We start from the raw sequence: 127,184 nt of genomic DNA on the forward strand, positions 1-127,184 counted from the left end.
AAAACGCACCAAAAAGTCCCAAACCAACAAAAAACCCAACCAAGCAAAACCAGAAAAAAAAGCCAACAGAAAAAAAAGGCATTAAACTAAATACTTCTCTGCTTCACTTTTGGTTGCACTTGGGAAGAACGCAGCACTGATGGCAACCAGGCATGAGGGAGGAACACAGGGTGTTGATCTCTCATCCCAGGTAAAAAGTGATAGGATGAGAGGAAACAGCTTCAAGTTGCAGCAGTGGAGATTTAGATTAGATATTTGAACAAACTTTTTCATTGAAATGAGTATCAAAGACTGGAACAGGATCACCAGGGAAGAGGTTGAATCGCCATCCCTGGAGGAGTTTAAAAGATGCAGAGATGCGGTGCTAAGGGATGTGTTTTAGCAGCAGACTTCAGAGAGTTAGATAATGGTTTGACTTGATCATAAAGGTGTTCTCCAACTGAACTGATTTTATGATTCTGTCTATGCACATGGAAGGACCTCTGTTCTCTCTTCTCCTTCTGGAGCATCAACTGAGCCATACCACCTGGGGTCATGCTTCTACCGTATTACAAGCTCACCTGGCCTACAATCACCACAGCTTTGAGGCAGTCTTACACAAAGTGCAACTAAACTCATAGGCCAAATCATCAGTGGTGAGCTCCTCTTCTCTTTGTTCCCTCTCCCAGTGTCTCTGGATTTGCCTTGGCCTTGGGAAGAGGTTCCACATTGGCACTAACTCTGTGTTATGAGCATCCCAGATCCTACAGTGCTGCAATGAATATTTTGCACCTTACAGCATTAAGCACTCTATGGTGAGACCCAGCACTTTCTGTTATACGTGGATTGATGGGACCCATCCTGCACCTCTGTTGCTTCAATGTTTGAGTTTCTTCTCCTTACTTAATGCTTGCCTTTTTTTTTTCCCTAATAAAGTGGTGCAAGCCTTATACTTCTGTGGCCAAAGAACTAGCCTTACTTCCCCTGCAAGTAGAAGGCAGACTCATATTCCTGGTTGGGTCTGCAGTTACACTGAGGGTCTCTGCCTCAGAAAAGGATTAGGAGATTAGGAGAGTTATGACAAGGAGAAAGTCCCTCCCTCAAAAGGAAGCACTGTGCTTACATGCAGCAGCTTCTTGTTGCCTTAAGACAGCTAAGCAAGACCAACTCACAAGAGAGGTTGACTTAGACAGGTGTAGCACTTTAAGGACAGGTCTACAAAACTCCTAGTATCCAGAGATCTGAATGACATTGGTGGGAACTCAAGGCTTCCAAAGTTCTCACATGAACAACTCCACATCAGCAGAAGCCAGGGACATCAGGAGCAGTGGGAACCACAGGAATTCTTGTTTCTCTGAGGCACAACAAGCCTATTCCCTGCTGCCCCACCTTGTGTGGAAGCTCTTCCTCTGGAGTAGGAAAAAGAAGGCAGTGGAAGCACTGCAGCAAGTCAGGGAGTGATGCTGACCTGGCCAGCATATTAAACACAAGAGTTCCTGCACACTTGTTCCACCTCCACTGGTGCCCTGGATGGGCTGTTGTCGCTACCACCAAGGAAGGCTGAGTGCAGGGGGTGGCCGTTACAGAAGCAGACGTCCTTCCCCAGCAGTTATCACCGACAGACAAAGCAACCAGGTCCTGCCCTACCACAGTAGGTGTGGTTTGGGCTTATCCTCAGGGCAGCTGAGAAGCCCTGACTCAGCCCTGCAATAATGAAGTGTTGCTGGTCAGTTTTACCGATAGATTTTTTCACTGGGTGGGTGAGCTCGTCAGGCTTAAGTCTCCTCACATGTTACCCTGCATGACCTCATACTCTCACCTCAGTAAGCTCTATCCTGCAGAACTAACAACAACTTTTTATTCAGCTTTTGCTTTGCTAACAGGAAATGAAAGTAAAACAACAATAATTATATTCCCCTTTGTTTCAAGAGAAGGGATGCAGCTGCAAAATGCACTTTGTGGAACACAGCCACATCAGTCTTCCATTTGTTTCCATTCAAGGGTTTTTTTCCTATTTACTTTTTGCTAATTCTGATGTTATGGAAGTTTTCCATGTGCAGGAGATTATAGATGTCTGCTTGCTGCCATGACCCAAAGGGCATTCTGTTGCATAAGAAAGTTAATCTTCCACGGGCAGGAAAACTCAACTATACCAAAATATTTGTATCTCTATAAATTCAACTTTTCCTATTGGCCTGAAAGGTTGTCATTCTTCACCCAGTGAAGAACTGGAACGTTTTCATTCCTAGAATTTAAATAGCACACTTGGGTTTTCTGCTTTTATGTCAGGGGATTTTCTTTCAGCTCTTTGTACAACAGGGAAGATCTGTGAGAAATCTACAAATGGTGATAGGAACTGAAGTCATGCTTTGGGCATCACTCATGCCTCTTTTACAGAGACAACAAATAATGCTTCCTGAGGAGAGCTGATCTGTGGAAGACAACTAAGGAAAGCAAGTCTGTATCTACAGTGCAGTGTCTGAGCAGATGGCATTTCAAGCTGGGGCTCATGTGGGCACTGGAAAATGGTAAGGTTACAAATACCAAGAAAGGTTGCAAAGGTCCAGGTACGTTTTGATTCCTAATGGGAAGGACAGGAGCTTCCCACTACCCTCTATCACAGTCCAAGCACCTTTTGAGAAGGAGGACATACAGCCAGTACAGAGGAGGCATGATTTAAGCAGACGATGTGCAAAAGCCAGTGGGCAGTGGCTCAGTTGCATGAGGTGGATTTGAGGAAGCGTGAGGAGCATGGAGGGAGGGTAGACATATTTCTTTCAGACATCAGCAACACAGTAAGATTCAGCATTTGTCTTTGGCTCTGTTTCTCTGTTGTTCTGGCCAAGTGGTAACAGGGAGAGATAGCGTAGGGCACTGTGATAATGAGGGTACAGAGATTGCACAGCTCATTTTACTAGTGTTACTACTTACAACAGGCCTGCAGGCAGCTCCTAGGCTTTTTTGCTTTCCCCCGTGACTTAGTGTAACCTTTGTTTGTGAGAAGTTCATGCCAGAGGGTGCAGGATTTCCTAATCAGAATGACCAGAAATACGATTTTCATAAGGTACTTTTATGTGTGTTCAACTGTGTATTTAAGAAGTGAGGTTACTCTGTGCTCTGTTTGTGGTTTTGCTGCTGACAGTCTGTGTCTTTTGCAGTGACTGCCCTTTCTCCAGTCTCCCATAATACTGAAATTATACCTCTTTTCTCAATCTCTTTTTTCCTCTCCCCCTTTCCTCTTATTGGAAAGATGATAATTAAGCTCTCCAGGTATGTTGTAAATTGGAAATTCTAGCAGCTGCAGGTTTCTAAATTAGTTAAAGAATTCAGACTGAAATCATTATATAGGAAGTTGTAGATCTTACTCTATCCCATGAGGTAGGTATTGCTGCTGGAGCTAAGGCATGTACGGGTGGCCAGAGAATCTCCTGCAGGAGGGAGGCCTTGTGGGATTTCTGCTGAAGTGGAAAGTATTTATTGGAAACCTGCATTTCCGTGGCCATGCCAAGAATTTTCTTACAGGACCATTAAAAATTCTGAATCAAGCCTCAGAAACAGCTGGCTAAAAATCACTATCAAGCAGACTGATTTTATTTCTTGTTTGCTTCTGGAAAACCAGAATACAAATAAATTGTGTGTTTGAGCCTGACCCTGGGATCATGAGGGATAGAAATGTGCATTTAAGGCACAAGCAAGTAGAAGTTCCCATCTGTTTGCATAAGCCATGAAATTTAAGGAGACATGAGTAATTTGCAGCCAAACATACTGTGATACTGCAAGCAGCAGTATCAAAAAGACTCAGTCTGGGTACTGTGTAAAGCCTAGCATAGCAGCCAGCCACAGGAGGCACTTACACGTTTCCCCTCTTGCAAAGCAACAGTGGCCAACAGGCTTCAGACTTGGGAAGCTTTGTTTCTGGAACGGTTCCCATTTGGGGTACTGGAGGCTGGCAGAGGAACTGCACTTTGCTAAGAGAGGGAGTGAAGCAGGAAAAAGGGCAGATTGGTTCATGATCCACTCCTCGTGGAATGCCATCTGGGAGACCTCTGGCTCTGTACTGGTGTATGGCAGAGGTGAACAGCAGCTCCTGTACACTGAGATTTTCCTCAGCATGCAGCCATGAGGCACCAAGTGTGCTTAGGTGGTTGCCACTCTTTTTGGGAGAGATGGGCATAGTCCAGCATGCAGTTCAGAGTTGCTGTCACGCTACTGTTTATCCCGCATCAAAAAGATTTCTGTGAGATGCCAAATAGGTTGCAAGCATGTTCACATCAATTTCTTTTCACCACCACTGCACAAACCTGCTTTGGGCAGAATGTTGAGGCCTCTTGAAAAAGACCTAAATTAGACCTAGTCCAAAGATCTTATCCACAGGAGATCTTATCAAAGTCTGCATCTGAGGGTGGGAGTCCAGGTGAAGGTGATAGTGTCTTTTCAGTGGTACCCAGTGATAGGACAAGGAACAAGGAGTACAAGGTAGAACACCGAAGGTTCCACCTCAACATAAGGAGACACTTCTTTACAATAAGGGTGATGGAGCACTGGAACAGGCTGCCCAGAAACGTTGTGGAGTCTCCTTCTCTGGAGACTTTCAAAACTCACCTCTGTGTTCCTGTGCAGCCTGCCCTAGGTGATCCTGCTTTGGCAAGGGCATTGGAGTCAGTGGTCTCTGGAGGTCACTTCCAACCCTTAACAGGCTGTGATTCCGTGATTAACTGGTCTCTGTTCTAAGCATAAGAGAAAGCCTGCAGCCTTCCTATTATGAAGCATCAGCTGGGCCATGCAAGCCATGATTGCTGGAGATGCTCCTGCTGAGCACAGTGAGCCTGATACTCTAGCTGAGCACCGCATGATGTCTTGGCTGCTAAAAGCAGTGGTGTTTGCGGTTTTGCCCAGCTTTTCTCTCTTCATCACCTCAAAGATCACATCTTCTCAATGAAGGCTCTTTGGCTTTGCTGGAGGAAAAGTCAGGCTGAGTGTGAAGCAGGCAATGCATGAGGACAGGATGATGCAACTAGGATGAGCTACTTTGTAGCTGGGATGTAACTGAAGTAGTTCAAAGCTCCCCTGTGCCCATAGCTGAATGCGAGGAGGATGCAGAATGCTCAAAAACATCTCCAAGTAGATGTTTTCCCAAATCAGAGAATTCCATGCTGCTCCCACCTCATCACACACTCTGGTGAAATTAATTAAATTACAGGGCTAGTATATGTATGTGGAAAGAGAAGCAAAATGATGTTGTTGCTGCCTTTCAGTGCATGAATAAGCCATGCCAACATTCCTAAATGTTATAAAAAACAGAAGCAAAGCAAGATTGTAGGCCTGAATCAGAAGAGGCAGCATTCTTCTCTGCCCTCTTAAGTGAAGACTGTCTATAGTTAGAAGCCTGTTCATCACATATAAAGTATGTTTATCATCCCACAACATGGCCATAAAATCTGCATTACTGAAATAATGTAGTTTATCAAATTAATTGATGTCAACAATTAAAATAAACATTTTACATTATATATTTTCATTATACTCACATGACAGAAATCATAACAGTGGTTTGTAGGAGCAATCAGTGTTTAAGATTTTTAAACCAAGAGTTTCCTTCTGTAGCTTGTACACATTCTTATGCCCTGAGAACAGAAATACAGAAATGTTATGTCTAAGCACAAAACAAATATAGGCAAACCTATGTAGTATATTTGCAAGTTCTGTAAATGTGTGCTAAAAATAATACAAGTTTGGAAGGTAAATTTAAAGAAAAAATACTTGCTCCCTAAAATGATGTAAAGTTTTATTGTTGGAAAGGTTATATGCAAATTATCATTCAGCATCTTTCTTGCAAGATACCTGGGTGGCATTCAACTGTCTTGTTTAAATTAACTAGGCCACTTCTTTCAATGGTACCAAACCCAAAGATTTAAAACCACGCTGGACAATGTGTCTTTACTGCTATTCCCTCAAGAGAACCTAAAACCAATTGCTGTCATTGGCAGCTGATAAGAGCCAAGCTTGACTCCAGTTGCCCCTCTCCTTCAGCAGCTGGCCACTGTAAGGTTATGGCTTAGTTGCTGCCGTCATTAAACATGCATTCAGAAAATTGATCTGTATTTGTGGAAAAACATGTTGTGTGTAGGTGAACTTAGCACTGGCTTCTAAACAAATTAACCCGGTACTTGTCGCAGGTAATGATGTGTGCCATGGAAGCACAGTGGAAATACCTCTCAAGCCTGCCCACAGTAAAATACTACATTGAGAAACAGTTGGGTTTTTTTTGTCAAAACCATGTGAACACTAGTGAGGCACTGAAGCCTTAGGATATTATTTATATGACAACTTTTCTTAAAGATTGTGCTTCATAAAATGTGGCAGGAATGCATTTTGATCTAAGTTGTCTTTTGCTTATCTCATGTAGTTTGATTTATGTCCAAGGTCCCATCTGTTGTTTTTTATTGTTTTAATCTTAATGCCTTATTCAATCTGCCTGCCTCCTCAAATCCCCCCAGATATTCTGGAATATTAACTAGGATCTTACAGGTTTTGTGTGAAGCAAATTCTATTATATTTGTCCTATTTTTTTAATGTCTTTTTTGCCTGTCGATGTTGAACACCCACACAAACAAGCCAAACAAACTCACTTTACGGGGGAGAGATCAGAAATGCAATGAAACATCCTGGGGCATAATCTAATGTTTAGATAGACTCATAGAATCTTTAGTCTTTCAACCTTCAGTATTGCTTGCAAGAACTGTAGGTAAAAAGACATAAATTTCAGACAGTAGATTGCTCCTTTCTATGTGCTGCTTTGCATGGATATAATTTTGGAACAAGACAAGAACATCTGAAAGTACTTGGAGTACAGTAATTTTCCATAGGATTGGCTATTATTACTATTATTTTTAACAGTATGTTTTTCATGTGTATGTTACTATGAGTAGTGACTGGGTCTACTTGTAAGCTTCCAATCCTTAGCACAACAAAACTCTCTTAAGTATTGGTTGTTTTGATGGATACACACTGGGATTTGGGTCTGTGAACACAGTTAAACTTCTCTTACCTGTGTTTCTCTGCTTTTTATTTGAGGTTACTATTTTGACCTCTTTCCTCACTTATTTACATCCTTGTTTCCAGCAGGTTGCAAATTTGTTCACGCAGCTGTGTGTTTTATCAGCATTTAAATTGCTTTGTATCTGCAGCTTTTACTACACATCCTGTTTTAAGAAACAAACAAGATCTCAGGGGTAGGGAGACACCTGCAATACTTAATCTCCCAAAGTTGACTATAAAGCAGCACATTTTGGCAGGCTTCTGTTGAGGTGCTGAGTATCTCCATGCCGGTGGGAGGTGGGAGTGCTCATCATCTCCCAGAGGTGGCCCTTCAGTGAGGTATGTGAGCATATCAATATCAGCTCAGCTCATGCAGACCAACGGATCACTTAAATCACCTGTTAGAGAGGAGCTGAAGATGCAGAGACAGATCCTATATGTGTGGGATCAGACTTCAGTAAGTTTAGAGTCACTAAAGTGCAAAGCAGCACACATAAAGGAGCAATCTACTGCCTGAAATTTATTTATTTTTACCTACAGTTCTGTCTGGCTCAAGTGATACTGGTTAGAAGGCTCACAGCCTCTGTGACTATGAGTTTCATTCTTATTTTTTGGACCACTGTTGGCACTGTAATGTCAGGTGCTATGGCCAGAGCAAAGGCATCATGGATGTAAAGAAAACCCAGCCTAAAAGCTGCACATGAACGATATGACATGTATTGTTCAAAGCTGGCCTGGGCAGTATCTGGCAAAATCTGAAGACAGTAAAGAGTGTGACAGTGAAAGAAACCCAGAGCCTGGGAAGTGTCACTTGCAAGCAGAGTTTAAAGGGGACCTAGGTCCAAGTTATTCAGGGATGAAGTTTTGTTTTATTTTGTTTTGGGATGTTTTTCTTGTTGTTTTGTCTGATTTTTTAATTAAAAAAAAACTACTTTCAATTAATTAATAATCCTGCTTTAGTTGTTTTAATTTCTGTAAGGTGTAGGACCAAGATTTTGTTGTAACACATTTTGATACAGTTTAAACAAATTAGCATATGAAGTGCATGGTGTTTGAATAGGTCTTAGTATGACTTCATGTGTTGAGCTTTCATGTCTAATGCATGTAAAGCAATACAACTACTGATAAGCAGTATACAGAAATGCTTTCCTTTATATTCTCATAACAAAATGTGGAGAAGTGCCATTTTTTGCAGTGTGACAATAACGTAGGAAGTACTATAATTGTCACATCTATGTTCTGCATTCTAAGTTGTGTCTTGGCTTCGTAACATGCATCATGCAAACAAATAGGAGCCAATACTTCTACTTTTTGTCCTCTTCAAAACAGTAGCAGGAATTAGAATGTGCTCAGAATATTTTAAGTATATTTTAAAAACCTTTATGCCACACTGCTTTCAAACGACTCCAGTATTTCTGGTGAGGATAAACTGTCCAAGTGATGAAAGCCTGCTGAGCAACTGGCAGTGGGTGCAGTCACAGCAGGAAGAACTGCAAAGAGGATTGCATCTTCTGCTCTCAGTTGAAAACTGCAGCAGTGAAGTGAAATAAATGCTTCGTAGGTAACCTGCTTTAGGATAACTCAGTGCTGTCCTGGGTGCTCAAAAAAGCAGCAGAGAGGCTCCATTTATTTCTCCAGATACGCAAGTGTGCTGGTTTTCTAAATCCTGAGCATTTACCTGTAGAGCACTGTGAAGCTCAGGTTCCCTTTTTCAACATATACATGGAGTCACCAAGGGAATTACAAGTTGCCTTCACTTCAAATTCCAGCAGTACACAGCTTTAACCTCCAAGGCTGTACGTAGACCAGTATACAGCTACCCTTAAGAAGGGCCTGTGCACATAGTCTTGCCTTTCAGGTTTGTAAATTCATCAACCACAAGGACGGAGTTCTTCAAAGAGGAAGTCTGGGCTTTTTAACTTGTGAGCTTCATTTGGTAAGAGAAAGGATAAATGAAACAACCAAATCTAAGTACAACCAAACTGAAGCAAACGGTAGGCAGTTTGTTGTCACACCACTTGTATCACAGCAATGGTATCCAACTGCAACCTGCAACTTAGAGAGGACTGTCGAAAAGAATTCTGGAGAGTTACAGTAGCCCTCAACAGGCACTTGCAAATAAAAGAGAGAATATTTATCGAGTCCTTCAAGTCTCGAAAATGCTTAATTGTGCTCACCTTGCATCTAAACACAGACACAGGAACTAAGGCCTATTCCATGCTTGTGTTCACTTCTCTGACATATAAATTTCGTTAAGAGGCTGCTGGCAGTTAATGACTATTTTTGAAAGGCTGAAGATGCAACTAAATCTAATGGAGAGTAAACAGCAATTACGGGAAAAGGGGGTCAAGTCTGCCTGGATATTAGCGACCTATCTGGTGCAATCATCGGTAACGCTAAGCTGGTGGCAAAGCAATTGGATGAACCGCTGCTGAGCCCTCGTCCTCTTGGACGGCTAAAACTAATTGATCGGCGCCACTTTTCACATCCTCGGGCCAGGCTGCGAGACCCGAGAACCGGGCAGGTCGCAGCCGCCAGCCATGCGGAGTACCCGCCGTCCACGTGACCGCTCCGGGCACCGCAGCGGGACGCGAAAGGCGAGGCGCGGTATCGCCATCCCCCAGGCACGTCCGGCGCACACCTCGCTACTCGGGGATGGCATTGCGGCCCCACTTGACCGCAGAGACGACGGGCGGCTCTGGGCTAAGAGCTGCAGCTGGCAACCAGCCTCGCTACCCCCACCACGAAGGGCGCCGCCTCCGGCCCCGTGTTGCTTTAAGCGCGGCCACCTCACTCTCCCTGTGCGGGCCTGGCCACTCAGGAGCGCGCTCCGCAGCCAATGGGCGCGCCGTAGCTGCGCAAACCGAGCGGCGTGGCGGCCAATGGGAGGGCGCGGGGGGCGGCGCGGGCGGCAGGGGCACTATTGTTGATGAGGCGGACGGAGGTTGCGGAGGTAGCGTGCGTTGCTCTGCACAGGCTACGGCGGCGAGGAGGGGACGTGGCCGCGGCCACCTGAGGCGTTGGACTCCCCCCCCCACCCAGTGAGGATCTGCCCGTGCCTCGCGTTTTTCCCTTCCTTTCCAGTCACCGACTGCCTTCAGCGAGCTCCGGCTCCCAACGGACAATGTCCCACCAGCGCATGAGGCGCAACGGCTCCCCGATCCCGGCCACCTCCCTGGGAGGAGGAGGCGCGGCGGCGGCAGGTGGCGGAATGGGAGCAGGCAGCCGCCTCCAGCCCATGAGGGCCACGGTGCCCTTCCAGCTCAAGCAGCAACAACAGCAGCAGCAGCAGCATGGCAGTCCCACGAGGAGCAGCGGCGGTGCGAGCGCCCCGAGCGGGAGTCTCCCACGCGCGGCGCCCGCCTCGCGTAGCATTAGCCCCACGCGCGCGGCGCCCACCGGCGGAGGCAACAGCGGGCGCGGCGGCCCCGCCATGGCCACGCAGACGCCGGGGGGAGGGGGAAGCAGCGCCGCCGCTTCAGCGGCCTCCGCCGCCTCCTCGCGGGGCAGCCCCACGCGTGCTGGGGGGCCGCGGGGAAGTCCTCCACGGCCCCACCACTTACCGCCGCCTCCTCCGCCGCCGCCTCTGGGCTGTGGGCCCTCACCGTGCTCTTCTCCGGTGTCTCCGCTGCCGGAGGGCAGCGCTACAGCGGCGGGTAGAGTCCGGCACCGGCGGCAGTCGCCGGAGCAAGGCAGGAGCTCCCCGGAGAGGAAGAGCCCCAGCTCCCCTGTCTGCAAAGGTGAGCGCTCCTGTGCTGTCAGCCTGTCCCCGCAGCGCGCCCGCTGCCCGCTCGCCTCTTACTGACCGGGGCGCGCGCGGGCGGCCGTTACCGGAGGGGACGGGGAGGCGCGCGGCCGGAGCCTGAGCTGGGTCTGCGAGGGGCGGCTGTGCCCGGCGGCAAAGGGCACTCCCGGGAGGTTTGGCGAGGTGGCTTAGTGTGGCCGAATTTCGGGCAGTGCTTTGCGGATTTTTAGGGATGAGATCAGAGGTGCCCTCCGCCGGTGATATGCCTCCGGGCGCGGTGTGCTGGAGGTGAGGTACAGACAGAGGGTATGCCCAGTCTTGTCTCTGAACCTTCCTTGGGTGGCGGCAGCACTTGAGGGCTTCTGTGTGGTGAAAGGCTTACTGCTTTTGTTACTGTTCTGTTGTTGTGGCTTGCAGAAGAGGGACAGAGAAAGCCAGGCATGCCATGTGAGGAATTGCAGCCACTTCTTGTAGCACTTCTGCAACCACTGCCGAAGGTTTGCACATGAGAGAGGCTCAGTGGTGTAGGAGATGTACTTAAAATACTTCAGCCCAAGTTTGCTGGTGTTTGGGAGCTGTTGTGAAGCTTTCTCGTCTTCTTTCTCTGCATGTGGTGCCAAATGGTATGTGGTTTTGATCTGTGTCTGCAAACACGGGATTAAAAAACTAGGAAGTACTATAGACATGGCATGTAGGATGTAGGACAAAATGTATTCAGCATGTATCTTAGTAATTACTTTCATCATGAACTCTGCAGAAGGATTTGTGAACTTGAGAGTGATGACAAATGCCACAGCCAAGATGGAAAAGCGTGAGATTGGCATACATTTTGTTACAGACTGACTCTTAATGTTTTTTTAGTAGTTAAAACATTCTTGGAGGGATACCTGAAATTTAAGTGGTAGGTGTCATCTGTTTGAAGATAACAAATGTAAATCCTCCTTCTTCTTGGGGTAAAAGTTTACTCAAAATGAATGAGTGATGCTTCGTGTTAAGGACCTCAAGTCTGGAAAAAAACCTGAGACTTGTGAAATACCATGAAATTGCATGTGGTAATCTAAACAGTGGAGTTGACTAATATGCAGAAGTGTATGTGCAGAAATCTGGGACCAACACAGTTCCCTTGAACAATTCTACTTCTCCTAATGTTACTCCTCCTTTGTAACATAATGATTATAACCAGACTGCTGTGGTTTTGGTGTTGCGGTGGTTTTTTTGTTGTTGTTTGTATTTTTTGTTTTGTTTCATTTTTGCTATTGTGGCTCTTGAGAATGCTGCTGCCAAATTAGAAAGTCGTAACTAACTGGTACTGTACTTAAGCTAATGCCTATGTGACTTAATTTTTCTTGTATTTTTTCTTCTTTGTCCAGACATGACTTCAAGATTACCATATGCCTGCTTATAGGCAGTGTGAGATGGCACTACCACAAAGGCATTTAGATTTTGAATTGGATTTTCTGCTTTCCTCATAAAATAGGGAGTTTTTTTTAAGGTTATATTCAGAGGTTTTGGTTTGAGGGCTGCACCTGTTCTTCATTTGAGATTCTTGTTAATCAGTAATCTGAGAAAGTTAATACACATCACAAAATCGTATTTTCTTCCTGTGAACTTCATGGAAACTCTTGCTCAAGATACCCATGTCAGACTACTTAGGGTGGAAAACTTGCGCTGTCTTCGATCATTGTGTAGAAGCCTGTCAAAGCCGTGCTCACTTCTTTATTTGATCTAAGAATTGGCATGTAGAAAGAAACAAGTCATTTGGTCACTCTACTGTGTTAAGATTGCCCCACTTGCTTTTTACAAGGTGTGTGGAGGTAGAATAGTGTCTATTTTATTGCTTACATGTGTTTAACTTTCTAAACAGCAGTTGTGTTGGCCCAAAATCCAAATTAAAGCTGATTAATATTGCTTGGCATTTGTATTGTGTAAGCCACTGCTTGATAGAGACTGAGTTAACTCAGTTTTTAATTCATCTAGATTAGAAAGCTTGGTGGTAGCTGAGAATGTGGAAATGGAACTTTGGTTTTGCTAATCAGGGATACAGTTTTGAAGCCGTGAAGGCCATTTCAGGGTATGAGTCAGAATCCACTGCAAAATAGCTTGGGTTTTCCTGTTCTGTGCTTTCAGTTGGTGGATTTTGTTCATTCCTACAGCTATAGCCGTTTGTTTACTTATTTTAAAGATAAAATGAACCTTGAGGTTAGACAAATGATAGCTTCGTCTGAACCTCAGTACCGATCCTTAGTTGTATACTTTAGACTTAACTTCATGGGTTGGGGATTTTTCATTTCTGGGAAACAGTTAAATTTTTTTTTAATACAGTTTTCATCAAACTACTTAATATTTCAGAACTCCAAGTTGGGAATTTACAGAGGTGACTTGATATCTTATTTTAGAGTTTTTTTTGGTGGTGGATTTTTTTGGGTGTGATTTTAATTTTTTTTCCCTCCTGTTCTCTGAACTGACTTGCAAATAAATATTGGAAATACTTGACTATTTTTTTTTTTGTGGATGATGAGTTAATTGCAGTCTGAGGATTCTGTACACTGTTTCTAAAATTCTGTGCTTTTCTTGATGCTTCCCTCCTAAATATGACCAAAATTCTAGTTCTTCTACCACCCAGTTTTCGTCTTTCGTTTTCCCTTCCTACTGTCTTGAGCACTTATTTCACAGATCTCCACTTGCATGTTAATGTGCTCAGTACTTCCCATCACTGTGTAGCCTAATTTCTACACTGTGAGGTCTGTCCTGCAGTCTCCAGTTTCGGTTCAGTTTTCACATATGCCTTGTTACTTCTCTGCAAACAACGCCTGTTAGAAGATGTTGTTTTGACCTATTAGAAGGTTGTTGCAAAAGGAGATAGAGAAGCATATGCTTTACCTTTTTTATTTTTATCTTGGTTTATCTACTGAATAAAGATCAAGTGTGGTGCTAGTATTTGTCTTCTTACATAAAACACATAATCTCAAAACACTTCATTCCAAAAACATTATAATGCATTAGGCTGTGTAAAGTTAAGATTAGAGCAATACCAGTTGTTCACTGACCCTTTCAGGTGACTTAAGATTGAGAGACATTTCTCTACTGGATGATGAACTTTCTAGTGTGTTCTCATTGACTGTGCTCAATGATTAGACTCACTGAAAATTAAGGAGGAACATCAGTTAATCTGCAACTACAGTGGGGTTTAATTTTTAGAATAGTCCATTAAAGCCTACTTGTGTGAAAGGAAATGATGACAATTGCTATAACAATATTTTGGAAAGTCTTAAAGACTTCAGATGTGAGCCTAGCCATTCCTTCATCCTAGCCTTCTTTGGGCTAGGATGAAGGAATGGAACTCCATTGCCACATTGAATTTCACTGTAGAATTTCAGTTATTTGGTGAGTGACAATAATAGCTACATACCTGTCCAAATTAATAACCAAGGTTTTGCAATAGTTGTGAAAGACACTACTGTATGATAAGAAAGTACACAAGACTGTGAGCTGTGAAACACCTGCTTTGCTTACCTAAGCTGCTTAATACATAAAGAAAGTTAATTTTGCAGCATCATACTTCATGTTTCTTGTGGCCAGCTCTTAGGCAGAGGTTATTTGGATTTAAAATGTTTTCATTTGTTGTAATTAAATTGAACATCTTGAGCTTTCTGAGGTTTGGTTTTATAAAACAAAATCAATTCAGTAATTCTTCTATGGAGGGATTGTTTCGAATTACTAGAAGCAAAAGTATGAGTTGTTCTTTTATCTGACAATGATAGCCAGTGTTGTCTTCCAAAGGGAATATATGCATTGTGCTGTGTGTTTGTTCTTAATAGTGTTTGAGCTTGTTGAATACTTGCAACAAAACACAGAAAGTAGATGCATCCCCTGAGATGTATTGTTTGAGGTTTGGGGAAAAGACAGCTAACTGTGGGAGAGATCACATGAATGAATGCCCTTTCTGAGAAAAAGCCTGACCAGAACAAAAAGGTCAGCTGTATTCAAGGGTGCCAGAGAGGCTAGTTGGGTCTTTCTCTTTTGCACTTTTTTTGACTGTCCTACCTGTATGAAAAGCTTTGATTTGAACTCTGTCAGGGAATTTTGTGAGGTCAGTGATGTCCTATGCTTTTCCGGTGGCTGTTCCTACTGCTTGCTAGCTTGCTTTTGCTCTCTCACAGTGGCTGTTTGAAGATGTTTATTTGGAGCTTTTGTTTGTCTTTCTCAGATTTAATTTCCGTTATGTGGAAAGATATCAACAGGACTGTAGAATCCATCTTCATGTTACACTTAGAAGTAATTCTTATTTTGCACTTTTAACACCAGTTCTAAACTTCTCCTGAAAAATTCAAAGATTAATTTCCAGTGTTTTGTCTCTGAAGGTCTTATAAATAAAAAGATATTATTTTTTTTTCTTCTGTGAGGTATCCAAATCAAAGATATGTTCTGACACTGTAATTTCCTTTTTCACTTGTAATTAGGGTTGTAAGAATTTTAAGACTTCTCTTCCATTCCCCAAGTCAGTGATCTCTTTCCTGTCTTTCAGTTACTTATTGCTAAGCGTTTATTTACTTGCTTAATTTTGCTCTTCAGTCACATTGTTAGGGTGGCTTTGCTTAAGTTGCCCTCAGAGGTGCCTGGCTTTGCTGTTGCAATAGATGTGTGCTGTACTGGTATAGGTGTGTGTGATGCTGGTTTACATGTAGTGACTGCAGTGGGTCACTTGTACTGCAATGGCTTTTGAAGACATGGTAACTTGCTTATTATTTTCCCACGTTATATAGACTTTGCTGATTTTGTGTTGAGTATGTTCTGTTTATGTTTTGTTTGATTATTTTGCTTTGTTTGAAGCCAGATCACAAAAAGACTTTGTTTCTAAATAGAGCAGTGGTGAATAGATAGGAGAATTGATATTTATCACAAATATTGGTTTAAAGAGATAATCAGGGCAGTTAAAACAGATTTCATATTTAAGAAGCGTCTATTTGATGAAACAGCTCCATTGTTTTTCGTCAGACACAGCTGTTGTAACTGTTCTCTCTATGGGGGCAGATCTCTTGTTATGTAGGTCACATCAAGGAAAAACAGCAGCTGAACAGTTGCTTTAAGTACCTCAAAGGAAAATGCGATGAAAATCTTGTATATGTTCCTGTTGAAATGTTGTGAAGTGGTAAGAGAAGTAGTGTAGTAGACTTTCACAATTTGTAGGAAGACATAAAGTGAAGGTGGGAAAGTGAAAACATATCCGAACATCTTTGCTTCATCTAAATGAAAGTAATTTGAAAACAGAAGCAAACAAAGTCAACAGCAGAATCTGAAAACAGAATTCCTTGAAGGAATTTTTAAGTTGAGAAGAGTGTTTGTGCCTTGCAGTGAGCAGCTTCCCCTCAACTCAAATAGTAAACAAGCTCTGTTTTTATCTCTGTTTACCCAGCAAAATACTATTTACGCTTGTTTTGTGGGGGAGGGGATAGTAGTTTCTGCTGCTTCAGTTTTGAAGCTGTCTGCTGCGGTGGCTTTGGAGATGATGTGACTAACGAAATGCGTAACGATATGCACTTTCTTTTTCCACATCCATTCTATTTCCCTGTAGTAGAGAAACTTCTTGAAGAAGGAGAATAATAATTCGGAAGAAAAATAAATAGGGAGAGTATGGCAACTATTCCTGAGACAAGTAACATGTTGGCTGCAAGTTTGGAAGCAAGTGTAATTTTAAAGGAATGATGTGTTGCATTAGTGTGCTACATATCCTCATAGTATGGACAAAAGAAATAGTTTTTAAACCACCTGATACAGAGAGACACTTCAGTGTGCTATATGGTAATAGCAATAGTCAGATAATTTAATGGATTGCTTTATGTCCTAAGTATGTGGTAAATACAAAATTGAGCTTTGCTGCTACTCCATGATAGCAGATCTTCTGTGAGCTCAGTCGTAAGATTTTAATGTTTTTGATACTAGTAGAAGTAATAAACCAGGTAAGATTTCTGGACTGCATTATACGAATGTGTCGGATTATCATGCTAATCATTATTACCTTGTAGTTGAATTGAAATATTTACCATACTTTTAATGTGTATGTTTCTATTGAAAAAATTGCATAAGTGTACTTAGTATAGGGTGTCATTAGACTTACATTTGGAAAACTGGTGTTCTAGAAGACTAAGATGTTGTCAACACTACTGAAATCTGTACTTAACAAGTTTCATTAATATTTATATATCTTCAGTAGATTGAAACTGCTTAGAAATTGAATTCTGGACTTCTGATTAGTAGTCAGGCACTAATCAGACATGACTTCTTTTGACTATAAATAAGTTTACGTAAATTATGAGTTGCTGTGTTATTTATATTTCTAATGTAGAATTCATCCTGAGGCACAGTTGTGAAGGACGTTAAGACTTGAGTTTTTCTAGTGCTCTTGTAAGGCTCCCATCTGATCTCTATCTTGTTTGATAGGTTCTAGCTATTTGTTTTAGGTCTTTGTATTCATTATAGGCAAGGTTAATACCAAATGTTTTCAGATGTAATTCTTTAGGGTGTAGATGAATTGATAGAAAGCTTAGATCATTGTGATCTCTGGATTTGCATTTTGTATCTAGGATAGCTATTAAAAATAATGTATGAGCATATATGTGTTTCTAAACCCTAGATCTTTACTACTTGTGAGCCTGTTTAGCAGATCTCAGTTACTGTTTTGAGGATCCTTTCTTTACAATGTTTGTGCTTATTAGATGGCAGCATAGTTTTCTGTTGCTTTAAGACATTGACAGATGAGACAGATGCAACTTTTGTTCTTAACTATTATTTCTCATCTTACTTCCTGTGCTTGTTATATTTTGCCTTTTTCAGTAAAGGTTCTTGTTGGGAGTTGAAAGGGACCTCTGGAGACCAGCACCCCTGTGTCAAGTGGGAATGGATCCAGGTGCATTTTGGAAACCTTCAGAGGAGACTCTACAGCCTCAGAACAGCCTGTTTCAGTTCTTTTTTGCTTTCAAAAGGAAAGAAGTTTTTCCTTACATCTAGGTAGAACTTGTCTTGTGGTTTATGGCCACTCTCCAGCCTGTACAGGTCTTGCTGAATTGCAGCACAATCTTCTGGTACATCAGCCACTCCTCCCAGTTCTCTATCATCAGCAAACTTGCTGAGAGTACATTTCATTCCTTCATTCAGGTCATTGATGAAGACCTTGAACAAGACTGGACTTGGTACTGACCCTTGAGTAACACTGCTATTTAGTCTTCCAATTAAGTTCTGCACTGCTCATCGCAGCCCTCTGAACTCTGTTGTTCAGTCAGTTTTCAATCCAGTTCACTGTCCGCTCATCTAACTTGCACTTCCTAAGCTTACCTATGAGGATGCTATGGGAGACAGTGTCAGAAGCCTTGGTGAAGTATAAGTTGACAGTTTCCACAGCCCTCTTCTTACCTATGCAGCTGGTCACACCATCATAGAAAGCTATCACTTTGGTCAAGCACAATAACCTTATTTTTCTCCATGTACTTAGAGACGACCTCCAGAATGAGCTGTCGCATCACCTTTCAAGGGATGAAGGTGAGGCTGGCTGGACTGTAGTTTCTTGTGTTGTCCTTCTTGTGCTTTTTCAAGCTTGGAGTGGCATTGTCTTCAATCCTCAGGCATCTCTCCTCTATGACGTTTCAAAACTAAAGAGTAGCTTAGCAATAACCTTAGCCGTCTCAGCCTGTGTGGGTGCATCCCACTTGGGCTTATGGGTTTGTGATGTCCATCTTGTCTGGATGATCTCCAACCCAATCCTTGACTAAGAGAGAGTCTTCCTACCTCCAGACTTTCTGCCTTACCTCCAGGGTAAGGTTACTGATGGCAGGTCTTAGCAGTAAAGACTGAAGCAAAGAGGTAATTCCATTTTCTCTTGCACCCTTTTTTCACCAGGGCACCCCCTTCATTCAGCTGTGGGCCCACATTTTCCCTAGCCTTCCTTTTCATACTGATGTACTTGAATAAACTCTTCTTGTTTTTCACATCATTTGACACATTTAGTTGTAAGAGAGCCTTAGCTTCCATTATTGCATTCCACATACTGTAGACTTCTGAAAAGTGATATGTGAATACTGAAAATAAGATGTTGCAAAAGGTATGGTGTCAGGCAGGGATTAATGCAGTTACCAGGTAGCAGGTACTTGATTATCTTGTAAAATGTAAATTGTTAGCTTGTCAGAGTTGACTTCTGGCCCTTAACTCTTCATGAATATGTCATGTATCATACACTGGATGGCTAATAAAACATGTTGATGTGTGGTATTCACTTTGAATCGAAGTAGATGTAGGGAAAAGGGATAGTGGGACAAATTCTAAATATTAAATTGAGAAAGTTGAGTACATATTTTCTTTGTCAGCCTTTATGTATGAGAAGACTTAGCTATTTTTATTTCTTCAAAGCCTTCATCATTTAAGAATCCAATGACTGTCACAATTTTGAGGGAATAAGTGGTGGTGTGTGAGTACCAATGCAACATTTGTGACATAAGCATCTTTAAGGAAACTGTAAAAGCATATTTCATTGCTTATTAAAACTGTATAGAGTCTGGAAAAGCAAAGTTAATTCCTATATTAAAAATATCTTCTTGTATTAAGAACATAGTAGTTTTTTTAAAAATATGAGTTATTGTAGGGAATTAATTAAGCTCTCTGTCTTGCTTTCTTCCTAATCAAGTATTTTTATTCTAGCTGAAAAACCAAGACCACCTTCCTCAAGCCCTTCCAGTATTATTCGCCGCACTTCCTCACTGGATACTCTTGCTGCTCCATACCTTGCTGGACAGTGGCCTCGAGATACTGCTCCATGTATGAGAGACAAAGCTACACAGGTAGGGCAGATTTTTATAATTGGAATATTTAAACTTGAAGACAGGATTTAAATAGGGGAAGCTCTCTTCCCTTGAAAACATTTGCTTTTACTTTAAGTTTTGATTCACTTTCAAATTACAGGAATCCTACCTTTGCTATTATGTATTAGAATTGCTTGCATTCCTCTCTAAGAATTGACTATGAGCGGTAGTATCTTTTAAGAGCTACACTTTCTTGTCCCAGAAAACCACTAGTGTATTGCACATCTGTTTTCTCATTCTTACAATGTGCAGTACACTAGATCACACTGGTGTTAAGTACTATTTAGTTTAAATTTATGGGAGAGAGCTTAGGACTCTTTATGTGCATGTCTGAAAACTTGTGTAAAATCATCAGACTGGCTTAGAAGCCTTGGAGGCAGATGAAGTTATGTATTTACAACAAGCTAAAATCTAAAATCATATAATACAATGCATATGTATAAGAATATATTCACAATTTAGAAATAATACAAAAAATCCCCCTGGACAAAGCCTAAAAGAGACCAACTGTCACCTTCTTCTTCCCCCCTCAGTGAAAAAACCAGAAAGGCCCAAACTATTAGCTACTCAGCCAAGTTTAGTGCAGAAATCAGCCGGTGAGGAGGAGTGAAGAGCAAAGCAGGGAGCAGAAAGGCAAAGGGAAGAAAATTGTTTATACAGCAGATAATATAGTTTCATTTGTTTTCTGGATCAGCATATAGATTTATCTTATTGTTCTTCTACATCCAATACAATATTCAAAATTTGGAATGAAACTAGAGTGCTAACTCTAAATCTACCACAAACCTGAATTAAAAAAACCTGTAGTGCCCATATAAAAGTTACTGTGGCTTTTGTTATGCTATCTTGTTTCACAATCAGAGGACAAAGGTCTTAATACTCACCCGGGATATGTGCGCCAAGTATAGAATTATATACAGTGAAGAGCTTTATTGTTGAACCATGAATGATGCTCAAAATTCACTCAACTTGAATGTATTAAAAAGTGCATGATTTGCCAATAAGCTTCAACAACTTCATGGAATTTCACAAGCCTTTGGTAGTGAAACCGTGCTACAATTAAAGACAGGATCAACCAACAGTTGAATTAAACTGGTGTTAGAAAAGTTATATGCTTATGACAGTTATGTCATTAGTCCCCTTACAGGGAGCTGTTGTATTGCTTTGTACAGAAGTCATTCAAGATGGACTTTTCTGTAAAATATCCTAGTGTTTCATTTCACCTTCTGCAGATGCAGTTTAGCAGTGGGTTTCTCTTAACTTGAAGAGTGGAAGAGCCATATCATAGAGTCACAGAATCAACCAGGTTGGAAGAGACCTCCAAGATCATCCAGTCCAACCTATCCCCCAGCCCTATCCAGTCAACTAGACCATGGCACTAGTCAAATTTTAAATCCCTATTCCTATAGCATAGTTTCAGCAATATGTCTCTTTCAATTCAAATAACAAAATGTGGTTGGAAGAGAAACTGACAGCATGTGGAACGTAAGTTTGAGCCTGCCTTTTGGTTTGGTAACAAAAAAAGTGTGGCCATGTTTCAGCATGCTTTCTACTCAAAATGTATAGGATGCTGAGCAGATGATGTCTGCAGCATTAATTGTCACTGTATGTGTGCTGTTTGTACTATATGGCTTTCTCAAGGCCCACAACATTTGGAGAAAAGAACCACAATTCAAAGACTCAGTCAGTAGAAGACTGAAGTGGTTTTTAGGGGAATATGCTTATGTGGATAGGATGGAAATGGAAATTGGTGAAGAAAGGAGAGCTTATAAACAAGCTTTCTGTGCAGGGAAATAAATCAGAAAAAATGGTTAGAAGTTGGGGTGAAAAAGATAAGCAAATGTATTAAGAGGAGGAGAGTATTGATATACAAGGCCTGTGATATACAAGGAATTGCTATTCATGCTTGGCTATTAGAAGGCTTCGTTGAAGGGCAGAACTAAATCAGTGATATTGGAGTTCTTATGATACTTTTTTCAATATAATTGTAGTTCTGTGCTACTGCCAGAGGATTTGATTTATTCAGTTGATCTCTATCTTAGTTTTGGTTTTAACTGAGTTGTGTTTGGGCTTTTATAATATATGTATTTTCCTTTTTGGCTTATGTTTTAATTTGTCTTTTTCCTCCAGTTATGACACCTCAAGCAGTTATGGAAGTGAGGCTTCCAGATATATGGGGAAACCTATTCACAAAAATTAATAAAAAGACTGTGAAGGATATTGGATGTTTCTGCAGAATGAGTGTATTTAGTGGTGATTGATGTTAGTATAGTGCTGAGGGAAATAGAATTATGTGTTTGCTCTTCCTAATTTAAAATTTATCAAACCAGTAGAAAATTTTGGCATGCAGACATACATCTGTATACCCAAAGCTTATGTTGATAGGACACTGATGAGACATAGTTGCTTCTAATCTTTTTTGTATGCTTGAGAGCAACCTTTTAAGCTAGGGACAAGTTGGAAATGTGATTTGCAATAGTTAGTGTAGGCTCTCCATTTATGATTTTTAGCACTTCTGAACACGTGGTGTTTGGATGAAGTTTCACTTACAAGGTACTCTAGTTCCAGTGTGTAATTCTGGATTTCACAAAGTCTAAGGTGGAATGGATGTGTTGAGATTTCAAAAGTTTAGGCAACATGAATTCAATCTATTAAGATTTAAAGGATTTTCAGGTTGAGCAAGTAGGGTATCTTGATTTTGCAGGTTTATGGCACAAGGAGTAGAGTCATTCAGGAAACAGGCTGGGAAGGAGATAGCACTTCAGCTTGCAGGTCTTTATAGAGATGCCCAGAGGTTGTGACAGAGAACTGTGTGAGTGATCCCAGGCAATGCAGAGACTGTGTATCCGACTTGTGCTTTGGCTGCTAATTTTGATGAAACTTGCCTGTAATACCAGACTGAATTATGTACATGCAGAATATTTAAGTGTGTTATTGAGTGTCTTTGGGTCTGGCTAGGATTCATACATGCAAATACTGGTTTTAAGTGCTGCCCAAACAGCTGTTTGTAACCTGGTGGGTGTTTTACCTTTGAATCAAACCATTTTGGCTTTGTCTATGGTTGTTTGAAATGTCAAAATATAAGTTAAAACAAGACATTTTTCTCTGTGTAACTCCCAAAGAACAGTTTGTTTCAACTGCAAAGTTTTTGCCTGTAAGACTTTTTCTTAGGTGTTCTGTGATAAATTTAGTCTTAATCTCATTTCTCCATGTAGTTCTAGAACAGGAAGAAGGATGGCAATGGTAGTGGCTAAGAGGCAAGTAGTCATACTTCATGAATCTAAAGAAACAGAAATCTCTTGTCTACTGCCTATTTGCCCTGTGTTTCTTGAAAATAAGTAGTATAAGCAAAATATAGGGAATAAGTAGTAGGAGACTTGCTAAAATAGCAAGCATTCTGGATATGATTAGGTGGGAATACAAACTGTACATAAAGCATGAAGCTTACCAGTGCATTTTGTTACCTTAAATACAGTTTGTTGTAATCATGCTTCAAATTCCCAGAACTTTCTTACTACAGTGTATTTGCAAGTTTCTTTAATAAATGTTCATGTAAATGCTGGTTTAGTGAAACTTAAATTACCTATGTTATTTTTTGCTTAACCAGAGACAACAGTTTGAGACATTAATGAATTAATTCCCTCCTTTGCAATACTTGTGGTGTTTATATGCCTTGCCTTCCTTTCTCTCATTTTTCTGAACAAGAACAGAATTTTGAAGCTGTACTGGTGCAGGCTTTTGCAGAGGTTACACCAAGCTACCCTTGATAACGTGTCAGAAATAACAAGTCCACATCTGTGCAGGAAATAAAACATCATCTCCCCTGAAGTCAGCAGTCATGCTGGTTCTTCAGAGCTCTGTAGCAGCTCATGGTACATCTGGCTGTTAATGTTGCATTATGCTCAGTAATTTGTTAAGAGAAATGAGCACATTCCTGTATTAGAGTAGATCTGAAAGTGAGTTTGGTTTGTTTTGGTTGGATGGGTTTTGTTTGGGGATTTTTTTTTTGGTGAATGTGTGTGTTTGGTGCCTTTGTGGGTTTTATTGTTTGGGTTTTTTTTTAAGTTGTGTAGTTTTTCTTCACTCTATCATATTTTACTCATCTGAAAGGCTTCTAATAAGTGACTACTTTTCACTCAGTTCTGAATCTAGTGAATCCCAACACTGTTCTCTCTTACAATTGATTTCAAAATATTCTGTCAGAAGGTAGGAATTAGATGGGTTTTAATTCTGCAATCTTTTTTATGCAGACAGAAAGTGCCTGGGCTGAAGAATATTTAGAAAAGAAGAAAAGCTCACACAAACGTTCATCGTCATGGGGCAGCAATGAGCAACTCAAGGAGGTCAGAAATGTTTTGGATTAATATTTTTACTAGTATGCACTGTTACCTTGGGATTTCAGGAAGGCATAAATGTTGTACTGCTCTGTTCTATTATACAGATGGTGGGTTTAGTAAAAAATAAGATGTTGCTGTTCATTTGATAGTCATTTCATGTAATAATGAAGGACTATTAGAATTTTTAATCTGAATGTGCAGCAATGTGACAAACGCAAGTGACCTTCATCATCAGAGAAGGAAATAGATCAGTGACCAAAATACTTTAAAGCTTCATTGCAGATTAAACCTTCAGAGAGGTCTTGGCTTTGGCTGACAAGATAGCTACCATGTTAGGTTTGCAAGAACTTGTGTTTGATTTAGTGCTGGCAGGAATTGTGAATGTTGTGGGAATTTTAATGGAGTGACAGAATAAACTGATGAAACTGTACGTCTACATGAAGGTATCTGGTGAAATCTAATGTGAATTTTTCCTTTTTTAGATTGCAAAATTACGTCAACAGTTGCAGAGAAGCAAACACAGCAGCAGGCATCATCGTGATAAAGAAAGACATTCCCCGTTTCATGGTAACCATGTAGCTATTAACCACAGTCAGGTAAGACGATGTGGTTTTTTGATGTAGTTGGTACCTAACTCTACCTTTAACTCCTTTTAGGGTTGTGATTTGCCTTAAAGGGAACTTAGACATAGCATATAGCTAAATATACTGTAGCTGTAGGTGAATTCCATGGAATAGATCCATTTCTTTTGACTTCCTTGAGCATATGGGGTCCTGGATCTTTTTGTTACTTGGCTAGATAAGCTTTGAACTCTCTCTTTCAGGGAATTGCAGATAGTGAGATCCTTCCTTAAAGCAAGGCTCTTAAAGTGCATTTTGCAGACAACCAATAAGTTTTAATATAAATGCATAAATTATCTTTTTCAATACACATTGAATTTGCATGTAGAATATGCCATAGAGCAAACTGGTGGTAATGTGATACCCTCAAATCAGTTTTTGCTGATTACATTTTGTCTCAACAATAGCACTTCTCTAATCTTATGATGAATTGATTTATAGAGCTTACCTGACAAAAAGGTATTCAGTAGGATTTTATGCACTCTTGATGGCTTCGTTCAGCCTCTGTAGGATTTTTCTTTTCCTGTCATTTATCATCCCATGAGACTTTAAATAGCAACCACTTAAAATGTTGATGTTGAGGTAACCACACATTCTAAGTGCAGTTTTAGTTTTATCTCAAGACTGTTTAAAAAGGTCAAGTACAGAGAGAGGCAATATTTTAGTTCAGTTGGGAGCAGGTGGGAAAATTACAGGCTTTTAGACAAACCATTTTTGAAGTCTTTTTTGCTTGAGTAACTTTAAGAAAAGCAGTAGGGAAGTTTGGTTATATTTTCAGAAGAAAACCTTTTTTCCTCTACGAATAATCTGAGGAATATGTATTTACAACATGCATACTACTTTAACAGTTGCAAAACAATTGAGGTATTTGGGTTTTTTGTAAGTCAGTGTAGTTGAAAAGAACTGTTGAATTGTCAGTTTTATGAATTGAGAAAGTATTTCTCCTGTGAAGCTTCTCTGCAAATCTAATCATGTTCCAAGTTACTCCTGAAATGCAATTGGCATTGTTCTGAAAACTGTTTCTGATAAGTTTCCTTTCTGTTGTTCCATCTTTCTGGGAATAATTTAGGCCAGGGAGGGAAGCTGTTGTGACATCAGTGTGAGTCCTACTCTACAGGTACTTAGATATCCTGATAAAGAGTGCAATAAAAAATAGAGATCTATACAGGCACTCCTGAGCAGCCATGTTTTTTTCATGAAAGTCAAGTCTCTTGAGTGAATTTGTTGTACTTCAGATACTGGAAATAAGAAAGCAGAACTGTTGCTCTTTTTCCAGCAGTGTTGCTCTTAACTCCTACTTGGTAAAAAAAAAAGAGTGTCATCTTTTGTCTCAGACCTTGATATCTTCACTGTAGTTTCTTTAATTAGGTGGAATGAATTTTCAGGACAGAAGTGCCCTTCAAAATTTTATCAATTTGAATACCATGCTACTAGAAGTTTTGTATTTAGAATTCTTTTTAGAATTATATTTTTAACATAATTTAGGAATTCTTCAAGCAATTTAAATACTGAGACAAACTGTTCTTGCTCTTCTGTATAGCAGAAGAGTTAGAACTGGTACAGATTCCTACGTTTTGATCTGCTTTACTGAAGTATGAATGCAGTGTAGCATGCTGCAGCTGAAGGATTTAGAAAAGAAAAGGAAAAGTACACTGAGGAACTTCTGGTGTAGGTCCTTCAGTACAGTGGAAGTTTACATCCAGTGTAACAAGCTTGGCATGGTATTCTGTAAAACTGTAGGTTTCTGGATGCTGAGCAATTGGCACTTTAATATAGCTAATCTTAGTGGTTTCTAATTTTGAAAATGAACAGTGACGCTACTACTCTGAAAAATATTCCTCCTGCTCAAATGAAGTAATTATGTACATACTACTTCTTGGCATCATAAGTACTTCATACTTACAAAATTTTGCTTTTTGTATAGAGGTCTTTTGCAATCTGCTGAATTTTAGAATTGCACAACAGATAATTAGTTTTCAGCTTGTGAAACAGATTGAAAGATAGAAAGAGAGGCTAAGCATCTTTTCCAGCATTGTATTGCAAGACAGACCATTGTTTTTCTTGGTAAATTTTGTGCCAGCTGTTTTGAGCTGCTTCTGAAGGGAGGAAGCTACAGAAGTCTTAGAGAAGTCAAAGGTTTAGACTGGTGACATTTAGAGGCTGCTTTCTAAATCAAAGTGAAAATCTGTAACTGGTATGCATCAAGGGCAAAGTTCTTAGGCTTTCTCATTTGCTTTCTAGAGAACTGCTAAACTAGAATTTCTGGCAGCAGCTCAGTTCCTTCAGGATTTGTTGGAGGGCCTCTGTTAGAAACACTTGCAGTTAGTGATGAGAATATTCAAAAGTTTAGGGTTTTTTTCCCTTCCTATCTTGAAAAAGACTTTAATTTGTTGACTTTAGAAGGTCATATGAAGATTTCTGAGATGGAGTAGGATTCCTCAAATCTGAGAAAATGTGTCAGAAGGTTGCCTCAGTAGTCCCTTCAGAGAGATCAGGTGACCTATTTAACATTTTGGAGGTTTCTTGCTCTTCTTAGCAATTCTAATTGATTTATTTTCTCTTCCCTTCCCTACTAATAAATTAGCTTTTTCCCAGTTCTTGAGTGGTACCAACAGTTTCACTGTGGTTCTTACCAAACAATAGTTTAATGTTTCTTCTTTCTTTGATTTTTGTTAGAAGGAAGAAATACACTTTATGGAGTAAGTGTGTTGACTATTCCTGTTTGTCTACTTAGGAGTTCAGAATCAGGAAATGCTTAGTGAGGAACTTGGTCACATCCTTGCTGCTGCTGACATTTCTTTTCCAGGACAGTTGTATATTTTTTGGTATTGCTTTTTTCTGTGTTGCCAGAAATGTTCCACTCTGCTTCTCTTTAGAGGAAGAGGGGTTTGCAGAGAAGTTAGTCTCATCAGGTGACCTCAGGGTGCTTTTGAGTATGTTAAATTTTTAATTGCAAGTAGTAAAGCAGTAAACAGTAGTTAAACCAATAGTATCTTCCTATATACTTAGTGTTAATGTAATGGAAAAACTAGAATTAAGGCAGAGTAGCTTTCTCATAGTATTTTGTGCTCTCTTCCAGTGGCTTCTGTTTCCTCTTTTTCATTTTCAGGCAATACTTTTGAAAGTCTTTCCAAGTTTGGCCATTATGTCAACAGAAACTAAACATTCTTATAAGTGGAGTTGCAAGCACTTCCTGAACAGGAGCTTTTGTAGTCCTTGTGCAAGTCTCTTTTTTTGTAGCTTATCCTAATGTTTCAGTAAAGCAAACTTAATACAGTTCCTAAGTTTTGCTGACTTTAGATATTTGTGATTGTGAGAATAAGTCTGCATTATGGTATGCACTTAGAATTGGCTTACTGCCTTAATTTTTCTAGGGTTTGGTATCTGTCTATGCAGTCTTGTTGCCTAGAAGGGGGGAAAATGTAACCAACAGAAGAAACAAAACCAACAAACAAAAAAACCCAAACCCCCAAACAAAAACGCCCTCACTAACTAACAAAACTAATCAAAAAAACAAAGCCACACACAAAACCAAAAAAGAAGACCATCCAGATTAGAATGCTGCTATAATTCTACCAGCAGAAAAGGTGGTTTTGGTCACAGCACACTGGGTGATAAAGCTAGGACTTTTACACAGGAATTGTACTGTGACTTTAAATTTCATGCTGTTAACAGGATGTTAGGAGCTGGAAGGGACCTCCTGAGTCCCAACTCCCCTACCAGAGCAGGACCATATAATGTAGCATAGGTTGCACAGAAATGTATCCAAAAGGGCCTTGGAAGTCTGCAGAGGAAACTGCAACCTCTGGGGAAAGGTTGTTGTTTGAGTTGAACTAAATGTTTACAGGAAGGATTCCATTATCTGTACTAGTGCCCTGCGTAATCACCAACAGTATGCGATGGAGTTAAAAGGAGAATCTTCCAATCATTCTGCTAGGGTCATTTTTTTTAAGAGGGGGAAGGATGCTAATGGAGAGGATGGGAAATCTCAAGAAGTTGTGATGTACCAGAAGGGAGTTTAGAAAAAAATCAGTAACCTGTTTTCTGAGAATAGAGTTTCCATGTATACTTAGAAACACTGGAATTTTTAAAGTGTTACCTTCATTGTGAAGTGCTGAGGGGGTGCTGTATTTTTTTTTCTGTGGAAGTCTTCTTAAATTGTTTTGTCAACCTTTATTCTGGCTTAATATAGTCACTGTGTTAGTTGTCGTTTTTAGTGTAATGCAGTTTTGAATTCGTGGAATGGTTTCTCTTCAGCACGTGTCATGCTATGTAGATGGTTGCAGACTTCCATTAAAATAAAATATGATTTAAATTAAATGGCAAGCAGTAAATCCAACAGTGAAGGAGGTGAAATTGTGGTACGGATTGCTTCAGAAGGAATACGAGTACATTTTAAAGGCTTCAAAATTATTTTAAATACAAAAGGTTACTGGTAAGCTTTGAACTTGTAAAGCAATATTGAACTTTCTCCTCCTAGAAACTAATCTGAACCAAAATTCAGGATATCTTCATGTAAGGCATTTTAACACAATCACTGTGGTTTCGTGTAAATCCTTGATACTGACCTGTAGATGTGTTCCATTTTAAAGGTTCACTTTTTAATAGACATAGTAACTGTGTTTTGTAAGTCTACATTGCTTTCTCACTGTCTCACCTCAGGCTCCCATCCCAAAGACTGCCCTTGTTCCTGTGATACCCGTTACCAAATCAACAGGATCACGCTTCCGAAACAGTGTAGAAGGGCTGAATCAGGAGATCGAGATAATAATTAAGGAGACAGGAGACAAAGAGGAGCAGCTCGTTGTATGTATCTGCCTCCATGATTGTTTTCTTCTAATTATTTTGGTTTTGTTTTGAGGTTTTTAAATCCTGACACTTGTTTGTGGAGATAGTTGAACCCTAACTGAGCACTATCCTGGACATCACTGATTGTGGCATTGTTGAACTGCATGATCTCAGGAGGTCCAATTCTAATCTCAGCAATTCTTGCTCCTGTTAAATCTTGAAAAAGGTTGTCCTTTGTTTCAGAACCTGACATTTTGTATTTTAATTCTGTGTAAAGTATAGGATTCTCCTCTTTAAACAGCTTTGTGAATAGCATTACTGGATCTAAAGAAACTGCTAACCAGACAAGAGCAATTATCTGATACCTTTTGTTTTTAATAGCCTCAAGATATTCCAGATGGACACCGTGCACCGCCTCCATTGGCTCAGCGTAGTAGTAGTACTCGCAGCATTGATACTCAAACACCTGGTGGAGCAGACAGGGGTAGTAACAACAGCAGCCGCTCCCAGTCAGTATCTCCAACCTCATTTCTTACCATCTCTAATGAAGGCAGTGAGGAAAGTCCATGTTCTACAGATGATCTTCTTGCTGATTCCAGAGATAAAGGTTGTGTGGAACTAAAAGTTCAACAATGCAAAATGTTTAACTTCTTGTCAGGTGCATGAACAGGCAGTAAAGGAAGGAGTTTGTTTCCCTCTATATGGAGAATGGAGGGTTTTTTGCATGCTTGCTTTGTTTGTTTGTGTTTGTTTTTTTTCTATAAGTGATCTGGGTTTTTTTTCTGAATTGCTCCCAATCCTTTTTTTGTACTCATACCTGATGCACTGTAATGGAGGCTGGATAGATGTGATTATGGAATGTGCTTCCCAAACACATTTTTTGCCTGTAAACAATAGATTCATTAAGTACTTTAGGCACGTTGAAAAAGCAGGAGTTTACAGCAGAGTGGGCTATTCCTGTTGCTTGTGTTGGGTGTTTTTATGATTTTGGACAAAGCAGGAAGCCCTGTAGCATTTCATACATAAGTCTGTAAAACTTGAACTGTTTGGGAGGGGGGTTAATTTTATTTTTTTCCCCAGAAATCTTCTGAGATATGCTTACCCAATTTTATAGTTCAACCTATTCTGGCTTCTAAGGCTCATGGCTAGATAGTGATGCCACTGGACCCTAGATGGAGGTTTGCATTTACAACCTGAAAGTGTCAGGAATGAGCAAAGATTGCAGATGATCCTGAAAATGGTGTAAGATGAAATAGAAATGAGGAAAGGGATTGAAATGAGAAAGCTTATTTGCAAATGAAGACTTGGATGTGGATTAAAATGTTTCTTTATTTTAAAACATTGCCAATTAAATGAGTTTCAATTTGAGGGACACTTAAGGATAGTTATTGGTTGTGTTTTTTTTTATAGTGTGACACATTTAAGTAATGAGATATTCTGTTCCTGTAGAGAATGGGAATAATTCTCCTTTGCCAAAATATGCTACCTCGCCAAAACCCAACAACAGCTACGTGTTCAAGCGTGAACCTCCAGAGGGTTGTGAGAAGGTGAAAGTCTTTGAGGAAAGCTTGTAAGTTGATCTTTACTACATAAGAAATAACATTCAGAGTTTCCCATGAGTTTTTATTGATATTTTTGAAACATCTGTGCATGTGAGATGAAAATTGTTTGTCCAGCTGCTAAAACTACAGTAACAGTCTGATCTGTTTTCTGTGACTATATACTGTATATATGTGTATCTTTTATTGCTGGGACTTTGTGTTAAAATCAAAATCTTGAAAGACTTTTTATTTTTTAAAACAAACATAACTCAAGGGGACTGTCTCTTACCTGGCAGGTAGTCAGGGAGGAACTTAATCAGGTACAGAGAAATGTAGTAAGAAGCTGTAATGGAGGTGCATCAGCTTGACAGGCACACGCAGTAGTCTAAGCTCTGAAGACCATATTCTTTTTAGCTACTACTTTGTAGTTGAGAAGCTTAGTGACAGGGGAGTGAATTTGACAATGAGTATTTGAAGCTTTATTTTTTTCTGAAAAAGCTGACTTCTGTAATTTTGGAGTAATCAGGGAGGTTATGTCTCATCACAGAATTTCAGAGTACATCTATTTGGAAGACTCCTTAAAGATCACCTAGTCTAACCCTTGACCCGTCATTGAAGGGTCAACACTAAACTGTGTCCCTAAGCACCAGGTCCACACATGACTTGAACACTTCCAAGGATGGTTAATCCACCAAGGCAGTTAATCCACTGCCCTGAACAAGACCATTCCAATGTTTGTTGATAACCCTTTCAGTGAAGAAATCTTTCCTAACATCGAACCTAAACCTCCCCTGGTGCAGCTTGAAACAATTTCCTCTGGTCCTGTCATTTGTCATCAAGGAGAAGAGGCTGGCCCCCAATTCGCTTCAACCTCCCTTCATGTAGTCGTAGAGAGTGATGAGGTCTCCCCATAGTTTAGTCTTACAGAATTAGACTGGTTTAGTAGATCTACATTGCAACATTAGAAATTACACCTAGAAGGTGTGATCCAGTCCAAGTGCAAGGTCCTGCATCTGGCTCGAGGCAATCCCAAGCACAAATACAGGCTGGACAGTGACTGGCTGGAGAGCAGCAATGAGGAGAGGGACTTGGGAGGTGCTGGTGGATGAGAAGCTCAACATGAGCCAGCAGTGTGCACTTGCAGCCCAGAGGGCCAACCAAATCCTGGGCTGCATCAGAAGTGTGGCCAGCAGGTCGAGGGAGGTGATTCTCCCCCTCTACTCCACTCTGGTGAGACCCCACCTGGAGTACTGCATTCAGTTCTGGAGTGCCTATTACAAGAGGGACATGGAGATGCTGGAGCGTGTCCAGAAAAGGGCCATGAGGATGATCAGAGGGCTGCAGCAGCTCTGCTATGAGGACAGACTGAAAGAGTTGGGGCTCTTCAATCTGGAGAAGAGGATGCTCTGAAGTGACCTTTTTGTGGCCTTCCATTATCTGAAGGGGGCCTACAAGAAAGATGAGGAGGGATAGGTAGTGAGAGGACTAGGGGGAATGGAGCAAAGCTGGATATGGGTAGGTTCAGACTCATGGTGAAGAACTTCCTCCTCACAGTCAAAGCGGTGAGAGGCTGGAATGGGTTGCCCAGGGAGGCAGTTGAGGCTCCATGCCTGGAGGTATTTAAGGCCAGGCTGGATGAGGCTCTGTCCAGCCTGATCTAGGGTAGAGTATCCCTGCCCATGTTGTGGGGGTTTCAACAAGATGATTTTTGTAGTCCCTTCCAACCCTGACTGATTCTGTGGTATGCTAGCCACCATTTCCTTTAGAGCTCTGTCTTTAATAAAGTATGTTTCTGAATTTGAATTACACACTGAGATGGCAGAACTGCACGTCAGGGACTCAATGTGTTTCACCTTTCCTTCTCAGGTTATAGATACTTGATCATGTATGCCACTTCAGGAATACTACATTTTACGTTGTGTTTTTAAGTAGGGTAGGCTCATCTTTTACGAGATTTGGACCACACTCACGTGGATGTTGAAAGGAGGCAAAAGTCTAGAAAACACAATCCCCTTTATGATCATGACGAGGTCTAATATATATATGATATTAGGAACACTGCTGTGGTAGTTCTCATTCACAAGGTTTGCTGCAAAACAAATCTGTGCAGGGTGCAGAATTCACTGGGTTGTTAAAGTTTCTGAAGAAAATGATTGAGAATAGTCCCACATTCGATATCTCAATTCATAGACAGGGTTTGTGGTTTGCAGCATGAAGTTAGCGTCATCTTTGGGTTTGGAGACAGCCTACCTTTAGAACATGCTGTTGTATCTCATAGTATATGTAAAGAAACAGTGTGACCATCTTGCCATTTGCCACATAGCTGAGTGGCAAAGATCCTACTGAGTAGCTGAAATACTTCAGGTTTAAGTCTCAGCTTGTCTCTGTTTAGCAATATGTACCTGCCATTGACAGAATTTGATTGTTCAATGTAATTTTTAAATTGTTGTACTTGTTTGTTTTGGTGGTTGTTTGTTTTTCCAGGCCAAAGCCATTGCATGAAATTCCAGCCTTCTACTGCCCTGACAAGAACAAAGTGAATTTCATTCCTAAAAGTGGCTCTGCTTTCTGTCTTGTCAGCATCCTCAAGCCACTTCTTCCCACACAAGATCTCACACTAAAAGGCACTGCACACAGCCTGACTGTCTCCTCCAGCATGACACCCAGTTTGTTACAGCCCATTTCTGTGGCCTCCTTGTCTACAAGCACAGATCAAGACAGAATCTCTCGTGGAACAAGTACAGTAATACCACAGTCCTCTCTACTGCAGCAACCAGGATGTATTGAGGAAGCTGAAGGATAGAGTTACATTGTCTTGATATTTTGCTTGGCAACTACTGGGGAAAAATTTGAACCAGGTGACTGGACTTTTCTGATCACAGTATTTACATTGTTTTAGCAATTTATGGCACTGTCATAATTGAACTGTTTGTGTAATTGACAGTTTGGTAGCACATTTTGAGGTTCAGGAGGATGCAGCAACTGATGTTCTGTTGCACTTTCTGCTTATGAAGACTGATCCTGTTTCTCTCCTGATTTTTTTTAAACACTGGTGAAAAGAAAGACTATTATAATCCTTTTCCACTTAAAGGACCAGTTGTTATGATGCTGTGTGTCCTTTGACTACTTTTCCTATTAAAGCAAAAATCTCAAGACCAACCAACTGATCCTACTTACCATTGTAATCTGAGAGGGAGGGATAGTCAGATGGTTTTGCAAGATGTCTTTTGTATGAAAATGTGTATTTTGTAACAAAAAACTGCCTTTTCTGTTGCATAGCAGATGGTGTTTAGAAGACACTTCCATGGTGATGATCTCTTCCTCCTCCCCTCTTTCTGTTCTTTTTTTTATTTTTTCATGGTAGGGACGATTCTTTTTAACTTGGCTGTTTTACAGCTGCCTGGACCAAAGGATTGCTGAAGTATTTCAGCAGTCTCAATTTATGTGAGCTTGCTGAACAGCCTCAGCCCTAAAAACAAACAAAAGAAAAAGACAAGTTAATACATTTGAAATTTTATAAACAGAAGAGTATCCAAAAAGCAGTGTTAGTATGTAGTGTACAATTTTGTTTATATTGTTTGTGCATCAGGTAAGTCATGTTCTTAAAAGTCCTTCCTTCACAGAATTCCCATCAGTTTTGGTGTATTGGCTGGAAACTTACATTTTAAAGCACTTGCCCCAGCATTTTTCTATTTGTGTAGGATTTTTGTGCAAGGGTGGGGAAAAAAGATATTATCCTTGTTATTCTTCCAGAAAATATGCCACTTGCCTGTTACAGGCTTGTTTGGCTACTTATGGAGTTATCTTGGATCATTAATCACTTTTGGCACAAACTTATTCTGATGTGACTCATCACTGTATTATAGACTCTGACCACATAATGCTGAAGTACTTGTGCATGATTTCCTCCCTTTTGTCATAGTGGTGTTTTGTGTGTCCGTTGAAGGTGATGATTTCTCGGGCATGGTATCCATTACAGGTTTACAGCAGCAGTTACATTCTCCCTTTTTGATGAGCAACATAGGCTGGCATGTAAAACAGAGGAATTTTTTTTGACACCTGGTTTGTCCTGATATGCAGTGGTTTATAATTCCTTTGAAATTATAGTGAAAGATTAAAATGGGAGGGAAAGGCAATTGCAGGCAAACCACTCATGAACTTCAGTGACCTCTCTTGTGTCTTCCTGGACTGCATCACTTGGGGTTGAGTAACTACAATACAGATATGCAAAAAAAAAATGCAGTGACCTGAATACCAGTGTTGTATCAAGTTAACCTTGTAGCTCTTCTAGATTCAGTAATTTCTAAGTAAGTGTCATTGTGGGCAGGCTCTGGGGCTGATACCAGTCTCTTACACATGAGCAGTTCTGACTCCTGCCAGTTGCATACTCAGGTCCCTCCATGACTGCGTCTATTTAAAGCAATACTGCAACTGTGACAACTTTGGTCAGGAATTGATTGAGAACATTTCACTTGGGAGAAAAAAAAAAGTCTGCATAGCTGTGCAGATAACTAGTCATTGTTCTGATGTACATTTACTCTTTCTTTAAATCCTGTGTACAGAACTGATAAAAATATCCTTTACTCAGCAAGTAAGTGTAAATTGCACTACCATGCTTGAGTTATGCTCATGATTTAATGAGCTCCTTTTGAAACATGCAAAAATTCAGCAAATTAGAAATGTACCAGGAAGTATTAAAGTATTAGACCTGTTAAATTAGCAAAAAAGCAGGAATTGGTTTACTGTCTTTCTTGTCATCAAAATAGATACGATCGTGCAAATGGGACTAAAAAAAACACTTTTTGAAGAAAGAGCTCTGGTGTACATTGAAGAAGTTGTTAATAGACAGAGCTTTAAAATCAGTAGCTTTCTGCATCAAATCTGTAATTTGGCCAGTTGATAATTCTTTCTAGATTTTGGGGATATTAATTAGTTTATTCTGAAACAATTAGAGTGCAAATTGAAGCCTAAAATGTACTGCTTTAGATGCGCTTGTTTAAACCCAATATGACTGGATTCATGGAAGATCAGCTCCTTCAGGTGATGGAAGTATTTCCGAAACAGTAGCATGTAAAGAGTTTCTCCATCAATGCCAAACTGCTTGGTGCTTTATCGGAGATCTTAACGGAATGGTTAAGAGCCAAAGGGCTAAAGTTAACAAACAGCCTTTACTGCAGCCTTGAGACTTAAGTGACTTCACCAAAACTGCATTTTGATGTGCGTGTTCATCACAGAGTGACTCTCCCAAATAGCAGTGAGCAGTGATCCTAGGACTTTATTTTACAGCCATAGTTGTAGTACTTGAGCATCTCTGTGGTAGTTTACATTGTATGTCACTGGACAATGTACTGTACAAATCAGTGAGCTGCTCTCATAAAAACTAAATGTGAATGTGTGAGGCTTTTGCTTTTTATAAAAACAAACTGCATTAAGGACAACATTGTCTTTTTTTTATATTCACAGCAACTCTACTTTTGCCATGGCAGCTCTACTACTTTATTACAAATCCACACTAAAGACTCGGAATTAAGAAAATAAGACAGCTTTTCTTCCAAGACCAATTTTTACATGTGTGCATACAAAAATTAGCCTTAAGCTTTTTCTGTACTGATCTGTGCCATACTAGAGCTGTTAGATCATGTATTTAAATCAATTCCAAAATATCTGCAAGAGTGCATGAAGCTTTTTAAAGTTCTTTTATGTATAGAGTGCGATATTCCATTTTTTGGGGCTGTCGACTCAAGCACAGTTTTACTGAAAGAGTTCAAGTTCTTCTGGCATACTTTAAATCCTAACTATGCATAGACCTAATGAGTTCCTTGATTGTCTACTCTGTAGCTTAGGAAAAAAACAAGGGTCTATTTTTATGCACAACTTGACACACTTGATACTCTTGTGTTCTTGGTGTTTCACACTTCTAGCAACATTTAAAGTCTTGTGGCAGTGTTCAGTAACAATGACAGTTTGATTTTGAGATGTACTAAAGTGGTGTTCCTCCATTTGTCAATTCAGTGTAAGTCACAAGGAAGGAGGTCAGTATTGTAATAAAGTTTTGTTGCTGGCAGCTAACCCTATTGGGAATCCTTTTTTTAAAAGAACAAAGGCACAAGGGAAGCAGACTTCTGTGTTAAAGTTTGACTTGCTTCAGCTGTTCTTTCTTTGCTTGGTGCCATGATCTTGTAGCAACACATTAAAGTGCTTAAAGTAATAGATAAGCTTGGAAAAAACATATATATATCTTGGAATGAAGTTCTTTGTTTCACACACATATCCCAAAAAGGGAAACAAAGCTAAATAGTGCATACTGTGGAAGGTAAACAATTGCTGTGTTTGATCCACAGAAGGCAGTAGCAGCTCTTAAAAAGTATGCATAGTCTCAGGGCTATTTTTTGGGTTGTTCTAAAATGCAATTTACTGGAATTCAGAATCTGAGATTCTTGGAAAATGCTGAGGCTGAGCCTTTTGAGAAGGAAAAAAAAAATTATATCCATTAATGTTCCTTCTGCCTCAAGCCTGCCTAATTTCTCGTTGCTTATTGAGTGTAAGAGAATTCAGCAGTACAGCATTAATTTCTTGCCGAGGAATTGTATGTTCTCACCCTGTCATTTCTGAAAATCTAACTGTCTTCACAATAACTCGCTGCCAGTGATGTCTTTACTTTGCTGAATGTTTCCTTGCTAAGAACCTGACAGCTTCACTGTGAAACTGCAAGGGCAGAGACTGCATAGAAAGTCACCAGAGAATGGCAATTACAAAGATCAGTGCTGCAGGGTGACTGCTTGGATGTCTGGGTTTTCATTTGACTCACTATGCTGTGCACACTTGTAATCTGTGTAGGCCTGTTGCTTTTGTTGTCATGGTATGAGGCACAACTGGCACTGATAGGAATCTTTCTTTGTGCATGGACTTGCAAACCTGTTCTTGTCCAGAGATGCGAGTGCACTTAGAGATACCTCCACGGCAAAGCTTGTGTGCTATTCCTGTTCTCCTGAAATGAATACAACCTGCAAAAAAGACCTCTGACATAAAGGTATCCAGACACTTGAGATGGTCAGGACTGTTACTCCATATAATTCCATAGTTTAAGAGTGTGCCCTTCATCAGATGTCATAGCCTAAAGCTATTGTCATGGCCTAGACCCATACCAAGTTGATGTGTATTAAAAGGTGTTCACTGCTGTAGAAGGTGTGCTTTTCCTAATGCAGGAGTTGAAAAGCACTGTGGAAATACTGATTTCATGGTGTTCTTGTGAACCTGCTTTTCTAAACCTGGGTATGCAGGAAAACCCAGTGATCACTTAACTGCAAGATGTACCAATGTATTTTCTTGATGCCAGTTTGTGAGTGTTCAGCAACTTGGAAAAGCAATTCTGCTCTTTGCATTTTGTTTATACAAAGAACGACCCAGATGCACTGTTTTGAAACTGCTACTCTGTGTCGAGTGGGGAGAGAATGCTAACTATTTACAAATGCTTTGTGAAATTCTACTCCCGTACCCCAGCTGAAGTGCAGTAGTCTTTGCGAGTGCTGCAAATGTAAATGGAGTCTTGTTACAGCTTGCTTGATTTCATTGCATGTCATCAGTAAACTACTATGATATGGTCTTCAATATTTCTTCACTAGGATTTGCATTTGACTACAAAGGTTTATCTGAATTGCAGAAAAGTACTTGGCCTGGTAACATTGTAATTTAACATTTCTTGCACAAAGCCCTTTGGAAACAACTCTGTTTGGAAAATCTAGTAAGCAAAAAAAAAAATCCTTTCTGGATACTTCATCCTTCCTAATTGCAAATGTAAAGGAGAGTGTTGCTTGGCTTTATTCTAAATGATTTCGTTTATTGAAATGTACAGGTTTTGAGAGTAGCAGTCAAGGGAATATCCAAAACTGGCATTAGATTTGCCTTTGTATGAAACCAGTTGATGTTTTCCTTCGTTACACTGTGATAACTTGTGGAGGTATTCTTGCCTATGTTGTACTGCTAGATTACTAATTGCATGTAAGGCGATTTCTGTAAGCAAGAGGAATTCCAGTGATGTTCTGCAAAAAGGCTGTCTTCTGAGGTGATGTACATTGGTGTGGAACTGGAGCAGCTCAACTCATTTCAGTGGAATTCTTGATTTACACTAGTCTCTTTGCTATGTGTAGTTATGCCAGTACTATTTTGCACAATGTTACTTTGAATCTTGAGTTCTGACTTGTAAACTGTTTCTAGTGAAAACTGAAAATTTTACAAACTGCAATTGCAGAATGTTTTTGGGATTTTTTTTTGTTGTTGTTGTTGTCATTGTTCCTCTGGTTGGTTGATTTTTTTTGTTTGGGTTTTTTGGTGGCTTTTTTGTTTGTTTGTATGTCTCCTAAAATAAACAGTTGTCATGGGCTAATCTTGGATTTATTTTTAATAGTGAGGAGTTTTGTAAGCTCTGATGAGCATGAAGATTAGCCTGAGGATTTGCCCTGAGGGTAGCAGGGATCTACTTCAAATCAAATGTGTGAGTTTTCCACCTTCCTGAGTTTCCTCTAAAACGGTTAATCTCTGATAAATCTGTACCCTTACTCCTCCATTGCATCCTCAGAGTAATCTAGCAAACATGCCTGTCTCTGTTTTCATCTGCAGTAAAGTGCTCAGAAACTCACCAAACCTACAGTTCCACTATTAGGGGAGGATGCCGCAAGTCCTGGATATTGGGAACAAAATGATTCAGCATGTATTCTCCTGGGAGTGAAAGTATGGGGACAGAACTGAGATTTAAAAAAAACAAACCTGGATTCCTGCTGGTAGGTTCATGCTGCTATTCAGTAGAATGTAACTGCTGAAGCCTACCTAGGAAGGGAAGGTACTTAGGCTGTGTGCTGAAATAGTCCCGTTTTCTATATGTTTCTCTTCACTCAAAACAATGTTTTTTTCATGAGCAGCATTTGGAGCCAGGGCTTCTTTACATTAGAAATAGCTAGATAAGTTACATCTTTTTGGGGCTTCTTGCTAGCTCTCATATTAAATTTATGACTAGTTTGTCTAAAAGGTTGTAGCAGTTGCTCTTCAGGAAAATCTTTGTCAGTTATACTTCATTCTAGAATCAAGATATCGAAGTTTTCTCTGAATCTTGAGGAATTCAAGGACTTCCAATGTTCATCCATCGAGGCAGGGCTGGTTTGTTCTTTTCCTTTGGTGGAAAGGACTGAGCCAGTACGTGTGAGAGCGACATTAAGTTCCCAGGAGTGTGTGTTTCCCAGCCAGAAATTGTAGGTAACCAGCAGAACCGGTCTAAAACCTTCAAAGGGCAGTTAAAAATGAAAAGTATCACTTCCTGACTCTGAGGAAGCTATGACTTTTATGTCCCAAATAAAGTTTTGCTGCCTCAGAATTGACTGCCAAGCATGTGATTTCCTTGAAGATAAAACAATTGAAAAGAGTCTATTAGATGCCCTGGAGTATTTTCTTGGAACTAGTATTTGCCTGGTAACCCTAGAGATTTTATTTTTAGAAGACTATGGGAGAAAAAGTAATTAGCTAGATCTAGTCACACTGTCCCCCCCTCATTTCTTTTCCTCTGTGACGCATCAGAGAACAAGTCTTCCCTGCACTGAACTGTACTAATAAAAGAGACTTTAAAACAGCTCCTGAATGTCCCAAACCCAAGGCATTATGAGTCTGATTTTTATTTTAATGCTTGTAGTAGGACCCTTTAAAAGTGTTCTCCTTCAACTTAAGTATTCTAATGAACTAAAATGCATGATTTTAGGCATTCTTTGTACCAGTAAAATGAAATTAATGTGTTTTGAAGACTGCTGAAACAAAATACTGCAAATATTTGCCTACTGGATAATGTTTAACAGTTAATCTAATGAATATCTATTGGCATCTGATTTCCAAAGGAGATCCAGATCTGCAAAAAGATTGAACCATATTGATACAGATTGAGTCATATTCTGAACAGCTAGAAAACAAAAAGATGCAGTAATGATTTTGTGAACTCTACTGAGACCTTTTTAAATAATGAAGCATTTAAATTGACCTCAGAATATTTCTGTAGGAAAGAAAAAGTAACACCTGAAGTGTGTTTTGGTGTCTCTCAGTAACCCAGAAATGCTGGCCTAACTTGAATTGATTGGGACATGTGTAACACAATGGGAGATTGGAGTTGCTTCAATAATCAAATGCAACTTAAATTATGTTATGGATCATCTAGAATTAAAGACTTACTGGAATAGAAACCCTTGGCCATCTAGAATTGAAGACTTACTGGAGTAGAAACCCTTTGCTTTCCCATCTGCAGTGATTTACCTCTAAATATTTTTACCTTCCTCTCAGCATGCATTTATGGTCTGAATGATGCAGAAGTTGCTGTACCATGTTTTGATTGTTTGGTAGTGCAGATTTATCTCTAATAACAACACTAAAGTAATTTTAGACCAAATAATTTCTGTTGCTGTTTTCAGTGTAAGTAAGACTCAATCTTTCTTATAGAAAGTAGTTGTTGGACCTGTGGTGTTCTGCAGATACTTAACTTTGACATCTTCAGCGCTGTGAGAAAAGGAAACCAGAGGTACTGGCTATGTTTTCTGATAGTGTAATTGACTCCTGAAATGTCTGCCTACACTGTAGGATTAAAAATGTATTTTCACATTTACTGGATGATCTCTCCAATACTGGAAGAATCAGGACTTACTCCTGGATTATCATTAGGATATGTTGAGAACTGACTACCTGTGCTATTCTTCTGATTTTCTGGTTGCTAATACAGAACAGAATTCTACTTCCTTTAGTTCCCTATTTGTCTTCTCTCCTACAAAATTTAACAATGCATAAATGGGTCAGTGGGGTGTAATGTCATTATGTGTAGACTTATTCAGGTAACTGTAGTATAACCTACTTTCAAGAAGCAAAATTAGGTTTTGTAAGTAACGAACTTTTCATTTGGTTGTTACTGGCTTTCAGGTGGCATTTCAAATGAGTGCATGCTCTCATTTGAAGGTCCAGGTATGCAGAATTTTTTCATGCTTTGCAGTAACTTGTGCAAGTGGTGTAGAACTTGCTTGTTGGCTGCTGTTTAGGGGACAGAGTGAAGGTCTTGCTCTCTGTGGCAGTACTGGGACACTTAATGCCATAGTTGGTTTGAGTCATCCTAACATTAGGTGGAGCTCTAAGGCCACACATGTTCCTCCAGAAAGCATTTGAGAAGGTGTGTTAGCATCTCAGCTTGTGTAGTGGTCTGGCAGGCTGAAAAACTTCCTTCTCGTGTAGCACTTTATGTGGAAAATGTTCATGATGGTAACACGTTGGGGTGTGCTTTTTAACTATCTGAGCTAGAGGTGAGAATGGTTTATATGATGATTCCTGTTGCTGCCTACATGAACTCTGTAGAGTATTTATTAAGGCTAATTTCATGGAAAAGCTAAGCTGCCTGACCTCTTTGTTTTCCTCTGAAGAACAGTAGTAAGAAATACCAAAATGTAACTTTGAGCACAGGTGTTGGAGGCATTATTTTTGGTGAATCTGAATTTCTTAGGTGTTTTTTGAGCCTGAAAACTGAGAATCATCTGAGGTTTGCTTACCTGCATGTTGGTTTTTTTTTTCCATTGAACTTCTGAATGCCTGCAATAAAGGTAGGCCTGAGCTGAAAATTACAAGCAGCAGAAATTCCCAAGCAAGTGTGTCTGCATGGGGTAGGGTCAGTCCTATCATTATTTAAAGAAATCACTTTATAAACATTGGATGACAAAGTGTTTGCAGTGGTGGTGTTTGAAAGTAACTTTTTTTTTTTTTTTGCAAGAATGATGAAATGTGGAAAATTCCTTTAAGAAGGATGATGAGAGATTTGACTTCTCCATTGTTTGTAGTATTCTTTTTCAGCATGGAAATATTTTCCATTGTCATTAGTTTTGTCTTTTATTTGGCAAACACAAATATTTTTCCTAAACGTTCAAGAGAAATCATTATTTTAGCTGGCTTGCAGACAGTGTAGTTTCCCCTCTAGGAAGACTGGTAAATGTATTTTTGGAGATGGCTGTCCTAATACATATCTTGCACAGTTACTAGTGAAAGTAGAGTAGAGGAGCCTACAGAAGTTTAGGGCTTGCTTGCAAGATTTGATTGAGCTGTGTGTGATGGAGAATACAGTTCTTTTGAGTCTGTGAACACGCACTAAATTTTACTCCATGGTTACTCAGCTGTCTGCTTAGTGCTCTTGGCTGTCTCCTTCTCCCTCAAATCCAGCTCCAAAGGGACTACTTCTGACATTCCAAACTGCTGAGCAGCTTTCCAGCAGCTGCCGCTGGTATCAGGATATAACCAGAACTGTTTTCTTTGCCTTCTTCTCAAGTGTGGTTCGAGTGAAAACAGCCACTTTCTTGTGTGTGCCTGCTCTACTGTACCGCTCCATTGGTGGTGTTGGGATGGTCACCTGATAGGCAGCTGTCCCCTTTAGAAGACAATGACTGAGAGCTGGAGCTGTGCTTTGAGAGGGGACACACAATAAATTGCTTTGCAGTTCCTAGACTCTGTATAGTGGGAACTACTTGGCATTCCTGGTGAAGTAGTCCAAGCTGTACAGCGATCATTACTACACCTCTGGGTTGTTAGACTTTCATCTAGCACCTTTAGGATAGACTATCTTAGGAGTCTTTGAAATGCTTACCAGGAACAGGAAAGTCTAACCAGGTGAAAGACAAAGTACCCTATAAAAATTGTGCTTTTTTGAAGTCCAAGGGAAGGCATAACAATAAAGCTGGTGTTCCTTTGCCTTTATGGATATTTCCATCCATTTGCTTTTCCTTATAACATACACAAGTCTGGGCACAATTTCAGAAGACATTTCACTTGACTGTAGATTTTCTTTCAAGTCCTTTACCTGCTTTGGCAGCTTGGCACACAGTAGTAGCCTAAAGGACTTTTGTCTTATGAAGGGCCTGATTCTGCTCTCACCTTTGCCCTTACTAGTGTGGAAAAGAGCTTGCTCCTTTGAGGAACTCTTTGCTCTACCTCAAAAAGTTGTAATTCTCACCTGTGTAGATATTTCCCTTGCTTGTTAGTATCATTTTGAGGTTTACAGAAAACCAGAGGTTAGTATATAGAAGTTCTTTACTGTTCTCTATTATGCTACCAGGGCACTCGGAGTACAAAGGCTCATTTGTTAAGAGATGTGGATTAAAAAAAACAGTTTTTATGAGTAGAATCACTATCAGTATCTTGATTCTGAAAGAACTTGTTCTTGAGTCAGTTCTTTTGCAATTTTGAAGTCAGCTCATACCAGCCTTTCTAATTTCATTATTTTAAGGGAAAGAACTGAATATTTGGAGGAAAACAAGTATTACTATTAAAACATTTTAATTAAGATTACAGATTTTGCAAGGAACTGTCAGTGAGCCAAATCTAGAAAGTACTTTCGTGGGCTCTAGGATTGTTTAGATACTTTCTAGATTTTAGACATTTTCCTGCTAAAACATAACTGTCCAGTTACACTCTGCATATTTGCTACAAGTGACAAGCAAGGCAGATCTAACAAATACAGTGTTTGGAACAGAAACAATGCCAGGGATTCCTTATGTCTACATAATATTTATCTTTTCCAAGTTAATCTGACAGTCCAAGTGATACAACCTTTTTAAACAGGATTTTTAAACCTTTTGGGAAGGAAAGAAAACTATATTAACGTTATCTATCTTGCATTTATGAGTCTTTAGACATGTGCATGTAAGAGAATCCACTTATTTTTATCAAGTACTTAATTGACTGAAGTGCTGTGCAGCTGTAGATAAAAGCTTTATTTTTTTTTCAAGAGAAGAGGTACACAAAAAATAATTTAGTCCAGTGAGTAAGTTTTTCTGTAAGTATCAGAACTCATTACTCAAAAGGCTATACAAATAGTCATTTAAAGATGCTAATTCAAAGCTGATCAGAAAGGGAAGGAATATTGTTTCACACTAATTCCATTTGTAACTGCTTGCTGCTGTTTTTCTGTGGTAGATACAGGTAGAAGTTACCAATACAAAAACCTAGGCTCTCTGAGCACAAAAATCTTCCTTTTCCTGCTGGTGCAGAGGGATGCTAACAGTGACTGCTGCAAACACCTTTTTTAAAAAGACTTCTTCTGCTTGTTGCCCTTCATGCTCCAACATCAGAGGCCGTAGCTGGGTATTTGTAGCAATACAGTTTGTTGTCTGCACCTCCACTCAACAGCAACTGAGAGGAAAAGAAAGCTGTGATTAATAGCAGAACCAAGCAAAAAATTAAGAATGCTCATTTTTCTCTTTGAGGATGTAATGAATAACAAACTGTTAATGCACAGTGCTGCAGTCTCTTCCCATCACAAAAATAGAAGCAAAGTTTTTAGAGGGAAATTTCCAAAGCTTTTCCTGAGAACAGGAGCCACACTGAAAATCTTGGATAGTTTGTCAGTGATGGGTTTGTCCCCTTTTATAATGCATGTTCCACTGCAGTAGCAGAACAACTTCCTATAGAGGATGATATAGTTACCCCAGCTGTCATTTCTGGTTGCTGCTTTAGTCTCCATGGCAGCAAGTGCTACCTTGGAACATGTCATTTCTCAGTGAGGTGTGATGCTGTTCTGGTGTCTCTCCTTGTGTGGAATACCAGTGCAACGGCCACTTAATGCTAGAGGGCTTCAACACCTATTCTACACCTTTGCACAGTAGCACGGGGAAGTGCTGCAGTGCGGAGTAAGATGCAGTTATCAACACAGTACCGACTGCAGCACAACTCAAACTTCCTGTTCTGTCTTGAAGCATAAAGAAAAAATTAGTCCATGACTCCTTTTAGTCCCTTTCCTAATCATCCATATACATTTAGCTTGCTCTTCAGATTCTTACCCCAGCTTCTGTCCAGTCCACACACAAAACCTTGTCTTCATGAGCAGCCAAGTCATACAGAGGAGCTTTGCAACTGGTAAAACATAGGCATTTACAGTCATATATTTGAAGCTATGCAGCAATCACAGAAAACAAAATTGCTATTGAACAGATGTGATCTAGCAGGTATAAACATGTTTAGAGTACAGATATCTACCCCCTGTAATACTTTCTCTGCCTTCTCCAGAGCTGATCAAATCAGTGTTAACCTCTTACGTGCCCAAAGACAAATGTATCAACATTTTTCACCTGCTTGCAAACTACCTTTAATCTGAAATTTAACCAATCTGCTAGTTTAGAACAGTTTCTTTTTATAGTTTGCTCCTTCCATGTGGACACTGCTAACCAGGTGTTTTCCAGAAAAGGCATTTATGCCTTCTGAGTGCAAAGCATTTCATTGCTTGGGAATTTGTAAAGAATGGTCTGAAGAGTATTAAGTGAAACTTCAGATTGTTGGGCTTATTCCCTTAGAATATAATTTGCTCCTTAAAATAGAGGAGTGCAGCAGACCTTCTGCTCTCCTGCACTCCTTTTGCATACAAATCAGTGCTGCTGTTGAAGCCAGCTAAGTCCTATGCTGGAACACCATACAACCCTCAGATGCTAAGCAACAAAGGTCCCAGCAGACCAAGTATTTTTCTCCCTTTTGTTACTTGCTTGACTCATAAAACTTAAGGGATCTTCACAGACACCATAGCGTTTCCAATTAATGTCTTGCACTGCTTCTTCTGTTCCATCAGGTTAAGTGACCCTGTAAATTTACAAGCTATTGAAGAGCAAATAACATGTTTATTATACCTTCTTGTGTCCCACAGCTTTACAATGTTATCCAGAGAACCAGAGATCAGCTGATGCTCGTGGGTAGGTGACCACTTCACAGATGTCACCCAGCCTGTGTGAGATGTCAGAGACAGGAGAACCAAGGAGCCATCTGAACATATGAAAAAAAAAGGACATCAGTAGATGCCAACTAAAGCCAGCACTTGTAAGCTGCATATGAAGCCCAGTGAGAAGAGCATTCAGCAACACATTTGTGTTCAAGGATATTTCTCCCACCAGTAATTTCTAACTTGAAACAAAGCTCATTAAACTTGTTTTTCAAACAACTTTTGAAAAAAGCAAATAAATAAAGAGCTTATAAGATATAATACTGTTAAAACTCCAGGTTTATAGAAGCTAAACAAGTGAACATGCCTGTGAAATAGATCTGATAGGCTCAGTAACGAGTTATCTGCAATCCTGTCAGACTTTGATAATGGTCCAACCAATTTAGGTGTGAACCTTACAAAAAAGTAGTTCAGGCTTGCAACCAGGCAGCTGAATATCCATTAGCAGTTCTAAAATAGAAAAGGAAAAACCCAGAAGTTGTTTTTCTTCAATTATTAGGTGAGCAATTAAAAGTCTTGCACCGGAGTATGGAAAATAAATGTGAACTTTGTATTCAATTAGGCCCTCAAACGGATTGTTTCAAGCAGGACACCGGAAAAGGGTTTGTGAGATGTCTCCCAGCAGGAAGCTGGTTTGATTTTGAAGAAAGGAACATGCATGTTTTAGCTCACCTTTGCTGCGGGGATCCCAGAGTCTAATGTGCCTGTCAGTGCTTCCGGATGCCAGGCGACGACACAGGGGTGAGTAGGACACAGAATTAAACACTTTGTTTCCTGTCTGTCAGGAAAGGAAACAGTAACTGTAAGAGAAGAGATACTATTTTGCATAACTTTTTTGAGCTGGTCTTTAGATGACCCTACAGATAATATATAATGATCTCACCAAAGTTGATTTGAGATCTCCAGTCTCAGCATCCCAGAGTTTAATGGTGTGGTCCCATGAAGCACTGCAAATTTCTTCAGCATCTGACCACAGCACAGAGGAAACAGCTTCTGTGTGGCCAGAGAGGGTTGCCAGGGGTGTCTAGAATTTACAGCTGAGAGATTAGATTAAGTATAATTTTAAAAAATCATCTGTTCTTTCAAACACATGTTTGGTCAGACTGAGCCCTATCACCAATTCTCAGATAGTCACTTTGAACCAAGGAGGATTTTTCATGGCTGTACTTCTAAATTAAAGTCCTGGACAAAGCTGGAGCTTATCTTACCCTTGTTAGTCCAAACTGTTCAGTTTTCTGCTTCTTCCGTGGTCTATTAGCTGCCTCTTCCAATTCATCCTCTTCATCTGTAGGTACTGGGACAGAAGGCAGTCAGACTTCAGCTATAAGTTTTTGAATTGCATTTCCATATAGGTAATTAAACAAATCCCATATTTATAGTACCTAACCTGTCTATGATGCATGAATATTTTAACCTTACACCGTTGATCCCATCAGTATTATCTCCATTTTGAGCAAGAGGAAAATTAATACAAATTAAGTGATATTCTCCAGGTCATGCAGTTTGAAAATGAGGTCTCAATGAATTTAATACCATCCTTGCTCATGGAAAGTTCCAATTTGGGTGTGTAATGAGCACACTCTTTCTTCTAGAAACAATACCTAAGTCTACATTCCCAAACTGAAAGCCTATGACTTGGCACAATGAAATCAAGCAGTCAGATCAAGTGACATTAGTCTACACTTTTAGAAAAGGAAATTCATCTTACCATCCTCCAGTTATGTTGTCAATAATAGAATCATAGAACTGTTTTGGTTAGAAAAGACCTCTAAGATCATCAAGTCCAACTGTTGACCTAACATCATCCTAGCCATTAAACCACACCCCACAGGTGCCATATCTACACATTTCTTGAACACTATTCCAATGCCTGAACACCCTTTCCATAAAAAAAAATTCCTAATACCCAATCTAAACCTCCACTTGTGCAATTTCAGGCTATTTCCTCTCATCCTATCACCTGATACTACAGAGACTGACAGCCACCTCCCTACAGTCTCCTTTCACTGAATTTCAGAGAGCAATGAGGTCTCCTCTCAGCCTCCTCCAGACTAGACAATGCCAGTTCCCTCAGCTGCTCTTCATAAGACTTGTGCTCTAGACCCTTCATCAGCTTTGTTGTCCTTCTCTGGATATGTTCCAGCACCTCAATGTCTTGAATAGTGTTCAGTCTGGGGCTACTCACTATAAAAGGTGCAACCTCAGCAGTGCAGAGCACAATCACTTCCCTATTCCTGCTGTAAACCTGCACTTTCTTTTTTTTTCAAATGTTTTTATGTAAAAGTACTGTGTTCTTAATAAACACCTACATGCAGTTGCTAGTCATATCTGCAACTGTGCTACCAAGCAAAACACTACCTAAATGTATTGCTACAGAGCCTTACAAAAGAGGAAGTTCTAGCTTGCTTTTAATACTGGCCTCATTTTTTTTTCTTGACAAAAGAAGTATCCAGATATCCATCTTTCAGGTTGTTGTGTACACAGGGATTTTTAAGAAAGACAAAAATCCCAACTGACACTTATTCTTACCTGCAGACCAGATCTTTAGCATCTTATCCCAGGATCCACTGCAGAACTGCATGAACAGAAATACTTTATAAGGTCTATCCAGATCAACTTCTAACGAGCTACAAAAAATACACTTCCTGCTTGAAAAATTATCACATATGAACAGTGCTAGGCTCCTAAAAAAGCCCAACCAAACAAACATCAAGTTTGGCAAAGATCAAATTACTCTTTTTCTTTCCTTTGCAGGAAAATTATCTGCAAAATATCTCTTTTGCCTTTATCTTCAGCACCAAAAGCTTTTATTCTAACCCGATACTGAGTCAAAGTGGAAGTGATAACTTCACCTTCAGTGAGAGCACTCTTTATTGCTGAATTCTTGGATAAAGTGAAAGGACCTCTTCTACCACCTGCTTTTTCCAAGTATCACCATGGAAATGTTTTTCCCCCACCAAAATTACTGTACAAATGTAGGTCAAATTTTAAAACAGTTCATTATAATACAAAACCTTAACAGTAACATTTACTTAAGAATAAACACTCAATGTCACTTAGAGAAGTCAAAAGTAGTAGTATAAGGGCTTGTGCCATCTAAAGTCACCTTCAGCTTTTTGAGATACTAGAGGTTATGTGCCTCACTTTGAAAAGAAGACCTAGGAGTGACATAGCACTCCTAATGCTCAGTAACTACCATTTATAACAAGACTGGAAAATTAGCAATTTGTCTGCTCTAACAACGTGCTAACTAGTACCCATGTAGGGACAAAGGCCAACAATGGTTTCTTTCCAGAAGTCACTCACTTTAGTTCTTGTGCTATCAACAGCTATGGAGTCTACGCTTCCAGCATGTCCCCTGCAGCAGTGAAGAGCTTTCACTTTGTTCTTCTCCACATTCCACTCCCATAGCAGCACAGTTTGGTCCATAGAAGCACTGAGTAACAGGCAGGATAAACTATCTGAGGAAGAAAAATGTCATGCTCAGCTTCCCGAAGTCTCTATAGCTAATATACAATTATTCTAGTTAAGGAAGAAGTAGCAGATGGATAGGAAGTCATATATATCTCAGTTTACATCATGGTACTCTTTAAGTACAATGAACATAAATATACATACCAGTGTTTGTTCATGACTGCAAAGTGGATAGACAATGTAGAATCAAACAGGTTGGAAGAGACCTCCAACATCATCCAGTCCAACCTATCAGCCAGCCCTGTCCAATCAACTACACCATGGCATCAAGTGCCTCATCCAGTCTTTTTTTGAACACCTCCAGGGACAGTGACTCCACCACCTCCCTGGGCAGCCCTGAAGTATACTCATTACTGTTAAAGGACTGCTTTAATCACACCGTGACTTAATTTCTAACACCACTAACAGGCAAAGCGATAACTATAGCATTTATGTAGCTAAATATTCATGGCTGAAGAATGCTGGCATTGTTCCTCCCATAAATCAAACTATTACTATTCCCATAAATCAAACTATTACTATTCCCATAAATCAAACTATTACTATTCCCATAATATATGTACTGACCTTGCTTCACCCATACCGCATCCTTCACTACTTCTGTATGCCCAGCTATTGTCATGACAGACTTTCCTTCCAAAGACCAGATTCGAGCGGTCTGGTCGTAGCAGCCAGTTAATATCCTACAGAGTGCAGAATTTTAAGTATTATTTTATAAACCAACAGTGTTTTTATGAAAAGCCCCAAGCAAAAACTTGAAAGAATATTAACACAGTAACTGGGTAGCTGAAGAAATTTTAAAAGGTGGTGGCTTTGTGTGTTTGAATTGGAAAAGTTAAAAAAGTAAGCCAAAAAGAAAAGCAAAGAGAGTAGTGCATATTCTGATAGGTAGGAGTTAAGATTGATTACATCATTTAAAAGAAAAGAGAATTTTGTTTGCTCACGATACGTTAATAGAGGGTCTCGAAGCATTTTCAAACCTTAACTTGATATAGAAATATTGCTGAGTTGATGGAAAATTACTGTGAATGTAGAGAGGAAAAGGACAGTGGTGGTTGGTTGTTATTTTAGAAGAAAGGCTTCACAAAAAGGTACACTATTACGGATCACATTCACACTCCAAGTCAAGAGCTTAAGCTATCCATAAGGAAATCTTACAGTCCTTTAAGAGAAAGGATAGTAACTGCCACTTGTGTTATTCATTCATACTAAAAGCATCTCATGTTCAGTGGCACCGAGTTTTTTACTTCTGTTAAGCGTCAAAACTATACTGCTCACAAAAGCAAGTAGCTGACTGGCTTGACAGGTTAAACCCAAAACAAAAACGGAGCAAAGAGGGGGGGAAAAAAGCCCTCCCAGCAGTTTAGGAAAGAGACAGAATACCATCCCAATTGGCACTATGGAGCTCTCTGCACACAACAGGTGAAGGACAGATAAAACTGAATTCACTTCGTGCAGTACCATTCTTCAGTGGCTTGAACAGAACTGATCCAGTCATCATGGAAGATGCATTCTTCTGGCTGAGGGGCCATATATTTCTCCACATATTCTATTTCCACCACTTCTTCCTGAGCTCACAGAAAATACTTATTGTTAAACAACAAGAAAATCCCATACTAAATAACAGTAATATTTACCTCTACTGTGGTGCAAATATACACACTTATGGGGCAAAGATCGTGGTAACCAAGTCCTTTGTCACATTAGTGGAATTAAAGACTTTTACAAAAAAACTGTCTGAATTACCTTGCTTTTCATATTTTTATCTAATTACTATTAAGAGCAAGCTAGAAGCCCAAGCAAGTAATTTTACTATTCTCAGATTCCTCTTCTGCATTTGCCCATACAACACTGTTGTCTAAAATACTTCACATTTTCTAAAGGTAATACTAATCTCCCCCATTATCCCCTAAAGGAGTAGGAGACAAAAATATATTAATGATTAAGTGAATTAAACAAGAATTTCCCCCCTGAATTTCCCCTTTGAACAGAAAACAGACTGTTAGGTGCAATACTCTAATCACTTTGCAGTTCAGAATGGATTTAGACATACAGGGAATTCTCCTGTGAAGTCAGAAAAGAAAGAAAACTGAGCAAAGAAATCATCTTAGTCAGGAGGACAATGTAACACCTAAAATCAGAATGAAGTAAACTAGCTAAGTCTGTTTGACTGTCCAAGGTGGAGTGAAATTGAGCATGACTTACTGTGGAGATATTTTCCATTTCCATGTGCGTGACCAGCGGCATACGCAAGAACTGGCCATTGATGAGGAAGTCAAATTCCACATATTTGTGATCCACTGAAACAAATTAGGAAAAAAATCCATATTTAGGAGTCACTGTTTATTAAATATCATCGTGGCTGGTTCAGGAGAACAGAGTCAGGAAAAGAGGAGAGAGAAAACAAAAATTACCTCAATGGAAGTCACTTTCGTGTCTCAGTTTTAGGTGGGCAGCCAATGGATTCCAAAGGATTCCATGAATTAAAAGGCAGGACATTTTGCTGTTGGGGCTCAGAGGGTTACATTTGCCTCTTAACTATTTTCCAAATCCATTTCTTTGTAGCTATGTCTTATCAAACTCCAGTGATGCTTCATCACTGTTTCAGATGGAGCTTCCTACTGCTCACCCAGGTCTTTATCATCACTAGCTAGAGCCCAATGTTTAAGACAACAACAGAAAAATCCTAAGAATTTCTGGTTCTTATTTTTTCCCTCTGTAACAATATAGTTGGCAAAGGACTCACATTTTGACAAAAGCATTTTGCTTTGCACCGGTTTTCTATTCAAGCCTGTTTACATTTCCATAGGTTTAAAAGCAACTTGCCAAAATCTCAGCACATTAGGGTAAGAGTAGGCTGGCTTCTTGTAGAAAATGGGAAATTTTGACACTCTTGCACAGGTGCCTTTCCTTCGAAAATCTTACAAGTCAGGCTGATTTCAGCTAGCACTGACAGAATAGCTGAGCTCTAAACCTTCTGTTTCATTTGTTCTTCCGCCAGGTTTTGGGGAACACCTCCAATCCCAGCTGCTGAGGCAGTGTTATCTGCTGGGCAGATGCTAAAATCCCAGGACTGCCCCCCAGCACCAATACCTGCCGAGGTTCGAATCAAGTTCAAAGAGCGTCTTTCTCTGGACAGACAGACCACACCAGACCAGACGGGCAGGGCCACCTCAGGCTGAAGCCTGATCCCGACCCCGCGGGTACCAGGGTGCTACTTCCAACTTGACAACGCACTTCTTTGGCCAGTCGTGCCCCGAGCCGGCCAACCTGCCGGCACCAGGCGCTTCAAGCGGTCACGCTCAGCAGAAACACAAGTCTTATTCGGCCGGTTCCTGCGGCACCGGGGCAGCTTGCGACGGAGCCGCGGCCTGTACCCTCACCCGGAGCGTGCTCAGGAACGCGAGGTCCAAGGGGATTTGCCAGCCTCTCAGGAAAGAAAGGTAAGCGTGCAAGGCTGACCCCTGCTTAGGGCGGAGGGGAGCTCCCGCCTGGAAACCTCGGCTGCCCGCCTGGCACCTACCGTTGCCGGCCGCCAGCAGCTTGTTGATGAGATGGCTGAGGTCGGTGGTCTCGGAGGCCGCGGGCACCGAGAAGGGCACATCCTCCACTGCGTACCTGCGGGCACACAGCACCGTTACCGTCCCTGCGTTAACCCCGCCTCAAACGCACACTCCCGGCCCGGACAGGCAACCCCTCACCTGCGGTTCTCGGTGCGGAACCGTGCCGTTAACTGCGCCATGCTGCTGCCGGCTTCGTCCCTAACCACGTGTCGCGCTTAGACCGCCCACCCGCGGGGCACCTCCCCGCACGTTCAGTGGCTGCGCTCCGGTCTTGCCGTAACCCTTCCCGCGGCCTAGCCCAGCCGCTGCTGCTGCCGAGCCCGCTGCGCCACGCGGCCGGCGGCAAGTTGTGTGCGGGGACCGCGGGGACCGCAGCGCCCAGCCTGCCGCCTGCGCCCCGCCCCGCCCCGCCCCGCCGGCTACGGCTCCCGAGAGGCTCCGGGCCCCGCCGTCCTCCCGGCGCCCTCCGCGCTCCCCTCCCTGCTTCCCTGCCGGCTGGGAGGCGGGTGCGGGGGCGCCGCGCCTGCGCGGAGGGGCGGTGTGCATGGCGGTGCCCGCGGGAGCCGAGCCGAGGTTGAGCAGACTCCTGGAGCCTCTGCCGCGCCCTGCGGGGCTGGCGAAGGACGGGCCGCTGTGGGCCGGGCCGCGCTCTTGCCTCGGGGCGGCGGGCGGGGCCCGCCTTGTCGTGTCCCACTGCCACCACTGCGGGAGGTGTGACCAGGAGCGCAGGGTGAGGGGCAAGGGGTGAGGCGCTCCTCATTCTCCTTGGGGCTGGAGCACGAAGGGCTCTTTGGTGGGGTTGTCACGGGCACCTGCGCCGCTAGAGGGGGAGGTCCTGCGTTTCCCTCCTCGCCTGAGAACCGCCTTGCCGCGCCCCAAGTTGGACGGTGTGGGGTAGCCAGCGGTACCGGCTTTGCCTCCGTGACGGTGAATAGTTCTGCGTGTAGAGCCGGGGCACTGCTGGAGCCGGCGCGGGGGATTGTTCGCTGCCGGTGGTGTCTTCTCCCTGTGCTCTGGATTGTGTTTCTTGCATGTAAAGCGACGCATCAACAATAAACTTCCTACTAAAAGTCATAAACCCAACACGCGGTGGACTCTAGAAGAAGCTGTAAGTGGATCTGCTGTTCTGGAAAGAAGGCTCTTTGGGTACCTGCTGTGTCCTAGCAGATTATCCTTCTCCCACCTTTTTGTCACTTACTTCAGGACGCAGCTGAGCTTACCCTGTGTGGGGTCTCAGACTGGGGCACTTGTTGGAGCGGACAGGTATTGAGTCAGGATGTTTTGTGAGACTCCGAAGTCTTGTTTCTTTCTTAAGTGCACTTCAAAGGGCTAAGGTTCTTTGTCAGTGTCGTTTACACGCGTGCGTTTCCCGGGTACTTGTGCTAGCAACACTGAAGTGACTTGAGAGACCTTTTAAGAAGGAGTTTTCCAGAGCTGTGCATTTTAAACCGTGTTTGCCTGCTCTTTCATAACAGCGAGGAGCTAAATCTTAAACTCGGAACGCGTCAGTATACAGCTAATTGTAGCTCATTTACTTGAAGGTATTACTGTGTCCTAGTTCCTTCCCTGTTAACGTTTTACCGTAGTTTGTGCCCTTGATAATGGCAGTGAAAAAACCCATCAGCAGAGGTGGGTTTTTGCTGTAGTCAGCTATGTAATTGTCCTTTTTGATAAAACCCCTGAAACTTTTCATGGAATACCAAAGGGAAAAAAAATGGCAAGCATTCAGTTGTGTTATAGATTGAACCAGGATGCGAAATATTGCTGTCAGAAATCCTAAAACCAGGAACAAATAAAGTTTTGGGGTTGTGTTTTTTTTTCTTGATGAGTATGCATTGAAAACTTGAAAAATGTAAGAGAATTCCCTCCCTCCTGCTCTGCCAGAGTACTGAGTAGAACGTGCTTATCTTCACAATGAGCATACCAATTCTTTACAGTTCAGCTCTCTTTGTAGGATTAAAGTCTTGCACTATTGACTCAGTTTTTAAATATCTGGGGTTTTGAAAGGCAGTGTTCCTTTTGGAATCTGGCAGCGTGTTGCCTTCACAGGCAGGCCTCATAACTGAGAGAAAGCAAAAGCAAACATTCGTGTGAAACCTTAAAATTATGTCAGTCTACAACTGATGCTTTTAGGGACCACTTCTTGTAGTTGGTAGCTATAGGTTTTACCACAGAATAAAGAATTGAAGACAAGAAAATAAAGAAGTCTAATACCCTGTCTTAAGGCAGGATGGAGATGTGACTGATCAATGATGAGACTTTAATAATAGTTTAGCATTAGAAGAAAGAGACAGAATCATAGAGCCACACATGGGAACAGAGAATTTGTTTGTAAGGTAAGAATTACCACACAAAACTTCCCAAGTGCATGTTTTGTTCTCCAACCACCAGATGAAAATGAGGGTGCTATCAGGAGACTAGTGGAGCAGGTTTCCCAGGGAGGTAGTTGGGGCCCCATCCTTGGAGATACTCAAGGTGAGGCTCGACAAGGCTCTGGATCTAGTCGGTCTGATCTAGTTGAGGATGCACCTGTTTACTGGAGGGGGCTTGGACAGAATGACCTTTGGAGGTCCCAACCCAGACCATTCTATGATTCTGTAATGCCAGTTTGACGTTTCTGTTAGTTTATATATTAGGAATATATGTTAGTGTTTATATATTAGGAATATATGTTAGTGTTTATATATTAGGAATATATGTTAGTGTTTATATATTAGGAATATATGTTAGTGTTTATATAGTAGGAAATAGCATGTGGGTTTCTGCATCAGAGAGGAGATAGCAAGTCTCATGAGAAAGGCTCACCTCAAAGTGGGCATGAAATCCTGTTCCTGATTTGGCACAAATTGTGCTTGTAGATTATGGAGAGAGCCTACTGTGCACAGCAAGAGGCACCGCTGGCTTTGCCAGCTGTGTTATTATGGGAGTTCTTGATGGCTAAATAAATGAAGATTTGACTGCCTTTTGTGTTTTGGTAAATGATCTTGAACTGTTACTATGTTTGCAACTGAACTGCTGATGATAATGTGTAGGCTAGATTACAGTGTACAGTGTTTGCTCTCTTGAAGATCTGTCTGTTAGACTCTGCATGAAAAGCTCATGATGGTTAATGTGTTTGCCTGTGCTAGCTGTTCCTGTGGCTGCCTGCTGTTTGTAGAGTTTAGCCAAGGATAGCAGTGGCCATAGGTTTCCCTTTACTTTGAGCCTGTGTTTCTTCTTTAAGGTGTTGTTGAATGTGGGACACAGTGGTGTTACCTGGAAAACTTTTATGGCACTTCAGTGTTAATGAAAAGAAGAGATACATATATATTGTTTACTCATTCATAACAAAGAATACATGCATAGTCATAGAATGGTTTGGATTGGAAGGGACCTTAAAGATCCAACCCTGCTGCCATGGGCAGGGACACCTTCCACTAGACCAGGCTGTTCAAGGCTCTATCCAGCTTGGTCTTCAACACCTCCAGGGAGGAGACCTCAGCAATCTGTTCCAGTATCTCGCCACCCTCACTGTAAAGAGTGTCTTCCTAATACCTAATGTAAATCTACCCCCTTCCAGTTTAAATCTGTTCCTCTTTGTTCTATTAATACAAAGCTTTGTAAAAAGTTCCTCATCAGCTTTCTTGTAGCCATCCTTCATATTAGAGGAAAGTGGATAAATATCACTGCATACCCTACTGCTGTCATTTTTGCCCTGAGCTTTATCATTAAGCATTGTTAGGTACAGGATATTGGACTACTTGGGCCATTGGTCTGTCCCAGTAACAAGTATCCTTGTGTTTCTGCAGCTGAGTTACAGCATACTTAGGGTACATGCCATTGGTGTCCCTGGACAAACAGTTACATGTGCTGCTTTGGCAAAACTTACAGATCTTCTTCATATCTTTTAACTGAGGGGAAATGATTGAATGGTAATGAAACCTAGTTTTTTGTCTCTATATTTTTTTCTTTCGCTGTTACCATGCTTCAGGTGTTTTAAATTAAACTTCTCATCATTTTTCTCAGATCCAAAAGTACAAAATATTTTGCAACTATGAGATAACTTCAGTTGGAACTTGGTTTTGGAGTATTGTCACTTGAAGATTGAATGGAAAAATAAATCTGCTTTAAAGTATTTAGTGTATTGAGCATATGAGCAGCTTAACTTCACAATGTTTTTATCAGCAGGATGCTTCAGAAGCCGAGGGAATGTGGATTTACTTTGCCTGTGGTCCTTTAGATCTTTGCAAAGCAAAATAAATACATGCTTCCAAGGCTGTCCAGTTCTTTTCAGAATGACTCCCTAACCTTTTACATTCTCTTTACTAAAGCTGTAAACTGTTGAAATACCTCAGCTAAAAAAAGTGCATTTCCAGGAATTTACTGTGTGGTGAAGATGATACAGCTGGTAGGAGTCATGTGCTAATATAATGCTGTCTGTCTTTAAAACAAATAGTGAAGGGGGAAATCCTTAATACCCTTCCCTCTCCCTCACCCCATACTGCAGGAATTATGTTTTCTTCCATTCAGTTCAGTGTGTTTGTGCAGTTTTTCTTATACGTGTAGGCCAAGTTAGTTTGTCATTTTATCTTGTTGTTCATGAATATTGGGCATTGATCAGCGCTTTAAAGAGTGCACTGTCTGAGCGAAAGCCTTGTCCTGCGGGGGTGACAATTCACCACCCGTTATCATCTGTTTGCCTCAAGGTTTGTAATGGACAGATGAGCTCCTTGAAGTACTCTCCTTTGGGATAGGATGTAAATCTCTGAAGCGCCACCAGCTCTGTCTTTTTGTCTTTCATCCCATGATTGGTGCCAAGTTTTGTTTCGGAAATCTGGCGTTCTTCCTGCCCAAAGCTTACTACTGTAGACTAATAGTAGTAGTTTTATTTCATTTATGTGTTTTGCAACCCTTTAAAGCAAACGAAGTTTACTTTAAGATGACTGCATGGCAGACTTGGGTCTGTTTGTTGTTGTTCTGTCTGTTGATTATGGAAGCAGATGGCTAATATTTTTGTGAAGCAGTGCTGTCCTACCTTTAAATACCAAGTGTTCTCTAGATGCATATTGTTGTTACTTGAGTGCTTGTGGATGTATTCAGATGAAAATCACAAGAGTGGGTATGTGTGTTTTGTGTGTGTGCAATGACAAGTCAAGGAAGTTGTCTTATACGAGAAGCTAAACTGTGCTCCTGAAGCAACTCACTGAATTTTTTTTGCCATGAGTAATAATGTGAGAAAGAGGCAAGGATTTGGGCCCCCCAGTTTAGGAAGGACATTGAGATGCTTGAGCATGTCCAGAGAAGGGCGACGAGACTGGTGAGAGGCCTTGAGCACAGCCCTACGAGGAGAGGCTGAGGGAGCTGGGATTGTTTAGCCTGGAGAAGAGGAGGCTCAGGGGTGACCTCATTGCTGTCTACAACTACCTGAAGGGTGGTTGTGGCCAGGAGGAGGTTGCTCTCTTCTCTCAGGTGGCCAGCACCAGAACGAGAGGACACGGCCTCAGGCTGCGCCAGGGGAGATTTAGGCTGGAGGTGAGGAGAAAGTTCTTCCCTGAGAGAGTCATTGGATACTGGAATGGGCTGCCCGGGGAGGTGGTGGAGTCGCTGTCCCTGGAGCTGTTCAAGGCAAGATTGGACGTGGCACTTGGTGCCATGGTCTAGCCTTGAGCTCTGTGGTAAAGGGATGGACTTGATGATCTATGAGGTCTCTTCCAATCTTGGTGATACTGTGATCTCTTGAGTTCTTAGCATGCAACAGCTTTAGAAGTTGTAAGACTAAATTTGTAAGATCAAAAAAAGCCATGTGCAGCAATGTCTTACTGGAGGCTTAAGTATGGAAGGCTAAAAATAAACTTTTATCCTTTTTCCAGGTCATCTTGTAATGGAAAAAAGTGGAGCTGACCATGACATTGCTATGGAAGGATCCAATGATTTGTTCATAGGGAGCTGTAATAGTACAGGAGAGTCAGAAAAAGCAAACAAATTTTTCAGGTGAGGCATGAGTGTCCTATCTTTGTGGATGCTTTCTTGACATTGTCTCTGAATTTCATCAATGTGTTTTTTCATGCCTTTCTAGTAATACAGTGTTTCTTTTTAAAAAGAGCAATATTTCCTTTCCTTAGATCCTTGTGGCATTTGATTTTGAACTGATAAATATTCAGATGTTACATTTAATGACAACCTCTAGCAGTTACATTAATAGATCCTGTTGCAGAGCTGAAGAAATAATTTTTTCTATATTAACAAGGTCCTTTTAATAAGAGAACGTTTGATGACTTGTAGGAGGTGCTAAAAATTAGGTCAGATTGCTTACTGATAAGCAAATGTGGCAAATAAATTTCAAGGATGCCGGAAATCTGTGTAGGTGTTGGCTACTCATCAGCTAACATCTAATGTCATTCATGGTTATGGTCTTTTAACACAACTAAGTACCATTTATTTGATGCTGCCTGTCTGATGTAGTTTACAGTAGACAACTTATACCTGCAGATTTTTTGAGAAGGTTATTTGATCAAGGTCTGACTTCAAAATGTAGAAATGTTTTTCTCCACTCTTTGTAGTTTAGAGACTTTTGTAACAGAAATATCAGAGCTATTTGTTTGATGGCTGCGAGACATGGAACAGATTGCACTCCTTGCTTGGGCCAAATGACAGCCTGGCATGATATTTTACACAAGGACTGCCTGTTTTCAGTTATATTCCATGCTTAATATTTGTGTGTTGTTAGAGTTTCAACAAGATATTTATGCTTAAACGTTTAAGCATAAATATCTGTTGTTTTTTTTTAACAAGATGTGCTGTAGGAACTTGTCTCTGAAAGCTTAATGAGAATAAGCTCTGGGTATCTATTTTTTGACACTCGTGAAACCTAATTCTTGGTCTTTCACTTTATAACTCTTGGACTTCAATTGTTTTAGTGTTGCTTGTGTTTCTTCTGTGCTAAAGAGTTAAAGCATACAGAGATTTTGTCTAAATGCATATATGTAAAGGCAGACTAGAAGAATAAGAATTATTTTGAAGTCAAAATGAAGTTGATGGATATTTTACAGAATTGGGTTTTTTTCCTCTAAATTCTCTCAGTTTCTAGGTGGACTTGATGTTTTAAATCAATGCGTGGTTTTGGGCAACAGATTTTGGACACAAGGTATTTTCTTTTACCTTAGAGTTTGCTTTAGGAAGCAGAAACATGAATACATTTTCAGTATGGAAAACAAAAGCAGAACAGCTAGTCTTAGCTAACAGGACAGAGGACAGGAGCTCCCTCTAGATATACAATACTGGTTTAAAATGTTCCTTTTCCTTTTTTTTTAATAGAAGTTGCTGCACAAGACTAAAGTACATTTTACCACTTTTCCTCTGTGAAAGCATCTAACCTGCATGGATTCCAGGGATCCATTGTTTGGACAGAGTGACTCTCCTGCAGTCTTGCCCACTGCAAGACGCCTCTCAGGCACTTCTCCATCACCAGTTGAACCCACACAGCCTCCGCAGCTGCATCCTCAGTCTTCAGAGGAGTTTCACCTGGTAGACCACACCGGGCGGCCTCTCTATGAGCTGCAGCCTCTAAGAGGGCCCAGTGCACCAGTGGTGAGTGTGTCTGAAACAGGGCAGGTTAGATACTCACAGAGGAGGGAGGGAACTCCCTGAAGAGCTCTTTTATATGGTGCCTGTTTCTTGTAACAACAGCCGATTCAGACTTTAGCAACAAGGTGGAGCTTTCAGTGATTCAGTTCATACTCCAGGTGCCCTTCCTCAGGTAGGCAAATTCTGTCTGTTACTAATTTTATTAAACAACAATTTATATCTCTTGTCATTATCGAGTGTGGATGGATATTATTGTGTGATAAGATCTCATGCTACTACCACCACTGCTTTCTCTATATTCTCTAGAGAAGTCTCTCTGTAGTTTTTTTTTTCAGACATTAGAACATTAGCAATAAGATAATCCATTAAGTCTCCTCCTCTCCCTCCACAATTAATTTACTTAAAACATTGCTTTGTAATTCTTAACACTTATTTTGTAAAAAGATGACTTTGTCATCTAGAGAGTTTGGTTGGCATATGTTGTACTGGCACTAAAAACATTTCACCCATTTAAAGTGTAATAAATCATAAACAGATAAGGTGATAATGTTATTCTCTAGGTTTTTTAACATTATTTGTCTGTAGTAATTATGGGGGAAATTACTATAAGGAGTTAAAGTTGTCAGAATTTTTTTCAAGTCTTGGAGCTTTTCTTCTGTCTGCTTTTGCATAAAACACTGCCCACAGAGGTCAGCTCTTTTGGAGTAAAAATCATATTTTTTCTATGGCCTGATTATTTCTGCTGGTCCCTGAATGGGGTTATAGTTAATTCAACTATGATTGGCTTCCAGGTTTTTCATAGCTTTAATAATAGTCTTTCAAATTTCAAATAAACATGTAATTTATAGCAGAATCCCATAAGGTTTTCTCTCCTTTAATCAATTAAGGGATTGCTTTTTAAAAAGGGAAGTAATTTTAAGAAGTTCATAGTAAATAGGAAGTCTCCTTATTTCCAACCAAAATATTTCCTATTTTGGTAATAAGGGAACCTAATTGTGCTGCATGATGCTCACTGTGCAAACTAGTGCCATTAGTGCTTCTGTATGATTCCCTTTCAGATGATAGTTGCCAGCCAGTCAGAAAATGGACAGGTGCTGCATGTCATTCCTTCTGCCCAGCCAGGAATGGCCCAAATGATTATTCCTCAAGGTCAGCTTCTGGATGTGACCAGCACACAGGGTGAGTTTAACCTGTGAGACTTGTAACTAAGCACATCCTGCATGATCTCTTTTTAAGCACATTGTTCATTTGTGGTGTTTCTCCTTTGTCAGTTGTAAGACAAAAGTACATACTAAATTTGCTTTCTGATTATGAATCTTGCACTCCACAACCACGTTTTCTGTTGGACAAAAGCCTTGTGAAATGAGAGCTACTGTGGTCACTTTAGCCATGTTACGGGTAGATTGAGGTGCCACGCACAAAGCTGTTTGTTGCCTTAGCATTAATATGGGTATTTGTGCAAAGTCAGCTGTACTATCAGCTTTATATTTTCTCTGTTTCCTTCATTTTGAGTGAAGTAGTTAATTCATGTAATGCAGAGAGAGGAATTAATGTTTCTGTGGTCTGTTCCAGAGATCACTGGTGATGATGCATCTTTTGTGAAGCCTACGTAGAAATTAATTTCCCAGTGAAGTAAATGAAATGCAACTTTTGATTTAATGATGTTTTTTAACTCTCAGTGTGTTAATTGTCACATTTTAAGTATGTGGTGAGATGTACAAACAAAAGTGGAAATTTTAATCTTTTCTCTAGAAAAGGGACAGATGGAAATCTGAAGGCATTGATTGTTTATCTTCAAGCCTTGCTGGGTGGCAAAATGCTGTGTACTAGTTTTCAGTCACAGAATAAGTCTGGGAACTAGGTTGTCACATTTTATTAAACTCTTCAAGGTTTTTTAAACTCTTCTGGCATTTTCTGTAGAAAGTTCTCAAAATGTGAATAAACTTTCAAAATCTGAGTGTTAGGTAAGTACTCCTGAGGGATGAGACCTCAAAGGCAAGACAAATACTGATACAGGGTAGAAAAAAGAGTTGGATTTCAAGTCATGCTCCGGCTTTTTTCACTGATATCTGGAATGTGGTTTCATAACCTTGCATTGAGAAACTTGCTGCTACTCTAGAGCTCTTCCTTCCTTCCCTCCCTCTCCACCAGCTCTTGAGGGGTAAGACTACTCTTTAGTTACAGTGTGGTCTTACACACGACTCTAAATTGGTCTTTAGTTACAAAAGAGTTGCTGCGACTTTTTTTAAGCGGTAAAGGTGTGGCCATTTGAGCTGATTTTCTGGCTCAGACATAGGGGAGAGGTGAACATTCCAGGGATAGGCCATATAATGACAGCAATGGATAAGTGAATATAATTTCATTGGAGCATCAAGAGCTTTATATCTAGAAGCACAGCTTGTTCTTTCCCCTTTGCTGGCTTCTGCTGCTTGAGCTGCACCTGCCTGCTATCTTTTCCTGCTGCTGTTGTGGCTGCTGCTGCTTTTGCTGCTTTGCTGCCGCTTGACCCCTTCCCCATCTTCCTTAAGGTTATTATATTTTTTCTCTAGTAGTTCATTTCTCTTTGTACTGTTATACTTAAACTATAAGAAATACAATTTCCTCCTTCCCTGACTTTACAAAAAACATCTGTGTTGTAGTGAGTTTATTCTACCGGGGGAGGGATCCACCCTAACCCGGGACAAAGGATTTCAATACCAAGCAGTATTTTTGTGTTCCCATTTAGCATCTCATACGAGGCTCCTTTTTTGCAAATAGCTGAGTTTCACAGTATTTGAATGCATGTTCTACAACAGCACTGCAGGGGTTTTGTGTTTCATTTTGTTGGTTTGGGTTTTTTGCCTAGAGATTTACAGTATGAAAGGCAATGCATAAAATTGCTACCAGTCTTCAGAGTAAACTGTAGTGTCTTAAGGACGTGTCTGTGTATAAGCTACTAGAGCAAGAGTGATGTTACTCCAAGGTGCACACTTAGCAATATTCTGTCACAAGCTTTCTGATGGAATGATTTCTGTACTGAGTCAATAACTTATTGCTTTCTCAGGATGGGGGAAAGAGACTTTCATAACTGAAGTGCAAAAATTCCACATCTAAAGGGAGCTCTCTTTTTTTATATTGAGACCCAAATATGAAATCCCTGGTTTTGGTTTTCCATTGCAGTTTTAAGTATCCACACAGGCTTCAATCTAACAGTATTTTTGGGCTTATGGATTGCTCCCTCTTACAAAGAAAGGCCAAGACATTTCTTCTAGTAGATTCAATTTCAAGGTTTAGGTATTCTTTTCTAAATTCAAAGCTTATTTTAAAAGCAACAACCAGTGTGTTATTTCAGCTGAACAAAAGAGTTGCACAGTCCTGCAAGGATCTGTGGAAATGTAAAGCAGAATAATTTACAAGTTCATCTGATTATTTGCTTTGTTGTGGAAGGATTCGTTATCAGTAGCATGATTACCAAAGTGCTTGAGTAGAAACAACCTTAGCAAGTGTGTCTTCACGTGTGCCTAGAGTTTGGCTTAATTCACAGATTCATGATGTAAAAATCTTCTTTCATATGTCAAAATGCTTGCTTTTCCAGCACACACAATTTAGCTATACCTTGTCGTTTCCCCATTCTGAGTTCAGTTATTAACCAGGGGGATGTTTTATTTTTGCAAAAATGTTTCAGAAGAGAAATGTGGTGATGGGAACTTGCAGACTGTGGCGGTGGCTGCTATAGCAGGCAGTGCAAGCAGTTACATTCTACATCCACAGGCGTCGCTCACCATATCGAAAAGAACAACTACCAGGTAGGTCAGGAGTTAAAAGTATGAACAATCACTTGAATCCACATTCAGTACCGCCTTTTTTCTTGCACTTTGCTTTGCAATGCTTATCACAAAATTACCACAGAATGGAGTTATGAACCCTTAATATTAGTGAATTATGTGTTTGCAGGCAACCTTTGTGTGTTCCAAAGCAGTGGAAAAAGCAATTAAGGTACTTGTATTACAAAGATAGTTGGATCTATTCTGACTGGAACAGTAGGTGGGCATTTAAAGTAGCACAGATCAAATTACTCAAATTACTCCAAACAGAAACTGGTGCTGCCATCCAAGAGTTGAAAGTGAGCCAATGACTGCAAGGAAAGCTGAAGAGTAAGGAAGATTTCTTGCATGAATTTGTTAAAACTTACATAACCCATCCTTTTACAAGAAGAGTTTATTGTAGAGGTTAATTTTTAGATACAGATTTCAGTAGGCTGCAATAACAGCGAGAGCCTAATCTTTGTTCTCTGCATAACTCCTTTGACTTCCTTTGATGTAGATATGAGAAAGTAGCTGCTAGTGGTGTGTTTCAAGGGATCATGTGGACTGTAGAAAGCAGATTGGTTAGCAAAGTTCTTAAAGTTGAAATAGTTGGTTTTCTTCTCTTTGTACCCACATAATTCTGTCCTCATAGTGAGTGACTATTTTAGTTACTGAATACTCTGGGGTTGTCTTAAACCCCGAAACAACAGCAGAAAAACAAATGAACAAAGCAATAACAAAAGAAACCCACCAAAGGCAACGTTTGTTCTGTTGACTGCAGGACTGGCTTTGCATTGGTTTGTTCTCCTTTGAAATTGAGATGTAAGAGATTAGAATAGTCTTCTTGAATACATATACTTTGTACTGTAATGTTTAAAATGAAGAAAAACATTGTGAAGAGACTTTGTGAACACACTTTGCATCTATTAGAAAAATAAACCTGGAAAGGAGAGATATTTGTATGGGTGTGATGCACTTGACTTCTGGAATAATAAACATTAACTAATCATTGCTCCTGGAGAAACTAGGTAACTTTACTTAAAATAGTTATTGGAGCAGTTTTTTCAGTAATTTAAAATACACTAAACAGTGCAGCATTCAACAAGTGTTTGATTTTGAATTTAGTCTTTACCATTCCACTATCCATCTGCATAAGAAAATGACCAAAACAATCAGCTGGTCTATTTCACTATGTTTTGTCTGTTGCTGTCAAGCAAGGATAATATTTGAATGTTCAGAGGTCATCAGAGTTTTGGGGTTTTTTAATACTTTTTTTGTGAAGTATTCTAACCATGAAATAGAATATGGAGAAAGCAAAGCCCTTTTTTTTAGGGCAGGTTGATTCCATATCTGTTGTCCAATCATTTGCTCTAGGGTTATGCGTAGTGCACTCATTCTGTATTTACTGTAGTTTATACTAAATTGTTAACCTTGGGCTCTGTGGTAAAGGGTTGGACTTGATGATCTGTGAGGTCTCTTCCAACCTTGGTGATACTGTGATACTGTGACTTTTACTTTCTTTTTAGGGTAGTGGAAGATCACTTTTCCATTCCTCTTCAGCCATTGCCACCAAATACACCTGCTTGGGCACACCGTCTCAGGAACTGTGAGGTAGGCTGCACAGAAGTCTGATTTAATGGTTTGTTATCTAGATCCAAACTATTGATCCTATTCTATGAAAGGAATAGCATTCATAGTTGTAAAAGTTGTGTTCAAGCTTTCTGGCATTATGAAATAGTACTGGTATTAGCTGGTAGAATAACTATCTGTCAGCAACTCCTGAAGTAAAAAATGTGCTTCTGAAATCTCAGTGTCATTTAGCACTGAAAAAAAACATTGTGTGCCAAGTCAAAAGTTCACTCCTGAACTTCAGTGCAAGTCTTCTGCTAAGCAAACTTTTTGCTATTGTTCTTAGTGATCCGTTAATTAAAAAACAGAGTTGCTTTTATATGGCTTAAGTCTGCAACTGTTCTTATTAGGTTTTGTTGTCACTTAGAAATCAAAATCCGTGTGGCTCGTCAGGATCAAGCATGGGACTAATCAGAGCATTTTTATGTCAGTGTTTTACTAAGCATTTTTATTTTAGGTATTTTGGTTTTACTGGCATGGTTACCAGTGCTTGTTTCTCTTTTGTTGCAAAGTTCTCTTCTCTGCAATGACTTTTGACCTAAACAGAATTCTCTCTTTATCTGCATATCATTGGAGAACTCTTCTGATAACTGAGATGATATCAACAGCTAGAATGCATCATAAATCATTTAAAAGGAAGGATGGGGAGATGGGAAGATTCTTGAGAGTTCATCTACCCCTGTTTTAACATCAGTGTACCTTATCTAAATAAGTCATTACAGGTTTCATTTTCTAGGAGGACTTGTGTTATGGCCTGCTTGAACTATCAAAGTCTGTTAAAAGAAATTTCATCTGCTGTGTTTAAAATTCACAGCAGCAGAATTTATACAAGAGTTCTTATTTTTTTAAAGAAGAGGAAATCAAAATGTTGTCTGTTTGAATGTCTTCTGAAGACATAAATGTCTGTTTCTGGTGCTCAGCAGACCTATTGCTTGTATGCAGTTATCCTACTCTCCTGCAGAGTCAGCCCACCCAAGGACTAACTCAAATTCTCTTCCTTGTGTGCTATCAGCAGAGCTGCTTTGCTGTGATTGTCCGTTACATGGTGTGGATCAATTGGAAGTTGATAGGATGCATGTGGCTTTTTTTCATGGGCACAGACTACAAGACAATGGAATATTTAAGGTGTCATTTGTCTTTCAGGTGTAACTGTCCTCCAGAATGTTTTGTTACTAGTAACAACATTGAAGGGTCCAACTGGAATTTGGAGATCCTGTAGAGATTCGGATAAATATAGCCACTCACAATTCCACTTCCTAGAATAGAAACAAACTTTAAGCAGTGTAGAGGTCTGTATGAATTTCACAGAAAATGCCGTCAGATGAAGCTGTGGCATAGCCTGGATACATGCTGCAACCCAAGACCAAGCAACCACAAGCAGTGCTACAGGCTGGGGACAGAGTGGCTGGAGAGCAGCCAGGCAGAAAGGGACCTGGGAGTGCTGGTAGATAGTAGGCTGAACATGAACCAGCAGTGTGCCCAGGTGGCCAGGAGAGCTAGGATCAGGAACAGCGTGGCCAGTAGGACGAGGGAGGTTATTCTTCCTCTATATTCAGCACTGGTCAGGCCACATCTTGAGTACTGTGTCCAGTTCTGGGCTCCTCAATTCAAGAGAGATGTTGAACTACAGGAACTTGTCCAGAGAAGGGAGATGAAAGTGGTGAGAGAGGCCTGGAGCACAGCCCTATGAGGAGAGGCTGAGGGAGCTGGGGGTGTTTAGCCTGGAGAAGAGGAGGCTCAGGGGTGACCTCATTGCTGTCTACAACTACCTGAAGGGAGGCTGTAGCCAGGTGCGGGTTGGTCTCTTTTCCCAGGCAACCAGCAACAGAAAAGGGCACAGTCTCAAGTTGTGCCAGGGGAGGTATAGGCTGGACGTTAGGAGGAAGTTCTTCAAGTTCTTCCCAGAGAGAATGATTGCCATTGGAATGGGCTGCCCAGGGAGGTGGTGCAGACACTGTCCCTGGAGGTGCTCAGGAAAAGCCTGGATGAAGCACTTAGTGTCATGATCTATTTGATTGGCTTGGGCTGGGTGCTAGGTTGGACTGGGTGATCTTGGAGGTCTCTTCCAACCTGGTTGATTCTATGATTCTGAAGGGCAATGACTCCTTGGGCTATTAGTACTGCAGGCAAACGCAGAGCAGTAAAAGCTGCAGTTGTCCAAAATTAGCACCAAGCTCTGTGTCTGGTGTCTATTCCTTGACTGCCTTGAAGCGTTCAGCTTATACTTGCTATGCCTAGACAATGCTTCTGGTATTCTGCTGCTGTTACTTCACTGCAAAACTGCAGTCTTGATATATGTTCTTCAGTGTAAGCTTTTAGGTACCCTTACTGAGATGAGGCCAGGGTGAAAAAGAAATTTTTGTCTTGAAACGTGGCTGGAGTTAAAGGGTTGGAGAATATCTGATTAATTCAATGTAATTACATTGTTAATAAAAAGTGGATTTACAAAGGAAAAAAAGTTATTTTGTATAACCTACTTAGTTTTCAGTGGTGTGATCAGGATGCATTTCTAACATCTATCAACCTAATAAAATAGAGTGTGATTAAAAACCTGCGTTAATTTCTCAGCTGTACAAAGCTAAGTCCATTTATTTGTGTGGAACAGATGGTCTCATTTGTCTGTTTGTTCCTACTTCAGATGCTCCTAGAGAGCAGAGATCCTATGTGCTATATGATTTTCTTCTCCTGTTCCTCCCCTTTCACCAATTTCAGGAAAATTGTTTATCTTGCATGGAAGTACAGCCAGAATAGGAGATAGTGCATTAACTTTCATCACTACTTTTCTGCCACAACAGTTTTATCAGTCTTCTCATATCCCTAGAAATGACATGACAGGTAGAAGATATGTAAAGAAAAATACTGGTCGTGCAGTGTTTGCTGTGTGGAGTGGTACTGTGGTCCCTCTTGTGAAAGGAGGCATCCCAGGTGTTTGTAAAAAAAGGTACCTCTGGCATTTCTTGGGCTGCTTTGCTTCTCATGGATGTTTCAGATCAAGTTTTGGACAGAAATGTTACTTACAGTCTCTGGCTAAAAATTTCCAGGTTTTGTTCCTCACCATAGCTGTGTAAATGCAGCCTATTGTAGGCTTCCTTAATTGCAGGAGCAGTGTGTTTGCAGCTGCTCAGGTGTAAGCAGCTGGTATCTCAAGAGGGCATATGCAGCTAGTACATACATAACCCTCTGCTTTTGGGCTTGTGCTAGCAGGAACACTGTGCTGGCCCAGTCCAGTCACAAGGTGTTCGTTTGTCCTTTGTGACTTCAGGTCATGCTAACCACAGGCATTTTGTTTTTCTCAGGTGACAATGATGCAGGTTTTCTACAGCTGTCACTAAAGCATTTGTGTGATAAGAATGTTGGAGAGATGTTGCTGCGTTTGGTATCAGATTGACTTAAATATTTGGCTGCTCTGTCATGAAGGTGGCAAAAGGGATGCATCAGATTGTAGTACTGGTTCACCGTGCATTTCCCTCTAAGATGTGCTGTAAGACTGAGCTGGCAAACGTCAGTTTGCACATAGCAAATCTGTTATGTTATGTATCTGTGTAAGGTTGAGTATCAGGAAGTGTCCTGAAGATTAGGAATATTACATGAAACTCTGAATTCAGTATTAGTGGGTCAGTTACTGATGCAGGTGTATTCTACTCCTAAGTGCAGCATGAGTGTATTGAAGTATATGCACAGGCAATTTTTAGTGCTTCATAGATTCTCTGTGGGAGTCAAACATGTTTGCTGAAGATGTAAGAGCTGGCTGCAACTGAAGTGTGTGTCGGGGGAAACAACAGGAGTGGCAGTAACTGTAACCTTTTCAGAGGTACTTAGGGTCTTGGAGTGCTGGCAAACTCCTGGCCTCAGTGGGGACTATTCTGGGGTTAGATTGTAACGTGGGGGAAAAAAAACAGCCCCAGGCTACCAAAAATCTGGGCCTGTGTCCTCGCATATCTCTGACTGCTTCTGTTTTTCTGTGTCATGTCCAGCAGTCAGCTGGGTGAACAATCCTATTTCACCTCTTTTCCATGCAGAAACTTGGGGACTCGTACCGCGGCTATTGTGTGAGCGAGACAGAGTTGGAGAGCGTCCTGACACTGCACAAGCAGCAAACCCAAAGCGTGTGGGGGACGCGCCAGTCCCCAAGCCCAGCCAAACCTGCCACAAGGTTGATGTGGAAATCTCAGTATGTCCCATATGATGGGATCCCCTTTGTCAATGCAGGTAACTGACTTTGCTTTTGATAACCAATTTTACTGTTTCAACATTAGTTGCCAGCTGGTCATAAAGAAGGATCTTTATGGTGTTCTTTAGTGTTGATACAGTCCTCCAGGCACCAACATGAAAGCAGCTTGGGCCACCTCCATAACACAGTCTGAAGGAGCTTGTTTCCCTGATGTGATGGTTTGGGCATTAACCCGCCTCCCCACACTTTTGGAATTGCCCCAGCTAACTCAGACAGCCTCCGGGAATATAAATGAAGCTATTTATTTTACAGCAGCAAATATACAAGCAATTATTTACAGTATATACAGTTATATACAGAAATATACAAAGGATAAACAATACAGAAGCACAACTCCCCTCCCAGAAACCTGAGTCCCCAGGAGGGGCTCTCAAACCACCCCAACACCTCCCCTTGCCCTCTCAACCTTATCCCAGTTCTCAGGAAGAAGAGAGGTGCGGCCAAGAGGTTAGGGAGCAAGGTTACTAGGAGCAAGGTTAATGAGATGTGACCAGGTCTGAAGGCAAAGGCAGAATGAAAGACAAAAATGGAGAATGTTTTACTTCTTCTTCCCAGAGTTCTCAGGGTGACTGTGAGCGAAGAGACACAATTGTTTTTCATTTCACTGCCCATTATCTAGTTCTTTTACCAAAACATCCCAGCTTGCTTCAAACTAGCACACCTGAAAGCACAGGTTTATGTGTCACTGTGATGATTTCCTTCTCATTAGAAGTTAAGTACCATTTGATGGAGATTCTTGCAATGAGATCTTTTAAGTGGAGCTCTGATCTATGTCCTGTGCTATCAGGATACGAAAGCACTCAAAAGGTAGGAACTTGTTCAGGTATTCTTGCCTAACTTGGAGATCTTTTGAAGTTTGTTCCAAGAAGTCAATAAACTGTTTAAATGGCATCCTTTAAAGAAACTAAATACATTTGTAAAAAAGCCTCAGCAGTCGGATTTATGGTTTTTAAAATGAATATGCAGACTTTGGAGGTTGGTAATTATGTATTAGCTCATGATGCATGAAATTACTGAGTTGCTTTGCATATATAAAGAACAGAGTTATTTGTTACATAGAGATCATGAATGACTGAGAAGTAGGTCAAGTGCTTGGCGATTTTTTTGTTTGTAGCTTTTTATACTGGTTTGGGTTTTATTCTGAAAGTAACTGAAAAAGTGAAAGCTTAGCACCAGTTTCAAAGCTTCAGCTGTAAATTGTGAAATCTAAGAAAGCTAAGAATAAAGAAAAAAAAAACTTCATGGTTTTTTTTTCCCCAAAAAATGTCTATGAGATGTCTTTAGCTTCCTGATAAATGAGTTGTCTCACAGAAAGATATTTGAAAGAAAAACACACATAGATTTTCTTTTAAAGTGTTGCAGACTAATAGAGACTCAGATTATTAAACTGTCATATTTTTCCCTCTGCTCAGACCCCCTAACAGGCATCATGTATATTTATAATGTCTTGCCTTTCCAATAAGTTTTGATTATGTTTGTAACTCCCCTATGAAAAGCATTGATAAAAATCATTTACACCTGTAGAGCAGAGGCTGCAAATGTTGTGTACTAAACTGCAATTTAAATCCCAGGTGACTGAATTTTAGACTGTGCAGGACAAAAGTTTGATTCTCCAGGGATGTACCCTTTGGCATAAGTGGAGCCAGTCTGTAATACTGTGATGGTTTGGGTGTTACTCGTCCCCCCACACTTTAGAAATCACCCAGACTAGTCTCAGCCGGCTCTGGGAATATGAATGAAGCTATTTATTTACAGCTAGCACAATATACAAGCAGATATTTACAGTATATACAGTTATAGACAGAAATATACAAGGTAAAAGGTAATACAGAAACACAACTCCCCTCCCAGAAACCTGAGTCCCCAGGAAGGGCTCTCAACCACCCCTGCACCTTCCCCCTGCCCCTCTCAACCTTACCCCAGTCCCATGGAAGAACAGAGGTTCAGCCAAGAGGTTAAGAAGCAAAGGTGAGTGGGAGGTGAGGTTAGGGAGTAAGATGTTGCTCAGCCAGCAGCCCGAGGCAGAGTGCCACAAAAATGGTGAGAGTGTTATTTAATGTTTTCATTTCTTCTTCAGCAAGACTGTAAGGGGAGTAGACAGCAGCATTGTTTTCCTTTTACAGCCTGTGATCCAGTTCCTCTCACCAAAACATTCCACCCTGCTTCAAACTAGCACACATACTTTCCCTGCTGTGCTTCAGCTGTGGGGAAATGCCAAGAAACTGTGTACCTCCCTATAGTGTAAAACACACAGGAATCATCAAGTTCTTGATTGCTTGTAAAAATTATGGATAGTTGATGCTTGTGTAAAATGAGGGCCTCATAAAATTGCTTTTGAGACTCATGTCAGCGAGGACTAATTTAAAGCTGTTGTAGTGTTTTTAGTCCTAGAATGCTGACTTCAGATTTGGTTTTGAAAGAGAGATAAGATACCTGTTTGTTATATGTCAGCCTTATAAATTTCCCTTTTTTTTTCTTTTGCATTGTATTTTTAAAAATTTATTTTTAATGTCACATTCTAAGTCAGTAAATCATTTGGTATCTTATGAAATAGATTATGCTACTACTGTGATGCTTAAGTAGTTTTGGTGTTATCACTTGTGCTGCAGGCAGCTCTTTGCCTGCATACTGGAGTATATAAATTATAAGTAAAAAGTAACATAACATGGGTGCAGAAAAAAATGGGAAGAAGTTAATTTTAATGCTATACTTGTTACCACTTGTGTTAGAGGTCTGACAGAAGACACTTGCTACAGGTTTAGAGATAAGCTTGTGGGTGTGTCACACCAAACAGGGTTATTCAGCTGATAAGATAGGTCAGACTTGCAAACAAGAATTTGCAGGACAGCCTGGTCTGAAGTATTGATTTAAAACAGGAGGCTGGACCTTCGATTTCAACTGTGAGTTTTCTCAGTTATATTGGAGAGTTTGCTTTTCTTACGTTTATTACCAGTATTATGCTCCTTTGGTGCCTTGCAAGGGTGCTCATCTTGTAAAGTACTGCTCTTCACCAGCACAGAATACAATATTTTGCCTTCGTGTAAGTTGCGAGAGAGTTGTGAAGTGCAATGACTTTGGGAAACACTTTGAAACTGCTCTGTTGCTTACATCCTGTGTATTTGAATGCTGACTACAGTTAGATGTTGTGCCTTCTGAGGAGTCACAAATAACAGCTTCCAAACTCCAGGCTTTTCTGTAAATACTGGTTTACTCTAATAACTTAAGTGGTTGCTTGAATAAGTAACGTGCATTACTTTCTGTTCTCAGGAAGCAGAGCCATTGTAATGGAGTGCCAATATGGACCAAGGAGGAAAGGGTTCCAGTTCAAAAAAGCTGTTGAGCAAGATACCTCCTCTGGACATCTCTACAAAGCCACTTGTCCAGCAAGGTAAGAATTGCCTATAAAGCAGAAAGAGCTACTGAGAAAGCATTCTTTCTGTGAGTTTTATCAGAGCACCGTTTGAAGCTGGTAGCTGATACACATTGTAGCTCTTAGCTTTGTTTCCTTCATAACTTGAGGTTGATTAATCATTTAGAGGGAAGGAGGAAATGCTGTGCTGTTAAACTGAGTGAGGCTGAGATTTGATAGGTTGCAAAGCAGTGGTGTATTATGATGTGAAATACAAGTGGAAATCATTCTCTGTGTGGACATTAGTTATCGTGGTATCCTTTAGTGACCACTGTTGGTCCTAAGAGTTTGCCTTCTTGTTTTTTCTTTCCTTCCTTCAAGCTTTTCACTGCACTCACATCAATCAGTCATCCTAACATAGCAGATGACCTATCTGCTGAAGGAGCTGAAGTTCTTCCTTTTCACTGGAGACTTATATTATCCAACAATAATGTCGTTGTTTTTTTTCCCCTTTGTTCTTGATCATTCTCTGGGTACTTTTTATTGGGCTAGGAGTGTGTTGTTCACCTGGACAGTCCAGCTAAGTATGTAAATGCTCAGTTCTGGCTTTAAGCCTGTTCAGAAATTATGTTGTGCTTTCACTGTACTTAAGGAGGATTACTGAGGTGCAAAATTACTCTGGCAGAGTGACTTCAAGACTGTAGCAGAGGTGCATCCACCCCTGTTGATGTGTTCTTGTCAATTCTACTGTTCTCTTAGAGGCTACTCACTCCCTGCAACACTCTGCTTGTATGTTTTCTATAGTTAGATTTGATATAGGAAGTAGATGGGGGGATTTGCCTTCCTCCTGCTGAGGGCAAAGTGTACTGAAAGAGATTGTTTTGTTTTGTTTGTTTTTTACCCCCACCCTTGGAAGGATCTATATTAAAAAGGTTCAAAAGTTCCCGGAATACAGGGTTCCTACTGACCCTAAAATTGACAAGAAAATCATAAGAATGGAGCAGGAGAAAGCATTCAACGTGCTGAAGAAGAACCTGATAGATGCTGGAGGTGTCCTCAGGTGAAACTTCCACTTTTTTTTCCCTTATCAAGACAAATGAAGCAAAAAGGAGCAATAATTTGCTTGCTTTGATTTACGTTTTACTGAGTAACTTCATTGAGGCTCTTGCTTTCTTATCAATAGCAAAAAAAATCCCACTATGTGGGGAAGACTTTGAGGGCTGTGGAGTATTAAGCACCAAACTCTGGATCTTAAGCAGCTGGTTTTGTGCAGGTAATAGAAATAGTTGTGTTATCTGGGACTTTGATCTGCTTTACATAGAAAAACATGAGAGGATCATGAGCTCTGAAAGACAGCATCTTCCCTCTCAGAGTCTCTAAAAATTCAAGTGCCTCTGACTAGGTTGTTTGTGATTGTCAAACTGTTCCCCAAGAGATGAATTTTTTTAACTTTGCTTGAGAATTGTGTGCAGAAACTCTTTCCTTCTCTCCAGGTGGTATATACAGTTACCCACTCAGAAAGCCCACCAATATCATGAAATGGAAACTTCCTGCCTCCTTTCTTCACCTTCCCATTTTTCTGTGCCTCTTCCTGAGGAAGAAGAAGTTGTCAGAGATGAGAACTGTGCTCTGCCTTCCCGACTGCATCCTCAAGTGGCAGAAAAGATCCGGGACTTAGTGTCTCAAGGAATAGAACAGGTCTATACAGTGAGGAAGCAACTAAGGTACAGAACTGTCTGGCATGCTCAGTCTGTGGTGCTGTATCTACTTTTGCATTTGAGTAACTGCGCTGATGCTTTCCCATGTGTCATGAGTGATTTCCCATTGGAATGGGCTGCCCAGGGAGGTGGTGAAGGCACCATCCCTGGGGGTCTTCAAGAAAAGACTGGATGAGGCACTTAGTGCCATGGTCTAGTTGATTGGATAGGGCAGGGTGATAAGTTGGACTGGATGATCTTGGAGGTCTCTTCCAACCTGGTTGATTCTATGATTCTATGAGAATCTATTTTTTCCAACTTGTGTATCCATTTCATTGTAGAAAGCCATTAAGAGCTTCTGTCCTCCTCAAAGTTATTCAAATAAGTTGGGATTGGTAGTTCCAAACTCTGTAGCAGATGCACAAAGAACCCTTAACTTTCTCTTTCGTTGCAACAAGGGGACAAAGGTATCAGTGTGTATAACGGAGGGAAATAGCACAATGTAATTGAAATATGCATATTTTGATGTTCTTTAACATGTGACAGAAAGTATGTGGAAAGAGAATTATTCAAGCCTGATGAAGTACCAGAAAGACATAACCTGTCCTTCTTCCCTACTGTGAATGACATCAAGAACCACATTCATGAAGTGCAGAAGGCCATGAGGAGTGGCGAGATGGTGTACAACACAGAAAGTATCCCAGCAACGGTACATTGCCCTTGGTTTCTTTCTGATTTTTGGAGCTAAATACTGGAAATTTCAGTTTTTACCACTGTACAGGGTTAACCCTCCAGGGGGTTGGCCTTGAACCTGACCCGAGGTCATCTTGACCCCCTCCCCAGGGGTGGGTCTGAACACCACCAGGTGATTCATGGTTAGCCCACTCCCCCTTCCTGTCTAAAGGTCTATAAAAGCAGGGGGACTTCCTGTTTCTCTCTCTCTCTGCACTCCCTGCCCCCCTGCTTACCAGCATCACTATCTTGTTCCTGGTTCTTACCACGTGGCCATCACCCATGAGGCAGACAAACCCCTTACCATCAAAAAATCTGGTTGTATTTACACATTTTGTATTTTGTTTTCCCTTCCCTATACCTTTGTAACTTCCCTACCTCAGATACCTTTTTAATTTATTGTTAAACTGTTTCTTCTTTTTTTTTAACTTCCAAATCAGAGTGAGATTATTTATTTGGGTGTGCTTACCTTTTCCTCTCTTTACATCTAATTCCTTTATTTTGGGAAAGAAGGGGGAAGAGGGAAGGGCACTCTATAAAATTGTTATTGGTTCTATCAAATATATTTGAGTCTCTGGGAATTTAAATTAGAACTGAGACAACCACAAAGCTGTATTTCACCTAAAATTCACTATGACTTTATATTTCCAGCAGCAATATTTTCAGGGGAATCTGCCTGAGCAAGGTTGTATTGAATGTGCATAAAACCTTCTGGCCTTGTTTGTATTTATCTCCTCAGCATTAGAATACTATTTGACAAATTATACAATATCAGTACTCCATGATGATTGCATGAACTAGATGTAGAAGAATTCAAAAGTGTCAGAAAATTTCATTCATGGCTTTTTCATTGTTGTGAAGAAGTTCCTACTCCTTTTTCATATCTTAACATGAAGATGAAGCATGTCTCAGGTACAGCCTAAATTAGGGCTTGTGCAACATTTTGAATATGTAAATATTAAAACACTTTATAGTAAGTTATGTGAGCATGAAACAGATACTTCAGAATGCTCAGTAGCTCTTATGTTTTGTTCCTTAGTTTTCTTCCACTAATTGAGTAGTAACAGTTCCTAGTCCCACAGGTCCTGATTTTCTCAGTTACAAAGCCGACTGCTAAGGATTGCTGGTTTAAAATTGGCTTTGACAAACTGTACTGTTAAGTCATACTGTGTCATAAGCCTTTTCCCTCTCCCCACACTGCTTTGGGCCCAGTTCAGTGAAGATACTTGTGAGATAGCCAAACGGTTTGACTGTTTTCTACTGTCATAAGCAGACTTATGCCTACTTGGTATGGTGCATGTTAAAAAAACCTTCCCACAGTACTTTGGTTTTTAAACCAAGAAGTTCCAAGGTGCATAGCTGAAAGAAAAGAAGAAAGTGTTGCTTTAGATACTGTTTTCCTACACATCTTGGATTCAGACCATGTTCCTGTAGCAAACTTGCACCCTTTCTGAGAACTTTTTCTTTCCAGCTGCAGTGGACCACAGACAGTGGGAATGTTCTCACAGAAACAGTGACTGTTACATTTGCCTCACCACCTTCAGATGGTAGGACTACATTAAGAACTTTGCTCTCTCCAAATATGTTTGTTTTATTAGCTATGGCACAGAACTTCAGCTTCCTTCCAGAGAGGTTGCTGTCATGTTCTGTCACTCAGTTGAAATTAAGGATCGTTTTGGTGTGTGTATTGTCTGCATGTGTGGAAAAATATGTCTAGTCTGGTGGGGCTGACAAAAGTGTGAAGATTATAAATTGGGCTTTTATGTAGCACCCTCAAGCAACTGAAGATTTTAACAGGATGGTTATGTGGAAAGAACAGTTTACCTTGGATAGAGGTGCTAATAACACCTGTTTAGAGAGAATTAACTTCTTGCTGAGGAGTTATATCTGACAGGGGACACAGTACCCCAGAGCCAGCTAGGTACTGGAGTTCCTTGGTGGTTTGTGCTTCACACACGCTTAAACATCCTGCTGAAAGTGACTTAAATGCATATTGTGATTTCTCTCCAAGTCATTGGCTTGGTGACTTTGAGGGCCTGATCCTTGCACTGGATAACAAACACTGTTTCTTTTGTCAGAATTGAGGGCACTGTTTTCCATTTTTTTCTTTCTGTGTAGAATAGAAATAGAAGCACAGTTGCCATCACAGTAGCAGCAAGGCTGTGAGAGATGTTTCTTTGTGGTGTAACTTCCTCGCTAATGTGTGAAGCCGAAGTAACATCTCTTGCCAGTGATTGCTGAGCTGCCTAGCAGTATTAAACTTCTGTCCTCTGTAGAAACTTGGGGTTTATATATTCACTGCTGAAGGTTTTTTTTTTGATGCAACTTCCATTGTCCCAAATCTGAGCTCTTTAACCAATGTGCAAAAGCCAGTCAATATGCAGAGCCAAGATATTTGTTTTATTCCAGTTGCACACAAAAACGGTGCTAAGGGATAATTCCACAGCTGGCACACTGGTGGATATTTACAGAGTAAAATGTATTAGCTCTGTATAGTGTCAGTGCCTACTAACTAGCCACAGTGGTTAGTTTCTTTCTTGCTTCATCAAAAAGATGCAACTACTTTAAAATTGACTATGCATGCACAGAAGGTAGGGGGCTTATTTAGATAGGGAGCTCCTCTAGCTAGAGGATGTGGTTGTTCACATTAGAATGACGTTACAGCAAAGTAAATTCAATGTCAGAACACCAATCTGGGAGACTTTGACTTTCCCAAACAATGTTAATTCTCAAGGATGCAGGTCTGGTGTTTGGGAATCTCCAACCTCTCATCATTGCTAAGGATCCTCTGGAGCCAGTTATTTTAGTATACTTCTTACGGTAGACAACATTAGGGATTGTTTAGCCTGGAGAAGAGGAGGCTCAGAGGTGACCTTATTGCTGTCTGCAACTACCTGAGGGGTGGTTGTGGCCAGGAGGAGGTTGCTCTCTTCTCTCAGGTGGCCAGCATCAGAACAAGAGGACACAGCCTCAGGCTGCGCCAGGGGAGATTTAGGCTGGAGGTGAGGAGAAAGTTCTTCACTGAGAGAGTCATTGGACACTGGAATGGGCTGCCCGGGGAGGTGGTGGAGTCACTGTCCCTGGAGCTGTTCAAGGCAAGGTTGGACGTGGCACTTGGTGCCATGGTCTAGCCTTGAGCTCTGTGGTAAAGGGTTGGACTTGATGATCTGTGAGGTCTCTTCCAACCCTGATGATACTGTGATAACTTCATCAATTCCTCTTTCTGAGTCCATCTTAGCCTTAGGTAAGCAGTATCAGCCTAACTTTTAAACAGTCAGTCATCACACTGTTTTTTTTTCCTTTGTTGAAAGTGGGTTCCTATTAGAACTTCAAACCATGTGCTGAAATAGAAGTGTGTGTAGCTAGATCTGCTTGACACCCACAGAATTACACATACACCGAGATGCCCTGCTGGGTTATGGTGGCTGATAATCAGTTTAAAATAAGATTGCTCTGTTCTTTGAAGATAGTTGTGCCTTCGACATCTGTGACAGAGCTCAGCAGAGGTGACTTTTGGTGTGAGATATCACCATGCTGGAAAAGGTTCAGCAAGACCAGTTCTTGCTTGCTTTCTTTCACAGATAATTTTCTAAGGCAGAGTGGCCTATTGAATGTAATGTGTGAACATTCATCCAGTGGCATACTGATTTTTAAAGGAAGCTAAAGAATTGGATTTGTTTAGTTTTCAGCACATGTGCACCAATTATTGGTGAATATAAGCGATTTTTTTTATTCTGGCATAATTTGTCTCCACTTAGGTATATGGATATGTGTTTGTACACATGGCACATGCTTTTATGACTGTGTTACAAGTCCAAGAAAAGGAAAAAGGGTGACTTTGAAAAAAATCATTCTCCTTAATGTATGTGGAGTAGTAGCAGCAGGGGAAAGCAACACTGGCTTTTCAAACTACTGTTTGTATAAATTGGTTTTCTTTGTATTTTTCCCCCATTTCAAATTGTGCTGAATGGGGACAAGTTTACATTTAATAAATCAAAAAATAACAGAGCTAAAGCCAGCTGCAACAGAGCTGGTGAGGGGCCTGGAGCACAGCCCTATGAGGAGAGGCTGAGGGAGCTGGGGGTGTGCAGCCTGCAGAAGAGGAGGCTCAGGGCAGACCTCATTGCTGTCTACAACTACCTGAAGGGAGGCTGTAGCCAGGTGGGGTTGGGCTCTTCTGCCAGGCAAGCAGCAACAGAACAAGGGGACACAGTCTCAAGTTGTGCCAGAGGAGGTCTAGGCTGGACGTTAGGAGGAAGTTTTTGGCAGAGAGAGTGATTGGCATTGGAATGGGCTGCCCAGGGAGGTGGTGGAGGCACCGACCCTCAACTTGTTCAAGAAAGGCCTGGCTGAGGCACTTAGTGCCATGGTCTAGTTGATTGGCTAGGGCTGGGTGCTAGGTTGGACTGGATGATCTTGGAGGTCTCTTCCAACCTGGTTGATTCTATGATTCTATTCCTGTTTCTCTTAGCCATAACAGTCACTGTACCCATCAAAATGAAGTGTGTTCTATTTTACCTCTTTCATGAATTATAGTGACAAAGGAGATGAAACACCTGGGGATGGGTTTATTTTTCTTTAACTTCCAGCATTCATACTGAATGAATGCCCATGCAGTGCAAGGAGCAGGTAGGTTAGGAGCTCAGCTGTTGGCTTTATCCCTAGGCATACTGGTGTGGAATACAGCCTAAGGAAATGACTACAGTCTCTTCCTACATGTGAATATCTGCATATGGGATCTATATATAGCATTAAAAAGAGCTTAAATATTTTAAGTAGTCACATTCAAGGAGGTTTACAGACTGTATCTGATGGTCAGTTATGATGAAGTGTTGCACTTGTAAATTAGTATAGATGTTGAAAGATTTATCTCCACTCAGGTTACTGAAAACTTTTGTGTGGTTTCCTGGGGTAATTTTGCATTGAGAATGTTCTTCTCAATTCTTTTCCATTCACCAGACTAATCTACATGCACAGAGCAAGCTGCTCTTTTACAGTTAGTGACACTGAAGTAGGAGGCTGCTCTTTTACAGTTAGTGACACTGAAGTAGGAGGCTGCTCTTTTACAGTTAGTGACACTGAAGTAGGAGGCTAAACAGTGTCTACTGTTGTCTGGACAGATGTTACCCAGAATGTTCTGTGTGGCTCAAACAGGAAATGGGATGACCTTATGGGAAATTTCTTGCAGAAATTGCTACAAGTAAACCTCAACCTTACCCCAGTTCCCAGGAAGAATAGAGGTGCAGCCAAGAGGTTAAGAAGGAAGGTTAGTGGCAGTGGGGTTAAGGAGATGTGGCTAGGTCTGAAGCTCAAAGCAGAGTGAAAGACAAAATGGAGAATGTTATCTATTGTTTACTTCTTCCCAGAGTTCTCAGTGAGAGAAGAGACACAACCATGTTTACCTTTTCACAGCCTATTATCTAGTTCTTTTTACCAAAACATTCTAGCCTGCTTCAAACTAGCACACTATGCTGAGATGGAAGGGGGTTGTTCAGTTTTCAGGGGAGGTCTTTAAACAGGAAGAATAAATTTGTCCTAATTGTCTGCTTCCTCTCTGTGGCACTGTAGGAAGCTCAGCAGGGGAGTCAGTCATCGCCAAAGCAGAATCCAACCAGAGCAGGGAGTCCCTGCTACCAGAAACAGCTCAGCTATTGTCTTCACTTCAGCCCAAGATATTTGCACAACTTCAGGTATAGTCAACTTGTGTACAGAACTAATATTCTGTAAGGGGAATGCTGAAGGCATTTGAAGTTCTCTCTCAGCTAACGATCTACCAAAGTGGTTAGATATAACGTGGCCTTTGAAATAGCTGTCTACACTTAGTTTGCCCTCTCACCTGTCACATTTAACATACAGCTGTGGTGCACAAGATCCCACTGCCATCTTTTGAACCCTTGGAAGCTAGAGTCTCTTGTGAAGGCAAAACAAAACTGATGAAGGTAGTGGGCTTCTGCCTCAAACCAAGCACCTATTCATTTTCCACATGATCCAGTCATTTTATGATGGAAATGCTGCAGAACTGAGGGGAGATAAGTCAGTCTTTGATTCCTTTTTAAGTCCTCCTTAAAACTGCTCCCAGCTCAGATCTGTAAACTTCCAGGATGAAAGATGAAGAATGGAAATAAGAACATTGTGCTAAAAGAGCTTCTTTTAGGTTTATGTCCATTCAAAAATGTCTCTCTTAGCCTTCTTCCCTAACTGCTTCTTTTGGAAAACAATCTTCATACTTCCTGAACCCCAGTGAAATGCATGGTCTTTTCCCTAGAAGTACCATCTGCAGTGAGACACTCTTCTACTTGCTGTTCCCCTCTGTTTCTGAAGGCGTCCTGGATCCACCTCACACTAGTTCTCAAAGCAGTATACTTAACTTTCAGTGCCCACCTCTTGTGGGAATGGGCAGGATCGGTGAATGATTTGAAACTGAATATTAATCAAAAATTAGAACTTTATGGTCATCAGTAGTCTTCTGGATGCTGCTGGATAGCATTATCCTAAATGTTTTCTAATACAACTTTAGCCTAGAGCTGCTGGGATCAATTGTTTGAAAGAGATGACATATAGGAAGTCAGAAGCTATCCACTTCCAGCATTGCAAAAAAACTACCATTAAGTGCAAATTCCTCCTGCTATAAATACTGGTGTGTTAGTTCTTCTGCCTTCTCTTTCACAGGGATTACAGCTTCAGTCAACGTTTACTTCCACAAGTGGATCAACAGCCCTTATTGTAAATAGCAATTCCTCTCCCAGCCCTGCAAGTCTGGATTCCATAGGGAGTGCAATAACAAACCATTCTCTAGTGCTTGGTCGGGGATGCAGTTTGCAAGCAAGTGCTGGCCTAACACAGCATAGTGCTGCCTCAGCTTCTCTGACTCCACCTGGCTCTGATCAGAGTCTGGTCACCATGGGCAAGCTGGTAACAGTTGGAGGAGTAGATGACTCCAGAACCTTAGGAGGAGTCCATCAGATTCTCTTGGGAGATGTACAGACTATTCCAGTACGGATTGTGAACAGCCATCCAGAGCTCAGTAAGTTGCAGTGTTCCAAATAACATGTAAATATATGAAACAGAGTGGGTTTTGTTCTGTGCATCTTGAAGAAAGGAGAAAAATGTGCTGATAATGGGGAACTCCAGCATCAGCTTCTGTCAGCTGAATCTAATTAGTTTTTACACCAATCCAAAACTTACTTTTTGACATAAAAAAAGATGACTTCTTAAACTGCTTATCACTTTCTTTGACCAAATACCAACTTATCTGACAGACACAATATTTTTACCAAAAAATCCTTATATTTAGGTAAAACTATCACAGAATCACAGTATAGTAAGAGTTGGAAGGAGCCACTGGAGATCATCTAGTTCAAAGCCTCTGCTTAAAGCAAGTTGGCCTAGATCAGGTTGCACAGGAACACATCATCTTTGGCTACTAAAAAGATGACTGTTAAGTAGTTTTGCAGGAACATCTATGTACAGATGTGTTAGATCATAGCCTACACCTTCATAATGCCACAGCAATAATTTTTTCCATATGTCCTGATGACTTTTGCAGGTCAACCAAATTTCATTTGTACTAAATTCTGTAATATCCCAAAGATGGAAATAAAAGACTACAAGAAGAAACAAAAGGGCAGATGAAGAAATATACTGAAATTCATACATGTTGAAGCAATATTGGGGTATTTTACTCTAGCAGTACTGTAAAAGCTATGTATTTAAGAGCTTTTCTGCCTACTGTACTCAAATGTTTGTGTAACTGGTTGTTTTCTCTTTTTTATAAGTGGATTTTACTACTCTCCTGAGAAACTGTTTTCAGAGTGAAAGAATTTCAGAGAGGTTATCAAATGCACCTCCTCCATTCTGTTGTCTAACTTATTTGTTCAGTCTAGATGTTGATGCCTCTCAAAAATGTTGAGAGTTTTTTAAAGAAATACAACTTTGCACAAAAATAAATGCAGTAAAATATAAAATGATGTACTGGGGAGGACTAAACTCAATGTTCCTTCGAGATTTCCTCTTTTTTTTCTGCTCAAAGTCTCAGTCTATCATCACCAGCCTAAATTTGGAAAATTGTGAGTTTATCCATATTGTAAGAATGTTGATGCCATTCCAAAGTTGCATGAATGAGTTGCCTATAAAATACTTTTTCTTTGAGGAAAAGACAAGTTTTTGGTCTGGAGAGCATGGGGACAAAGACCAGTCTTGTCTTAAACTCTGAAACATTACTCCCTTTTACTTGAAGCTCAGCAGTGCAGTCAGTGTGTACTTCAATTTTTCTTTCCCTCCTGTGCTTGCTACACATGTGTGCACTTGGTTAGAATAGTCCTGCCTATTCTGGATTTGCTTTTGTCCGAGTGCAAACTTAAGGATAAACTATTTCCTGCTGCAAATGTATGTGCAGTCATTGAGAAATGGCCAAGCATGTTTTAAGTGTGAGTTGTTCTCTAAATCAGCAGGCTACAGAGTTAATTTTTTTCAGCAACAGCACCTCCACTCCTCCTTTCCTCTGGAAAATAAATAAATATTGTAGTTCTCATTTTCCATAGGGAAAACAAAGGACATTTTATGTGAGAGTAATTTTGTGTCTCCAAACATCCTCTTTTTAATACAAGATTTTCAATACTTGAGGGTGCCCTTACTGTAGTAAATTCATGTTAACTTGCAGTATCTTGTAATGCTACATGTCCAGCACAGTAGATGACATAACAGGCTGTCACACTGGACAGTGGTTAACTTCACAAATGCATTGCCTTAAATTTCTGATACATTTGCCTTTTAAATGCATAATATTATTTGGGCTGAAGCATTGTCAGTGGAGTTTGTACTTCAGTGTTTTTTGTTTTGTTTTTTAAGCTGAAGGAAATACAGAAGGTGTTATCTGTGTGAGCCAAGTTAAACAAGAGCCAAGAGAAAAAGCATTGTCTGTGGAGCCAGATAAAATCAGAGACTGCAGTAGTTCCTCAGCTGTTTAAATCTGTGAAGCCTGGAAGGATTTATCAAACTGGAGAAGTCAAAATGTCCCGGAAGGAAAGGCTGGTGCTCTCAAAGTAATGCCATTCTTGTAAAATCTCTTTGTGACGTTCAAAGTAGATATATTTTGCACTAGTTCTGACAGATAGCATTTTGATTCATGACTGATGTGGCTCCTTGCCAATGCCAGGTCATTCATTTGCCATGTGGAATACCACCTCTCTCTTCTAGTTCAAGTTTTGAGTAATTTGGATGCTACCCAAAGGGCCTGGTTTGGTCAACCTTTCTGAAGGTCTTCCACAATTTAATTCCTTATCTTTAGAACATGGATCACAATGCTGGGTTTTGTTTTTCTCCTTGAGTCCCTCAACTATTCTGGCACTACAGAGACCACATAATCTGCCATCTCCAAGACCCCACGGTCCAGCAGCAAAATGTATCAATGCAATTTCGTGACAAAATGAAGGTCCAAGATGATAAATGTCAAAGTGAAGGACATGGATGCTTAAGAAAATGCGACTTTGACCTGATCATAATGTTAATGGTGTGAAGATCAAGGAGAGACAAAAGGTAAGGTTGCCAGGTGAACATAAAGTTGTAGGAGTAATGAGAAGTGTGTGAATTGTAGCAGTGGGTGTTTTCAATTTGACATTTCTGACCTGTGGCTTTATAAGCAGGTTCATTGCTACATGTAGCCTTAGCAGGGGTACTGTGTTAGCACTTGGTTGTAACTAAATTCAGGAGTCTTATCTTACAGAAGGTGATCAGCTTACCTACCTTTTGCTTTATGCACTTAGATAAATATATACATACACTGATAGCGTGATTCACAGAGTTATCAGTTTGGAAAAGGCCTTCAAGATCATCAAGTCCAACCTATCACCCAACACCATCTAATCAAATAAATCACAGCACCAAGTGTCACACCAGTCTTTTCAAATGCTTCCAGAGACAGTGACTCCACCACCTTCCTGGGCAGCCCATTCCAATGAGCAATCACTCTCTGCAAACAACTTCTTCCTAACATCCAGCCTAAACCTGACCTGGTGCAGCTTGAGACTGTGTTCTCTCCTTCTATCACTGGCTGCCTGGTAGAAGAGACTTACCCCCATCTGGCTACAACCTTCCCCCTAGGTAGTTGTAGGCAGTGATAAGGTCCCCCATGAGCCTCCTAAACAACCCCAATTTCCTCAGCCATTCCACATCAGGCTTGTGTTCCAGCCCCCTCACCAGCCTTGTTGCACTTCTCTGGACACGTTTGAGCATCTCAACATCTTTCTTAAATTGAGGAGCCCAGAACTGGACACAGTACTCAAGGTGTGGCCTAACCAGTGCTGCTGCTGACAAAAGGAGTCCCAAGAAAACAAACCAAGTAACATAAATCTAAGCAACACGTGCAAGTCACTATAACATTCAGAAAACAAAGTTATCTTTTTCCAGCAGTGGCAGCTTCTAAAACTGTAGGCTTAAATATATTTTAGCAATATTTAAGCCAAACCCACAATTAATGTCAAACACTGAGGTTCTTAGTTTGAGACAGACATATTTCTTTAAGAAAAAAAATAACACCTGCAAATAATGTGGAATCCATTTAAAGCAGTAAATTAAATTAAACTGATGCCAATGGATATCAATTTAAATAATGACATGGCTTTGGATGTTGAATTCTTAGAGCAATATTCAGAGTACTCTGTATGCAGCAATATCAGCAGTGCTGTTATAAGTTCCTGCTAAGTGGTTAAGAACTTGATTATAAAATTAGATTTTTTTCCCCCTGCATGCTGTAAAATTCAGTTGAAGGATTTTCTCTTTTTCAGACCTTGAAAACAAACTCAAAACCAACCAAACAGGAAATAAAGAAAACAACACCACCACCACCCATTCGCTTGTTTATGTAGAGGTAAAAGTGTTAGAAGTTGTGGTTGTGATGGTTTGGGTGTTACCCACTCCCCACCCCTGTGAAAATCACCCAGACTAGACTCAGCTGAGCTGGAAATTAGAATGAAGCTTTATATTTACAGCTTAGCACAATATACAAGCAGATATTTACAATCTATACAGCCATATACAGAAATATACAAGTTAAAAAGTAATACAGAAACACAACAGCCCTCCCAGAAACCAGAGTCCCCAGGAGGGGCTCCCAACCACTCCTCCACCTCCCTTCCACCTCTCTACCTTATCCCAGACTTTGCCTTATGTTCAAGGTGAGTTTGGAGAATCAGCCAGGGAGGTTAGGAGGTAAAAGAATTACTTAGACAGTAGGTTAGGGAGAAGAGTACAGGCAGCCAGAGCCACATAGCAACTGTGTTATCTATGTTTATGTTCTTGTTTTTAATACATCTCAGCAAGCCTATGAGTGCAGTAGACATCACCCTTGTTTCCTTTTCACAGCCTATAATCTAATTCTTCTCACCAAAACATCCCAGCTAGCTTCAAACTAGCACAGGAGTGCTATATAGAATCATAGAATTATTTCAGTTGGAAAAGACCTCTAAGACAGAGTCCAACCACCAACCTAACACCTGCATGGCAATTAAACCACATCCTGAAGTGCCATCTCCATGGTTTTTGAACACCTCCACAGAGACAGTGACTCTAGTACCTCATTGAGTAACCTGTTCCAATGCCTGACTACTGTTTCTATGAAGAGATTTTTTCCTAATACCCAACCTAAATCTCCCCTAGCACAATTTAAGGCCATTTCTTCTCATGGAGCATGAAGATTAACATTTTCAAATTGTAAGATCTGTTAACGTTCAGGACATTCGCCAACATCATTCAAATAGCAGCCATTTAAAGTCAAGCTTTAATTTTCTTTTGACAATTTGAAGCTAAAACTTTAACAAGTTTCTGTGCTAGTTTGAAGCAGGGTAGAATGTTTTGGTGAGAAGAACTAGATTACAGGCTGTGAAAGGGAAACAATGGTGATGTCTGCTTCACTCATAGGCTTTTGGAGAGATATAAGAGCAAGAATCCAAACATAGTGTGATGGTTTGGGTGTTCCTCGCCCTCCCCCCCACTTCAGAATTCACCCAGACTAGACTCAGCCAGCTCTGGAAATATGAATGAAGCTATTTATTTACAGTTAGCACAATACACAAGCAGATATTTACAGTATATACAGTTATATACAGAAATATACAAGGTAAAAGGTAATACAGAAACACAACTCCCCTCCCAGAAACCTGAGTCCCCAGGAGGGGCTCTCAACCACTCCTGCACCTTCCCCCTACCCCTCTCGACCTTACCCCAGTCCCAAGGAAGGATAGAGGTTTGGCCAGAGGTTAGGAAGCAAAGTGGATTAGCCCAAAATGGAGGGTGAGGTTAGAGAGATGCAGCTCAGACAACAGCCCCAGTGAGAATGGAACCGAGTGTGTTATCTAATGTTTTTATTTCTTGTTCCTATACCTCTCAGCAAGGCTGTGAGCAAAGCAGACATCACCATTGTTTTCTTTCCACAGCCTGTAATCTAGTTCTTCTCACCAAAACATTCTAGCCTGCTTCAAACTAGCACACATAGGTAAAGGAGTTGCTTTCTGTCCGGGCTGTGGGCTGCATTTTTCTCTCTAACCTAACCTGATTAATCCACCTGCTTCCTAACCCCCTGGCTGACCCTCCATTCTTCCTTGGGTACAAGGCAACGTCTGGGGTAAGGTAGAGAGGAGTGGGAGAAGGTGGAAGGATGGTTGGGAGCCCCTCCTGGGGACTCAGGTTTCTGGGAGGGGAGTTGTGTTTCTGTATTACCTTTTACCTTGTATATTTCTGTATATCACTGTATATACAGTAAATATCTGCTTGTGTATTGTGCTAAGCTGTAAATATGAGCTTTGTTCCATTTCCAGAGCTGGCTGAGTATAGTCTGAGTGATTTACAAAGTGTAGAGGGGTGGGTAACACCCAAACCATCACAGTATCACATTGAACTTAGGTTCCTAATGCCTTTATACACAGCATGTGTTAGATAGATGCTGTATATGTGTAGATAACTTAGTGTTATCTTAAAATAGCTTAACTTCTGTGAGATTAACGCTATTGAAGCTTTTCATTTAAAATTAGTGTTTATAGGTTAGCTTAAATTAGAATTTCCTAACAGGATCATACTTCTTATTTGGTTAAGAGTCAGACTTTCATCATGGAAGTGCACAGATAGCCTCCAGTTCTTTGGAGTCTCTCCTACTCAGTTTCTTCGCTGACTTGTTTCTTGCTCTGTCCGTACCTGTTTCTGGACAGCTGAAATCACACGAGGTTCACTCTTTGGTGGCTTTTCTTTGTTGTTACCTGTGCCAATGTGTCCAAAATGGATGTTCTCTGCTGCAGTCATAGGGCTGGAGCACACAGGGAGCAGTCACCTTTCCCAACTCTGTTGAACTGTATACCAGAATAGGTACCTCCTTCCATGTTGCTATGTTGAGTGTCTCCACGGAAGTCTTTTTTTCAAAGTTTAAACTAATGCATTCCAAACTCTGTCACCTTTCTCAGTATCACATACTTTTGGAGAGTTGTCATTTTCTAGAATGCATACTTCCAGAGGAACTACAGATAAAAATTACCAGAAAGAGGTTATTTTTGGTTTTAGTTCTCCTCAAAGCAAACAACACATTTGTAGTTGGAGTAAAAGCTTAAGGAGAGAGAAGCTACTACTCCATCAGTTCTTCCCTGATTAATTGACCAGGTTTTTTAGCAGTGACTGTTCTTCCCACTATGAGCTGCAGTCTCATCCTGTGCTGAATAATATTTCTGATGGTACTTCTATTTTTGATTTAGTGCTTACAGCTGGAGGAGATACTTACGGTACACCTTGAAGTACAGGCTGTGAAATGAATTTTATAATCTACCCTGAAAACAACACAGAAAAAATTGGGAGAAATTAAAAGAAGCAGTAAAGAATTAGTTGCTTTTAAAATCTGAGGAGGAGAGTTGCAGCAAAGTTTTATTTGAAATGCTTCAGCTGATATGTTTTTGTTCTCGGTTATCTTCATTCTCGTAGGATTTCAGTTCTTTACCTTCCAGATACATATTCAGTTTATTACTGTGGTGGGGTTTAGTGTAACTTATTGTACAGGGTTATCCTACCTGGGGGACTGGTCTTGACCTGACTTCAGGTGATCTTGACTCCTCCCCAGGGGGTGGGTCTGAACACTACCAGGTAATGGTTAGCCCGCTCCCCTTCCTAAGGTCCATAAAAGCAGAGGGACTTATATTTGTCTCTTTTTACTCTCCCTCCCTGCTTGCCAGCATCACCATTCCTGTTTCCTGCTGCTCTTTGTCTTACCACGTGGCCATCATCACCATGAGGTGGACAAAACCCATTGCCATCAAATCTGGTTGTATATTTGTATATTTTGTATCTTGTTTCCCTTTCCCTATACCTTTGTAACTTCCCTACCTCATTTACCTTTTATTCATTGTTAAACTTTTCTTCTTTTAACTTCCATATTGCAGTGAGATTATTTACTTGGGTCTGCATACCTTTCCTCTCTCTCCATCCAATTCCTTTTCTTTTGGGAAAGAAGGGGGAAGAGGGAAGGGCATCCTATAAATTGTTATTGGTTCTATCAACTGTGTTTGAGTCTCTGGGAAATTTAAATTAGAACCTAGACACTTGTCCTCTTCAAAGAGTGTGTTTACATTTGTTTTCTTCCTGCTGCTAGTGGAGGAACACGAGCTCATCACCTATATCCATATTCCACTTAACATCTTTGTTCATTACATTTTACTGAAAAGACCATTATATACATGAAAAAATGTGACAAGTAACTGATACTGTTTTCAGTGCAGTTAAATTTCTTTGGATACAATACTCAAAGCTTTTTTTTTTTGAGAAATATATGTAGCTTGGTGCAAAGTAGCTGGCAGTTACTTTGAAACAGTAGATGTTTTTCTGATGTTTATTTTTCTTGTGGTTATGAACATGGGCTTCAAAGTACTGTAAATGAACAAATTATTCTCCCAGTTTGTCCTCTTTGGTTACTCGTAGCAGTGACTGATTGGCTTTATCAGAAGGGTTATGTATGTGCATGCAAAGTGAGTTTTTACTAAAATGTAGAGTGCTGCAGTGATCACAGAATCAACCAGGTTGGAAGAGACCTCCAAGATCATCTAGTCCAACCTATCACCCAGCCCTAACCAATCAACTAGACCATGGCACTGAGTGCCTCCTCCAGGCTTTTCTTGAAGACCCCCAGGGACGGTGCCTCCACCACCTCCCTGGGCAGCCCATTCCAATGGGAAATCACTCTCTCTGGGAAGAACTTCCTCCTAACATCCAGCCTATACCTACCCTGGCACAACTTGAGACTGTGTCCCCTTGTTCTGTTGCTGGTTGCCTGGGAGAAGAGGCCAACCCCCACCTGGCTACAATGCCCCTTCAGGTAGTTGTAGACAGTAATAAGATCACCCCTGAGCCTCCTCTTCTCCAGGCTAAACAGGCCCAGCTCCCTCAACCTCTCCTCATAGGGTTTGTGCTCCAGGCCCCTCACCAGCCTTGTTGCCCTTCTCTGGACATGTTCCAGCACCTCAACATCTTTCTTGAATTGAGGGGCCCAGAACTGGACACAGGACTCAAGGTGTGGCCTGACCAGTGCTGAGTACAGGGGAAGAATAACCTCCCTTGTCCTACTGGCCACACTGTTCCTGATGCAGGCCAGGATGCCATTGGCTCTCTTGGCCACCTGGGCACACTGCTAGCTCATCTTCAGGCTACTATCTATCAGTACCCCCAGGTCCCTTTCCTCCTGGCTGCTCTCCAGCCACTCAGTCCCCAGCCTGTAGTGCTGCTTGGGGTTGTTGTGGCCAAAGTGCAGAACCTTGCACTTGGCCTTGTTAAAACTCATCCCATTGGCCTCTGCCCACCCATCCAGCCTGTCCAGGTCCCTCTGCAGGGCTCTCCTACCTTCCAACAGATCAACACCTGCTCCTAGCTTGGTGTCATCTGCAAACTTACTGATGCTGGACTCAATCCTCTCATCCAGGTCATCAATAAAGATATTGAACAGGACTGGGCCCAGCACTGATCCTTGGGGAACACCACTAGTGACAGCTGCCAACTGGATGTGGCACCATTCACCACCACTCTCTGGGCTCTGCCACCCAGCCAGTTCTTGATCCAGCACAGAGTGAATCTGTCCAAACCATGAGCTGCCAGCTTGGCTAGGAGCTTCTTGTGGCAGACAGTGTCAAAGGCTTTGCTGAAGTCCAAGTAGACTGCATCCACAGCATAAAAAGGCATAAAAATTCACACATGCATAGCTCTTGTTCAAGGCTGGCAGCCTCTTGGATGGAAACCAGCAGTGGTAATTAATCCTTTTTGTGCTGTAAAGATTGTTGCAGTTTGTACAAAATTTAGAGAGACAAATGTCTGTATATGTGTGTGTAAATATATATTTATATATTAACTCAATGTATAATATTCCTATTGAAATGGAAACTGTGTTTTCTTTTAAAGTAATGGCCTGTCTTGTGGTTATGGGGTCTCATGGGGAGAAATGCAAGAGTCATTTCAGGGCACTGGTTTCTGGAGGTGAAGGACGACAAGTAGGACAGCTCCAGGAGGACCAGGTGGAAAAAGGTCCTGTGTGATAAGCAAGGATCCTATGGGGTGGGATTGAGGGGTCTGCACTGTGGATGCTCTGAGGCTCTAGAAGGGAGTTGTGAGGCCATCCCACAGATTCAGTGCAGCTCCTGAATCTCTGCCAGTAGCAGATAAGGCAAGTTCATGGTAGGAATTTATAAGTGTGGAAGTAAAGGGTAGCCTGTTCTACTCTGAAAACCAAAAAAAGTTGCTTGTGTTTTGGTGAGTACCAAGGGCAGGAAAATTACTTTCTGTAGCCTTGAGATGCCCATTCTGGTCTTCTCTTGGAGCTTCAGCCCAGGAGTGTAGGCCTTTTTCCTTTGCATGGTACCAAGGAAAACATACCTTTTCTTCCCAAGTGAGCAGTCAGTTAACTTGCTGCTCTTCTCATCCCTCTGACTGCAGCATTATGTATCTCAAGCATGCTCTGTATCTCCCCAAGTCCATCTTCCATCATGCTTATTAGGGCTTCCATTCAAGTCCCATGCCCTCAGGCCTGCTGATTCTTAATGTTTCACTATTGCACTGTTGGACCAGCTGGTGAGTTCACTGTGAAAGTGAACTGTAGTGAGATTTGCTCCTGTCAGTTTTTCTTCCTGTCTCCTAAGGATCCTAAGTCCATATTGCTCAAATCCTTTTAACTGCATTCATTTTGTCCTTGCTTGTTTGGAGGCTTATCATCCTTATGTGGATGAGTATCAGGCAGCCACATTTCACAGGACATTTCTTATATTCACAGCAACAAAACAGAAGAAAAGGATAGTTTCTGCCAGCTCTATGTTGAGAAACTGGCCTGATTCCTCCAACATCACTTCAGTTCCTGATTCTGGCTATGGATAGTATCTGGGTGTTGACTTGTCTGTCTGTTGGCAAATGTACCATTTTCTCTCTTGTGTCAAGTCAAACAGATGTGTTCTCAGTTAGGATTAGGTGGGAAGATTTTGTTCCAAAGTTTTCATAGGAATAAACTTCAGAGCCTATTCCTGTGGTAATGATCATCTCCAGCAAGAGTGCATCTCATTAATGAATGAAGTAAGCATTATCCAAAACAGGCTGTGTTGGTTATTTTATTTATTTTTAGCTCAGAAGCTATCCAGCAGGTCTATCCAATAAGCAATTACTGAGATATAATTTGTAGGGAGAAAGAGAGGAAGGCAAAAATCATGTCACATGACAGGAGCATGTGGGGGGGTGTTATCCAACATATGCTCTTGCACCTTAGTCTCTCATTCAACTTCTAATGCATGTGAAAAGTGACATGTTTGGGTTTTTTACGGGATTTGATATGTTTCCTGGAGTCTTCAAAGGAGTGGAGAGCCCTGCAGAGGGACCTGGACAGGCTGGATGGGTGGGCAGAGGCCAATGGGATGAGTTTTAACAAGGCCAAGTGCAGGGTTCTGCACTTTGGCCACAACAACCCCAAGCAGCGTTACAGGCTGGGGAAAGAGTGGCTGGAGTGCAGCCAGGAGGAAAGGGACCTGGGGGTACTGATAGATAGTAGCTGAAGATGAGGCAGCAGTGTGCCCAGGTGGCCAAGAGAGCCAATGGCATCCTGGCCTGCATCAGGAACAGTGTGGCCAGTAGGACAAGGGAGGTTATTCTTGCCCTGTACTCAGCACTGGTCAGGCCACACCTTGAGTCCTGTGTCCAGTTCTGGGCTCCTCAGTTCAAGAGAGATGCTGAGGTGCTGGAAGGTGTCCAGAGAAGGGCAACAAAGCTGGTGAGGGGCCTGGAGCACAAATCCTATGAGGAGAGGCTGAGGGAGCTGGGGGTGTTTATCCTGGAGGAGGCTCAGGGGTGACCTCATTGCTGTCTACAACTACCTGAAGGGACATTGTAGCCAGGTGTTGGGTGGCCTCTTCTCCCAGGCAACCAGCAATAGAACAAGGGGACACAGTCTCAAGTTGTGCCAGGGTAGGTATAGGCTGGATGTTAGGAGGAAGTTCTTGCCAGAGAGAGTGATTGGCATTGGAATGGGCTGCCCAGGGAGGTGGTGGAGGCACCGTCCCTGGGGGTCTTCAAGAAAAGCCTGGATGAGGCACTTAGTGCCATGGTCTAATTGATTGGTTAGGGCTGGGTGCTAGGTTGGACTGGATGATCTTGGAGGTCTCTTCCAGCCTGGTTGATTCTGTGATTTCTGTGAGTGGTGATAAACAACACTACTGTATCACAGAATGCATTAGTGGGTTTTTGACATCTAGGACCTCATCCTGTTACAGTGGAGAAGGAGTTTTAGAAGCATGAAAACTTTTTCTGTACAAATACTCAGTGTACTTGTCCTAAGGAGTCTTCCCTAGACAGAAAAATAGCTGCACAGGATTGCATGGGAGTAATTCCTGCCAGTACTCTGATAGTCTTTGCTGAATAGAGGAATCCTTGCAAGAGGCCTGGGGCAAAACTCTTTATAGAAAACATTACCTTAATAGTTTTAGTGACATATGCATATGAGATTTTAGAGATCACTAAAAAAAAAGAGACATGAAAATAGTTGTTTGCATGTAGTTCTTGAATACAGTTTTAATTACAATGAACTGTGGTTTTACTACAACCATTTGTTGCTCTCTGCAATGAAGCTCAGTTGGTCATTTGCCACATACTGGGCTTCTGTTAATGATGGCCTGCCTCTTTTAAACAAGGGCCTGCTGTTCTAGGCAAATTAAGTTTCTCTCTCTTTCTTACTTTTTTTCTAGTACAGATTGGTAAGGCTTAAAGGAGGGTAAAAGTCTGTAGTACAGTGCTTTAATAAGAGTTGATTTCTGGGTCCTCAGTATGAAGCAACTAGAGAGCAAAAGCTGTCATACTACTGCGTATGCCATTTGATCATTTTTCTAAGGTACTTGGATTTCTACAGCAGGACAGTGTCAATACAGCATAAACTGCCACCAAAGTACTGTTAAAAGTTAGGTTGATAGCTTAGTGGCTCCAGGGAGGATCAGAGACTTGCTTCTGCTCTTGTAGAGTAGTCTTTGTCCCTAGATGTTGTTTAAAATATGATTGGATATTGCAATCAAATGGCAATAGGAGAGCCAGAAACAGGGATGTGTGCTAGCAAATGAGTGGGAGAGGGAGAAGTTCAGTCCTAGTGCCCCCATTCCAGCCTAACATTCTCTGTGCTAGTCCTGAATGCAGCTCTTGAGAAACAGTGATGATTTGTCTTTGTGTTCTGATGTAGCTGTTCTTTCTACGTGTCCACTTGAGAAGTTGTACAAGCCTGCAAGGGACATGGAGGCCACGAAGATGTGCAAGACCTTGTGGAAGAACCTGCAGGAACAGAATAGAGGAGCTGAAAGGTTAATGACATGGCTTCTATAAAACCTGCATTCTTTGGTGGGAGGAAGAGAACTTCTCAATGAAAAATAAAAGTAAATCTTCCTTTTCAGAAGTACCAGAGGTACTGTGTAGCTCTGATGTGCTTGACCAGATGCCTAATGTTTGGAGAGACCTCAGTATTGTTATGAGTATGTACTGAAATGCTAATGAATACTTAACCACTCCTTACCACCTTTGCATGTCAAACTGAAACTGTGGGCATTTGGTACCTTCTCATCTTTGTATTGTCTGTGTACATACTCTTAAATGAAAACTTGTTGAAAGAGTGGAGAGCTTTTGTCTGAAGTCCTGTCAGATGCTTATTTTTACAGAGTAAGCTTTAACCTGAAGTGGGTAGTGTTGTATTTCTGCAGAGAATGTTCTCATGAGGAAATACTAATGTATACTTCTAACCTTGTGATAACCTCAAACAACCAAAACATTTTACAACTTTTTTTTTTCTTTTTGTCCAGAACAGGAAGAATTCCAAACTGTCCTTCAAAACTACCATGTTCAGAGCCTGAAAGGTTTGGCACTTTTCTTTCTCTGTAGGTGATCTTTCATCTGTGCGGCAAATCACTGTTCAAGTTCTTCAAGAACAACAACAACAAAAACAATTCTAGAACCAAACTCAAATAAGGGAAGAGGATCAGTAGGAAATAGAGATGACACCAGAATCCTTACTTACTCTCTCTCCCATCACACTTCTCATTTGCATAATCTGACCTGATCACTTGACAGTGTGTTAACAGTATGTGCAGACCATAGTTTGTTTATAGGACAAGGGAGGTTATTCTGTCCCTGTGCTCAGCACTGGTCAGGCCACACCTTGAGTCCTGTGTCCAGTTCTGGGCTCCTCAAATCAAGAGAGATGTTGAGGTGCTGGAGCATGTCCAGAGAAGGGCAACAAAGCTGGTGAGGGGCCTGGAACACAAACCCTATGAGGAGAGGCTGAGGGAGCTGGGGTTGTTTAGCCTGGAGAAGAGGAGGCTCAGGGGTGACCTCATTGCTGTCTACAACTACCTGAAGGGAGGCTGTAGCCAGGTGTTGGGTAGCCTCTTCTGCCAGGCAAACAGCAATAGAACAAGGGGACACAGTCTCAAGTTGTGCCGGGGTAGGTCTAGGCTGGATGTTAGGAGGAAGTTCTTCCCAGAGAGAGTGATTGGCATTGGAATGGGCTGCCCAGGGAGGTGGTGGAGTCACCGTCCCTGGAGGTGTTCAAGCAAAGACTGGATGAGGCACTTAGTGCCATGGTCTAGTTGACTGGATGGGGCTGGGTGCTAGGTTGGACTGGATGATCTTGGAGGTCTCTTCCAACCTGGTTGATTCTATGATTCTATGTCACTTCAGGTCTAGATATGGCAAATTTTCTGTGTGCTTGGAGCTTGCATTGGTTTAATGAAACCTGTGGTGTCATAAATACTGACAGAACCTTCAGGTGTGAATTTGGCCTTAATGTGAGCCCTGACTGACCTAACCCTAATGTCAGCTAAGGACAGATTTTGAGGCTATGCTCATGTTCCATGGTACTTTTTGAACAAAAGAAAAACCTTCTATTTCTTCAGCTCTCAAGAGCTGTATTTGTGTTTCTACCAGATGCACAGCTGCTCTCATTTATGGCCTCTAGGATGGTTCATGGATTTCTGCTTTCCAGTTTAAGGGAAGATGGAGGTTGCCTTGTGTTAAAATGTAATGTACAGTGTAGATAGTTGAAGTGAGTTGGGAACACCTAGATCAGTCACCCTCAAGCGTGCTGTAATTCAGGGATGGAAGCTGGTAGGAGGAGTAAGCAACAGATGAATGTAGTGATAAAAGCAGGCATCCTTGCTCTTCATGTAGTATCCTTCTCACACAGTACCTTTTCTTAAACAGTATGAGAGAAACATGGTCAGCAGTGGGAGGAAAAGAAATCTTTTCCCCTGACTTACAGTTCAACAGTGGTTTTGTGAGTTAACCACACATTTGGCCTATAAGTTATCTTCTGTCCTAGATCTAAGTGTGCAGTGTTTCATTCCCAAAGGACCATGCTAAGAATTCAGTTGTGCTTTGTCAGATTGCTGTTCCTTTAGACATAAATGTAGCTTTTTCTCACAGATGTTTCTCTTAAAGCTACAATTAAATGGGAGAGAGAATTTGAAATTAATTGTTTATGTTTCTTACAGATTACACTCTTCAGTTTTCTGAAGTGTGCAGGTGTTCCTTCCTTGGCTTCTACTTGTAGTTCTTAGTTTCACTATGTGTTGGATGTTTTCTCAAGATCATGTACCTCTGAGAGTACTCCAAACAACCAGCAAGGGACCAGAGCAGAGGAGTGAAGATGAAGTGAAGTTTGTAAACAGCTGCTTGCAGAAGCTGAAAAGCTCTCTAAAGCACAGCTCAAGACTGCAGTTTCTTCTGGCTGAAGTGGTTCACTTTAAATGGTAAATGTTGGGTTTTTTACATTTTTTTAATTGTTGGTTTTGGTGCTATTTGTGCTCTGAGCTCACACTTAATAAAAGCTGGTGTGGTAATCATGTGTATTTGCCTTTATCTTCGGTGCTTTCGTTGTCCTCTGGATGCAAAGTGCTTTAGCAAATCCATTCTTGGTTGTTGACAAAGCTGTTACCACATCTGAGGAGTTTTGTATGGGGAAGGAGATGGTGAAAGTGGTAACATTCTTGACTTTTTTACCTCTGCTGTGAACAGCTGGACTTTGAGTCCAAAGGGGTGGCTGGACTTACCTCTTAATAGGTGTGCCAGCTGTTGCTGTGGCGATAGGCCAGACACCAGCCCCAAGAGCAGCCTGTCTGCTGTAGGTCCAGCTGCATTCTATGTAGCAGCCAGACCACATGAATGGGACAGTTTCTTTACATGCAACAGACTCTTGAAGATTGAAAGTGGCAAATGCACTGAACTAGAGACTAGCTCTATAGCTCTAAAACATGACTGCAGTCACAAACTTGATCTCCAGGGGGAGCACTCAGCATAGCCAAGGTCACAAATCTTATCAGGAGATGTCTGGTCGGGTTCACAGGTGTCTGTCACCACTTGTCCTATCTTCTCAAGTTGTGTGTGGAGATCCTGTGTAAGATTCGGGATATGAAAGCAGCAGTCTGTACTGGAGAGGTTTACATAGCTGCAAAGTGCATTTTTGATGTAACAGCATTAAGCCCAATCCTGTGAGGTTCTGAAGGGTCATTTTTGAAGTAGCTTGTAACTGATTGTTAAGCAACTGTAACCTGTAGCATCAGCTAACATGTCTACTTGATAGGCTAATCCTACTCATCCATAGTTGTGTTTCTGTAGTAGACTCAAACTGCCAGAATCCTCCCATTTCTCTGGTGCCTGCTCCTGGGTCCTGCCACTCCTCTATGTCTGCCCTCCAGGGCTATTTTTGCCTGCTTCGTGCAAGCTGCTGAGTGAGGTCAGACAGGAGTCATTTTCTTGGTTGGGACATAATGTTAGCAGTCCCAGACAATCCAGCCCATAATGAGGTACATATTTTGCCATCATTGTAGGCCCAGATGGAGCATTATCAGAGGCAGCACAGCAATCATTGCATGGTGTGAAGTTTGCACTTAACACCTCATCTTTTATGCTGTGATTCCAGTGTTGACAACCTGGTTTTAGGGTGGTATAAATTGTCCAGTAGTATTTAATCTAAACCTGTGTAGATTGAATCTATCACATTTTGGCAAGATTATAATGCTGCCATCTTTGATACTGGGGCAAAGACCAATGGATCTTCACTCAGACTCTGCTTCTGCTCTGGTCACCAGTTCTGTGCTCCTGACAAATATAGGCCATAAAATCACTTCTCCTTGACCTCCACGTGCGGTGGGGTTTTTTTTGGTCTCTTACCATTGTATTCATACACTTCCTGGGAGTGGGGGAAATGTTGTAACACGTTCTCATTGGCCACTTTTCTGCCTTTCTTCTTTGCCTTTTATTCAGAGCAGCACAGCAGCAAATTTTTCTCTTTTTAAAAAACTACTCTTTTGTACTCAGTTTTCCATGTTTGAGGATGAATTTCCTGTTTCACTTGGGGAGGGAGATCCTGGGGTGTGCTCCACTGCCTCCATCATTCCAGAATGAGAAAGGAACTTCCTTTAGAAGATAAGGTATGTATGTGGGTTCTTACACCTCCTACCAAAGGTTTCTACCAGTGGTCATCAAGGATGTCTAGGCAGCATACCAGGTGACATCTTATGCTTAAAGGTTTCTAGCAGGGGCACTGTTTGGAATACAAAAAATGATAAGTAACTTCCTAGCGTTACTTTAATGTTTCCCCCTTTCTCCATGTCTCACTATGAAAGGAAGATTGTCTGTTAAAGGAGCATGGTGAATTGTTGGTTATCTGTAGGGAAGACACAAAGCTATTTGTCGTGGATAAAGAAGACTTCTTTGATAATAAATGAGATGAGCTACAGAAAGAATTGCACCATCATAAAAACTTCATCAAGCAAATTTTTCCTATGATATCACCCACTTTTGATTATTGTCTTATTGTTTACTTGTTGTATAATCTTTTCTATAAACTTTCCTGGCTATGTCAATACCATAGAAGAAGTGCATACAATAATTCTCTTTTCTCCCAAAGTTCTGTGAAAGGGAAATGAATTCCACATTTTGCAGCTCTTGGGGACAGCCATGCTTGCTTAGCCACCAGATGCTCTGGAAGAATACATGATTATCCATATGCCCTAGCTATTAAAATCTTTTTGCACTGAAATACTCTGTATATTCACGAACTAGGATCAGGTGAAGAGAGTTTGGCATTGTAATAAAATAAAAATGAAACAAAACACGACGAATAAGCAAGGTAAGCAAACCACTCTGGAAACACATTCAGGAGCTCTGCCCTGGGGTTTATCGGTTGGGGTTGTAAGAGGATGAAAGTTTTCATAGTGAAGTGTATTTTTATCCAGCCAGTTCAATCTGTGAAAAAAGAGTCTTCACTCCTTTATTTCAGACTTGGGAGTTTCTTTGCAAAATTATCTGAAACATTGGTAGCTAATAACTGCAAAATGGAAAAGCTCAACTGTGGACAGATAGTAACGAGAGACTATAAAGTCAGACAGGATAATTATCATTAGTAAGGTAAGATCTTTCAGGCTAATACTTTCATTGGTATGCTGACAATTATTCTGACCTTGCAAAGAAGAGTAATGATTATAAGCCACTGCAGAGCAAAGTGAGAAATGAAGCACTTTGTTAAATACCAGTCTGTGGTAGCTTTGGTTTCTGTTGGCTTTGTCATGTCTTTACTCAGTGTTCAGTTCCGTTGTGTACCCAGCTTAGGATCTATTTTAACTCTTATGTAGAATTAAAATAAGTTAATTGTTAACATGTCCTGGGTTAACACAGCCTGTTCTCACAAGCCCCTTTCTCTTCCCACACAGACAGGTGGGAAAGTAGCACACACAAACCTATCTGGGTTGATAGAGAGTTGACCTAGAGAGTTTTGCTGAAAATGACAAAATGCACAGTTACCTCAGCCTGTTTGCAGAAAAGTGCAGCAGAAGCAGCAGCAGAAGCCAGTGACCTCCTCCCACTTCTGACCCACAGCCTGCCCACTGGAAAAGACCAACACTCCAAAACCAGAAACCAGGTGCAGCAACCAGAACAGGAAGCATCTCATGTTGCAGTCTGAACTCCAAGCCCCATAATACTTTGCTCCAGCCAGCACTTTCATTTCGAAGCTGGCATGATGGCAGCATGGTATTGGATATTACCAAATCCAGCTCAACCCCTGACATGAGTTCTTTGTGGCAAGATATAGGATTTTTCATGTCTTTTCTAACAAATAGTTAAAGTATTTGTATATTGCTGGTAACGATCAGAAGACATTTGAGAGAAAAATCTACATGTTCTATATTCACTTTTTTATCTGTGTTTTGCTTCTGGAATTGTTGAATTCCCATTTCTTTGAGATCAGTTACTAGCAATAAAGAGATTTTTCAAATCAGCCCCTAGGTTCCTGACTGCAGCAGAAATGGCCCAGGTAGGAGAAGCGTAACCATATTTAATTGTGAGTGGCTGGAATTTCTGAAGAGGCACTGTAGCCACCTCTGCATGCACAAAAACATCACTTTTGGGCCAATAATGTTCTGAAGATTAACGAAATTTCCATGTATGACTGGCATCATACACATACATAGTATGTTGGCAGGCAGCAGTGCTTCCTACTTTGTCTTGAGATGCCTAGAACACTTTGTCTTTGTTATTTAGCATCTCACTGCTGATGATACAATGAAAAGTCCACAATAAATGGCTTTATTAAGACCATAAAAAGGGGCAGCAGCTGACATATTTCAATTCTTTTCATGGTGCAATTTGAAATATTTGAGGAGTAAAAAATCTCAGTTGTTTGTGGTAGTCTTGGATTTTTGTTGGTTTTGGGTTTTTGTTGGTTTTGGTTTGGGTTTTTTGTTTTGTTTTTCTCTATAGCATCATGTTATGTTTATCTGGATGGTTTTTCTAAGGTCCAGGATCAGTAGTGTTAATGATATTCCAGATTAATGCTGCTGTTTGGGGTTGCTCTGGGGTTTTTTTCTTTCGATTTCCAGTTGCCGTAACTTAATTTCTTCCAGGGAATTTTGTCCATACATTCCAGTGGTCATGCTGTCTCTGGGATGTGAAGTACTGTAGCCTTATTTGCTAATTTAGTCAGAAAATACTTGTCTGTCATTATTTAGATGATTTACAGAAAGGTTAGTACAGTTGGCTTCCTAGACAAAAGATAGTTTTCCAGGGATGGAATTATTTAAGGCTTCTGAGAAGCCCACACTGGCTTAAGATAGTGAGTGGGTGAGGAGATATCCCTCCAGAGGTACTGTTGAGAACTGTGTTTTTTTTTTCCACTGGTACTTTTATTTTTCATTATAATAAAGAAATATGTCTGTGTCCTTAACCATATTCACCTGTGTTTTCTTCTGTGGAATACACCTTTCATGTAGATACTGCGAGTCTTTTTTGAGATTGCAGTATGTGTTCATGTTTGCATTAATTGAATACACCTAGGAGTCAAACTAAACAAAACCTTTTGTCTCTTTCATTTCAGGTGGTAAGTTTTGTGATACGATATTTAAAGTATGTTGATTGATCTTACCTGTAATAAATGCAATAATTGTTGTAAAAGTTATGCTTCTGGGTGTTCAGGAGGTTGATACTATTGAAATGTGGCAATCAGGACCATAGCACTGTGTTCTGAACATGTCCAAGGTAAGATGATTAAAGTTTTTAGTGGTATTCCAGAAGCATAATGATCCTGTAAAAAGTGATCCTATGGAGAGGAAGATAGCTTGAAAGAGGCTAATCCTGGAGATTTTCCTGGACTGTCTATTTGTGTAAGCTACTTGTGGAGAAGTCTTATACATGAGGAATACAGGTCTGGAAATTTTCTCTGCTTAGATGAGAATCTGTCCATGACCTTGGCTGAGATTGAGCTACGTGCCATGTGGAGGATGCTCCAGTGTAAATGACACTGTTTAGTCTGTGTTGAACATGTATAGAGTACTCTAGCAAGACAGACAAAGTAACTGTAGCTTCTGATTATTGCACATCTTTATCCTCCCATTAATGCAGAAGTCATTGAAGAGTATGAATTGCAAGGAGTGTGCTGTACAGTGCAAGGTGTCTTGCTGTAGACTTTACAGGGTCCTGTTTTACTTGACCCAATTTTGTGTTTGAGCAATTAGCACACTTCTAGCATGCTTTTGTCTCAGGAAAAAGAAAAAACAAACCACCCTTATCCTGAGAGTTTTCTATTTAAATGTACCCAGAGAGACACTAAAGTCTCTTACCTTGTACATTGAAAGAAAAATGAAAGTGATGAACTTCAAGTGTCTGGAATAACTGACATGAGATTCTGCAAGAAATTTGGGACCTAATTATTCACAAATGCTGGGTATCTGTAATGTAGGTGCTTAAAGCAGCAAGTGCAGCAAACTGATCTGACCTGACCTAATTATAGTATATTTAAGAGTCTGCTCTTTCCTTGGAATGTCTATTATCTGCTTGAAAACCTTTTGTCATCTACAGGGTCAAGGAAAAGAGACAGATTGAAGGTGCTACTGTTTGTTAGCTACATAACAATGGAGTGTTGACTATCATGCCTACATCCAGCAGATGAGAGAACAAAGGACATAGAAGATGGATGTGAGCCTCATTTTCCTTTTGGTTGTCCCCATATTAGATCAAAAGACTTCTAGCAGTAGTGAACAGCATTGCAAGAGAAAGCAGGCATGGAAGCCCAGTGACAGAAGCTGATAGAACTCCTCTAAGTCATCCAGCTATTTCTGTAGCATTTGGATGAGAAGGCACAGTTTGGAAGGAATATGTTTTGTGAGAGACTGTCTTTCTCTTGTTCTTGGCTTTGGAGATGGAGGGGAGATGATGGCTACCTAGGCCAATAGGTTATGATAGGAGGTGGGTGTTGGACTGCTGTCTGCTCAGACAACATTAGTAGCAGTTCGTCTAAGTGTTGCCAGTTGCTTTTGCAGCAGGTTGCTCTGTATACATTGAGAGACAGCAAATTTAGAAAGCAGCTCTATTACTATAGAGGCTGCAAAACCCCTGATGTGTGTCTGTTTAGCCTCACACAACACAGACAGTTACATATATTCATTTTTTATGAGAATCATTAGTTGATAATAATTTGCTCTAAACAACTGTTGGCACAAAGCCACTTTCAGTTATCATGTGAAAAGCAGAGTTTGTTTTCAGGTGGCAGCTCAATGAGACAAGAATGGCAGAAACTGTGTATAGTATATGCAGCTGTTTTACAGTCATTTAAAAATACATATTTCCTGAAGTATTAGCTAACTTGCTTATGCCTTGAATCACAGAATCATAGAATCAATCAGGTTGGAAGAGACCCCCAAGATCATCCAGTCCAACCTATCACCCAGCCCTATCCAGTCAACTGGACCATGCCACTAAGTGCCTCATCCAGTCTTTTCTTGAACACCTCCAGGGATGGTGACTCCACCACCTCCCTGAGCAGCCCATTCCAATGCCAATCACTCTCTCTGTGAAGAACTTCCTCCTAACATCCAGCCTATACCTACCCTGGCACAACTTGAGACTGTGTCCCCTTGTTCTATTGCTGGTTGCCTGGCAGAAGAGGCCACCCCCCACCTGTCTACAATGTCCCTTCAGGTAGTTGTAGACAGTAATAAGATCACCCCTGAGCCTCCTCTTCTCCAGGCTAAACACCCCCAGCTCCCTCAGCCTCTCCTCATAGGGTTTGTGTTCCAGGCCCCTCACCAGCTTTGTTGCCCTTCTCTGGACATGCTCCAGCACCTCAACATCTCTCTTGAATTGAGTGGCCCAGAAAGAACTTCAAGTGTTTCGTATGCCTGTTACCTTCTGCTTCTGTGCTGAGCACCCAGTCATTGAAATCTGCATAATAAATTAGTCCTATTCTCAGAAATGTGACAGAGCAGAATACAAGCCTGGCAAGTATTACAGAAGAACTAGGGGGGTTTGTTCTAATTAACTATTAACATTTAAGAAATGTTAATAAACCTTCTGGTTTTATTAACAGTGGTCCGTGACAGTCTTTGTCATTGACCGATGGCTGTGGTCAGTGAGAGTCTTAATTTTACTTCATTGACTATAAAGTCAGACCCTAGGAAAGGGTCTGAATGGTTTGTGAATTATTAGTGACTCTACTGCTTTCTTCAGTCAACATAAGAAAGATGTTTTCAGGTTGCATCAGCTAGTATCCAGGAACTGTTTTGTTCTGCAGAGGGATTGCAGTGGGGTGGCCCATGCAGTCATAAACAAGAGATGAGGTTGTGCATGTAAGACATCAGAAAAAGTATCGAGGAGTGAAAGAGAGGCAGTGACAAAGCTCTAAATGGAGATGAGCACTAAGCAATGCCAACATTGTAGAGGCAGTGACAAAGCTCTAAATGGAGATGAGCACTAAGCAATGCCAACATTATTAGGCACCACTTCTTCTGGAGCATCTGCACTGTGCTTACCTCAGCCTGGCTTTACCCGGTTCTCCACATCAGCTGGTTTCCCTGCACTTCATCCTTTGTGTCTTTTCCTCCCATGCTGGCAGCAGGGAGGCAAGGCAGGAGGGCAGTTGCTTCTCTTCTCCCTCTGTTCAGCACCATTCTGTTCTTCTCCTAAGAGCATGCACAACAGACTTGCTCTTATATGTGTATCATTGAGACTGACCACAACACGAGGACATGAAAATAAAGCATCTCAGTCTATAGGAAGGGAGAAGCAAGGTTCCAGTACTTTCAGTGCCACTTATTCAGCAGTTTGCAGCATGGGTGAAGTCTGTAGCCCTCCCGGCAAGATCAGACTAGTTTGGATTTAGCAAAGACCAACTCTTCTTGCACTAACAGCCTCTTCAAGACTAAAACGTTGTAGTGAGGTTAATAGGTGCTTGATCTTTCTGGTAGCATGAAGGAGCCCTCTTTGCCTCACAGACATGTGATGTTTGTCAAGGACAAGCTTTAATATCAAAGACAGGACAGCAGACACTAGTGCAGAGTACTTGTGACAACTAAAATCAGCAATGCCTACCTGGATTACAGAGTTAAGGCTTTCTCCAGTGCAAGGGAGAAGAGACTCTGTAAGTACTGAGCACTAGTTTAAAGGTTGGTATTGCTTCTACATATTATTCTGGCTTGAAGTTTTGGGCAGCAGCAATGTTTAGCTGCAGATCCTTTTGACCTTGACACTCTTTTGTCAGAAGTTTTGCCTCATTCTATTTGACAGTCTTTGCTCCCTCTGCTTTTTGAGAGAATTGCTCAGCCACAGAGCTGCCGAGGCCCCTGGCACAACACCAATGCTGTATCCAACACAGCAGACATACAGTCTTTAGCACATGTTTGTGCTTGTCATCTCCCGTCCTTGAAACCATTCCCAGCTGCCACAAAAAATGTATTCTACATGTCTTCTTTCCTTCTGTTTGGGAACAAGACTTGCCAGCACACTCTAGAGGTAAGATGTAAACCCTAGGAAGGGGATCCTTTTCCCACTCCAATAATTGACTCAAGGGACACCATTTAGATACCGTTGGGGAAGAGGAGGACTTGAACAACCAAAGGAATCCTCTGTTCTGCTCTCAAATGCTATAAAACAGAAGTAATTACTACAGTCTCTGAATACTGTGGCCTGAGATACTCTAAAGGATTCTTTCACACACCCATCACCTATTACCTAACTTCAATCTTTTCTGTTCTCTTTTTACCTCCTTCATGGTAACAATGAGCGCAGTGGTTTGTTTCCCTCCATATAAATCTTCATGGCCAGAATCATCACCTTCCCAGCATACACTGTCCTCCTGCAAAAGCTGATGACCAAAATTAACTTCTGCAGTTTGTACCTGTGTTTCAAGATCCTGCTTTTTTCTGTTCTGGGGCCATATTTACCTCTTAATTCTTAAGGTGCCAGTGCTTAGCTGTGTGTCTGAAGATGTGTAACAGGTGTAGGAAGAACCAAGAAAAGGAGCAGAATTCCCTCATCTTACTGATATTTTCTTATAACATTTCCTTTCTGTTCCTTAGGATGACAAAGGTACCAGCTGCATTAATCCTTTTCGATACTAGAGGGAGCTCATGGCTCGAGAAGTCAGAGTGAAACACGGTATCTTGGACAATTCTCGAGGAAACAGGTGAGAAGTGCATTGAGGACTGTGAAGCACCTTTGTCCGTCACTGGCAAAGCTACAAGGGCTGAATTCATCACTTAAGAAGTTACACATGGCTTTCAGAGATACTCAGATAATGAATGCTGTAGCTGCAACCTCTGTATCTGAACACCTCTCTGTCGTAGCTGGATTCAGCTTCACAACTTCATCTGTGGAAATAAGTCTTCTCATGTCCCCACTGATATAGGGGGGGACTGTAACACTGCATTCATGGCAGTGCAGCTTTCAGGCTCTACCTGCCATAGCCATCTCAGCAGCATCTGTCTTGTACATAGGCAGGAAAACACCACATAAGTGTTCTTGGGAAGTCTTGGTGTGCTGCATTTCTGCACTCAGACAGGTCCTTAAGACACAAGCACATGCCTGTCACAATACCTTCTCACCCACCCTAGCAAGACTTCAGTTGGGAGAGGCTGCTGTGTGAACAAAGGTAAGAGATATGCTTCATAAGCCTTTTTGTGTTGTGTCCTCTCCTCATGTCTGGCTCACCCAGCAGGAGTCATGAAGCTGGGAGGAAGCTACGGGGCAGAGCTAAGAGTGCCCACTGTCTCAGGGTAGAGAGAAGCTGACAGCAGGCGCCTCATGTTCATTCCCATGAGATGCCATTCAACAAAGAACTGTTTAGTGAGTGTGAGGCAGTGAAAGGCAAATGTGCCTTGGACTTGTTGAGGTCTTCTCTGGCACAATGATGGCTGTGTCAGTCTGGAGGACTTAAGGCATCTCAAAAGCATCTCAACAAGATAAACAGCCAGCAGTATGCTGTAAGAAAGCTGTAACTAACTGATCAGATGCGAGAAACAGCTAACTGGGTATTCACAGAGAGCACTAGCCAAACCAGAAGATTAATAAAGGAAGATGGCAGTGTTTGTACCCTGGGAAAGCCCCACTATGGAAAGGAAGTGTGCAAAGCATGTAAGCAGCATGACAGTACTGCTGCATGCAGAGACTGGGTGATGAGAGTGCATGCACATGTGAACAGATGTGTGCAAACATGCTGAGTGTATGTATTTATATGTATGTATTTATGCACAAAGAAGTATTCCACGGGGAACTTTTCAAAGCACCCAAGAGACTTGAAAGCACAAGGTAACACCCTGAAACACTGCCTGACTTTCGCCAGCAACCTGCTTTTCTGCACTAGGGATCTGGCACTGTGACAGAGCAGTGGAGAGCAGATTAGCCAGGAGGAGCTGCGGTCTTTGGAGGCTGAAAAGCAGGCACGTTTGAAATGGGGTAGCTTAAATACTTCAGTTGTAGTAACTTTGCATAATCAGAGCAAATTTAATTTACAATACAGCCACTTAATTGCTCGGAGTTCTTGACATGGGGACTTCTAATCCTAGTGAGTACTACCTGTATCCTATTTAATTATATTTCAGCAAATTCTTATTCCTTTAGAAACAGATCTGCTGTCACTGTGATGCTCAATAAGGTTGCTGAAAATGTCAGGGCAACAGTAAGTGGACAGTCATGTTCCTTCAGTGCCTGAGGCAAAGCTAAATTAGCTGCTCTGATGAGTTCTGGCAAGCAGGGCTCTCGTTTGTGCAGAGGGAGATTGCTGGGACCAGCAGTGACACACAGACACTCCGTCAAGGAGTGCTGGTGCCTTGTGTAAAGGCAGATTTGTGATAGCCATCTCCTTCTCGGGCAGCTGAACTCTACTTCTAACAGAGTTTATTCTAAATGTGAAGTGTTCAATGCAAGGTAAACAGGTGCAGTGCCACTGGATGGAAATGCAGGGCTTCTTTGACCCTTTCCAGTTTGAGGTTGAGAAGTGGTCAGTGTCATGATTTTTCTGTTTACTTCCACATCAGCAAGGAAGGAGCAGTGTCTTTCTGAGTGGCTTTTGGGTCTGTAAGGCCATCCACAATATAAGTGGAAGCCTTTAGCCTGGACTTTGCTATAACAGCCATGGGGGGAGGAAGGGAAATGCAATATATGAGGTAGGGAGGACCATACAGACAGGTGGATGTGGCACAGAATAATCACTCAAGTGCAGTTACACTAGGGGTATTTCAGTAGACCATTACAGCCACAGATATGCTGCCCTACTGGAATAGAAGCTGTACAGGAAGCCATACAGGTGGACTCTTGTGAAGAGCTGAAAATGGAAAGGCATTTCAGCATGCTGACCTCATAGATATCACAGTATCACAGTATCATCAAGGTTGGAAGAGACCTCACAGATCATCAAGTCCGACCCTTTACCACAGAGCTCAAGGCTAGACCATGGCACCAAGTGCCATGTCCAATCCTGCCTTGAACAGCTCCAGGGACGGCGACTCCACCACCTCCCCGGGCAGCCCATTCCAGTGTCCAATGACTCTCTCAGTGAAGAACTTTCTCCTCACCTCCAGCCTAAATCTCCCCTGGCGCAGCCTGAGGCTGTGTCCTCTTGTTCTGGTGCTGGCCACCTGAGAGAAGAGAGCAACCTCCTCCTGGCTGCAACCTCCTCCTGGCCACAACCACCCCTGTGCTAGTTTGAAGCAAGCTGGAATGTTTTGGTAACAGAACTAGATAATGGGCAGTGAAATGAAAACAAGTGATGTCAACTTCTCTCATAGTCTCGCTGAGAACTCTGGGAAGAAGAAAAACACATTCTCCATTTTGTCTCTCACTCTTGCTTTTGCCTTAGACCTGGTCACATCTCATTAACCCTGCTCCTACTAACCTTGCTCCTTAACCTCTTGGCTGCACCTCTATTCTTCCTGAGAACTGGGGTAAGGTTGAGAGGGGCCGGGGGAGGTGTTGGGGTGGTTTGAGAGCCCCTCCTGGGGACTCAGGTTTCTAGGAGGGGAGTTGTGCTTTTGTATTGTTTATCCTTTGTATATTTCTGTATATAATTGTATATAACTGTATATATTGTAAATAGCTGCTTGTAAATTCTGCTAGCTGTAAATAAATTGCTTCATCTATATTCCCAGGGTCCGTCTGAGTTAGCTGGGGCAAATTCAAAAGTGTGGGGGGGCGGGGTAACCCCCAAACCATCACATTTTTAATTGGCTTTCCCAACGTGGGGCTAGAGATTTCAGTGAGTGGAAATTAGCTCTGGGAATTAAGATGAAGCTAATCAAGCAGCTATTGTATTTGGTTGGTGCATTGCTCTGGTCTGGTTTTGTTTTCTTGGTATTTAGCTGGTTAAAAGGTCAAATTGTTGCTTATTTCATTGATCTGGCTTATAATAAGGCTAAAGCTAAGGTTTCAGATATGTTCTGGAGCTGGGGTGATTTTATTCTTGGTTATGCTGGTTTTAATATCTCTGAGAATATTACCAAGGACATTACAGGAGCTCTGGTCAATAATGTGACAATCAATGGAAATTCTGCTTTAAATATGGCTCTAATGAGAGTTATTCAGCCTAAGACAGGAATTCCAACTGTTTGCCTAGGTACATGCTCGTGTAAAACTGTTTTTCTTCTCACAATTTTTAATATTTGCCTCATGATTTTAATATTCATATTAATTTTGGCATTATTGGTGAAAAATTCAAAACCAGTTTCTGTAAGAGCTAGGAAAAATTCTGTGTCTCAGAAGCAGTCTCTTTCACAGCAAAACAAGGGAACACAGTTGTCGGCTTCCCCCTTGCCAGCCTCTGCCCCTCCTTCTCCAAGTGCTGGGAACACAGCCAGTGTTCCTGCCACTAACGTAAACAATGATAAGGATAACCAAAACAAGCCACAGAGTTTAGCAGGAGCCTCAGGAGCACAGGCAGGTACCCAAAATCAGAATGTCCCTAGCAAAAATGAAAACAAGTCAGGGTTGGCAGGCATCCCAGGAGGACAGGCAAATAATCCCACTAATGTTAATAATACTACTAGTGCTGGTAACGCTAGCCCAGTCAGTCCAAATCCTAATGACACCAGCTCAGCTAATTCGAACCCCCAGCCAGCAGACCAGAACCAAAATCCTCCTGTTAAAAGCAAGGCAGATCTGAACTCAAATGCTCCAAGTCAGACCTCCAATAATTCAAATGCTCCAGGTCAGACCCCTAAGGATTCAAATCCTCCAGCAGACACATCCAAGTCTGTTGCTGCTCAGGCCTTTCTGGCACCTGCTAAGGCAAAAGCTAAGACAAAGAGTGGTTCGCAGGAGGATGTAAGAGATGGGACCTCTGGTGATCAGCAGCAAGAGGAGGAAGAGGAGACAGTTAGTCTGCGAAACCTTGTAGATGTGCTGAGACAACAATACTCAAGTGAGAGGAGCGCTGTGAGGTTAGCTGCCAGGAGAGAGGATGGTTCCAATGAGTTTAGGAATGCTATGAGGAAGATTGTGTTAGGCCCGGCACCACCAGAACAACAGGAAGAGGAGGAGGAAGATGACATCCAAGGCTCAAAGGATCCACTCAGAGAGGTCAGGGAAGTTAGGAAGGAATACACAAGGGAATCAGGTGAGCCAATCCTAAGCTGGCTAGTGAGATGCCGTGGCATTGGTGCTAATGCTCTGCAGGTAGGAGACAAGTCTGCCAAGCAGCTGGGACCACTCACTAAGGAGAGTGGAGTGGACAAACACCTGGCAAGTCCTCTTGGTAGGGTTAGCTTGTGGACACGCCTTTTGTTGGCTGTGGCTATGAGATATCCTTCCCGAGATGATTTGCCATGGGCTGCCAAGAAGTGGAACACCGTTGAGCAGGGAATTAAGCTTCTGAAGGAGTTTGCTGTGAAGGAAGTGCTTTATGGAGATCATGGCACTCATGAGCCTGACGATATTCCTTTGGGAACAGGTCTCATGAAGAAGCTTATTAAGCTTGCTCCTTCATCCTATGCTAACATCTTGGCCAGTAAGTTCCTAGCAAGGAGTGATAATGGAAGATCTTTCACTGTTGGTGAATTCACTGATCAGCTCAGGCAGATAGAGGATCTCAAAAATCTGGTAAAAGATACCATTCCTGCATCATCTGAATGGGTGCATGTTTCTGCAATCAGGAACAGACGCCCACCTCCTGCAAGGCAATTCCAGCCTAGGAGGAGACAAATTCCACCCAGACAGCAGCAATCACGTGCGTCACTGTGGATACTTCTGCGTGACACATATGGTGAGAACATGAACAAGTGGGATGGTAAACCTACTTCAGCTCTTTCAAAGAGGGTCAGGGATCTGCAGAGTGGCAGAAACAGAGGCAGCAATGCCAGGAAAGTAGCTGTCACTTCTTCAGCTCCTGAGAGCAACTGCAATTGTTCCAACAGTTGCAGTTCCTCTCACAACAACACCAATCACTGTGTACACCCTACATGCCATGTTCAGCATTAGGGATGCCCTGCCTCCAGCCAGGAGGAGGAAAGGGATAGTGGAGAGAACCGAATCTATTGGAATGTATTCATTAGGTGGCCTGGCAGTTCAAGAGTTCGGAAATACAGGGCTTTAGTTGACACAGGTGCTCAGTGTACTTTATTGCCATCCAATTGTAAAGGGACAGAGTCCATTTCTATCTTTGGAATCACTGGTGGATCTCAAGAGTTAACTAAGATACAGGCTGAGATCAGTTTAACTGGTAAAGAGTGGAAGACACATACTATTGTAACTGGTCCTGATGCGCCTTGCATTTTGGGAATTGACTTTTTGAGACAAGGTTGTTTCAAAGATCCTAAGGGTCACAAATGGGCTTTTGGAATAGCATCTGTAGAGATTGAGGATGATAAATTGAAATTGTCTGTTAGACCTGAACTTTCAGATGAATCTGCAGTTGTGGGACATCATCACATAGAGGATCTGGAAGTGCCAATTGCAACTCAAACTGTTCATCATAGGCAGTACAGAACTAACCGTGACTCTTTGTTGCCCATTCATCAGCTGATTCGTCAATTGGAGGGTCAGGCTGTCATCGAGAAAGCTCATTCACCTTTCAACAGTCCCATCTGGCCTGTGCGTAAACCTACGGGCGACTGGAGACTGACAGTTGACTTTCGTGCCCTCAACGAGGTGACGCCACCCATGAGTGCAGCTGTGCCGGACATGCTGGAACTCCAGTACGAGCTGGAATCGAAGGAGGCTAAATGGTATGCAACCATAGACATTGCTAATGCTTTCTTCTCTATTCCCATAGCAAAGGAGTGCAGGCCTCAGTTTGCATTCACCTGGAGAGGAATCCAGTACCAGTTCAATCGTTTGCCTCAGGGGTGGAAACACAGCTCAACCATCTGTCACTCAGTCATCCATAATGCACTGGAGAAAGGTAAAGCTCCAGAGCACATCCAGTACATCGACGACATCATTGTGTGGGGCCAAACTGCTGAGGAAGTCTTCGAGAAAGGTAACAAAATCATTGACATTCTGTTGCAAGCAGGTTTTGCCATTAAGAGAGACAAGGTCAAAGGACCTGCCAGAGAAATTCAGTTTCTGGGAGTGCGGTGGCAGGATGGTCGCCGTTACATTCCTCAGGATGTGATCAACAAAGTCTCTACCATGGCTGTTCCCACCAGTAAGAAGGACACACTTTCTTTTCTTGGTGTGGTGGGATTTTGGAGGCTACACATTCCTGGTTTCAGTCAGATTGTCAAACCTCTGCATGATGTGACTCGTAAGAGAAACAATTTCGAGTGGGGACCTGAACAACAAGCAGCCTTTGATCAAATTAAACGAGAAGTAGTCCATGCAGTGGGTTTGGGACCTGTGAGATCTGGTCCGGACATTAAGAACATTCTGTACACGGCTGCCAGTGACAATGGTCCAACTTGGAGTCTTTGGCAGAGAGCTCCAAATGAGACACGTGGTCGTCCACTTGGTTTCTGGGGACGTTGTTACAGAGGTTCAGAGACAAATTACACTGCAACTGAGAAAGAGATCCTAGCAGCCTATGAGGGAGTGAAAGCAGCTTCTGAAGTGATTGGAACTGAGTCACAATTGCTATTAGCTCCTAGACTGCCAGTTCCTAACTGGATGTTCAAGGGCAAAGGTTCATCACCACCTCATGCCACAGATGCAACCTGGTCTAAATGGATGGCTTTGATAACCCAACGAGCACGAATGGGTAATCTTGACCGACCTGGTCTGGTGGAGGTGATCACCAACTGGCCGGAAGGCACAGACTGTTCCAAACCACCAGAGGAGAAAATAACTCGTGCTGAGGAAGCTCCTCCCTATGGTGATCTCTCTGATCAGGAAAAGAACTATGCTTTGTTCACAGACGGTTCCTGTCGTCTTGTTGGGAACAAGCGAATATGGAAGTCAGCAGTTTGGAGTCCAACCAGGAGAGTTACCGAAACGAAAGATGGCGAAGGAGAATCCAGTCAGTTCGCTGAGGTAAAAGCTGTTCAACTTGCTCTTGATGTGGCTGAACGTGAGAATTGGCCTATCCTTTACCTCTACACCGACTCGTGGATGGTAGCCAATGCTCTATGGGGTTGGCTGAAGGACTGGAAGAAGAATGGTTGGCAGAGGAAAGGAAAGCCTATTTGGTGTGCTGATCTATGGCAGGACATTGATGCACGGCTGGAGAGAACTCCAGTGAAGGTGCGGCACGTAGATGCACACATGCCTAAGAGCAGAGCCACTGAGGAACATCAACACAACCAGAAGGCAGATCAAGCTGCTAAGATTGCTCAAGTTGACACCAACTCTGATCTTGACATTGACCTTGATTGGAAACACCGAGGTGAGCTGTTTTTAGCTCGGTGGGCCCATGACTCATCTGGACATCAAGGCAGAGATGGAACATACCGATGGGCTCGTGATAGGTCAATTGACTTGTCCATGGACGCTATCACCCAAGTCATCTATGACTGTGACATTTGTGCTGCTATTAAGCAGGCTAAGCGAATCAAGCCCTTATGGTATGGTGAGAGATGGTCAAAGTACAAGTATGGTGAAGCCTGGCAGATTGACTACATCACTTTACCTCGATCACGTTCTGGCAAGCAGTATGTGCTAACGATGGTAGAAGCCAGCACTGGATGGTTGGAAACCTATCCAGTTCCACATGCAACTGCACGTAACACCATTGTTGGTTTGGAGAGACAGATCTTGTGGAGACATGGAACTCCAGAGAGAATTGAGTCAGACAATGGTACTCATTTCAAGAACAATCTTGTGAAAAACTGGGCCAAAGAGCATGGTATTGAATGGATCTACCACATACCCTACTTTGCACCAGCTTCAGGGAAGATTGAACGCTACAACGGTTTGCTGAAAACCACCCTAAAAGCCATGGGGGGTGGAACTCTGAAAAACTGGGACAAACATTTAGCAGAAGCTACTTGGTTGGTAAATAGTAGAGGTTCAGTAAATAGAGCAGGACCTGCACAATCAGATTTGGTCCAAACAGTAGACGGTGATAAAGTTCCTGTTGTACGTGAAAAGAATCTGTTAGGGAAAACTGTTTGGGTATTTTCTCCTTCGGGCGAAGGGAAACCTGTCCGAGGGGTGGTTTCTGCTGAAGGTCCTGGTCATACATACTGGGTAATGCAGGAGAATGGTGAAATCCAGTGTATTCCACAGAGAAATTTAACTTTAGCTGAAAGAGTTTAAATTCAAGCTGTTATGAGTTTTCTGTTCTAGGTAACATCGGCGCCCAACACTGAGAGAATCTACGATAGAATCTACAGTACGTGAGCACGAACCCAACATCACCTGGAAGTCCCTGTTCTGAGCTTTTGAATCACCTACATCTGATTGAAGTGTGAACTGAACTTGTATATATTGTTTTAGTGTAAATATTGGTTTAGATTAGATTGGATAATTCTCAGCGATACTCTGAGCGAAGTAGACAAGGGGTGGATTGTGCTAGTTTGAAGCAAGCTGGAATGTTTTGGTAACAGAACTAGATAATGGGCAGTGAAATGAAAACAAGTGATGTCAACTTCTCTCATAGTCTCGCTGAGAACTCTGGGAAGAAGAAAAACACATTCTCCATTTTGTCTCTCACTCTTGCTTTTGCCTTAGACCTGGTCACATCTCATTAACCCTGCTCCTACTAACCTTGCTCCTTAACCTCTTGGCTGCACCTCTATTCTTCCTGAGAACTGGGGTAAGGTTGAGAGGGGCCGGGGGAGGTGTTGGGGTGGTTTGAGAGCCCCTCCTGGGGACTCAGGTTTCTAGGAGGGGAGTTGTGCTTTTGTATTGTTTATCCTTTGTATATTTCTGTATATAATTGTATATAACTGTATATATTGTAAATAGCTGCTTGTAAATTCTGCTAGCTGTAAATAAATTGCTTCATCTATATTCCCAGGGTCCGTCTGAGTTAGCTGGGGCAAATTCAAAAGTGTGGGGGGGCGGGGTAACCCCCAAACCATCACAGCCACAGATATGCTGCCCTACTGGAATAGAAGCTGTCAGATCTGCTGTCACTGTGATGCTCAATAAGGTTGCTGAAAATGTCAGGGCAACAGTAAGTGGACAGTCATGTTCCTTCAGTGCCTGAGGCAAAGCTAAATTAGCTGCTCTGATGAGTTCTGGCAAGCAGGGCTCTCGTTTGTGCAGAGGGAGATTGCTGGGACCAGCAGTGACACACAGACACTCCGTCAAGGAGTGCTGGTGCCTTGTGTAAAGGCAGATTTGTGATAGCCATCTCCTTCTCGGGCAGCTGAACTCTACTTCTAACAGAGTTTATTCTAAATGTGAAGTGTTCAATGCAAGGTAAACAGGTGCAGTGCCACTGGATGGAAATGCAGGGCTTCTTTGACCCTTTCCAGTTTGAGGTTGAGAAGTGGTCAGTGTCATGATTTTTCTGTTTACTTCCACATCAGCAAGGAAGGAGCAGTGTCTTTCTGAGTGGCTTTTGGGTCTGTAAGGCCATCCACAATATAAGTGGAAGCCTTTAGCCTGGACTTTGCTATAACAGCCATGGGGGGAGGAAGGGAAATGCAATATATGAGGTAGGGAGGACCATACAGACAGGTGGATGTGGCACAGAATAATCACTCAAGTGCAGTTACACTAGGGGTATTTCAGTAGACCATTACAGCCACAGATATGCTGCCCTACTGGAATAGAAGCTGTACAGGAAGCCATACAGGTGGACTCTTGTGAAGAGCTGAAAATGGAAAGGCATTTCAGCATGCTGACCTCATAGATATCACAGTATCACAGTATCATCAAGGTTGGAAGAGACCTCACAGATCATCAAGTCCGACCCTTTACCACAGAGCTCAAGGCTAGACCATGGCACCAAGTGCCACGTCCAACCTTGCCTTGAACAGCTCCAGGGACGGCGACTCCACCACCTCCCCGGGCAGCCCATTCCAGTGTCCAATGACTCTCTCAGTGAAGAACTTTCTCCTCACCTCCAGCCTAAATCTCCCCTGGCGCAGCCTGAGGCTGTGTCCTCTTGTTCTGGTGCTGGCCACCTGAGAGAAGAGAGCAACCTCCTCCTGGCTGCAACCTCCTCCTGGCCACAACCACCCCTCAGGTAGTTGTAGACAGCAATAAGGTCACCCCTGAGCCTCCTCTTCTCCAGGCTAACCAATCCCAGCTCCCTCAGCCTCTCCTCGTAGGGCTGTGCTCAAGGCCTCTCACCAGCCTCGTCGCCCTTCTCTGGACACGCTCAAGCATCTCATTGTCCTTCCTAAACTGGGGGGCCCAAAACTGAACACAATGTGGGTTTAGGTTATAGAACTTTACCAACATTACGTGTTGATGATTAGTATGGCTAACAACTCAGTCTAGTTTGTGGAACAGAAAATGCTATGATATACCCAGGTGTAGAGGGCTGAAGGGTTTCCTCTCAGTATCTTGCAACACCGTTGCATGAAACTAGATTGCTTAGTCTTAAAGGATGCAGTAAGTACCAGAAGATGCTGTTACTTGTTCTCTTATAAGGGACACTGTAGAGAATCCTCTGGCCAAGGCAGTCCTGTTCCTTTATCACCCAAACAGCAGTTCATCTCTGAGTTCCTGAGCAACTTAATTTCTCAGTGCCTATCAACACAGACTTTAAGTGTTCTCAAATGTATATTCACAGCAGTATTCCTACTTCTGAACAGGAAGAAGGAAATACAAAGACAGAAGCCACTTGCCTGAACCACACATATGCCCATGATGTTAAAGCACAAAGTCACTACCCTAATCTGGCCTTCCTGCCTTGAAACCTTTCCAAATGGGTCTGCATAGACAGGCAAGAATGTCACATAGTTGCTGCTATCCCCAGGGAGTTCTTGTGAGGTCTTGATCTACGTGGCTGCTGAGTGGGTGAGTACTTTTCCCCTGTACCACTCTTGCTGGCCAGGAGAATGGCCCACAGGAACAAAGAACAGAGAGCAAGTGCTGCAAGTGCCAGCTGAGGGCATTAGAGTGAAAAGGTTTTATTAATCTGGCAAAGCAAGACCTGTTTTGTAGAGTGAAAAGGTTTTATTAATCTGGCAAAGCAAGACCTGTTTTGTAGAGAAAGAAGAGCTGAAAGGATACAAAGACAAAGCAGGGAAGTTACACTGAACTAAACCAGGATATGCTTGCAGAGATTAATAGCTGCTTCCTGACTCATAATTCAATATGTCTTCTGCTTGCAGGAGTTTGCAAAGACACTAACAATGGTCTGGGAAGGCATCTTTTACTCCTTCTTACTCCTGTTCATTTAACCCTGGATTTCAAGGCACAGGTGCAATTGAAAAATGGCTCAGATCTACATTAATGAGCTCAAATACAAATCACAGTATCACAGTATTATCAGGGTTGGAAGAGACCTCACAGATCATCAAGTCCAACCCTTTACCACAGAGCTCAAGGCTAGACCATGGCACCAAGTGCCACGTCCAATCCTGCCTTGAACAGCTCCAGGGACGGCGACTCCACCACCTCCCCGGGCAGCCCATTCCAGTGTCCAGTGACTCTCTCAGGGAAGAACTTTCTCCTCACCTCCAGCCTAAACTTCCCCTGGCGCAGCTTGAGGCTGTGTCCTCTCGTTCTGGCGCTGGCCACCTGAGAGAAGAGAGCAACCTCCTCCTGGCCACAACCACCCTTCAAGTAGTTGTAGACAGCAATAAGGTCTCCCTTGAGCCTCCTCTTCTCCAGGCTAACCAATCCCAGCTCCCTCAGCCTCTCCTCGTAGGGCTGTGCTCGAGGTCTCTCACCAGCCTCGTCGCCCTTCTCTGGACACTCTCAAGCATTTCGATGTCCCTCCTAAACTGGGGGGCCCAGAATTGAACACAGTACTCAAGGTGTGGTCTAACCAGTGCAGAGTACAGGGGCAGAATGACCTCCCTGCTCCTGCTGACAGGACATAAAGCAAAACTGCACAGACAGTGCAGACCTGTTCATTGTTTTAGTGGAATTCAGATCAGATCTTGGTTAGACAGTTTAATTGGAAGTGTGACATCAGTTGAATGAAGTAGAGCAACATGGAAAGAATTCACTTAGACTCATTGTTAGCCTCAAATGCTATCAGAATTAATACATATACACACACACATATATATATATATATATATATATATATATATATAAAGGGAAAAGTGATGAGAACATATACCTGTACAAAACTATACATCTTAAAGAGCAAATCTAATTAGAAATGGTTTGATGAAGTCCAAGGTAGTCATTCCCTAAAGGAACTATACCTGAAGAATAAATTGGACAAAGACTTGCCGATGAGATGATGGCTCTCAGACCGAAGCCTTTGTTCCAAGACCTTGCTCACTGTGTTCCCATGTCTTTCATACTTGATACCTCGCCTTCAATTGTACTATTTTGGCTGAAGTTCCCTGAAATAGACCCACCAGCCTCTCATCACCCGTTCTGTCTCAGACGCTGCTGTGAGCCCTCCCTCCTACCACAACAGCACCTCACTTCAGCCTGCCATGCACAAGCTGCTCACTTCGTGGAGGGGTCTCAGAACTCCCTTTTGTTGTGACAAATCTCTGTCTGCCTTGGCCATCCCTCCTGTCTCATGTTGTAATAGCTTTTCCTGCAATACCTATATCTTCTAAGCCATGTACTAACTGCTGGTTTTGTTCACATTTTTCACCTCTCCATTTTTTTTGGATATCAACAGGCTCTCAACTATTTTGGTTTTGTTCAATTATCATTTTTGTTTGCAACAAGCTTACTGTGTTATCTCCTAGTAGCAAAAGGAAGATGATGTTTAAAGACACTTAAAAAGCAAAACCCATACAAAAATATACACCAAATTGTGTTTTTCTAGTAACCCATTGTTTTATGTATCGGTTTACTAATTCGTTTAGATTGCATAAGCAAAGGCAGTTCCTCTATATATGAAAATAATAAAGAAGAAAAAACAACAGAAACTGATTAATACAAAGAACAAAATGCTGAAAGTGGGACTGATTGTCTTTCAGAAGTGTGATCTTCTAGACATTTCAGAAGAGAGAAGGAATACCACTAATCTTAGAACACTGCAGTAAGACTCTGGAGAAAAAAGCCTGCATCTACTTCCTAGCTTTGTCATGGCAAAAATGATCTCAGGTATGTGAGATGGTTTGGGTGTTACCTGTCCGTCCCCATCCCGTCCCCCCCCCCTTTGGAAAATCACCCAGACTAGACTCAGCAGCTCTGGAAATGAAATGAAGCTTTATATTTACAGCTTAGCACAATACAGAAGCAGATATTTATAAGGTATACAGTTATATACAGAAATATACAAGTTAGAAGGTAATACAGAAACACAACTCCCCTCCCAGAAACCTGAGTCCCCAGGAGGGGCTCCCAACCACCCTTCCACCTTCCTCCCACCCCTCTATCTTACCCAAGACTTTGCCTTATGCTCAAAGTAGCCTGGAGGGTTGGCCAGGGTAGATTAGGAAGCAGGTGAATTAGTCACACAGACGGCAGGTAAGGTTAGAGAGAGTTCAACCCAAAGCCTAGACAGGGACTGCCTTATCTATGTTTTTGTTCTTGTTCTTAGACAACTCAGCAAGCCTATGAGTGAAGTAGACATCACCATTGTTTCTTTTTCACAGCCCATAATCTAACTCTTTTCACCAAAACACTCTAGCTAGGCTCAAACTAGCACAAAGTATTATTTAATTTCCCTGTAGCTTAGCTCTCTGTGTATAAAGGGTAATTGCTCTCTTTTTTACTTGCAAGGTTGTTCTGAGATGTTTTGATCCTACAGAGATGAGTAAGAGGAGCACCTATGAAAAGTTTCTTTTGTTACAAGAGATGAAATTACTGATGAAATGTTGAAAAGAAAAGACCAAAATAATGAAAGTTTCAAAACTGCTGCCAAGCCCTGAATAAACAAAGGTGAAATCCTGTATGGAGTCTGTTTCTCCAAACCAGGTTTGTGCTCTAGGTATGATGACGTTTACTTAAACAAGTGGTGGGTGGATGCCTGTACGCAGAAGTTCATCATTCCATACCTCAGCTGAATAACATAATCTCTTATAACAAAGGTGGCAGCACTGATGTTGGGTGGCTCCTCGGTGCAGTTCCTGAGTCTGCTGACATGCACACACACAGGTACAAAGGCAAGCAGGCTCTGCTTTGTCTCTACATCCATGCAACAGCTGTGTGATGCAACCATCCATTAAGGATGTGTCATCTGAAGGTGAGGTAGAATAGCACAATGTCTAGGGCTTGGCTTCAGTAAAAGACCTGCTCATACTCGGGGGAATAATTTCCTTGTAGAGTTCTCAACCTTGTATCCACAATGCCTTGCACACTGTAGTTGAAAAAGGCTGTATTCAGTATTTCTGTATGTGTGTATCGTTTCAGTTCCCTGTTTGAATGCTATCTTCTGCAGACATCTCCCGAGACCTCTTGTCCATGTTTTGCCAAGTGACCAGCACGCATGAACCGCTAACACTACAGACTCAGAAGCTGGCCCATTATAGCTCGTGTTTGAAGATGTGGAACATCGAGACACACTCAGAAGAATTTTAGCTGCATGGTCCTGAAAGCAGCTCTGAAAGATCTTAGGATAGCAGTTCATGCTGATTTTTGCCACAGTCTCTCTCTCCATCACCAGAAAAGTGCCCACAGCCAAAAGGTAGGAGATACTGGCCTATGCTAGATTCCCAGCCTGCCTTCTCCAGCGGTGTGGGGAGGGAAAGCTGCCCTGTTCTGCCTTCCCAGCAGCATCTCCCAGTGCCAGCTGCTGGATAATGGACAGCAGCCCCAGGTTTTGCTGCGAGAACTTAATCTGCACTGTCGTCCCTCATTACTGCCACTCAGTGCCGTCATGTCCAGCCATGAAGGGTCACAAGATGACATGAGAGAGGTCGAGCTGGAAGGGTGTATAAAAGGGCCTGGCAAGCACCGGGAAACATAGAAAGGCTAAGAAGAGAACAGCTACCCAAACGATGCTCCCGGTGGCTCGGTGGGGACGGGACTGAAAGCGGCTGGGTTCACACTAAGTTTTCGCGGAGGTCACTCTGCAATATGGTAACTCGCAGCTCGGCTGTCAGCGCCCATAAAGGCAGCTCTCCTCACAGCCTGGGGGTGGGGAAGGGAAGGAGGTTTGTTTAGAAGCATTAGCGTGCCCCTCCCCCGGCCCCATTAGTGGCCCTTATTAAACCAACACAGACAAAGAGCAAAGATGCCCTCGTTAATGGAGAGTCTCCGATAATTACTGTGCTCTGCCGCTTCTTTTGGGGCCTGAATGGCCTTTGAATAATGTTTCTCTTGCTGTGGTTGCAGACAATGCCTTCGCAGACTGCTTTAAGCGGTGCCAATCCCATTAGCAGAAGAATAGCAGAGGTTCCCGGTTGCGTGTGGGGGTGTGCTGGCGGGGAGGACTGCGGGCTCCCGGTGGGAACTGGGCTGTGCTGCCTGCTGCTTCCCTCGCTGCCCTCTGCCGCACTCGCCTCTCTCGCCTTCAGCGGCCTAAGAAGGCGAAGCAGGGAAGAGCTGGCTGAAACTCCAGCTCAGAGACGACCTCCCTGTTGAAGCAAGGCCCAAACCGTGGGGCTTGTGGTAGCTGTGCTGCCCCTAGCTGCAGGAGCTGGGAAATGGGCATGGTTGCTACGAGAGGGGATGAGCTGAGGCAGAAGCCCTGCAAGATTGGAGTATCTGTAGCCTTGCCTCACGCTCCCCAGGCACAGCTCTCCCCTTGCACCCACACAAGACATCAAAGACGATGGAGGCCCAAGAGGCCCTGAAAATGAGAATCAAACTGATGCTGCTTTACCACACGGAGGAAATGAAGTGACAGTGGTCCCTCCGCATACAGCTGATGGCAGAGCATGAAAATGGCTGTATCAGCCAGTTTGGGGAGGGTTAACTTTGTGCTACACGCCCCGGGCAGGAATCTAATTAGTGTGTTCAATTAGGCAGCTGTCAACCCAACTTGGAGGAGTTGGAATAGCTCTACCTGAGCCTTTCTCTTTGATCTCCCTTTCTGCATGATAAGTGAAAATAGTGTAGAGCTGGGCTGGCCGTGGTGTTTAATTTAATCATCTGATGATATTTATTTCCACAACTACGAGCTCCAGGAACAATTATCGGAAAGGCTGCTTCTTGTGCTGAATGTGCCAGCTAACAGCCTTTCTGTAAGGTAAGGGCTTCTATGCGGGGAGTCACTCATTAAAAGGTGTGAAAAAAGGCCCCTTCTTCAGAGGCAGCAGGGAAAGACAGTGGGTCTAACACTTCGCTGGTGTGAACTGGCAAGTCTGTCAGTGGCCACAATAAATGGCCGTCGCTTCTTCCACATTATGGCAGCAAAACATGTGCCCAAAGGGTTCTGAGAGTTTCCCAGCTTCAGAGATCATAGAATCAACCAGGTTGGAAGAGACCTCCAAGATCATCCAGTCCAACCTGTCCCCCAGCCCTAGCCAGTCAACTAGACCATGGCACTAAGTGCCTCATCCAGTCTTTTCTTGAAGACCTCCAGGGATGGTGCCTCCACCACCTCCCTGGTTTGTTTGTTGGTTTTTTTACTTTTACATCATGCCTGATTGTTGTTTTGCCTGCTTTTTGCTTCCACACAGGGTTCATGTTCTACCTTCTTGTGCTGCAGCAAAGGATTTTTCTGTCCATGGGGGTATTTGCATGTTGTTGCCAAGTCATCTGGCAATCCTTTGCCCGTAAAAGATTTGTCCTCAAGTTTTCCAGAAGATGTTCTTCCTTAGCATTGCTATTTAATCCTTTTCAGACCACAGCAGAGGCATCTCTTGTGTCGTCTGGGGTGTACAAGGAGATGAAGTCCCTGACTCACAGTTACTCACTGCTTCCCACTGACTCTTCCCTTCATGCCACTACATCTCAGTGGGAAACCTGACTTCGTTGCTTGTCCACTCCAACACCTTTTCCCAGGAGGTGTTATGGCTGAGATGCTCCCTGGCACTCCACTGGTATGAACTGAGGTGAATTTGTTTGTTGTGCTGCATGGGATCTGTTTGGGTCATAGAATCATAGAATCAACTAGGTTGGAAGAGACCTGTTTGGGTTCTTATCAACAGGAACCAAACTCTTGGTACAAATTGCTAGTCTAGGGAAGATGATTCTGCAGTACTCATAGGCAATGTTCATAGCTAAACAAGTGCACTCCATCCTGCAAACTCTCCTGCAAGGAAAGCAGTTCATTAAAGTTTCTTGTGATGACAGACAGAGCCATTTTCTCGGTCTTGCATTGTGAACTCACTAAACTTCCAGAACCAAAATCTAAAAGCTAAGAAAACCCCCCCTCCATTTAAGGCACTCTAAATAGAAGAAAGACTTCCTTTATGTCTTCATTGTGTAGACATACAGGAAACTTTCCTTGTACAGTTAACCACCAGATGGCTCTATGCACTCCTTTCAGTTTCGGGCCATATATTCACAGTTGGCTAAGGAACAAGTGGGACAAAGCTGAAAGTTGTGTGGAAGGTTCTGTCGGATAGCCACCACCATGTCTTTAACCGGTCTATCCTGCTTGAAACAGCTCATGGTTTCATGGGTTTTGTGTCGGAGGATGGTGATATGCTTAAATAATGTAAACTACAAAATCTGGAAACTGCATTCTTAAATAGAAATAGTGATAACAAACAAACAAAAAATAAATTCCAAACTCCAAATTTCTTCAGAGTTCAATATGTTATCCTGAAGCTTTGAAGGATAACATTGGTCAACTATTCTTTTCTGCTGGCATGTAGACTGCAGGAAGAGAAATTCCTACCAGACTAAAGGAGGAAAATGTAGAATCAACTGTTCTCAGATTTGTTTGTTTTAAGCTGTGGTAAGAGCACAGATATTAAAATGTGATTTACAAAGGGGATTTTATTGACAGGATTCTTCCCCCTGTCAATGAAATGGTGAAGAATGGTTTGTAAAGTGCTTCTCAGAATGTAAAACTTAAAACTTGAACCCAGACTGTTCCAGTGTATGAAAGGTACCTGGTAATTGCATTTTGCCTAGGAAACTGGAAATGTTATCCATCACAGTTTGCATAGTTTGCAAGGTTTGCAAAGGATTAGAACAGAGTTAAGAATATCTAGAGCTAAGAGAAATGCTCTTTTGGGGACTGAGAAGGACAAAATTCAGAGACCACACGTTCCTTCTCTTTCTTGGGGGAACACAGTGTTTCTGCAGTGCACAAGGCAATGCTGTGAGAATTCTGGGGAGCCCTTGCTGCTGGGTGGTCCCAGGGAAGCATCTGGTGGGGCATGGAGCCCTGGCAGGAGGTGCCTTTCCCATCTTGCACGCTGTGAAGTAGTGGTTATCACACAGTGTGTACCATTGCAATGTGAGGATGCCTTTGGTGAATATGGTCCCAAGGAGCCCTGTGGGATATGCTTCAGCTTTAGGAAAGAGAAGGGGACAGGATCAGTGCCTGACTGCAGTGCAAATGCCTGGAGTTTGACTTGGCTACTGAGACAACTGGGATTGTTTTAGGTTCATGGCATATGATTACTGTCTGTCCAGATTTCTGGCTGCTAAGTGTCTCTGGGAGTCTGTTTCTGAGCAGAAGGGTGATTGTTCTTGAATAAAACCTCTCTACTGTTCTCACTTAAAAAGAATTTACATCTTTGCCTGTCTGCAGCCTGAAATCCCTTTCCCACTGCAGGTGTAAAATGTTATATGTGCCACTTCCCAGAAGACTATCCAAGTGTAATGTTAAACACCAGCAATTTCTCTTCAACACATCAGTGAAATCAGAAGGGATGTATTTTTACGTTTCCCTTTGAGTGTAGTGCACACTGCCTACC

At 41.8% G+C, this 127,184-nt stretch overlaps 3 protein-coding genes and 1 long non-coding RNA gene across 7 annotated transcripts; 3 read left to right on the forward strand and 1 right to left on the reverse strand.

The window, feature by feature from the left end:
- Positions 1-9,891: 9,891 nt before the first annotated feature.
- On the forward strand, positions 9,892-41,420 carry FAM117B (family with sequence similarity 117 member B). Of its 4 annotated transcripts, none has more exons than XR_010306196.1 (10): positions 9,892-10,757; positions 19,448-19,587; positions 23,859-23,951; positions 24,428-24,541; positions 29,228-29,371; positions 29,735-29,960; positions 30,803-30,923; positions 33,379-33,752; positions 39,299-39,671; positions 41,362-41,420. XR_010306196.1 is itself a non-coding variant. In XM_064160921.1 (8 exons), exons 1-8 carry the CDS (start codon positions 10,142-10,144, stop codon positions 33,695-33,697), a joined length of 1,773 nt encoding a protein of 590 aa, XP_064016991.1. In that variant the 5' UTR covers positions 9,892-10,141; the 3' UTR covers positions 33,698-39,277. The 4 variants fall into 4 exon arrangements, 1 of the variants encoding a protein (XP_064016991.1); XR_010306200.1 differs by lacking the exon at positions 41,362-41,420 and having other exon boundaries at positions 39,299-39,385; positions 39,511-40,477; XR_010306190.1 differs by lacking the exon at positions 41,362-41,420 and having other exon boundaries at positions 39,299-40,477.
- A 3,216-nt stretch (positions 41,421-44,636) lies between these two features.
- Positions 44,637-54,090, reverse strand: WDR12 (WD repeat domain 12). Its single transcript, XM_064160938.1, has 13 exons — positions 53,824-54,090; positions 53,646-53,740; positions 52,328-52,422; positions 51,584-51,690; positions 50,690-50,805; positions 49,955-50,109; positions 49,178-49,223; positions 47,857-47,942; positions 47,532-47,672; positions 47,321-47,426; positions 46,560-46,692; positions 45,723-45,795; positions 44,637-45,075 (listed from the first exon to the last, which is right to left on the reverse strand). Exons 1-13 carry the CDS (start codon positions 53,862-53,864, stop codon positions 44,998-45,000), a joined length of 1,272 nt encoding a protein of 423 aa, XP_064017008.1. The 5' UTR covers positions 53,865-54,090; the 3' UTR covers positions 44,637-44,997.
- Positions 54,091-61,029: 6,939 nt separating this feature from the next.
- CARF (calcium responsive transcription factor) lies at positions 61,030-99,026 on the forward strand. Its single transcript, XM_064160951.1, has 16 exons — positions 61,030-61,251; positions 62,307-62,427; positions 64,913-65,033; positions 66,560-66,644; positions 70,682-70,871; positions 74,161-74,281; positions 75,159-75,302; positions 75,736-75,966; positions 76,486-76,648; positions 78,143-78,218; positions 82,240-82,361; positions 83,341-83,695; positions 85,519-86,205; positions 96,380-96,497; positions 96,990-97,043; positions 98,679-99,026. Exons 1-13 carry the CDS (start codon positions 61,042-61,044, stop codon positions 85,635-85,637), a joined length of 2,058 nt encoding a protein of 685 aa, XP_064017021.1. The 5' UTR covers positions 61,030-61,041; the 3' UTR covers positions 85,638-86,205; positions 96,380-96,497; positions 96,990-97,043; positions 98,679-99,026.
- A 1,503-nt stretch (positions 99,027-100,529) lies between these two features.
- On the forward strand, positions 100,530-102,494 carry LOC135187987 (uncharacterized). Its single transcript, XR_010307528.1, has 3 exons — positions 100,530-100,616; positions 101,468-101,595; positions 101,898-102,494. It is a non-coding gene; the product is annotated as an uncharacterized LOC135187987 (long non-coding RNA).
- Positions 102,495-127,184: the final 24,690 nt, after the last annotated feature.

This window comes from Pogoniulus pusillus, chromosome 2 (assembly GCF_015220805.1).
Source record: "Pogoniulus pusillus isolate bPogPus1 chromosome 2, bPogPus1.pri, whole genome shotgun sequence".
In the NCBI taxonomy this organism is placed as follows: Eukaryota; Metazoa; Chordata; class Aves; order Piciformes; family Lybiidae; genus Pogoniulus; species Pogoniulus pusillus.

Coding starts and splice junctions, on each gene's coding strand:
- FAM117B (XM_064160921.1), top strand. CDS start 10,142: ATGTCCCACCAGCGCATGAGGCGCAACGGCTCCCCGATCCCGGCCACC. Junction 10,758..19,447: donor CAGCTCCCCTGTCTGCAAAG/GTGAGCGCTCCT, acceptor TTTTTATTCTAG/CTGAAAAACCAAGACCACCT. Junction 19,588..23,858: donor TGAGAGACAAAGCTACACAG/GTAGGGCAGATT, acceptor TTTTTTATGCAG/ACAGAAAGTGCCTGGGCTGA.
- WDR12 (XM_064160938.1), bottom strand. CDS start 53,864: ATGGCGCAGTTAACGGCACGGTTCCGCACCGAGAACCGCAG. Junction 50,806..51,583: donor GTTCAAGCCACTGAAGAATG/GTACTGCACGAA, acceptor TGCACTCTGTAG/GATATTAACTGGCTGCTACG. Junction 46,693..47,320: donor CTGGGATCCCCGCAGCAAAG/GTGAGCTAAAAC, acceptor TCATATGTTCAG/ATGGCTCCTTGGTTCTCCTG.
- CARF (XM_064160951.1), top strand. CDS start 61,042: ATGGATTCCAGGGATCCATTGTTTGGACAGAGTGACTCTCCTGCAGTC. Junction 61,252..62,306: donor GAGGGCCCAGTGCACCAGTG/GTGAGTGTGTCT, acceptor ATTCCCTTTCAG/ATGATAGTTGCCAGCCAGTC. Junction 83,696..85,518: donor GAACAGCCATCCAGAGCTCA/GTAAGTTGCAGT, acceptor TTGTTTTTTAAG/CTGAAGGAAATACAGAAGGT.